At 49.8% G+C, this 107,427-nt stretch overlaps 2 protein-coding genes across 7 annotated transcripts; one reads left to right on the top strand and one right to left on the bottom strand.

Moving 5' to 3' along the window:
• Positions 1–6,975: 6,975 nt before the first annotated feature.
• On the top strand, positions 6,976–77,943 carry PPP6R2 (protein phosphatase 6 regulatory subunit 2). Of its 5 annotated transcripts, XM_066358771.1 has the most exons (25): positions 6,976–7,213; positions 29,744–29,821; positions 33,190–33,318; positions 44,279–44,521; positions 50,213–50,399; positions 58,233–58,370; positions 60,135–60,200; positions 61,666–61,778; positions 62,141–62,254; positions 64,352–64,478; positions 65,424–65,576; positions 68,968–69,171; positions 69,584–69,648; positions 71,296–71,411; positions 72,542–72,627; positions 72,922–73,002; positions 73,324–73,421; positions 74,071–74,128; positions 74,298–74,422; positions 74,542–74,696; positions 75,056–75,218; positions 75,305–75,393; positions 75,812–75,974; positions 77,486–77,713; positions 77,802–77,943. In XM_066358771.1, exons 4-25 carry the CDS (start codon positions 44,295–44,297, stop codon positions 77,851–77,853), a joined length of 2,808 nt encoding a protein of 935 aa, XP_066214868.1. In that variant the 5' UTR covers positions 6,976–7,213; positions 29,744–29,821; positions 33,190–33,318; positions 44,279–44,294; the 3' UTR covers positions 77,854–77,943. The 5 variants fall into 5 exon arrangements, with proteins under 5 accessions (XP_066214868.1, XP_066214867.1, XP_066214869.1 ...); XM_066358770.1 differs by lacking the exon at positions 29,744–29,821; XM_066358772.1 differs by lacking the exons at positions 29,744–29,821; positions 72,922–73,002.
• Positions 77,944–79,825: 1,882 nt separating this feature from the next.
• Positions 79,826–107,094, bottom strand: SBF1 (SET binding factor 1). Of its 2 annotated transcripts, XM_066358767.1 has the most exons (41): positions 106,884–107,094; positions 100,825–100,910; positions 100,255–100,392; positions 99,914–100,072; positions 99,724–99,834; positions 99,013–99,118; positions 98,743–98,875; positions 98,536–98,644; positions 98,334–98,447; positions 98,144–98,221; positions 97,671–97,784; positions 97,467–97,595; positions 97,288–97,386; positions 96,989–97,193; positions 96,797–96,909; positions 95,610–95,759; positions 95,228–95,296; positions 94,990–95,148; positions 94,645–94,907; positions 94,395–94,567; positions 94,241–94,314; positions 93,969–94,164; positions 93,624–93,751; positions 92,987–93,165; positions 92,750–92,886; positions 92,438–92,645; positions 92,088–92,284; positions 91,863–92,000; positions 88,362–88,439; positions 87,867–88,048; positions 87,612–87,791; positions 87,063–87,164; positions 86,803–86,988; positions 86,589–86,715; positions 86,384–86,514; positions 86,080–86,310; positions 81,592–81,699; positions 81,284–81,495; positions 80,523–80,610; positions 80,320–80,451; positions 79,826–80,230 (listed from the first exon to the last, which is right to left on the bottom strand). In XM_066358767.1, the coding sequence occupies exons 1-41, from the start codon at positions 106,936–106,938 to the stop codon at positions 80,132–80,134; spliced, it is 5,676 nt and encodes a 1,891-aa protein (XP_066214864.1). In that variant the 5' UTR covers positions 106,939–107,094; the 3' UTR covers positions 79,826–80,131. The 2 variants fall into 2 exon arrangements, with proteins under 2 accessions (XP_066214864.1, XP_066214865.1); XM_066358768.1 differs by lacking the exon at positions 88,362–88,439.
• Positions 107,095–107,427: the final 333 nt, after the last annotated feature.

Here is a 107,427-nt window from a genome sequence, read left to right on the forward strand (position 1 = left end):
TGACTGTCTCTCCCTGTTTCCAGCTTCAGAAAAATGAAATTAAAAAAAAAAAAAAAAAAAAAAAAAAAAAGAATAGTGCTCTTGGCCCTGGCCGGTTTGCTCAGTGGTAGAGCATCGGCCTGGTGTGCGGAAGTCCTGGGTTCGATTACCGGCCAGGGCAAACAGAAGAAGCGCCCATCTGCTTCTCCACCCCTCCCCCTCTCCTTCCTCTCTGTCTCTCTCTTCCCCTCCTGCAGCCAAGGCTCCATTGGAGCAAAGATGGTCTGGGCGCTGGGGATGGCTCCATGGCCTCTGCCTCAGATGCTAGACTGGCTCTGGTCGCAACAGAGCAACACCCTGGATGGGCAGAGCATCGCCCCCTGGTGGGCGTGCCAGGTGGATCCCTGTCGGGCACATGCGGGAGTCTGTCTGACTGCCTCCCCGTTTCCAACTTCAGAAAAAGAAAAAAAAAGAAAAAAGAAAAAGAATAATGCTCTGGTCTGACCAGGCAGTGGCGCAGTGGATAGAGCATCGGACTGGGATGCAGAGGACCCAGGTTCGAGATCCCGAGGTTGCCAGCTTGAGTGTGGGCTCATCTGGTTTGAGCAAAGCTCACCAGCTTGGACCCAAGGTCGCTGGCTTGAGCAAGGGGTTACTAAAAAAGTAAATAAATTAAAAAATTAAAAAAAACACAACTGATGATTGATGCTTCTCATCTCTTTTTGTTCCTGTCTGTCCCTATCTATCCCTCTCTTTGACTCTCTCTCTGTCTCTGTAAAAAAAAAAAAAAAAAAAAAAAAGAATAGTGCTCTGGCCTGACCTGTGGTGGCGCAGTGGATAAAGCATCAACTTGAAATGCTGAGGTCACTGGTTCAAAACCCCAGGCTTGCCTGGTAAAGGCACATATGGGAGGTGATGCTTCCTGCTCCTTCCCCCTTCTCTTTCTCTCTCTCCTCTCTCTAAAATGAATTTAAAAAATACATATATATGTGTATATAAAGAATAGTGCTCTAGTGTCTTTTTTTTTTTTTTTTTTTTTACAGAGACAGAGAGTCAGACAGAGAAATGAGAAGCATCAATCATTAGTTTTTTGTTGTGTGTTGCAACACCTTAGCTGTTCATTGATTGCTTTCTCATATATGCCTTGACTGCGGGCCTTCAGCAGACCGAGTAACCCCTTGCTTGAGCCAGCGACCTTGGGCTCAAGTCAGTGAGCTTTTTGCTCCAACCAGATGAGCCTGTGCTCAAGTTGGAGACCTCGGGGTCTCAAACCTGGGTCTTCTGCATCCCAGTCCGATGCTCTATCCACTGCACCACCGCCTGGTCAGGCTGCTCTGGTGTCTTTAATGGCTCCTTTCCCTTGCTCTTGTGGGGAAAACAAGGGGACTTGTCCCTGATACTTACCATGGGAACCTGCTTGTGCTCCTGAAAGAAAATCTTACAATAGGGTGGGGATCCCTATGACTGAGTCTCCCTGGAGTTTTTCTTTTTCTTTTTTTCTTTTTCGTATTTTTCTGAAGTTGGAAATCGGGAGGCAGTCGGACAGACTCCCGCATGCACCCAACCGGGATCCATCCGGCACGCCCACCAGGGGGCGATGTTCTGCCCATCTGGGTGTTGTTCTGTTGTGACCAGAGCCATTCTAGGGCCTGAGGCAGAGGCCACAGAGCCATCCTCAGCGCCCGGGCAAACTTTGCTCCAATGGAGCCTTGGCTGCGGGAGAGGAAGGAGAGGGGGAGGGGTGGAGAAGCAGATGGGCGCTTCTCCTGTGTGCCCTGGCTGGGAATCGAACCTGGGACTCCTGCACGCCAGGCCGACACTCCACCACTGAGCCAACTGGCCAGGGCCGAGTTTTTCTTTTTTAAAGATTTTATTTATTTTAGAGAGAAAAGGGAGAGAGAGAGAGAGAGAGAGAGAGAGAGAGAGAAGAGGGGGAGGAGCAGGAAGCATCAACTCCCATATGTGCCTTGACCAGGCAAGCCTGGGGTTTTGAACCCATGATGGCTTATGTTCACTTGTTTATTTCTCCAGTCTTGGGAGCAGGGATTGGCACTATGTCCTCCTTTCTCTTACAGATTCCATAAGAGTTGTTGACTTTTCAGTTTGTTCTGCCTTTTTTTTTTTTGGAGAAAGTGAGAGAGAGAAAGAAACATTAACTCATTATTCCATTTAGTTGTGCCAGTGAACCATTGATTGTTTCTCCTATGTTCCCTGACCAGTGCTTGAACCAGTAACCTCAGGCTTGAGCTAGCATCCTCAGGACCAAGACAGCACCCTCACAATCAAACCGGGGACCCTGGGATTGAGCTGGCAATCCTGATGCTCTGAGTCAATGCTCAATCCACTGTTCCACCAGCCAGGGCTGTTCTGCTTTTTCCTTGTTAATATGGAGTGCTGAATTCCAAGGTCCTTACATGAGGAACCTTACATTGTAGAATTGAAGTGGTAAAAGCAGACATTCTTCCCTCATTTCCAATTTTAGTGGAAAAGCATTAAATCTTTCACCATTAAATTTTATTTTAGCTATAGATTTTTCTTAGATATTTTTTATGAAGTTTGAGGTTTTCCATCTATTTCTAATTTGTCAAGAGTATTTATCATTAATAGGCATTAAGTTTAATCAGATGCCTTTTCTGCAATTATTGTAACATTCCTGTGGTTTTTATCCTCTATTCTGTTAACATAGTATATGAGGTAATTGAATTGAGTTGCATTCTTGGGGTAAAACCCCATCAATTTTGGTAGATGATCTTTTTTATATATTGTTGTATTTTGTTCTTCATTTATTTTATTTATTTATTTATTTATTTTAAATTTTATTTTACAGAGACAGAGAGAGAGTCAGAGTGAGGGATAGACAGGGACAGACAGACAGGAATGGAGAGATGAGAAGCATCAATTATTAGTTTTTCGTTGCGTATTGCGACACCTTAGTTGTTCATTGATTGCTTTCTCATATGTGCCTTGACCACGGGCCTTCAGCAGACCGAGTAACCCCTTGCTTGAGCCAGTGATCTTGGGTCCAAGCTGGTGAGCTTTTGCTCAAACCAGATGAGCCCGCGCTCAAGCTGGCGACCTCGGGGTCTCGAACCTGAGTCCTCAGCATCCCAGTCCGATGCTCTATCCACTGCGCCACCACCTGGTCAGGCGTTCTTCATTTATTCCTGTTTTCTTTTTGTATGTGTATGACAGAGACAGAGAGAGGGACAGATAGGGAAAGACAGGAAGGGAGAGAGATGAGAAGCATTAATTATTTGTTATGGCACCTTAGTTGTTCATTGATTGCTTTTTCATATGTGCCTTGACTCAAGGGGGGGGACTACAGCAGAGCGAGTGACCCTTGCTCAAGCCAGCAACCTTTGGGCTCAAGCCAGCAACCACAGGGGTCATGATCTATGATCCCACGCTCAAGCCGGCAACCCCACGCTCAATCTAGTGAGCCTGCGCTCAAGCTGGCAAATTTGAGGTTTCGAGCTGGAGTCCTCTGCATCCCAGGCCAAAACTCTATCCACTGTGCCACTGCCTGGTCAGGCTTATTGTTGATTTGAATGAACATCTGAGTCATATCCTTTCAGCTTGAAGAACTGCCTTCAGGATTTCTGGTAAGGCAGATCTGCTAGCAATGACTTTCTGTTTTGTTTATCTGGGAACACCTTTATTTCACCTTCATTTCCCCCTGCCCCCACCTTCATTTTTGAAGGATATTATTGCTGGATACCGAATTTTTTATTGACAGATTTCACTTTTTCTTCTGCTCTGAAAACATGCCATGTTACTGTATTACGGCCTCCATTGTCTCTGACAAGAAGTCAGCCATTGGCTTGTATCCTTGTTCACCTATGTGATGGGTCATGTTTTTCTTGCTGCTATCATGGTTTTCTTTTTGTCTCTGACATCCAGGAGATTGGTTACAGTGCACACAGGTGTGGCTCTCCCTGTGTTTGTACCAGAATTTATGGAGCAGTGGTATTCTGTTGTGCTGGCCTGTGTCCTGCTGCACTGTGGGGGCTCAAGTCAGAAGAACAGGAGAGTGCCACAGTTCCTTCTGCTCTGACAGCACTCCAGAGGCAGCACTCATTTCACCTCAGTTATTATTTTTATTTATTTTTTAATTATTATTATTTTATTTTATTTTTTTACAGAGACAGAGAGAGAGAGTCAGAGTGAGGGACAGACAGGGACAGACAGACAGGAATGGAGAATGAGAAGCATCAATCATTAGTTCTTCGTTGTGCATTGCGACAACTTAGTTGTTCATTGATTGCTTTCTCATATGTGCCTTGACCATGGGCCTTCAGCAGACCGAGTAACCCCTTGCTTGAGCCAGCGACCTTGAGTCCAAGCTGGTGAATTTTTTTTGCTCAAACCAGATGAGCCCATGCTCAAGCTGGTGACTCGGGGTCTCGAACCTGGGTCTTCCGCATCCCAGTCCAACGCTCTATCCACTGTGCCACCACCTGGTCAGGCTCACCTCAGTTATTATTGCTGAATAGTGTTGCATCTGGTGTTCTTAGTGATAGCATTAATTTTATTTGGTCCTTCTGTATCAGAAACACTGAATTCGGCTTGGCTTTGTTTTTAGCTGTTCTGTTGTTTACTGAAAAATAATATTGACTGGGTGTTTCATCACGGAAAAGAATTTATTCAAGAAAAAGTAAGGGTTGCAACCCAGAGCATACTGACTCAGCAAGCCACATGCACACTCTGGTTGGCCTGCATGCCAAGATGGAAGGGTATTTATAGAAGGGGAAAGGAAGATAAGGGAAGTAGAATTTAGAACCATCGAGCTTTTTTTTTTTTTTTCATCGAGCTTTATTATAAACACAGAGTTCTTTCTGTAGGGTTCTTGCCATTACACATGAGGTGTGAGAACTTGCATTAAGCCCTAGCTCCTGCTACAGAGCCTCTTGACTGATTACATTTGCATCAAGTTGCAGGTATTCTTTCTTTAAATTTTTTAAATTTATTAATTTTAGAGAGAGAGAGAGAGAGAGAGAAACATTAATTACTGTTCCACTTATTTATGCATTCATTGGTTAATTCTTTTCTGTGCCCTGACCAGAGATCAAACTCTCAATGTTGGTATATGGCAGTGGTCAGCAAACTCATTAGTCAACAGAGTCAAATATCAACAGTACAATGATTGAAATTTCTTTTGAGAGTCAAATTTTTTAAACTTAAACTACTATATAGGTAGATAGATTCCTTATTGAGGCAGCGCCTGCTCATGGTATTTTGTGGAAGAGACACACTCAAGGGGCCAAAGAGCTGCATGTGGAGCCGCAAGGTATATGGGGATGATGTCCTAACCAGCTGAGCTACCCTGCCAGGGCAACAGTCTGTATCAATGCATACTACAAGGCAGTTTAGAAGGGAAATCTGTTAAAAGTGCCCACATCTTGTCACCAATTACAGAAATGAGCTTTGTAGTAGCTGTGCATGTTATAAACATGTTTGTATATAGTAACTAAGCATTTATTCTTTCTCCTTTATATTTTTTAAAATGTGTAAGTTGTCAGAAGTTGACTTCACTATTTAGTTTTAACAGAAGAACATAAGAATATTCAGTGTCACAGTGACAGAATTTGGGGAATAATTAATGTAGCCAGCAGTAGACATGACGACTGTTGGGACTGTGCATATACTGATTTTGGAGAAAGAATAATAATTTATTTCTTCAATTGCAATAACGATGGCTGTATCTTGTTAGGTGAAAATATAGGTTGTTTCGTTGTCATGGAAGTTCAAGTGTGTTTGAAAGAAGGCATACAGACAGACTATCCAGAGGACTGGACTCCTCCTGTTGTGCACTTACTGCCTCAGCTCCAAATCCACTTCTCTTTGCCCGCCCAGTGGTAACTGAGCATGATCCCTAAGCGCTTCTCTTTTGCAGTTGGCACGATGTTAAGCTTTGTCAGTAGAGAGTGCTGGAGGGTCACTGCCAGAGGAAGGGACCTCCAGGTCCTAAACCCCCATTATGCCGCTCAACCACAGCGCTCCCAGCCGCTGCGGGCTTTTCTCTTTATCATTTGTAGAGCTGATGCTTTTTTTTACCCCGGCTTCCTGGAAGATTGCCATAAGACACCTGCCAGAGATCTAATCTGCAGGATACTAGGGAAAGCTGTTCAGGGAGAGACACTCGGTTATCTAGCTGCCCGAGGGCGTGCCAGGGACCGCCCGCCGCAGGCGCTGGACGCTGGAAGTCAGGCAACCCAAGCCGATGCCTGCAGCCGGCAGAGCGAGGCCCAGAGCAAACCCTTTCGCGCCCCCTCGTGACCAAGCTCAGCAGAGGGAAGTCCAGGTCCGCCTCCGCAGGGAGGGCCAGGGTGGTAGATATTCCTTAAGTGTTCGATTTCAGTTTCCAACATTTTCCCCACGGTTCACGCTGACACCGGAAATAATAATTCTCATTTTAGAGATCAGTTAGTTTAACTGAATTATAAAATTCCAGCAAATGTTAAATGGGTACATATTTTAATGTGCAAAACACAACCTGTGGGGCACCTGTGGTGGCTGCTGCTCAGGCGCTCCAATCCAGTTAGGAAACAAACGTAGACGGAGACCAAATTCACTCTTGCTTTGGCTGTGTCCGGGCCACGCGCCCACGGAATTCAGAGGACACCCAGCTTCCCCAGTGGGAGAGGACTTCAGCCAGAGCCAAAGGCCCCCCAACAGGGAGACACCTGCCCAGGTGGGTGGCTCTCTGGAGGAGTTATATTGCGGACGTCGCATTAGAAAACTTATTCTTGCAAATGCAGGGTCCCATAACAAGTTAATTACGATTTTACAGAAACTTAGCAATACGTCAGAAGGAAAAGCAAAGGAGAAGGTCACCCATCCCTGCCCCGCAACCTCGCGCTCCCGCCAAGGCGCTGAAAGCCTCTCAGCCGCCGGGCGCGTTCCGGTGAGCTCGCGCCGCGTGCGGCTCACCCCATGCGGCCCGCCCCAGGCGCAAACGAGCGCGCCCGTGAGACCACGCCCCCAGGCGTGCGCGCCCCCCGGCCGCCGCAGCCGCCATTTTGGACCGACCCTAGAGCCAACCGCGGCCCCAGCCGGTCTCGAGCCGCCGGCCGGCCCGCGCAGTGTCCGTGGGCGCTGTGTCCGTAGGCGCCGCGCCGGGCCGGGCCCATGTGCGTGCGGCCCGCCCCAGGCCGCCTGGGCTTCGCCTCCGCCAGAACCCTGGCCTCCTCCCGGGCCTCGGAGGAGCCACCGCGACGCCCGGCCCGCGGGGCAGGTGAGTGTGGCCGCTCGCAGGCTCCTCAGCGCCCGCGCTGAACTGCCCCGGGCGTGTCCGCCTCTATGTCAGTGCGCCCTGTCATTGCCCACCCCGCTCCCCGTCAGTGACCTTCCTTCGGTGACATGCCGTCTGTGTCCACCTCGTCCTGTTTGCCCCGTCAGTGACCCCACAGCTCCGCCCCCTCAGTGTCCCCTCACGGCGTCCCCTTGCCAGTACCTGCCGGCCCTGTCAGGCCCACCCCCTTGCCCAGCCATCACCCCTGTTAAACCCTTCCTGTCAGCGCCCTGTCCCTGGCCCGCCTAGGGGATCACTCCCGTCTCCCCTGCTCAGCGACCCCACTTTCCGTCCTGTGGGGCTCCGAGAGTGTCCAGTCACCTGCCCCTGCTCGGTTACCTTTGTTCCCGTCACTGCCACCCCGCTCATCCCTTCTTTCATATTGTCACCTTCCCTCAGGCACCTTCCTGGCTTCATTGGGTGTCCCCTACACACCTCTGCCTCCCCTCCCGGCTCCCTAACTTCCTGCGCTGCCCTGCCCACCACTTGTTTCTGAGCACTGGCTCCCAGCTGGCTGTGTGTGACCCCTTGCCCTCACCCATCTTGTCACTCCTGGCAAGTGTCACCTGCCACTACACCCTCCCCACTTTGTTCCTGAACCGACCTGCCTTGTCCCTGTGGCCTTTTCTAGCCCAATGCTCTCTCTCACCCCACCTGCCTCCTCCCCCATGGCCTCTTCCTGCCATGCCCTTGGCCTCCCAGTTCCTGGGCATCAGCAGCCCTGTCAGCTGTTCCCTGTCCTCCACCTCCCTTCCTTTCTGGTGGCTCTTCCCTGTTGGCTTCTCTGACTCAGGTAAGCTAAGCTCTGGAAGTTGAGAAGCAGCTTGCGATGAGAGGAGCTGGGGACAGAGCCTTCCCGGTTGTGGGGACAGCACGTGCAAAGGCCCTGCAATGGCCCTCCCCCAGGACCCAGATAGGGCCTGTGTGGCCAGGGTGAGATCACTGACCTCCCCTCTGTGCTGTTCCCTGCATGTCCCTCCATCCTCCCTGGGTGCTGTGGGGCACTGCTGTGCCCTGGGCCACAGATGGAGTTGGGGGTGCCAGCAAGCCCATGTGGGAGGAGCACAAGGCAGGAGAGAGAGGGGCTGGGAGTGGGTGTGCTGAGGTTTGGACCTGGGTGGTTGACTTGGGGAGGTTTTGGAGATAGAACTGTGAACTTGCTGATCTGAGGGGAGGAGGACTCAGGTGAGGGAACAGGTAGGTGGGCTACGTCACTGTCCACTGGGGTGGTTGCCGGTGCAGGGGAGTGCTGCCGATGGGAGGTGGGAAGTCAGGCTTTCTCATGGCTGGCAGTAGCGGGTATCTGGAATAAGAACCTGGGCCAGGAGACCACGCTGCATGCATAACCCTGGTAGGGGCTGGTGGTGAAAGCCTGGGAATGGCTGTTCACTCACAAACACAGGGCACGACATCAACCATTTATTGTGTGTTTTGTATGACTTACTTCACCTAGTCCTCACAACTTCCCCACATTGTGAGACAGCAAAGAAGAAATGGAGCTCCACAGCAAACAGCCAGGATTTGCGCCCTGTGCAGGTTGACTAAAGCTTTCCCTCCTGCACCCCCCTTACTTTGGTTAAGGAAGAGGCTAACTTTAAAAATGATGTTTTAAATTTTTAGTATATGTGCTGCCGAAGCGAGCACGTGTTTTAAATTTTTAAATAATATTCGCCGATTATGTACCAGACACTTTTGTGTGTATCCTCACATGTACCAATCAAGCTTTATTTATTTTTTATTATTTTTCCATTGATTGAAAGAGAGAGGAAGAGAGGAGGGAACAGAGAAAGAGTGAGAGAGAGAAAGAAGCATTAAGTCATTCCAGTTAGTTGTTCCATTTAGTTGTGCATTCATTGGTTGCTTTTCCTATCATCCCTTACATGGGTTGAGCCTAATAACCTCGATGGGCCAGGATAACACTGTATTCACTGTGCCACCTGGCCAGGGCCCAGACACTTTTTGAAGTGTATTACCTATACCATCTCATTTAACGTTTTTTTTTTGTTTTTTTTTAGAAAGAGAGAGGGGGGGCAGACAAAGACAGGAAGGGAGAAAGATGAGAAACATCAATTTGTAGTTGCGTCACTTTAATGTTTTTTTTTATTTTTTATTTATTTTTTATTTTTTTTACAGAGAGAGAGTCAGAGAGAGGGATAAACAGGGACAGACAGGAACAGAGAGATGAGAAGCATCAATCATTAGTTTTTTATTGCACGTTGCAACACCTTAATTGTTCATTGATTGCTTTCTCATATGGCCTTGACCTCAGGCCTTCAGCAGAATGAGTAACCCCTTGCTCGAGCCAGCAACCTTGGGTCCAAGCTGGTGAGCTTTTGCTCAAACCAGATGAGCCCGTGCTCAAGCTGGTGACCTCGGGGTCTCGAACCTGAGTCTTCCACATCTCAGTCTGTTGCTCTATCCACTGCACCACCGCCTGGTCAGGCTGTTTTTTAATTTTTTTTTTTTTTGTATTTTTCTGAAGCTGGAAACGGGGAGAGACAGTCAGACAGACTCCCGCATGCGCCTGACCGGGATCCACCCGGCACACCCACCAGGGGCACCGCTCTGCCCACCAGGGGGCGATGCTCTGTCCCTCCGGGGCGTTGTTTTTTAATTTTTTAAAAATTTACTTATTGATATTTTGAGAGAGAGGAGAAAAAGGGGGGTGGTAGGAGAAGCAAGAAGCATTAACTCATAGTACTGTGCTTCCTGTATGTGCCTTGACCAGGCAAGTCCAGGGTTTAAGACCAGCGACCTCAGCAGTCCAGGTTGACACTTTATCCACTGCACCACCACAGGCATCACTTTAGTTGTTTATTGATTACTTACCATATGGTTCTTGACTGGGAGGTTCGAGCTGAGCCAGTGACCTTTTTTTAAGCCAGTGACCTTTGGGCTCAAGCCAGCAACCATGGAATCATGACTATGATCCCACGCTCAAGCTAATGACCCCACACTCAAACCAAATGAGCCCGTGCTTAAGCCGGTGACCTCAGGGTTTGAACCTGGGCCTCAGGGTTTGAACCTGGGCCTCAGGGTCCCAGGTTGATGCTTTATCTGCTGTGCCAGCACTAGTCAGGCTAGATGTAACATTTTGTCATAAATTGGGTATGTGACTTGTGCAGAATTTATTATAAACCAGAGAGAAAACCATTGTTAAATTCTAATTATTTAATTACAATATAATGTTGTTCTTAATATTCATGTTAATATTCATAAGAGAACACCGAGGCACAAAACAAGTAACATATCCAAGGTCACAGTAAATAAATGGGTGGGTCATGCACATGGTGATTTGAATGCAGAATACAATTCAAAAGATTGGAAGTTTGTATTGGGAAGTTAGTCTCATTCTCACCCTGTCCCTCAGCGATCTGCTTCATTATGGAATCATGTCATATCCATATACAGCAAGCATCCTTCTTCCTTTTAGCATAGAATATACAATTGTATAGTCTTATTTCTTTAAAAATATTCCACCATTTAAAAATTACTGAATATTTTATACAATGTACTGTACAAATCTTAAGTATGTAAACTTGATGAATTACAACAAATGTGTACACTATTGTGTCTATCATCATGCTAAGATATAGAACATTTCTATCACCTCTAAAAGTTTTCTTGTGTCCATTGTCAGATACTACTTCAGCCCCCAAAATCCCAAGGCAACTGTATTTCTGATTTCTATTGGTATAGGCTAATTTTGCAGGTTTTTGAACTTCATGTAAATGGAGTCGTAAAGCACATGCTCATTTGTGTCTTCTTTTGCTTAGTGTAATGTTTTCGTGATTTAATGATTTTTATGCCTGTGTCTGTAGTTTATGCTTTTTATTTCAATAGTATTTCTTTGTATGAAAATATCATTTATCTCTTTTTCTGTTGACGGACATTTGGCTTTTATGACTAAAGTCACTGGAAATTCTTCTGCACATCTTTTGTGGACAAATCTTACTTCTTTTGGGTAAATATTTTGTGGAATTGCTGGGTTACAGTATAGATTTATGTTTAACTTCTTTAGAAACTGCCAGTTTTCCAGACTGGTACCATTTTATACTCCTGCCAGTAATTCAGAGTTTCAGTTTCTTCACATCCACATCAGCATGTGGTATTGTCAGTGTTTTAAAAGCCATTCAGGTTGTAGTGGTATCTCATGGTAAGTTTTTTTTTTTTTTCTTGTATGAGAGGCACAGACAGACAGGAGGAGAGAGAGATGAAAAGCTTCAACTTGTAGTTGTGGTGGCACTTTAGTTGTTCATTAGTTGCTTTTTCATACATGTCTTGACTGGGGGGCTCCAACTGAGCCAGTGACCCCGTGCTCAAGCCAGAGACCTTGGACTCAAGGCAGTAACCTTTGGGCTCAAGTTGGTGAGCATGCTAGAGACCCTGCGCTCAAGTCAGATGAGCCTGCCCTCAAGCTGGCGACCTTGGGGTTTTGAATCTCGGTCTTCAGTGTCCCACTGTGCCACCACCTGGTCAGGTCAGCCAGGGCTATATTCTTTTTTTTTTTTTTTTTTTTTTGTATTTTTCTGAAGCTGGAAATGGGGAGGCAGTCAGACAGACTCCCGGATGCCCCCAACTGGGATCCACCGGGCATGCCCACCAGGGGGCGATGCTCTGCCCATCTGGGGCATCGCTCTGTTGCGACCAGAGCCATTTTAGCGCCTGAGGCAGAGGCCACGGAGCCATCCCCAGCGCCTGGGCCATCTTTGCTCCAGTGGAGCCTTGGCTGCGGGAGAGGAAGGAGAGGGAGAGGGGTGGAGAAGCAGATGGGCACTTCTGCTGTGTGCCCTGGCTGGGAATTGAACCCTGGACTTCTGCACGCCAGGCCGACACTCTACCACTGAGCCAACCGGCCAGGGCCCAGGGCTATATTCTTAATGGTGTCTTTTGATGGAGAGAAAATTTTAGTTTGGATGATGTAAAAATTTGTCAATATTAAAATTTTTTTTATAGAAGCTTTATAGTGCTAGCATTTCTATTTAGCTTTATGATTCATCTTTTTTCTTTTCAACAGTTTTGTTGAGATACAGTTAATGTATAGTAAACCACATGATTATTCTTATAAGGTTTTAAAATTGATTTGAGAGAAATATCAATTTGCTGATCCACTTTTTTTTTTTTTTTTTTTTTTTTTTTTTTCATTTTTCTGAAGCTGGAAACAGGGAGAGACAGTCAGACAGACTCCCGCATGCGCCCGACCGGGATCCACCCGGCACGCCCACCAGGGGGCGACGCTCTGCCCACCAGGGGGCGATGCTCTGCCCATCCTGGGCGTCGCCATATTGCGACCAGAGCCACTCTAGCGCCTGGGGCAGAGGCCACAGAGCCATCCCCAGCGCCCGGGCCATCTTTTGCTCCAATGGAGCCTTGGCTGCGGGAGGGGAAGAGAGAGACAGAGAGGAAAGCGCGGCGGAGGGGTGGAGAAGCAAATGGGCGCTTCTCCTGTGTGCCCTGGCCGGGAATCGAACCCGGGTCCTCCGCACGCTAGGCCGACGCTCTACCGCTGAGCCAACCGGCCAGGGCCTGATCCACTTTTTTATGCATTCATTGGTTGATTCTTGTATGTGTCCTGACCATGAATAGAATCTACAACCTTGGTGTATCAGGACAATGCTCTAACCAACTGAGCTACCTGGCCAGGGCCCATGCTTAAAGTGTAAAGTTTGATAAGTTTTGATACATGTATACACATGTAAAGTCATCACAGTTGAGATAGTGTACATATCCATCACCCTCCAGATTTCCTCGTGTCCTTTTGGTATCCCTCCCTTCCACCCTTTCCTGCCTCTTCACCTCCAAGCAAACACTGATCTACCTTCTAAATGACCCATCATGCTTTATTTTTTGGGTGAGGTGAAATCAGGGTACTTTTTCCTCCATATGGATTATATAATCATTCTAACCTCATTTGTTGAAAAGACTCTTCTCCATTAAGTTGCATTGGAGACTTGGTTATAAATTACTTGAAGACTTGTGTGCAGGCTTATTTCTGGGCTTTCTGTTATGTTCTGTTGTGTTTTCTTTTTGTTGTTGTTGTTGTTTTTTTTAAACTTATTTGACCAACAACATCCAAACCTGTAAGGATTTTTATGAGTTTATTTGAGCCAAACTGTTGACAATTGCGTTGTTTGTTTTTTTAAGTGAGAGAGTGAAAGAGATTGAGGGACAGATAGGTGGAGAGATGACAAACATCATCTCATAGTTATAGGACCTTAGTTGTTCATTGATTGCTTTCTCATAAGTGCCTTGACCCCGGGGGCATCAAGCTGAGCCAGTGAAGCCTTGCTCAAGCCGGCTGTTTTTCTGTCCTGTGCCAATACCACACTGTTAGAATTAGTATAACAATGGTAATTCTTGAAATCAGATAGTATAAGACCTTCATTTGTATTTCTATACAGAATTTTTTGCCAGTTTTAGAAGACACTTTTCTATTCGTACGAGAATTTTTGCTGGGAGTTTGTTTGGGATTACATTGAATGTATAGATCAATTTTAGAATTGAATTAATTTTGAGTTTCCTGATATGTGCACATTGGCATATCTCTCTTATTTTATTTTACTTTTTAAATATTTTATTTATTGATTTTAATTTCTTTTTTTCTTTCTTTTTTTTTTTACAGAGACAGAGAGAGAGTCAGAGAAAGGGATAGATAGGGACAGACAGACAGGAATGGAGAGAGATGAGAAGCATCAATCATCAGTTTTTCATTGCGACACCTTAGTTGTTCATTGATTGTTTTCTCATATGTGCCTTGACCGTGGGCCTTCAGCAGACCGAGTAACCCCTTGCTCAAGTCAGCGACTTTGGGTCCAAGCTGGTGAGCTTTGCTCAAACCCCTTGCTCAAGCTGCCGACCTCAGGGTCTCGAACCTGGGTCTTCTGCGTCCCAGTCCGACGCTCTATACACTGCGCCACCGCCTGGTCAGGCAACTTTATAAAATTTATAAAGCAGAGTTACAGCAAGTTAAAGCATATAATATTACTTACCAAGTACTTTATGTCGGATTTTCGCTGTTTGGAAGAATATTTTTTTAAAATATTTTATTTATTGATTTTTAGAGAGAGGGGAGAGAGAGAGAGAAGGGGGAGGAGCAGGAAGCATCAACTCCCATATGTGCCTTGACCAGGCAAGCCCAAGGTTTTGAACCGGCAACCTCAGTGTTTCTGGTCGACGCTTTATCCCACTGCGCCACCACAGGTCAGGCCTGGCAGAATAAATCTTTATAAAACAACTTACTATAGTTAAATCTATCTTTCTATTTATACTTTGGTTGCTCTGCTACTGCCTACCATGAAAGCTGAACGCCCACTAGTGGGCAGTAGGGACCAGGTTGACTACCACTGGCTTTATCCATTGCGTCACCATAAGTCAGGCTTTCCATTTATTTAAATCTTTAATTTTTCTCAGCAATTTTGGTTTTTAAGAGAGGGAAGGTGGGAGAGAGAAAGAGAAAAGCATCAACTTGTTGCTTCACTTTAGTTTAGCATTGATTGCTTCCCATACGTGCTTCCAACCAGGGATCAGACCCATGACCTCGGGCTCAGGTTGAGCCAGCAACCCCTTACTCAAGCTGACAACCTTGGGATTATGTTGATGATCCTGTGCTCAAAGCAGTGACCATGTGCTGAAGCTGGCCACCTCAGGTTTCCAATCAGCAACCTCAGCTTTCCTATTTAACACTTGGTCCACTGCACCACCACTCGTTACGCTCACAGCAATTTTTTGTAGTTTTCAGGATGATGGTACACTTTTTTCAGATATTTGACATTTCTGCTGTTATTTAAAATAGTTTTATATTGTTTTTCAATTATTTGTTAATATACAAAAACAATTGTGTGTAGTGATCATGTATTCTGCAACTTTGCTCAGTTCACTTATCAGTTAGTTCTCATAGTGTGTTTGTATATTCCTTTGGATTTTCTATTTACATAATCGTATTATCTACAAATAAAGACAGTCCCACTCCCCAAATTGTTATGTCTCTTACTTCTTTTTCTTGCACTATTTTACTGGCACCTTTAATCCAGTGTTGAATAGGAGTGGTGGAGTGGTGATGTGATAGGGGGCCTTTAGTGGTTGAGGAAGTTGCATTCTAATCCTGTTGTGTGGAATATTTTTACCATGAAGGTGTTGGATTTTGTCTAAAGACTCTTCTGCATCTATTGAGATGATCATTTGGTTTTTGTCCTTCTATCCCATAAAGTGTGTTGTATTAATTGATTTTCAGATGTTAAAGCAACCTTGTATTCTTAGGATAAATCTCCATGGTGTAGTATAATCCTTCTTTATGTGTGGTGGGTTTGGTTTGCTAGTGTTTTATTGAGGATTTTTACATCTATATTTGTAAGAGATACTTGCATATTACTTTCTTTTCGGATGATATCATTGGTTTTGGTATCAGACCCTGTAGAATGAATTGGGAACATTATTGTTTTTGCAGATCACATTTCTAGATGGGATCATTGTCCTCAGCTTTAAGCTCTTCCTTCAGTATTTCTTCTGTTGTGGGTGTGTTGGGGACAGAGTCCCTCAGCTTTTGTTTGCCTGAAAAGGTCTTTTTATTTTTCCTTCAGTGTTGAAGGATATTTTTGCTGGAAATAGAATTCTAGGTTGACAGTTTTTTCTTTCTGCTCTTTATTTTTTATTTAATTAAATTAATTTATTTATTTGCAAGAGAGAGAGACACACACACAAACAGACAGAAGAAGGGAGGGAGAAGAGAAGCATCAATTCTTCATTGTGGCACCTTAGTTGTTCATTGATTATTTTCTCATATGTGCCTTGATGGGGAGGAGGGGGCTCCAGCCAAGCCAGTGACTCCTTGCTCAAGCCAGTGACCTTTGGGCTCAAGCCAGAGACCATGGGGTCATGTCTATGAACCCATCGCAAGCTGGCAACCCCATGTTCAAGCCTGATGAGCCCAGGCTCAAGCCTGTCACCTTGAGGTTTTGCCTTTTTTTTTTCTTTTTTCTACAGAGTCAGAGAGAGGGATAGACAGACAGGAATGCAGAGAGATGAGAAGCATCAATCATCGGTTTTTCATTGCGACACCTTAGTTGTTCATTGATTGCTTTCCCATACATACCTTGACCATGGGACTTCAGCAGACCGAGTAACACCTTGCTCAAGCCAGCGACCTTGAGTCCCAGCTGGTGAGCTTTGTTCAAACCAGCTGAGCTCATGCTCAACCCGGTGACCTCGGGGTCTAGAACCTGGGTCCTCTGCATTCCAGTCCGACACTCCATCCACTGTGCCACCAACCGGCCAGGCTACCTTGAGGTTTCGAACCTGGGTCCTCAGCATTCCAGGCTGAGCTCTATCCACTGCACCACCACCTGGTCAGGCTCAGCTCTAATTATTCACCGATACCTTTTCCTGTTATCTTTAAGATATTTTATTTATTTTTATTGTAAAGCCAATAGCCACGGCCACCATCACAGCTGCCTGGCCCGTGCAGGTTCACATTTGATTCAGACAGACGGTAATGAAACAACAGAGCCAAGAACTGGTGGGCCATTTCCTTTAATCCTAGCTCACACATGGTGAGCGAGAAATACACACAGTGGGAAAACATTTTCCTTTCCATTCAGGGCTCCCAAAGCCACCGACTCATCTGAGTATTCCTAGAATTAGAGGCCCCATCAGCCTTATTTACCTCTGTTCCCCATCTTCTCTCTGCACAAACTGCATAAACTGGCCTCTCCTCTGCAATGCTAATGGCTGGATCTGAGTGAGAGAGCCCCCATCTCCCTTATTTTATAGGGTAGAAATTAAAGCCTTTAAGTCAATATACAAAAAATGAAGTCTCTGATAAAAAGCCACTTATCTGAGGCATAAATGGGATTCCTTATAAGAGTGCACCACCCCACATCATGCAACAATCAAGGGTGTGGGGAAAAGCTTAGTTTTGAAAAGATCTTAGTATTAAAAGGTTGGGAAAGGCTTAATCTTAAAACTAAGCCGTAGGCCAGGGGTCCCCAAACTACGGCCCGCAGGCCGCATGCGGCCCCCTGAGGCCATTTATCCGGCCGGAGCACTTCTTTCATTGGTGGTCAGTGAGAGGAGCATAGTTCCCATTGAAATACTGGTCAGTTTGTTGATTTAAATTTATTTGTTCTTTATTTTAAATATTGTATTTGTTCCCGTTTTGTTTTTTTACTTTAAAATAAGATATGTGCAGTGTGCATAGGGATTTGTTCATAGTTTTTTTTATAGTCCGGCCCTCCAACAGTCTGAGTGACAGTGAATTGGCCCCCTGTGTAAAAAGTTTGGGGACCCCTGCCGTAGGCTATAAGGACGTTGCCAGCTTACAGCCTGTTTCCCACACCCAATGCAAACTATAAGCGAGCAAACATATATATCATATTTACAAACTTATTTGACTAACATTTATTTTTATTTATTTATTTATTTTTATTATTATTATTTTTTTTACAGAGGCAGAGATAGACAGGGACAGACAGACAGGAACGGAGAGAGATGAGAAGCATCAATCATCAGTTTCTCTTTGCGCATTGCGACTTCTTAGTTGTTCATTGATTGCTTTCTCACATATGCGTTGACCGTGGGCCTTCAGCAGACCAAGTAACCCCCTGCTGGAGCCAGCGACCTTGGGTCCAAGCTGGTGAGCTCTTTGCTCATGCGAGATGAGCCCGCGCTCAAGCTGGCGACCTTGGGGTCTCGAACCTGGGTCCTTCCGCATCCCAGTCCGACACTCTATCCACTGCGCCACCACCTGGTCAGGCTAATATTTATTAAGTGAATAAATTCTCTTTCTTTTAAAAAAGATTTTATTTATTGATTTTACAGAGGCGGGAGGGGGTGATGAGAAGTTGCTGCTTCACTCCAGCTGTTCATTAGTTGCTTGTTGTGTGTGCCTTGAACCCGGAAGCCCAGGGTTTCAAACCTGCAACCTCAACATTCCAGTCAGTGCTGTATCCACTGCGCCAACACAGGCCAGGCAATTCTCTGTTTTTATTAAAGATTTTTACAGTTTGATGATAATTTTCTAAGTTTGATGTTTTTATATTTATTCTTCCTAGGATTTACTTAGTCCATTGGCTTTCTGGGTTCACATATTTAATCAACTTTGGAAACTTTTTGGCTGTTGCCTCATTCTCCTTTCCTCTTGGCACTCCAGTAACATCTATTTTAGATTGTTTGATATTGTCCCACAAGTGCTGATCATGGCATTTTAAAAACTATTTTCTCTCACTGTTTACATGAGTATGTTTTGTAAATTCATTGCTTTTCTTTGTGTTCATTCTGTTATCATTTCCATTCAGTTACATTTAATTCCAGGTACTGTGTTTTTAGTTCTAGTATTTCCTTTTGGTTTTTCTTTTAAGTTTGCCAGTTTCTGCTAATTTCCCACCTGTTCGTCCCTTCTGCTCTCCTTTCCCAAAATTCTTTATTGTATTTATAATTGCTGTTTTGAAGTTCTCATCTGCCAGTACTAACATGGTTATTTGTGGGTTCTGCAGATTGTTTTTTCTCTTGATATGGGTCACATTTTTCTTTTTTGCATGTCTAGTAATTTATTGCTGTATAGTGGACATTGTGGACAGTACATTCTAAAGACTTTGTTTTAGGTCGTCTTAGAGAATACAGTGGTACCTTGAGATACTAGTTTAATTCGTTTTGTAACTGAGCTCGTAAGTCAGTCAACTCGTATATCAAACAAATTACTCCTATTTAAAATAACTGAAATAGATTTAATCCATCCTAGCCCTGTGAAACATCCCCAAACCATCCTAAATTATGAAAAAAGACATGTTTTTAATTAAGAAACACACACGGCCTGACCAGGTGGTGGCGCAGTGGATGGAGCTTCGGACTGGGATGTGGAGGACCCAGGTTCGAGACCCCGAGGTCGCCAGCTTGAGCGCGGGCTCATCTGGCTTGAGTAAAAAAAAGAAAAAAGCAAAAAGCTCACCAGCTTGAACCCAAGGTCGCTGGCTGGAGCAAGGGGTTATTCGGTCTGCTGGAGGCCCGCGGTCAAGGCACATATGAGAGAGCAATCAATGAGCAACTAAGGTGTCGCAGTGAAAAACTGATGATTGATGCTTCTCATCTCTCTTTGTTCCTGTCTGTCTGTCCCTGTAAAAAAAAAAAAGAAACAAAAGAAACACACATGTATACTTTACCAATGTATAACAAAATATATGAAATAAAAGAAAAAAATGTTATTTAGTACTGTATTCTTACCTTGGAGACAGACGAGTGTGGCTAACGGAGGTAAATGGTGGAGGAGGAGGGAGGGAGGAAGGGATGCAAACACTGTAAACCCATAAACTAAAGCTGCACTTTCTTAACACTAAATGTAAACTAAAACTGCATTTTCTTTACTTAAAATGAAACCACAAAAACTTAATTGTACAAAAATGCACTTTTTTTTTTTTTTTTTTTACAGAGACAGAGAGAGTCAGAGAGAGGGATAGACAGGGACAGACACACAGGAACGAAGAGAGATGAGAAGCATCAGTCATCAGTTTCTCATTGCGACACCTTAGTTGTTCATTGATTGCTTTCTCATATGTGCCTTGACTGCGGGCCTTCAGCAGACCGAGTAACCCCTTGCTCAAGCCAGCGACCTTGGGTCCAAGCTGGTGAGCTTTGCTCAAACCAGGTGAGCCCGCACTCAAGCTGGCAACCTCGGGGTCCCGAACCTGAGTCCTCTACATCCCAGTCTGATGCTCTATCCACTGCGCCACCTCCTGGTTAGGCAAAAAATGCACTTTCTTAACTTGAAACTTAACCTAAGCTTAACATTACGTATTTTTCATTTAATCATCACCTGTTTTTGCCTTTTTGGCTGCACTTTCAGCACTTTCACTTGCAGGACTTTTGAATAAAAATTTATCCAAAGAGGTTTGCTTTTGCCTGCCTTTTAAAATGTTACGGAAATGTGACAAGTGTCATTAAAAAGTGCTGAAGCAGGACCAGTTGAAACTGTTTCTGGATGTTTCTTTTCAATGAAACGTCAGAGCTTCTCCCACATTGCCAGCATGTCTTTAATTTCACTTGTAGAAATCACTTCCTCCGCCTCTACCTCCTCCTCACTACTAATCTCTTGCAGAAGCTCTGTATGTTGCATCATCTGTAGTTCCTTCAACTTCTCAGTTGAGAGTTCCTCCTCATGTTCCTCGATGAGCTTGTTTACGTCACCCTCATCTACCTCCAGACCCATCGACTTTCTGAGGGACACAATCTCCTGTAACGCTTCTACTTTGGTCTCAGTTTCTGGTTTGAATCCTTCGAAGTCCCTGTCTGCAACAACATCAGGCCATAACTTTTTCCATGCCGAGTTCAAGGTTCTTCTTGTAACCTCTTGCCATGCCAAGTCAATAATGCGTAAACATATCACGATGTTGTAGTGATCTTTCCAAAACTCTCGAAGGGTTAGATTTGTATTCTCAGTCACCTCAAAGCAGCGGTGGAACAAGTGCTTTGTGTAAAGCTTATTAAAGTTGGAAATGACCTGCTGATTCATAGGTTGCAAGATTGAAGTCGTGTTGGGTTGGGAGGTAGAGGACTTTCACGAATTTGAACTCATCGAGAATGTCATCTTCAAGACCAGGTGGGTGGGCTGGAGCATTATCAAAAATTAGTAATGCTTTCATTGGCAGTTTATTTTCTTGAAGGCATTTCTTCACTGCAGGACCAAAGACGAGATTTACCCATTCAATAAAAAACTGCCGCATAACCCATGTCCTAGCATTGGCGCATCACATAACCTACAGTTTTTCTTTAAGAATCTTATGAGTCTTTTTTTTTTCCCATTTTTTTTAAAGATTTTATTTATTCATTATAGAGAGGGGGGAGAGAGAGAGAAGGGGGGAGGAGCAGGAAGCATCAACTCCCATATATGCCTTGACCAGGCAAGCCCAGGGTTTTGAACCGGCAACCTCAGCGTTTCCAGGTTGACGCTTTATCCACTGCGCCACCACAGGTCAGGCAAGAATCTTATGAGTCTTAAAGGCTTGATTTTCGGAATGATACACTAGCAGTGGCTTTACTTTACAGTCACCACTAGATAGCATTTGCACACAATGCAAGGGTCAGACGGTCCTTCATGGTTTTTTATGGCCTGGCAGCTTCTTCTCCTCTGCAGTGATTAAAAATGCTCCTCCGGGGCATTTTTTCCCAGAACAATCCTGTTTTGTCACAGTTGAACACTTGTCGGGGGATGTAGCCTCCTTTGTGATAAGTGTAGCAAAATGTGCAATGTGCTCCTTAGCTGCCTTAATATCAGCACTCGCAGCTTCACCATGCCTCACCACCCAGTGGATGCCAGATCTCTTCTTGAAGTTTTCAAACCAGCCGTGACTTTCCTTAAACGTATCTTCTGCTGCCTCTTTTGAGGTTGATGGTTCTTTCTTCTTCAAGTTGCCATAAATAATAAGTGCCTTTTTGCATATTACAGTCTTCATCACTGTATCTCCTGCCAGCTCTTTCTCTTTCACCCACACCAGCAGAAGCTTCTCCATTTCTTCATGGATATTTGTCCTTAATTGGGACAGAATTGTAGTTCCTTTCACTGGATTTGTGCTTTTGATGGCATCCTTTTGTTTAAGGATGGTACAAATTGTAGATGTATTGCGGTTGTACAGCCTTGCCAGTTCAATCACTTGTACAACACGGTCATGTTTTTCTATCATTTCTTTTTTTTTTCTTTTTTTTTTTTTTTTGTATTTTTCTGAAGCTGGAAACGGGGATAGACAGTCAGACAGACTCCCGCATGTGCCCGACCGGGATCCACCCGGCACGCCCACCAGGGGCGATGCTCTGCCCACCAGGGGGCGATGCTCTGCCCCTCCGGGGCGTCGCTCTGTCTGGACCAGAGCCACTCCAGCGCCTGGGGCAGAGGCCAAGGAGCCATCCCCAGCGCCCGGGCCATCTTTGCTCCAATGGAGCCTCGCTGCGGGAGGGGAAGAGAGAGACAGAGAGGAAGGAGGGGGGGGGGGTGGAGAAGCAGATGGGCGCTTCTCCTGTGTGCCCTGGCCGGGAATCGAACCCGGGACTTCTGCACGCCAGGCCGACGCTCTACCACTGAGCCAACCGGCCAGGGCTTTTCTATCATTTCTTGCTTTACTTCTCTCGACATCATTCTCTTCTTCTCACCACTGTCCTTTACACTCACTTTCTTCGGCTCCATGATAGCACACAAAAAAGTTAGTAAAAAATGCAAAAATGGCCTGACTGGGCAGTGGCGTGGTGGATAGAGCGTCGGACTGGGATGCGGAAGACCCAGGTTCAAGACCCCAAGGTCGCCAGCTTTGAGCAAGGGCTCATCTGGTTTGAGCAAAAGCTCACCCGCTTGAGCCCAGGGTCTCTGGCTCCAGCAAGGGGTTACTCCTTCTGCTGAAGGCCTGCGGTCAAGGCACGTTATGAGAAAGCAATCAATGAACAATTAAGGTGTTGCAACGTGCAACGAAAAACTAATGATTGATGCTTCTCATCTCTCCGTTCCTGTCTGTCTGTCCCTGTCTATCCCTCTCTCTGACTCTCTCTGTCTCTGTGGGAAAAAAATGCAAAAATGATGCAAGAAGGAGTACAGCGCACAAGATTCGACTTGATTCTGCGGGTAACGTGAGAAAAAACTGAGATGCTGGTGTTGTGCTGCCGATACTGGACCCGGGCGCCAACTAGCAGCAGCTTCCTGAAGCATGACTCGTATCTTGGAATTTTGCTCGGATCTTGAACAAAACTACAGACCGAGTCGCAGCTCATATCTTAAAAAAAACGTATGTTGGTCCGCTCGTATCTCAACATACCACTGTATTAAGTTTTGTTGGGGCTGGCTGTTAAGGTACTGGAGAGCATCTTGATCCTGTAGAAGTTTTTCAAGGGTGGATTTGTTTTTTTGCCCTAAGTTTTATGGCTCAGCCCTTAGTTCTGGACATGGTTTTTACTCCTAAGGAATTGTCCTTCTGGGTTGTTTTTTTTAGGACTTTTTATTTACTTTATTTTTTTTTAATTTATTCATTTTAGAGAGGAGAGAGAATGAGAAAGAGAGAGAGAAAGGGGAGAGGAGCAGGAAGCATCAACTTCCATATGCGCCTTGACCAGGCAAGCCCAGGGTTTTGAACCGGCAGCCTCAGCATTCCAGTTCGACACTCTATCCACTGCGCCACCACAGGTCAGGCTGTCCTTCTGGGGTTTTAATGAATGACCCTTCTAAGTTGGCAGAACTTTTTTTTTTTTTATTTTACAGAGACAGAGAGTCAGAGAGAGGGATAGACAGGGACAGACACACAGGAACGGAGAGATGAGAAGCATCAATCATTAGTTTTTCGTTGCGCATTGCGACACCTTAGTTGTTCATTGATTGCTTTCTCATACGTGCCTTGACCACGGGTCTTCAGCAGACTGAGTAACCCCTTGCTCGAGCCAGCGACCTTGGGTCCAAGCTGGTTAGCTTTGCTCAAACCAGATGAGCCCGCACTCAAGCTGGCGATCTCAGGGTCTCGAACCTGGGTCCTTGGCATCCCAGTCCAACGCTCTATCCACTGCGCCACCACCTGGTCAGGCTAAGTTGGCAGAACTTAAACTCCAAATCCTGTCTCCCAGTGTTGGACAACTGCTGTAATCTTTGCTTATCTCTTTCACCTCAGAACAGCTGCTTTCTGCTTGGTCACTCACTCTCTCAGCTTCATTCAGGTGTAACTGACCAGTAAAATTGTAAGATACTCAAAGTACATTGTATTTTTATGTGTGTATATATTGTGAAAGGATTCTCCCTATCTAGTTGTCACATCCATCACCTCACATATTTGTTTATTTTGTTTTGTGGGGACATTTAGGTTGTACCTGCTTAGTAGCTTTCAGTTACACAGCACAGTGTGATCAGCTGCAGTCCCCGTGCTTCACATTTGGTCCTCAGACTGTATTCATCTCATAGCTGAACATTTGCACCTTTCACTAACTTCTTTATGCCCCTGCCCCCACCTGGCAGCTACTTTCTACTCTGTTTCTATGAGCTCAACTTTCTTTTTGGTTTGGTTTCTCGGCATTTCATCCCATTAGGGTTAGGAGTCAGCCAAGGATTCTACAGGAATTTTAATGCAGATTTTGGGGGTTTCCCCTTCTTTGTTGGATTTCCTCTTAAGTTTTCAGCCATTCTCTAGCCCTAACCTCTTATTTCTCAGGCAGTAAGACTGCATAGCAATATCTGATCTAAGCACTGTTGCCTAGCTCTGTGAGCAGCATAGGTGCCCTTAGTGTGGAGCTGGTGCTTCTGTTCTCATCTTCCCATGATTCTGTTCCCTCCAATATCTGCATGTCTTCAGTAGGTCTCCAGTACCTTCAAATAGCTGTTTTTAATCTTTTGTCCAGAGTTTATAATTATTATCAGCAAGCTGTACCACCATTTCTGGAACCAGAGATCTCAGACTAGACTTTTATCACCTGCATCATAGTTGCTTAACAGAGGGAAGGGAGAGACTGGGATTGAATGTGGAGACACGCCTGCTTGTAGAGGAAATGAAAGCTAACAAGGGTAGCCATGGGGGCTGAGGATATTAGGAGAGTGTGGTGTCAGGGAGCTTAAGAGAAGCTGTTACTTCCACCATGTCAGGCTGTGAGATATTGAATGAGATGAGGTCTGAGAGGTAGTCCTTGCTCACTGGCTTCTTTGACAAAAACATTGTAGTGGCAGGATGGGGAAAGAAGCCAGATAGAAGAGGGATTGGGGACAGTAAGAGCAGACAGTTCCTTGAAGAAGCTTTGCTGTAAATAGGGATTGGAGAAATGTCTGGGGCAGGGAGTGTGTGTGTGTGTGTGTGTGTGTGTGTGTGTGTGCGCGCGCGCGCGTGCGTGCATACATGAGCATATGTGTGTGTGTGTGCGCACTGACAGGAGGTCACTGGAGATTCCAGAGTGGGGAGAAGTACAGAGGACCAGCCTTGGGAAGATGTGAGGGGTGGGGACTAGAGAATGAGGGGGGGCTGGCATTTGGGAGCAGGATCCTTTTCCATCATAACAGGAAGGAAGGCAGGGAATGGGAGAGGTCCCAGTTAAGACCTTTTGCTTTTTCTGTGAATTCAGGGGTAAGGATCCTGGAGGATGGAGGAAAGAATAAAAGAACTAAAATGGTTGTTCTATTAGATATCTATTGCAACAGACCATCCCAATGATTAGTGGCTTAAAACAACAATCTTTGTTTCTAGTTGTGAGTTTGAGCCCAGTTCTGGTTGGGCTCAGCCAGATGATTCCTCTCTGTTTCCTTATATGACTGGGACCTTGGCTGGATGTTCAGGCCTCTCTGCAGGGTCCTGTCACCTTAGGGAGGCTAGACAGGTCTTCACACACTGGTCACAGGATTCCAACAGGCTGAGGGTAGAAGCTGAGGCCTCTTGAAGCTAAGGCTCAGAACTGCACCTGTCCCTCTCTCCCCATTGTGCCATGTTCTGGTGGTTAAGCAGGTCACAGGATGGGCAGATAGACTTCACTTCTTGATATAAGGCGCTATACAGAATTTGTGCTCATCTGAAATTTGTCACATTTGTCTTAAGAGAGGGGAACTAGCTTCCTGGAGAGGATTGCTAGGCTATATTTAATGTTCACGTGAGGTTTGTGGTCGTTAATTTAAAATGAATGAAACTCAAGCAAGGTTTTCTCAGGGAAGCCTTCTTTGACCAACAACCTCCTGCTCCCTAATAACAATCACTAACATTATTGTTTGCCAGGTGTGTATTGAGCGCATTTTATACAGATTATCTTATTTTATATTCACACTGACCCTTTGAGGTATGTAATGCATCTATATTTTATAGTCAGGGAGATTGAGACAGAGTTTAATAGATTTAGGTCAGTAAGTGGTAGGGCTGAGTTTCTGGCCAGGCAAGTGCATCTGGTATTGAGGTTTCAACCACCAGGCATACCACCTTTGTAGAAGTCATGCCTTCCATTGCACAAGCATTTTGAGAGCTAATGTACACCAGTCACTCTTGCAGCAGGCCTGGATCCAAGCACTGAAGTTTGCCCTAGTTAACCCTTCTACCCACCCTTGGATCTCAGTATTTTATCCCTAGCTACAGGGATGCCCCATGGCATAGGAAACTGGGTGGTTCTGTCCTTGGGGCTGGAAGATAGGATGCTCGGGGTCTATGTGCCTGCCCTGCCACCTCCCTCATAGTGGCCCTGGTGGAGTCTTTTGGGGGTCTGTCTTCTCTGCTAGAGATAAAGAGTTTGGGGGTGGGGCTCTGTTCCTGTCATTCTTTCTTCATTCCTGGTTGTCTCTATCTGGGCTGCTGTGGATAGTCAAACCTTTTAGAGATCCTCTTCAGGAATTTGACTCCCACCAATCAGCCCGACTGCTTCATTTTTTCTCATTGGGATATAATTCACATACCCTAAAACCCATGTTTTTAAAGTGTAAAATTCAGTGATGTCTAGTGTATTTACAAGTTTGTGCAGCCATCACTACTAGAACATGTTGTCATCCACAAAGAAACTGTTGCTCCATTTTGAAGACTTGCACCTGTCTCTCCAGGAGCTCATTTTCCCTCCAGACTATAAGATCCTGCTCTGTCCCTTGGCTCTGCTGGTAGCCCTCCCTGGACTGTGCAGCCCTATGTAGTACCTTCGTGTTATCTCCCTCCACCCTCACCACTGCTGTACCTACTTGGATACTTCCATTTCCTCTTAATCAACTGGGGGAGAATCTGGCATCACTTGGAGATGGAAAACATGGACTTTGCTGTCAGGCAAACTGGGTTCAAGTTCTAGAACTGACATTTGCTAACCTGGTCTGGGCTGGTCCTGTGATTTTCCCCTGTGAACTGGGGTTTCGGTGAGCTGCTTGTTCACTGAGCTGCACTGGACTGGGGCATGGATGTAGTAAAACACTCTGCAGGTGATTGGCTTGTGACTGCTGACCTGGAAGCTGTTTGCCCTGTGACCCAGCAGTTCTACATCCAGGAGAATAAAATCAGAGAAACACCCTCTGCACAAACATGCATGTTTAGAATGTCCAGGCAGTCTTGTTAGTGATAATGATAAATCAGAAAAACCCTGGCCTGACCAGGCGGTGGCGCAGTGGATAGAGCGTCGGACTGGGATGCGGAAGGACCCAGGTTCGAGACCCTGAGGTCGCCAGCTTGAGCGTGGGCTCATCTGGCTTGAGCAAAAAGCACACCAGCTTGGACCCAAGGTCGCTGGCTCCAGCAAGGAGTTACTTGATCTCCTGAAGGTTCCCACTCAAGGCACATATGAGAAGGCAATCAATGAACAACTAAGGTGTCGCAACGAAAAACTGATGATTGATGCTTCTCATCTCTCTCCATTCCTGTCTGTCTGTCCCTGTCTGTCCCTCTCTCTGACTCTCTCTCTGTCCCTGTAAAAAAAAAAGAAAAAAATCAGAAACACCCTGAAAGGGCAGAAATTACCTTTTTATTTAATGGAATAATGCCCACCATATTTTAAATGAAAGAATTAAAACTACCTGTATTAATATAGATAATTGTCTAAAATATAGAATTAAGCTTAAGACAATTGGAGAGTACATGTATACGTTATAGAAATATTTCAATATGTTCTTTTTTTTAATTGCTTGGTTTTAGAGAAACAGAGACAGCAAGGGAGGGGAAGAGAGAGAGAAGCATTTATTTGTTGTTTCACTTAGTTGTGCATTCATTCATTGATTGCTTCCTCTGTGCACCCTGATAAGGGATCGAACCCTCAACCTTAGCATTTTGGGAGGATGCTCTAACCAACTGAGCTAATAGGCCAGGGCCTCAATATATTCTTAAAACAGTACATTACTTATAGATACATTAGTAGTGAAATAATGCAGTTATGGATACTGCAAGTTAATGATCTTTGAGGAGGAAGGGAGTGGAATGGGTTGTATGTTCCTCGATGTATTAGAATTTTATTTTTGAGTCAAAGGCATATGTGAACAATTGTTAACATTTATTAAATCTCAGTATATGAGTATTTGTCATACTCTTCTGTCGACCTTTTTATATTTTTTCATAATTTAAAATGAATAAAAATATTTAAACTAGATTATTATAATGTGATACTCTAAAAGAGGTGTAAAGAGACTTTTGTGTGAGTGCGGAAGAAGGGCTCAGGAAAGCTTGAAGTGAGTAGTAGTTGTTGAGTTTTGAATTGAAGAGCCAGCAGGACTTTTGTCAGGTAGGGAAGGCAGGAGAAGGGGCATTGCAGGCTATAAGAGACCCTCAGCGTATTTAGGAAGTGGTAAGTGTCAGTGTGATTAGAGAGTCAAGGATGGGGAGGAGGAAACAACCTAAATTGTATTGTGTGGTGGTTTCACTTAAGGTGCCCTCGAGTAGAGGGTTACAGGAAAAGTACAGTATGTTCTTTGTTCCCTTCTCCTCTTTTTCTGTCTTTTTTTGGGACTATTTGTGTCTTTCATGTCTAGGTTTTTGAAGATATGGGATACAGTTATAACAACTCTTTAAATGTCTACTGATTCTGTTATCTTTGTCATTTCTGGGTTGGTTTTGATAGATTTTTCTCTTCATTATTGTTCATGTTTTCCTGCTTCCTTGCATGCCAGGTAATTTTGGATTAGATGTCAAGGCACTGTGAATTTATCTTGTTTAATGCTGGGTATTTTTGCATTTCTATAAATATATTCTTGACCTTCGTTTTGGAATGTGGTTAAATTACTTGGCAACATGACCTGTGGTGGCGCAGTGGATAAAGCGTCGACCTGGAAATGCTGAGGTCGCCGGTTCAAAACCCTGGGCTTGCCTGGTTAAGGCACATATGGGAGTTGATGCTTCCAGCTCCTCCCTCCCTCTCTCTCTCTCTCTCTCTCTCTCTCTCTCTCTGTCTCTCTCCCTCTCTCTCTCCTCTCTAAAAAAATGAATAAATAAAATAAAATTTTTTAAAAAAACCCAATAAATTAATAACTTTAAAAAAATAAAAAATAAAAAAATAAAATTAAAAAAAAATTACTTGGCAACAGTTTGATTCTGGTGGTCTCTTTTAAGCCTTGTTAGGTGAAACCACAGAGTAATAATGTTTAGTCTGGGGCTAATTTTACCTCTGAGGCAAAAGTCTTTTGAGTACTTTGTCCAGTACCCTGAGAATTAGGAAGTTTCTACTGTGACTGGAAGAGTGACTGTCCCCTGGCTTCATGTGAACTCTGAGGATTGTTCCTGTTAAACTTTTAAAGTCATACTTTGCCTGGCTTGGATGTTTACCTCACTCATGCACTGATCAGCACTTAGCTGGAGCCTGCATATCTCTGTGCCACTCTGTCCCTTCCAATGTTCTGCTTGTGAATGCCAGCGCCTTGGCCTCAGGAGATTGCTGGACTCCACCTGGCTCTTCTCCTGTGGCCCAGAACTACTCTCCAGGCACAAAACTGGGCAGTGAAAGGGCACCTCTTGTTTCCTTTCTGTCAGAGACCACTGTTCTTCATTGCCTGTTGTCTAGTGTCTTGAAAACCATTTCATATGTTTTACTCTTTCATTTTTTTTGTTACTTCAGGTGGGAAGGTAAATCTGCTCCCTGTTGTTTCATCTTGGCCAGAAGCAAAAGGATCAGAAACAGGCTTTATAACGGAAGGTATAAGGTGGTCTTTAAAATAGTCATGGAACCTACAAGAATGCTGACTCTGTTTCTGGTTGGGATGCTTGGGAGGGAGAGCAGAGGTGGGCTTTTCCTGAGTGGCCATAAGGGAATTCATGTGTGTAGTAGGGAAGGAGATGGGGATAGTGCTTGGAAGAACGGTTTCATAGGAAAACCCAGGGCTAAAGAGTGAGATCCTGAGGGCACAGTAGGAACACAAACCTGCAGTTAGTGATGACCGAGTCTGGGCTGGAGGACACAGGTGACAGAAGGCTTGTACTGTACAGTAGGAGGATGTGGGAGAGGGTGATGACACTCAGAATATGTGCCCATTACTGAGAAGGTACACTTATTCTCTGGCTATATGTCCCTCCTGATGTTCCAGCAGTTTGCGGCTCAAGGTGCCCATTCTTCTAGCTCAGTGGTCAGCAAACTCATTAGTCAACAGGGCCAAATATCAACAGTGCAATGATTGAAATTTCTTTTGAGAGCCAAATTTTTTAAACTTAAACTATATAGGTAGGTACATTCCTTATTGAGGTAGTGCCCGCACATGGTATTTTGTGGAAGAGCCACATTCAAGGAGCCAAAGAGCCGCATGTGGCTCGTGAACTGCAGTTTGCTGACCAGGGTCCTAGCTCATACTAAGTAAAATTTGTCAAGATAATGTATGTTATAAAAGCATTGTTTCAGCCTGGCCTGTGGTGGTGCAGTAGATGGAGCATCAACCTGGAATGCTGAGCTTGTTGGTTCAAAGCCCTGGGCTTGCCCAGTCAAGGCTCATGTTAGGAGAAACTTGAAGTTGCTTCCTGCTCCTCTTTTCCGCCTTTCTCTCTCTCTCTTAAAAAAAAAAAAAAAAAAATCTTAAAAAAAGCCCAAAAAGCCTTGGTTGAAAGTTAGACTACATAGGCCTAAGGCCAACCACATAGAAATACTTCCTTATTTTGAAAACTGTATTGAGTGCTGAAAAACCAAGTTTTTGAATTATTTATTTTAATAATTTGAATTATAAAGTGTTAGATGTAAGAAGACTTGCCTATTTTAGATGATAATGTTGACTTATTTCTGGTTTACTAGCACAATTTTGATTGCCTTTTTTTGTTTGATTTTTATGTAAAATTTAAAAACACTGGCCCTGGCCAGTTGGCTCAGCGGTAGAGCGTCGGCCTGGCGTGCGGGGGACCCGGGTTCGATTCCTGGCCAGGGCACATAGGAGAAGCGCTCATTTGCTTCTCCACCCCCACCCCCTCCTTCCTCTCTGTGTCTCTCTTCCCCTCCCGCAGCCAAGGCTCCATTGGAGCAAAGATGGCCCGGGCGCTGGGGATGGCTCCTTGGCCTCTGCCCCAGGCGCTAGAGTGGCTCTGGTCGCAGCAGAGCGACGCCCCGGAGGGGCAGTGCATCGCTCCTGGTGGGCAGAGCGTCGCCCTGGTGGGCGTGCCAGCTGGATCCCGGTCGGGCGCATGCGGGAGTCTGTCTGACTGTCTCTCCCCGTTTCCAGCTTCAGAAAAAGAAAAAAACAAACAAACAAAAAAACCCCACAATAAAAACACACAAATATACACCTGAAACCTATATAATTTTATATACCAATGTCACCCCAATACATTCAATAAAGATTAAAAACAAAAGTAAAGGACACATTGTAATGAACACCCATGTATTTACCACCCAGCTTCAGCAGTGGTCAACATCTTGCCAATTCTTTTTTTTATCCATCCCTTTCCCTCTCACACTCTTAAAATTTGTTTGGCTCTTGTTTTTTGGTGGAGTTTTTAAAAAACAAATCCCAGAAATAATGTCATTTTACTTTTTCTTTTATTTTTTAGTGAGAGAGAGGCAGGGAGAGAGAGACAGAAACAGGAACATGCAGCTGTTCCTGTATGTGCCTGACTGTAGATGAAACTGGCAATTTCTGTGCTTTGGGATAGTGCTCCAACCAACATTTTACTTTTTCTAATAAGGACGCTTTTTATTTTTAAAGATTTTATTTATTTTTGGACAGAGGGGAGAGAGAGAGAGAGAGAGACAGAGAGAGAGAGAGACAGAGAGAGAGAAATAGAAAGGGAGAGAGCCAGAAGGGAGGAGCCGGAAGCATCAACTCCTAGTATTTGCTTCTTGTATGTGCCTTGACCAGGCAAGTGTGGGGATTCCAACCAGCAACCTCAGCGTTCCGGGTCAGTTTACGCACTGTGCCACCATAGGTTAGACAAGGGCAGTTTTTATTTTTAAAAACCTAACTATCATGCCATTATTACAACTAAGGACATTCACAGTGATTTCTTTTTGTGTGTGTGAGATTTCTTAATATCATCTAATACCAATCCATATTTAGATTTCCCCAGTAGTTTCAAAAATATCTTTTCCTATTTGATTTGTTTTAATTGGAGCCAAAAAGATCTAATTTTTTTTTTTTTTGTATTTTTTTGAAGTTGGAAACGGGGAGGCAGTCAGACAGACTCCTGCATGCACCCGACTGGGATCCACCCGGCATGCCCACCAGGGGGCGATGCTCTGCCCATCTGAGGCGTCGCTCTGCTGCAACCAGAGCCATTCTAGCGCCTGAGGCAGAGGCCACAGAGCCATCCTCAGCACCCAGGCCAACTTTGCTCCAGTGGAGTCTTGGCTGCAGGAGGGGAAGAGAGAGACAGAGAGGAAGGAGAGGGGGAGGGGTGGAGAAGCAGATGGGCGCTTCTCCTGTGTGCCCTGGCCTTGAATCAAACCCGGAACTCCTGCACGCCAGGCCGACGCTCTACCACTGAGCCAGCCAGCCAGGGCTAAATCTTATTTTTGATGATTGTCTCTTATGTTCTAGACTAGTACCCCTCTCTATTGCTAAGGTCTAATTTCCAAAGTATAAAATCATGACTTTTATGCAAATACAGAGTAGTAGCTCCAGGCTCCACGTGTCCATGTTTTTGCAGTAAAGCTTGGAGCCAGTCATTTCACTAAGTAGTACTGATCACTTGATTAGAAATGATAGAGGTCACAGTTGGAGCACTGTTAGGTGCTTTTCTTCTAGACATTTTGATGAGGTATCAGTCACTTTGTGACCAGGAATATGTGTTTCTTGAGGTGATCAAGTTTCAAAACTGAACAACTTCATAGAGTTCCTTCACACATCCTTGAAGTCTGTGTGTGACGTTCCAACCACTGAGCTAGTTAACCAGACATAGGATGAGTGTGTATCATTGGTGCCAAGCTCTCTAGAACAAGCAGACAACGGAGTTTTTAGTTCCTTTATCATGAAATGTTCTGATAATTTGATTACTAAGTAAGGATACTGATTTTTATGTTCCTTTTTCCTACCATTTTGGTAATTTTCAAAAATAAAACTTAAAATAAGTTTTTTCACTTTTGTTTTTCAGGTGAAGAGATTGTAAATCTTATACTGAATGAAAAAATTTTTCTTAAAGTTGCATATACTCCAAGAAAAAGCCCCAAATGCTTTTGTATTTTGCCTGAATACAAAATTTAACAGGAAGTTTCCACAGAAGGTAAGATGGTTTTCCTTTTTTGATTCTTTTTTACTGGTCATTTGTGCAAATATACTGTATAAGTGGAAGGTCAAGAATGGATGACAACAGAAATTTAGGTTTAAAGGGTGTAGTCTATTGTCTTTTGGTCGTTTTTTGATCCTTCTGAGTCTAGTTTTGAGTTGCTTTGTTGTGGAAAAGTTACATGGTCTCTCCAAGCCAAAGTATAATCCAAATAAAATGAGGCCAGTCATGCATGTGTAGTGAGGGACCTGTGATAGAGCCTCTATACTGTCATGGGTGCCAGACACACTATTCACATAGAGGATGAAAAAGTGAGGAAGAACTTGTGCGTCCAGCAGTGTTGGGCGCTCCTGAAAAGTGCTCACATTGCATTCTGATTAGATATTGGATAAGTTACATTAAATATAGTTTCTTATGGTCACTTCAGTTCATGGAAAATAATATACTGCTCTAAAGGCCAAAGAGAAAAACAAAGGAACAGTGAGCATTATAACAGCACTCCTTTGCTCCTTGCTGAAGAAAATATCAATCCTCTTCAGAGGAAAGCACATACAATTTAGGCCCTTGGGGCTTTAAAGATAAAATTTAAGGAAACTTGAACTTACAATCAGAAAACAAACACACCATTGTGAGGAAGAGTTAGCAAAGTTAGGTGCCCTAAGCCCTGTAGATATTGAATAATCAGATGCTGTTTGTGGATAATATATGAAGCTTTTGAAGAAATATGTATAGAATAAAAATTAGTAATGCAAAGTATCAATATGATCCTAGTGCAGCTTTCAGAAATGAAAACGGTTGCAATTAAAAACTCAGTGTATGTAGATTAGAAGAGGAAACATGGCTGAAGACAGAATTGTGACCTGGAATAAGTATCTGAAGAAGTTACACAACATGCAGCCCTGAGAGACGGGAGATGGAAATGAGATTAGAAGAAAGTGGAAGTTAGAATAAAAATGTGTAATAAATGTGTAGTTGGGATCCCAGAATAGAAGCACCTGTGTCAAAAGCAGTATTAACAAAAAGAAACACTCATCTATTGGAATTGTATAGGGTGAAAAACAAAATGATCTTCAGATAGTGGTAAAAGGTAGATTACCTACAAAGGAACATCTGTTGACAACAGGTGTCTCATTTGCATGAATAGAAGCCAACAGAAAGTGGAATAATTCTTCAAAGTGATAAGAGAGTATAAATTTCAGTATATAGAATTGTGTATCAGTTATAGTTTGCAAGAAAAACAGCAATATCATGTTTTTGATAAATGTTAGGCTAGGTTGTTTGGACTACCCTCTATCCTTCCAGCCCTACACTATGGAAAGCAACAAAAATTGTTGGATTTGCCCTGGCCGGTTGGCTCAGCGGTAGAGCGTCAGCCTGGCGTGCAGGAGTCCTGGGTTCGATTCCCAGCCAGGGCACACAGGAGAAGCGCCCATCTGCTTCTCCACCCCTCCCCCTCTCCTTCCTCTCTGTCCCTCTCTTCCCCTCCCGCAGCCGAGGCTCCATTGGAGCAAAGATGGCCCGGGCGCTGGGGATGGCTCTGTGGCCTCTGCCTCAGGCGCTAGAACGGCTCTGGATGCAACAGAGCGACGCCCCAGAGGGGCAGAACATCGCTCCCTGGTGGGCATGCCAGGTGGATCCTGGTCGGGCGCATGCGGGAGTCTGACTGCCTCCCGTTTCCAGCTTCGGAAAAATGGGGAAAAAAAAATTGTTGGATTCAGCCTGACCAGTGGTGGTGCTGTGGATAGAGAATGTCAGCTTGGGACACTGAGGACCCAGGTTCAGAATCCCTAGGTTACCAGCTTGAGCACAGGCTCACCAGCTTGAGTGCAGGTTTGCTGGCTTGAGCATGGGATTATTGTCATGACCCTATGGTCACTGACTTGAGCCCAAAGGTCACTGGCTTGAAGCCCAAGGTCACTGGCTTGAGCCCAAGATCTCTGGCTTGAACAGGGGATCATTGGCTTGGCTGAAGCTCCATGGTCAAGGCACGTTTGAGAAGAATCATTGAACAACTGAAGTGATGCAACTATGAGCTGATGCTTCTCATCTCTCTCTCTTCCTGTCTCTCTGTCCCTGTCTATCCCTCTCTCTGACTCTCTGTCCAAAAAAAAAAAAAAGGGTCTCAAGCCTGATCAGTGGAAATGGTCTATAGTGTTGACAAGGATTGCTGAGGTCCCCAGTTCAAAACCCTGAGGTTGCCGGCTTGAGCGTGGGCTTGCCTGCTTGAGCACAGGGTCGCTGGCTTGGGCATGGTGTCATCAACATGCTCCCAAGGTCGCTTGCTTGAACAAGGTGTCACTGGCTCTGCTGGAGCCCCCCTTCCCCCAAGGCATGTATGAAAAGCAATCAGTGAACAACTAAAGTGATCCAACTATGAGTTGATGCTTCTGAGCTTTCTCCTCCCTTTCTCTCTTCCTAGGTCTGTCTGTCTCTCTCAAATCTATTAAAAATAAAAAGAGATCTCAAGGTGAACCCTGGACAGTTAGTTCAGTTGCTTTAAAGCATCATCCTGAAGCACAGAGGTTTCCAGTTTGAGCCCCAGTCAGGGCACATACAGATTGATGTTCCTGTCTCTCTTCCTTCCTCTCTAAAGTCAATAAAAATTTTAAGAAAATCTCAAGGTGAGAGAGCCTAAAGGGAACTATCCTATACTGAACAGGGCTCTGAAAGGTTGTATCTACACTGCTCACAAAAATTAGGGGATCAGGGTCATGCAGATACTCCTCTAGTACTTACAGCCTTTTGTGTAGTACATTTTCACCAATGAAATAGAAGTTGGTTTTGCATCTCATTTGCATAATCGAACAACTGTCTTTAACTTGTTGTTTGCTTTTCTGATGTTCTTGTTTAATAAAAAAATTCAAATGCTGCTTTTTTTATAGCTTCCTATTCATTTTTGAAATATCCCCTAATTTTTGTGAGCAGTATGTATCCTCAGGTTATGGTGAACTAGAGGCATGCCTGCTTCACTCCATCCCTGCCCCACCTAGTTATATTTTTACTAAATGTAGCAGGAAAAATGTAGGAAAAGGGGGAAAAATCTTAGGAGTCTGGGTTAGCTTTTATAAAGCTCTGTAGCCGAGGTTTATACTGCCTGGGTAGTTCAGGGTAATTAAACATGACTTTAAGTTTTCTGGTTTGATAATGCCTTTTAGGAATCCTACAACCAAAGCCTCTCTGCAGGAAGTTACCATCATCCTAAGATGCATTTTGATTTTTTTTTTGTGTGTGTGACAGAGATAGAAAGAGGGACAGATAGGGACAGACAGACGGGAAGGGAGAGAGATGAGAAGCATCAATTCTTCGTTGTGGTACCTTAGTAGTTTATTGATTGCTTTCTCATATGTGCCTTTACTGGGGGTCTACAGCAGTGCGAATGACCCCTTTCTCAAACCAGACGAGCCCATGCTCAAGCTGGAGACCTCAGGTTTTGAACCTGGTCCTCCGCATCCCAGTCCGATGCTCTATCCACTACGCCACGGCCTGGTCATGCCCTTACAGATATTTTTAAGGATATTGATTAGTATACAGATAAAACTGACCAAGCACATGAAGAAATAAGGCACCATGAGTGAAAACCAATAGAAAAGAGCCTCTAATACTTCAGATTTTGGAGTTATCAGTTATAGACTATTAATACAAGCATGCTTTTTATTCTTGCAAAAATTTTTTTATTCTTATAAAATATTTAAATAAATACCTGGTTGGGTAGCTCAGTTGATTAGAGCATTGTCCTGATATGCCAAGGTTGCAGGTTTGATCCTTGGTCAGGGCACATACAAGAATCAACCAATGAATGCATGAATAAGTGGAAAAACAAATTGATGTCTTTTTTTCTCTGTCTCTGTCTCTCTTTTCTCTTTCTCCTCCCTCTCTCTAAAATCAATTAATATTTAAAAAAGAAATAAAATATCAATAGGAAACTATAAAAAGTGATTTATAATATTTGACAAAGGACCAAATAGGTGTCTAAAGAATACAGTACAGTGGGCAAAAAGTAGGTTTATAATCGTGAATATGCAAACACAGAGTTTATTCTTGTATTATTTTTTGTATGAATATCTGTAAACCTCCTTTTGCTCCCTTCTATATGTGGGTTTAATATCGAATCATTTTCAGTGAAGAGGAAATCAGTGAGCCAGGAAATGGGAAATCACTCAGGATGAAGCCTGGAGATCTGATGGAAACACAGAGCAGAGGATGGGCAGTGTGGAGGATGGAGGGAGAGTCTCTAATGTGTGTTTAATTGGTGTTTTACAAGGAGAAGTGAGGATTGGAACAGATTTATTATTTGAAAAGATAAAGGCTAAAGATTTTCAAGAATTGATGAAAAAACCCAGCCTGCAGATTCAAAGAGACAAATAAACCGTAAACAGAATAAGTAAAAATGATAATTTATAATAGGAGGTAGTAAACATGCAGAGCACCAAGGACAAAAATGGATCTGAAAATAAGCCAAAGAAATAAGATGCAGCCTGACCATGCGGTGGCACAATGGATAGAGCATCGGACTGGGATGTGGCGGACCCAGGTTCGAGACCCTGAGGTCGCCAGCTTGAGTGTGGGCTCATCTGGTTTGAGCAAAACTCACCAGCTTGGACTCAAGGTCGCTGGCTCGAGCAAGGGGTTACTCAGTCTGCTGAGGGCCCACGGTCAAGGCACATATGAGAAAGCAATCAATGAACAACTAAGGTGTCGCAACGAAAAACTGATGATTGATGCTTCTCATCTCTCTTCATTCCTGTCTGTCTGTTTCTATCTGTCCCTCTCTCTGACTCTCTCTGTCTCTATGAAAAAAAAGAAAAAGAAAAAGGAAAAAAAGGAAATAAGATGGATTATTGTCATCTGCACAGCAGTGAAATTGATGCTGATTCCTTCAGTGCTGCAGTAGAAGTGAATAGCTGTGGGATCCTCTCTTCACTGCCCTGGGGGTAAACAGTTGTGAACTCACTCCTGCCCTTCAGTCTGCCTGACCTCTGCTCTATGTTTCCATCAGATCTCTAGGCTTCATCCTGGGTGATTTCCCGTTTTTTTGGTTCACTGATTTCCTCCTCACTGTAAATGATTTGATATTAAACTCATATATTGTATTCTTTATTTCTAGACATTCTTTTTGGTTCTCAGGCAAAAATGTCTTTCAAGAATGAGAAGGAGCCTGACCCGGTGGTGGCGCAGTGGATAGAGTGTCGACCTGGGATGCTGAGGTCCTTGGTTGCAGACACACCATCTTGAGTGCAGGGTCACTGGCTCTGCTTAAGCCCCCCCATACCCTCCCCCCGTCAAGGCTTGTATGAGAAACAATCAGTGAGCAGCTAAAGTGATGTAGTTACAAGTTGGTATTTCTCACGTGCTCTCTTTTCTCTCCTCTCTTTTCTCTCTCTCTCTCTCTAAAAAAGAAAAGACTGAGAAAGAAATACATTTTTAGAAAAACAAAAACTGAAGAGTTTGTCATTGGCAGTCCTTTATTAAAGATAGTTCTAAAGAATCTGCGGAAAAAGTGACTCCAAGTGGAAGAACTGAGGTTCAAAAGGGAATGAGAAGCAAATATAAATAAACATTAATTGTTTATAATAATGATAGTAGCAGTGTCTTATGGAGTGAAATCAAGGTAGGGTAATATAAAATGTGGCAATAGCATGTAAGGAGGAGGGTAAACGGAGATCAAAGCTCTCCAAGGGCTTTCTACCAGCTGGGGTTGGGGAGAGGCATTGATTCACTGCAGATTTTAATAAGTGTACAACCTACAATTTCTAAAAAGCCACTATAGAATAGAAACAGGATACAACTTCCAAAGTAGTGGGTAAGGGAGTAGAACTTTCTTTAATCTGACAAAAGAAACTTTTAGCAACTTTATGCTTGGTGATACATTGAAAGCTCTCCCTCTGAAAGTGAGAGGAAGACGGGGCTGTTTGCTCTGACCACTTCTTTTGAGAATCATAAAAGAGGTTTTAGCCAGACCAATAAATCGGAAAAATGGGAAAGAAAGATAAAAGAATTTGAATGGAAAAAACAAAACTGTTATTCATAGATGATATGATTGTATATGTAGAAAGCCCCAAACAATCTACAGATAACTTAAATCACTTAGGAAGTTGCTGGATACAAAGTCAGCTTATAAAAATATTAATTATTATATACCATCAACAAACACATTATAGTTAACAAGTTGTGCATATAGTAGCACTATAAATTAAAAGTACCTAGAAATAAATCTAATAAAAGGGGAAACCTCTGTGTAGAATACTGCAAATTAAAGGAGACTTGAGTAAATAGACAGATATACCCTGGTTTTGGATCAGAAAACTCAGTGTTGTAAATGTGCCAGTTCTCCCAAAACTGATCTAGAAATTTATCATTATTTCAATAAAAAAGACCCAAGAGGGGTGTGTGGGGTTGGGATTTGAGAGGCTGGAATTGACAAGCTGACTTTAAAATTTTATGAAAATGAAACGGTCCATGAAAACTCAAGACATTTTTGAAGAGTTCCATTTCATTCTATGGGTAAAAGATCTTGTTGAGACGTTATTTCAAAAGCTTGGACTGCTGGTGTACTTAGTTTTGGTAGGGTGCCCATCAGTCCTGGTTTGCTCAGGTCAGTCCTGGGTTTTGCCTGTGGTGCTGGTTTCATTATTAATAGCATGCCCTTTCATCATGAGTCCTTTTGGAAGTCTCATTCGGCTGTTTCTGGAAAGGATTGACCACTCTTGTTTACTTTGTGTGTGTGTGTGTGTGGTTTTTTGTTGTTGTTTGAGTTGCTAACATTTTCCCAAATATACAGCTCCAAACCAAAGAATAGCATCTGTTTATGTTAAGTAAATGGTGGTCAGGAAGGAGCGCCAGGTAGCACCAAGCCCAAGCCTGCCTGCGGTGGGGGGCTCTTTGTGCAGTGGTGTCACAACATGTAGCCTTCTTAATCTCCTCCCCTCTTGCTGTGCTTAAGGTGAGCGGTGGCTCTTGTCCTCCACCACGTATTAAAGCTCATGTTAAGCCGGACTATCCTGACCTGTGGTGCGCAGTGGGTAGAGCGTCAACCTGGAACAATGGGGTGGCAGGTTTGAAACCCGGGCTTGCCAGGTCAAGGCACGGGAAGCAACTACTACGAGTTGATGCTTCCCACTTCTCCCCACTCTTTCTCTCTCCTCTCTCTGTCTTCTCTTTCTAAAAGTCAATAAATTAAAAAAATCTAAAATAAACCTGACTGGTGTGGCATAGTGGATAGGGCGTTGACCTGGGATGCTGAGGTCCTAGGTTCAAACCCCAAGGTTGCCAGCTTGAGTGCAGAATCATTGACAGGATCCCGTGGTTGCTGGCTTGAGCTAATGGTCACTGGCTCAGCTAAAGCCCCCGGTCAAGGCACGTGTGGGAAGTAATCAGTGAACAACTAAATTGCCGTAACTACAAGTTGATGCTTCTTCTCTCTCTCTCTCTCTCTCTCTCTCTCTCACACACACACACACACACACACACACACAAAACAACACAAAAAACAAAAAAACCTCATGTTAAAAGAGGAAGGAATGAGCCCTAGCCAGATGGCTCACTTGGTTGGAGCATTATGCACAAGGGTTGCCAGTTTAGTTCCTAGTCAGGGCACATACAGAAACAGATGTTTCTCTCTCTCTCTCTCTCTCGCCTTTCTTCTTTCTCTTTCTCCCTTCTTTCTAAATAAGTTTTAAAGACTGGGGGAGGGAATAACCAAACACGCATTGAGCTTATAATACGTCAGTGATATCACCTCTTTTTTCATTCATTCAGTAGATTCAAGTATTGGTTGAGCACTTATATGCCAGGTGTATTACTTAACTCTTCTGTTACCTTTTGAAGAAAGTGTGATCATTTTGTAAGTGAAAAAGCTGCAGCCTTGGTCGGTTGGCTCAGTGGTAGAGCATCGGCCTGGCGTGCAGGAGTCCTGGGTTCGATTCCCGGCCAGGGCACACAGGAGAAGTGCCCATCTGCTTCTCCACCCCTCCCCCCTCCTTCCTCTCTGTCTCTCTCTTCCCCTCCAGCAGCCAAGGCTCCATATGAAGCAAAGTTGGCCCCGGGCGCTGAGGATGGCTCCATGGCCTCTGCCTCAGGCGCTAGAATGGCTGTGGTTGCAACAGAGCAACATCCCAGATGGGCAGAGCATCGCCCCCTGGTGGGCATGCTGGGTGGATCCCGGTTGGGCGCATGCGGGAGTCTGACTGCCTCCCCGTTTCCAACTTCAGGAAAAAAAGAAAAAGAAAAAAAAGAAAAAGCTAACACTTAGGGAGGTTAAGAAACTTGCTCATATTATATTGAGGTGCAGACTGAGTTGTACAACAAAAAGGCTCCAAAGAGCAGTGGCTTAAACTAGGTAGGACTGCATTTTTCTCTCACTAGCAGTGGTCTGGTAGCTACCTGCATTGGCCGTTGGCTTTCTCTTGTGACAGAAAAGTCGCTCTGCTTCTAGTCATCTCCCAAGAGGTAGAAGGGCCAGAAAGACCCAGGAATTCATAGCTAGTAAGGCCTCGAGGTCCCATTGTCACTCCATGTCCATCCCTTTGCCCAGAGCTTAGTCACCTGACTGCAGTTGGCTGCAATGGGAGGCTGGGAAAGTCAGGTTTAAGGAGGTGGCCAAGTACCCATCTAAATCTCTGTTGCTGTTGAAGGGGCAACGAAAACTCAGCACAGCTAGGGTCTCTCACAATTGTTGTGTCACTCAGATGGGAGCTGTGAAACCTGGTCCCATGCTCCCATCTGCTTGGTTCCTTGCCCTACTCATCCACTATACCCCACTACTGTCTGAAAAAGAGTCAGCCTTTAAGAACTTGTATCAAGTTCATTTACTGGTTGATTGGACGAACCCACAGAGGATGTCGGCTACATGTCCAGCCAGAAGCTATGACCCAGGGTTATAAGGAGCTGTGAGAAACAGCCCTTGTCCTAAAGGAGTTCACAGTCTGTGCTGGAGACATCCACCCTTCCCCCTCTCCTTTTTTCTCTCTCTCTTCCCCTCCTGCAGCCAAGGCTCCATGGGAGCAAAGTTGGCCCCGGGCGCTGAGGATGGCTCCATGGCCTCCGCCTCAGGTGCTAGAATGGATCTGGTTGCAATAGCGAAACACCTCAGATGGGCCGAGCATTGCCCCCTGGTGGGCACGCCGGGTGGATCCCGGTCAGGCGCATGAGGCAGTCTGTCTGCCACCCCCAACTTCTCACTTCGGAAAAATACAAAAATAAAAAAAGTACTGATCATATCTATGGCATCCTTTATAAAGTTCATTACAATGGTACTGCTTTAGCTGTAGCTAATTTCAATGTCAAAAGAACTACTCAGAAAATACTGCTTAGTTCTTTTCTGAACGTTCCTCATATCCCAGCACCCACATACTGCCCTACAGAAATGCTAGCATCTTCTTAGCTGGCCCCACCCACAGGGAAGGCTCATCTCTTTCCCTAGATGACCCAGAGGCCCAGCAATGACACTTGAGAAGGAGTCCTACCACACCCTGACAGTGCCCCCGGCAGCCCAGTCTCTCTGAATGCCAAGCAAAGTATCACCAACATCTTCTAATCGCTTATCCAACAGCCAACTTGCAGTTTTTCTTCTCTATTTCCTTTTTCCAGTTAGCATGATCATCAGACAGAAGGTAGGTTCCAAAGAGCAATGCTGCCACATGATCAGACAGATCCAAATGGACCCTTCACAAAAGAACACTCAGATACAGACTGTTGCTAAGAGAAATTAGAATCTAAAAAGTTTATGATCAAAGTCCTGGATTGTATAATCTGAGGCCAGTTACATGAGCTCTTGTACTTTGGTATCCTCACCTGTAAACTGGGCATAGTGAGCAACCCTGTCCCACAGAGCTGCTGTGAGGATTAAATGAGTTATCCACTTAAAGAGCCTAGAACAGTGGCCCACACCTGTTATCCTCAAAGATCCTGACTGCAAAAGGAGAGAAGGAAAGAGACACAGTCACCCTGCTGCGGAGAAAAGGTTTGTGGTGGGTGGAGCAGCACTCATGCTCACAAGAGCTGAGTGTATGCCTCTCCCAAGCTTACCATCAGTGATATCACACTGATAACTTAAATTAAACATGACAGAAATATTTGCACTAGAAATCAACAAATGTTACAAACCAGGAGAATTTCTTACTCTCTCAAAGAGCCAGTGGTCAAATTTTTACCAACACATCACTGGAATTCTATTTGGCCTGAAAAAAATGATGATGCATGTTTGTGGAGAGCAGTGAATATCTGTACAATCAACTAGTCAACTAACAAGACCACATCTACACTGGAGGAAAAAAGACTTTTTTACAAATGGCCTCTAACCAGGCTCTGGCCATTTTGCTCAGTGGATAGAGCATCAGCCCGGCATATAGGCCGTAGTTTGGGGACCCCTGCTCTAGAACAAGGCCTGGGCTCCACCTGAATGTAGGGGAGGAGCCACTCTGGATGGAAGTGTGCAGATAGATCACAGGGCTCCTCCTTGCTGGGCGCTTTGCTTGTTCTAAGAATTGATCTGACCCAAGAGTGGCTGTCTCTCTTCAGCCAGAAAGATGTTGTAAGACCTCAAAGCATTATATGCAGAAAATTAAAAGTATATATATAATACAGAGATGTCTGGGGAGAGATGTCCAGCATTCACTTAGGAGGAACCAGGCGTTGGGGATGGGGCATGTGAATCATTAACTTTCTTGGTTGGGGTAGAGGGGCACCTTGGTCTAACATACGGGAGACATATTTCCTAAGGGAGCCAGGGAGTGAGTGAGAGCACTCAATGGTGCAAAAGGAGAGTAAGGCAGGCGGGTCAGTCAGTGGGGAACCAAACTTAGAATGTCTCTGCTGACTTGGGAGCCTGACCCATAGAGATGTGGTCAGAGCAGTTGCTGGGAAGAGCTCCCTCTCTAGCACAGGCCCATGTTGGGATGGACTTCTTGGATTTTGGTATAGCATTGCTGGATGGAAGTGACCCTCTTGTCTTTGCTTGCAGCTCTGTGGCCATCACCATGTTCTGGAAGTTTGACTTGAACACCACGTCCCATGTTGACAAGCTGTTGGATAAGGAGGATGTGACATTGCGGGAGCTAATGGATGAAGATGACATCTTGCAGGAGTGCAAAGCTCAGAACCGGAAGCTGTTGGACTTCCTGTGCCGGCCACAGTGTATGGAGGAGCTGGTGAGCCTCATCACACAGGACCCGCCCCTGGACATGGAAGAGAAGGTCCGCTTCAAGTATGTACTGGGCAGGGCTGCAGGAATGCAGTGGGCAGGGCTTTCTGATGGACAAGTGACAAGGCCACTCCTGTGGGGGTAGGGTGACTTTTCATTCTGAGTTATAGTGAGTTATATAGTGTGTTAGAGTCTTTTGAGGGAAAATGTGCTGAAAGACAGACCCCACAGCAGAACTGGGTTGCAGCATGAGGCCTGACTGTGGTTGCATCTCCAGCAGGAGGCTGGTTCCTATCTGGTAAAGTGGCCACTCAGGAGAGACCGTGGGAAATGCTTCACTCTGGGGTCCTGGGCTCAGCATAAATAATACCATGTTATTAGTGACCATTCTCAGTTTTTCCTAACATGTTTCATTCAACATATGACTAGGATGTTAGTAGATGACAGAAAGGAAAAGGTGGTGTGGCAAGGGCTTGAGGTGAGGCCTGAGGAGTGTGGGGACAAGGGACCTTGGGTGACAAGAAGGGACAGAGCAGACCCAGCTTCCAGTTCTGAAGGTACCCACTGGGGTCTGAAAAGGCTCGTCAGGACAGACAGGCAGCTGGACAGCGAGTGTTGGAAAGTCTCAGAACAGAGTCAGCAGAACACAGCCTGCAGGTCACATCCTGTTTTTGTGTGACTTGCAAGCTAAGAAAGGGTCTGTGGTTTTAATTTTTTGTGCGTGTTTATTTTACTGATCTTAGAGAGAGGAAGGGAAAGAGCAGGAAAGAGACACAAACATCTGTTTCTGTATGTGCCCTGACCTGGGATTGAACCAGCAACCTCTGCACTTCAGAATGATGCTCCAGCCAACCAAGTTATCCAGCAAGGGCAGGGTCTGCATTTTTAAAAGGTTGTTACACATGAAAATGACACCAATTCACGTTCATGAATTGGTCTTGTTGGAGCACAAAGTACACTTAAGCCATTTGTGATTTTGAGGGCAGACCTGGTAGCTGTAGCAGAGACCACATAAAGTTGTCACCCTCTGGCCTTTATAGGAAGTGTATAGATACTGTATTTTCTCATGTATAAGACATACTCTTTTTTGAAAAATTTGAGGTCTAAAAACAGTGCGTCTTATACAGTGATTATAGGTTTGTTTTTTTTTACTTACATTCCCTGCTTTTTTGTACGGATGAGTTGTATGAATTTTATGATGACTAAAACTTTTCAATGACTTTACTTAATACATTTTTTTTCCAAATTTCAGGCCCCCAAATTAAGTTGTGTCTTATACATGGGAGCGTCTTATACATGGGGAAATACGGTTAAGTAAAGTAAAGTTGAGAGGGTGGCAGGAAGTGCCTGTGGCGGGATAGTCAAGGAGCTTAAGCCATTATGATAGTCTGTGGAAGGTCAGAGAGAGACCACTGTGTGTAGGATACTCCTGGTCAATGTGTGTGGTCTCAGCATCACTATTTATAGCCCCCATCTTTTTCACCCTCTCACTCCCAAAAGTGTCCTTTTGGTGACAACTTCTGTGGGCTCGCTGTCTAGAGGGCATTGGTGATAGGTGTGATGGGAGGAGAGCAGGGTCAGGCAAAGGGATCCTGGAGTGGCATTGGTGAGCTAGGAAAGTTTTCTAGTTTGAGAGTCTGGGAGAAACTACTAATAGGTAGGTACAAAGGTAAGCAGACAAAGCAAGGAGAAACTTAATTCTAGGGGAAAGAAATATGTAGGTAATCAAACATAAACAGAGTAAATAGATCAACCCAGCTGTAGACACACTACCTATTCACGCTAAGGTAAACACGATATTGGGTTTCTCACTCAGTGTGCTAGGTACCCCATGGGTGCTTTCAGTCTGTAAATTTGTAGCCTTCTGCACAGGAAACTTGTATTATTTCTTTGATAAATTTTTTTCCTCCAGTTTTCCCTAGGACACCTAATTGGTATTAGACCACCCAGATTAATACTTTTTTCTTATTTTTACTCTTTATGACTTGTCTTTGCCTCTGTGTTCTACATCTGAGAGGTTTCTTCAAATTTTATCTTCCTAGCTTTTTGTTGATTTAAAAAATTTGTACTGTCATTTTTAATTTTTAAGAGGGTTTTTTTTTTTTTTTTTTTTTTTTAGGGAGAGAGGTTTAAACAGGGACAGACAGACAGGAAGGGAGGGAGATGAGAAGCAGCAGTTCGTAGTTGTGGCACCTTAGTTGTTCATTGATTGCTTCTTATATGTGCCTTGACTGGGGGCTCCAGCTGAGCCAGTGACCCCTTGCTCAAGCCAGCAACCTTTGGGCTCAAACCAGAAACCTCTGGGCTCAAGCTGGCGACTTCTTGCTCAAGCCAGCAACCTTGGGCTCAAGCCAGAGACCTTTGGGCTGAAGCCACTGACATTTGTATTCAAGCCAGCGACCCCACACTCAAGCCAGCAACCTTGGGGTTTTGAACCTGGGTCCTCAGCATCCCAGACCAATGCTCTATCCACTGCACCACTGCCTGGTCAGGCTCTAAGAGGTCTTTCTTATTCTCAGATATTTTATTTTTATTTTTTTGTGTGGACTGTTAGCCAAGGCTCTGACATGGAGATATTTTAAATATAAGTCTCCAGTTCGTGTTCATGGATACTATCTTATGTGTAGTCTTTTAGGCAGTTTCCTTCTGTTCTCCACACACTTTCTTTGTTCTATGTGCCTTGTTTTCTGGTTGTTTGATTAGCGCTGTGTTCCTTTCGAGGGAGGCACTAAAGCCTGCACTGAGTGTGGCATCTGAGTGGGGTTGCTTACTGTTTGGTTAGATGACAGCTAGTTCACTTTTCTCTTTATCTCATTGGTTTCTCCAGAAAAGAGTCTTTCCAGCTCCTCCTTGTGGGATGTCAGCCTGTTAGCACACTGAGTCAGGAATTGGGGCTGGGCACCCCCGTGTTGTACCAGGCCCTGTTTCAGGACAGTGTCCTAATTTTCCTTCAACTGTACCTGATGGCCCTGAGTCAGGAACTGCTCTGGTCCACTTTTTCCAGGGAATAAACCTCTGAGTCCTGTGTGAGGGCAGTACTGCTCTTGAAAGTTTCCAGGCAGCCCCTCCACCTTGCCCCTGTTCAGGCCTTGTGTTCTGGTTGTTGCTCTCTCTGTGACCAGCTGAGGCTTGGACTTCCCTGGGCTTCAGGCTGTACTCACTGAGCCAACACTTTCCATCTTGAGGCATTGGGTCATAGCCACTTCTTGTCTTTTTTTCTTTTTTTTTTTTTTCTGAAGCTGGAAACAGGGAGGCAGTCAGACAGACTCCCACATGCGCCCAACTGGGATCCACCAGGCATGCCCACCAGGGGGCGATGCTCTGCCCATTGGGGCCTCGCTCTGTCTCGACCAGAGCCACTCTAGCACCTGGGGCAGAGGCCAAGGAGCCATCCCCAGCGCCCGGGCCATCTTTTGCTCCAATGGAGCCTCGGCTGCGGGAGGGTAAGAGAGATACAGAGAGAAAGGAGAGGGGGAGGGGTGGAGAAGCAGATGGGCGCCTCTCCTGTGTGCCCTGGCCGGGAATCGAACCCGGGACTTCCGCACGCCAGGCTGACGCTCTACCACTGAGCCAACCGGCCAGGGCTTGTCTTTTTTTTTTTTTGCATCTTTTGAGTCACTTTGAGAGGAATGGTGACACACGTGTGTTTGATGGATCACATTTAATTAGAATTCCTTTTCCTTGTGTAAGTTTTAGAAACTACTAAAGCAATTTCCCCTACTTTTTTTTGAGAGTCACATAATAATACACTTATAAAATCACAGTCCCTTCATTTAGCTATAACCTGAGAGGGTCAGGGGATTGTAGCTCAGCTGGTCCCATATGTGCACATGTTGGTCTGTGTGTGCAGATTGAACTGGGTTCTTCCCATTGGCTCTGGAAGAGCTTCCTGGAGGGAGAGACTTGTGCTCTTCTCTGTGCTTGGTGCATATTTTCTTGTTTAGATGCTGGTGGACACCTCTCTGCCTGAGTAACGTGGGGTTTTGCTCTGGCCTTCAGTGCTGCTCATGTGGCCCTCCTGCCCTGAACTTTGAGCACACTCTCTCTGGCCTTCTGCTCCTGGTGGCCACGTGCTCCTCGCCATGCTGGTTATCACAGTGTATGTCCACAGTGCTAAGCCACTTCATCTGATCTTTGTCACAGTCCTTGAGGTGAGCACTGGTCACCCCTCCTTTGAGGCTGACCACACCTCTGTCTGGACAACCTCTCAAGCCAGGACCTGCTTGTTAACTGCCCACTGCTGGATATCCTCCTGTGAATCTGCAGGTCCCTCACACCAACTGCGACATAGACTGTTTCCTTTGAGCTCTAGGAGGTGCTGTATCTAGGCTGATGAGGAACACCATTCTATAGCCAGACTAAGGTCCTTCCCTGTTCCCCTCCACACTTCACCAGTTGTTTTCTCTAGAGTTTCAGACCCAAGCCTCTCTAGCTGATCCACGGTGACCACCTGGGCTCAGGCCCATCTGGGACCCATGTTAATGGATTCCAGGAGCAGGAGGTTCATAGTGACTGATCTTGACATTGTGTGGCTTTATATATAGCCTTGTGGGAGGTGGGTGCTCATACCTCCCATGTGCAGATGAGGGAGCCCAGGCACAGAGAGGCTGGGTTATGTGCCTAAGGCTGTACAGCTTGTCTCATGTCGTGCCAGTTTTGCACCAGTAAACCCCACAGGATGCTCCCACTGGGACCCTGCCTTCTCTGGGCCTTGCACCCTCACCTGTGTTCCCAGGTAGGTACCCACATACCTGGGCATTGTTACTGTTACTGGCACTGCATTCACAAGCTCTGGCCTGGACACCGCAGGTTTTTGGGTAGGCTTGTGTGTCCCAGGGTGGTGGCAGTGAGCCCCCTGGTGTCACATAGGAAGGAGAGCTCAGTAATATCATGGGAACACTCATAATGAGGTGAGGGTTATTTTGTATCTGGTGGTGTTTTTTTTTTTTTTTTTCCAGAGACAGAGAGACAGATAGGGACAGACAGGAAGGGAGAGAGATGATAAGCATCAATTCTTTGTTGGAGCTCCTTAGTTGTTCATTGATTGCTTTCTCATATGTGCCTTGACTGGGGGGGCTACAGCAGAGTGAGTGACCTTGGGTTTTAAGCCAGCAACTTTTGGTCTCAAGCCAGCGACCCTGTGCTCAAGCCGATGAGCCCGTGCTCAAGCTGGATGAGCCCGCGCTCAAGCCAGCGGCCTTGGGGTTTCAAACCTGGGTCTTCCACATCCCAGTCTGATGCTCTATCCACAGTGCCACCACCTGGTCAGGCTCTGGTGATTTTTATCAGATGAATAGTACTTGTTTAAACGTGTTTGTATTACATAATTACTCTCCTCCATCACACCTCATAACCACTACTGCATTGTAAGCTTCCATCTAGGGACCTGTGCTTGTTTATATGTAGGGACAGGAAGGGCATGGAGAGGAAGAAAAGACAACCATGATGGAGAACCTGGCCTCAGTAACTGTGGTGGTGACAGGAGGTGAGAGATTGACAGGTGAGCATGAGGACAGAGGCCTGGAGAGATGCAGGTTACAAGTGACCAGAGGACGGTGGGTTAAAAATGTTGACTTTCTAGTGGTTAGACATGCCATTTTGTCACAGACTTAGCACATTTATTTTGTTCCACAGTCTGTTAGCATTTCAATCTCACCCATGGATCTGCTTCCTAAGGGGCAGTTTACTTAAGCAGCTTCCTGAGAGTTGGAGAAGTCTAATTTCACCTCCAGTTGCTGGTGTTGTGCCTTTTAGGTACCCAAACACGGCCTGTGAGCTGCTGACATGTGATGTGCCGCAGATCAATGACAGACTGGGTGGGGACGAGACTCTGCTAAATCTTCTCTATGACTTCCTGGACCATGAGCCACCTCTCAATCCTCTGCTCGCCAGTTTTTTTAGCAAGACCATTGGCAATCTCATTGCAAGAAAGACGGAACAGGTAAAACATCTGCCAAGACCGTGGGTTTGGGGTGGCGGCCTGGAAGATGCCCACGCAGTTTACCATGAGCCATCATGGTGCAACCATGTCAGCAAACTGTGGGGACAGGGTTCCTGGTGGTGTCATGGGACTCAGTGGAGTGGTGTGGGCTACTGATATGTGAGTAAGAAAGTGGCTTCCCAAGAGGTATTTCTGCTGCTGGCTCTTTAATAAATAGCTCTTCCTGCCATCCCTGGGAACTGTGCAGGACCCTAAACTAGGCTAGTGTGTCCTGACTTTAGTCACAGTAATGAGGTCTAGGGACATGCCTCCATCATGGCAGGATTATAGGATATCCACCCCTCTTAATCCATTGTTCCATCTGTGTATATGGCAGGTGTCTGTGTGTAGGGCACTTACTGTTTCAAAACCAGTAAAAGAAAACTTCTAGTAATAGGCTTCTCTGAAAGTAGTGAGCGATTTCATTTCATTGAGCGAAGCATTGTCCTCGAGTCCCTGTCGTTTTGCTTCTGTCTCACATTCTCCGTGACACATGCTTCAGCACCACCCACTCTGTAGATACACAGAACAGGGCAAGAGATAAATGACACCCATGCCCAGCACCAGCTTCAGAGCGTCTTTCCTCTTTAGCTCCCTGCCCACCATCCCCAGTGTATTATTTCAGAATAGTTTCCAGATAGCCTATCATTTCTGTAAATATTTCAGTACATATCTCTAAAATATAAGGATGTTTTTCTTTTAAATATAACTATAGATTAGGAGGGGACAGCAGGATTTTGCTGAGCAGATTACGTTATCATACCCACAAGATATTAACTGTGATTGTTCGGTATCATCGAGTATCCAGACAGAGGACAAACCAGTACTTTGTGTGTGTGTCTGGAGCTCTGACATGGTATAGCACTAGGGCAGAGCATTGTTGATATTAGGAGACGTTGTTGGCATGTTGTAAATTTTCAGTGGACTGTCACCTTTCATAGATTCATCTTAGATTTTCAGGGGGCCTAAGGGGCTGTTTCACTCACTGCAAATATTTTCTGGAAACTGGCAGAGTATGAATGAAGAGTATCAGTAGTGGAGGTGCTTCTGGTGTAAGAGTGGGAGTTGCCGTCCCAGGAGAAGCATTGCTGCTGAGGGTAGTGCTGGGTTCCAGAAACTGACCTGGGCCCCCTTCCAGCCCAGTGACTGAATGCATGTGTTCACCGTGCTCCTCTGCTCCTTTCAGACAGTATCTGAATAATGCATCCCTCTTCTTCCTGTGCCCCAAAATATGAACTGTACTCTTAAAAACTACTTTTTTAGTGACAAATGTAACACATGTATATGAATTTAAACAAGAATTTGTTGCCTCTTGGTCAGCAGAAACTGCTTCTCCTCTTATTCTGACTTTTTTTTAAGCTAAACCTCTTTCTAAAATGATCAAACCATCCTTTACTGTCATTAATTTCAGCTTTCCTTTTTTTTTTTTTTTTAAAAGGTGAGAGGAGTGTAGATAGTGAGGCAGACTACTTGCACGCGCCCTGACCGAGATCTACCCGGCAACCCCATCTGGGGCCAATGCTTGAGTACCAAGCTATTTTTAGCAAACTGTGAGGCTGATGTGCTCAAACCAACAGAGCCATCCTCAGCACTCGGGGCCAGTCTCGAACCAGTTGAGCCATTGATTGTGGGAGAAGAGGGAAAGAAGGGAGAAAGGGAGGGGAAGAGAAGCAGATGATTGGTCCTCCTGTGTACCCTATCTGGGAATTGGACCCAGGACATCCATACGCTGAGCCTACACTCTATCCACTGAGCCCCTGGCCAGGCCCCTTCACTTTCCTTTTGCTTTGTTGTATGACTTTGCTCTTTCTCAAATTGTATCAGAATCTAAAGTTTGCCTTTCTTACTGCCATCCTGCACCCACATAAAAGCTGCATCCTCACTCTGGCTTGCCTTTTTTATTTTTCTTTACTCTTTTAATGAGCAGAGATTCTTATTTTCATGTAGTCCAATTTCATCATTCTTATTTATGGTAGGGATTTTGTTGTTGTTCTGTTAAGAAACCTTTGCCTAACTCAAAGTCATATAGATACTTTTCTATATTATCTTCTAGAAGCTTTGTTTTACCTTTCATTTTGCTAACTTACAATCCACCTGGAATTGATTCTTGTAAATGGTATATGATGGAAGTTTTGTTTTGTTTTGTTTTTTGGTATTTTTCTGAAGTGAGAAGCGGAGAGGCAGAGAGACTCCTGCATGCGCCCTACTGGAATCCACCCGGCATGCCCACCAGGGGGCGATGCTCTGCTCATTTGGGCTGCGGCTCCATTGTTGCAACCGGATCCATTCTAGCGCCTGAGGCAGAGGCAGTGGTGTTGGGGACCGAAAAATAAACAGGGTATTTTGAGGTCTAGATATCTAGGGGACAGAGGTGTTGGGCCTAACGCCCTACCTCACCTACCTGATTGAGTTGCAGGAGGCTGTGCTTGATTCTTGGTCATCCAGCCCATATTCCCCAGGAGGGCTGGAAGCTAGTTTCTTATTGGTGTAAAGTTAGATTTGACTAGTATGGTGGGGGTTGTCTTTGAGTTGCCTTGGAAACTTAATTGAATTGCTAATTGCTCATGTTTAGTGAGGAATAAAGATGGATGTCTTTCTGGGGGAGCCATGTTGCGGCTCAGGAACAGTAGTGACTGTTGGCAAGCCATGGTGTCCTCCGAAACCCATCCTATATGTATAATATATATCTTTAAGTCTCTGTCTATCTTTAATTCAATTTCATACTTTTTCCTGCTCAAGACCCCGGAATAATACTTGTCTTGACTGGTTTGCAACACCATGGAGCCATCCACAGCGCCTGGGCCAACTTTGCTCCAGTGGAGCCTTGGCTGCAGGAGGGGAAGAGAGAGACAGAGAGAGAGGCAAGGGGGAAGGGTGGAGAAGCAGATGGGCACTTCTCCTCTGTGCCCTGGCTGGGAATCGAACCCAGGACTTCTACACACTGGGCCAATGCTCTACCACTGAGCCAACCGGCCAGGGCCTGGAAGTATTTTTTAAAAATATGCATATCCAGCCCTGGCCGGTTGGCTCAGCGGTAGAGCGTCGGCCTGGCGTGCGGGGGACCCGGGTTCGATTCCCGGCCAGGGCACATAGGGGAAGCGCCCATTTGCTTCTCCACCCCCCTTCCTTCCTCTCTGTCTCTCTCTTCCCCTCCCGCAGCCAAGGCTTCATTGGAGCAAGGATGGCCCGGGCGTTGGGGATGGCTCCTTGGCCTCTGCCCCAGGCGCTACAGTGGCTCTGGTCGTGGCAGAGCAACGCCCCGGAGGGGCAGAGCATCGCCCCCTGGTGGGCAGAGTGTTGCCCCTGGTGGGCGTGCCGGGTGGATCCCGGTCGGGCGCATGCGGGAGTCTGTCTGTCTCTCCCCGTTTCCAGCTTCAGAAAAAATACAAAAAAAAAAAAAATGCATATCCAGTTGACCCAGCACCATTTATTGATAAGGCCATTCTTTCTCAATTGCTTTACCGTGCCCCCATTGTCATAAATCAAGTGATTATGCCTGACTGGTGGTGGCATAGTGGGTAGAGCATTGACCCAGAAAGCTGAGATTGCTGGCTTGAGTGTCCAGTGTGGGTTGTTGACAGGATCTCAAGGTTGCTCACTGGCTTGAGCACAAGGTTGCCAGCTTGAGCAAAGGGTTGCTGGCTCCACTTGAATCCAAAGTCACTGGTTCATTGCCTGGTTAAGGCACATATAAGAAGCAATCATTATACAACTAAGTAGAGCAATGAGTTGATGCTTCTATCTGTCTCCCTCTCTCCCTCCTTTCCTGTCTCTCTCTCCCTTCTTTTTCACTCTCTTTCTTTTCTTTCATTCAAAAAAAAAAACCTGTCAGCCTGACCTGTGGTAAAGGTTAGACCTGGGTAAAGTGTAGACCTGGAATGCTCAGGTTGCTGGTTCAAAAACCTGGGCTTGCCTGGTCAAGGCACATATGACAAGCAACTTATACATTGTTTCTTGCTCCTCCTCCCTACTCCCTACCTCTAAAATCAATAAAACAAAATCTTAAAAAAAAAGTCATACAATTACAAATATATGTGTCCACTTCTGGACTTCATTCTGCACTGTAATTCTTTTTTTTTTTTTTCCCTGAAGTTGGAAACGGGGAGGCAGTCAGACAGACTCCCCGCATGCGCCCGACCGGGATCCACCCGGCATGCCCACCAGGGGGCGATGCTCTGCCCATCTGGGGCGTTGCTCTGTTGCAACCAGAGCCATTCTAGCGCCTGAGGCAGAGGCCATGGAGCCATCCTCAGTGCCTGGACCAACTTTGCTCCAATGGAGCCTTGGCTGCGGGAGGGGAAGAGAGAGACAGAGAGGAAGGAGAGGGGGAGAGGTGGAGAAGCAGATGGGTGCTTCTCCTGTGTGCCCTGGCCGGGAACCGAACCCGGGACTCCTGCACACCAGGCCGACGATCTACCACTGAGCCAACTGGCCAGGGAACTGTTATTCTATTTACAGTTGCACCAGTACAGTCCTCTCAGGTTTTTTTCTTCGACATTGTTTTTACTATTTTTTGCTTTTTGCATTAATTTAGAATTAGCAGATTTTAGGATGTTTGTCAGTTTCCACATTCTCTCCTATTCCTCCCCCCCAAAAAGCTGCTGATATATTTCTTTAAATTTTTATTTCTTTATTGATTTTAGAGAGAAGAAGTTGAAAGAGAAACTCTGATTTGTTGTTCTACTTATCTGTGTATTCATTGGTTGATTTTTGTATGTGCCCTGACTAGGAATTAAACCTACAACCTTGGCATATCAGAACAATGCTTTAACCAACTGAGCTACCTGGCCAGGGCCAAAATTGCTGATATTTTGATTAGGCTTGTATTGGCTATAGGTCAAGGTTGACAAATTATGGCCCACAGGCCAAACCCAGCGTGTTACTTGTTTCTATAAAAGAAGTTTATAAGAACACAGTCACTCCCATTTATTTACTTACTGTCTGTGGCTGACTTTGTGCTGCAATGACACAGCTGTGTTGTCAGGGCTTGGGTAGCTGGCGATCTAGCACACCTTTCATTTTCGTTAGGTTTATTGTTAGGTAGTTGATATTTTCATAATTTTTTATTTTTTTATTTTAATGAAGAGAGGAGTGAGAGAGAGACAGAGAGAGAGAGAGAAAAGGGGGCAGTAGCAGGAAGCATCAACTCCCATATGTGCCTTGACTGGCAAGCCCAGGGTTTTGAACCGCAACCTCAGCATTCCAGGTTGACACTTTATCCCCTGTGCCACCGTAGACCAGGCAGTACATTCCTTTTATTGTGGGGTAGTATTTTATGGCATATGAGTATCCCAGTTTGTTTGTCTAGGCTGATTTTTGGTTTTGGCAATTATCAGTAAAGCTCTATTACCTTGGAGGAAAAGCTTTCATTTTACTGTTAAGTATGATGTTTGTTGTGGGGTTTTTGTAGATTTTTTTTTTATCAGAGTAAGGGAATTTTCTTTATTCCTAAGTCTTTTTAGTTTATAACATGAATGGTTCAAATTTATTGAATATTTTTACTGTATTAAGTTGATTGTATGATTTTTCTCCTCTATTCTGTTAATAGGTAAATTTCATTGAATGCTTTTCTGATGTTAAACCAACCTTGATTTCTTAGAATACACCCAACTTTATTGTGATATGCTTTCTTTCATAGTGCTGAATTTTTGCATCTATGATCATTAGTGAGAGTGGCTTATAATTTCCCTTTCTTTTTTATTTTTTTTTAATTTTATTTTTTTACAGAGACAGAGAGAAAGTCAGAGTGAGGGATAGACAGGGACAGACAGACAGGAATGGAGAGATGAGAAGCATCAATAATTAGTTTTTCGTTGTGCATTGCGACACTTTAGTTGTTCATTGATTGCTTTCTCATATGTGCCTTGACCATGGGCCTTCAGCAGACTGAGTAACCCCTTGCTTGAGCCAGCGACCTTGGGTCCAAGGTGAATTTTTGCTCAAAACCAGATGAGCCCACGCTCAAGCTGGCAACTTCGGGGTCTTGAACCTGGGTCTTCCGCATCCCAGTCCAATACTCTATCCACTGTGCCACCGCCTGGTCAGGCTATAATTTCCCTTTCTTATAATGCCCTTACCAGGTTTTCAGAATGAAGGTTTTATGTCCATATATAATGACATGGGGCATACTCTCATATTTTATGTTCCTGGAAGACTATATGTAGGATTGGGGTTGTTTCTCTTTAAATATTTGGTAGAATTCACTAAGGCCATTAGAGCCTGGAGTTTTCTTTTTTCTTTTTTTTTTTTTTTGTATTTTTCTGAACCTGGAAACGGGGAGAGACAGTCAGACAGACTCCCGCATGCGCCCGACCAGGATCCACCCGGCACGCCCACCAGGGGGCGACACTCTGCCCACCAGGGGGCGATGCTCTGCCTTTCCGGGGGGTTGCTCTGTTGCGACCAGAGCCACTCTAGCGCCTGGGGCAGAGGCCAAAGAGCCATCCCCGGCCATCTTTGCTCCAATGGAGCCTCAGCTGCGGGAGGGGAAGAGAGAGACAGAGAGGAAGGAGAGGGGGAGGGGTGGAGAAGCAGATGGGCGCCTCTCCTGTGTGCCCTGGCTGGGAATCGAACCCGGGACTTCTGCACGCCAGGCCAACGCTCTACCACTGAGCCAACCGGCCAGGGCTGGAGTTTTCTTAACAGATAAAAGATTTTGTATCTTTTGATGCTCTAGAGTTATTCAGATTTTTAAATTTTTCTTGTCAGTTGAGTATGTTTTGCAAGGAAATTTTTTTCTAAATTTATATAAATTGGCATAAAATTGTCCCCAATAACCTTTCACAATAGTGTTTATATCTGTAGGATCTGTAGTGATGTCCTTGTTTTATTCCTAATAATCTTTCTCTCTAGGAGCTTAATCCTTCCAGAGAACCATCCTCCTACCTCTTTTGCTTTCCTCCTCCTCCTAGTGTTCCCTTTCTGTTCCTCTCTTCTTTGTCCTCCTCCTCCCCTTCCTTCTGGCTCAGTGTGAGTGTGGCTGACATCCCCTAGCTGGGTGGTTCTTCTGCATGTCCTCGTTGTTCCCAGTGGAATCCTGGATCTGCCTAGCACAGTGACCTGGATATTTAAGTACTTCATCCCTGGTTGAGCTGAGCTAAACATGCAGACTCGCAGCCCAGAAGGACTCTGCCCACACTGTGTTGTCCACCTGCATGCTCACCGATAGCCATCTCCTGAGCAGCCCATTTCACAGTGCTGGTTGCTGTGCCCCACTCTGTCTGGTGGCTTCATACAGCATACTTAGGTGCTCTCATCTTGTTGATGCTGGTCACCAGCCAGCCCAACACCTCTGCCTCTTCTTTTCTAAAACCTCAGTCCCAGTTCCCTTCAACCACTTATGGGACCTATTAGTGACTGCTGTCTTGTATGCTCTGTGTTCTGCAGGTTGGTGCCCCAGGTCCAGGGCTGTCAGCAATGACTGTCATCTCCTGGCTCAGCTCTGTCTAGGCCAGTCATTTCTGTTGAAAAAACTTGAATCAGTGTGTCCCAAGTATTTGCTGTGCACAGTAGCCTGTGTGGTGTCACTGGGCCATTTATGTCATGTTCTCATGGAGGCTCACCTGCAAGCAGACCTCTGTCAGCCTGCCACCCACCCTGCCACTGTCCCTAGGACTTTCCTGTGTTCAATCTCGGCCTGTCCTTGGAGACGTCTTTCTTACAGCTCTCTAAGGTCTTCCTATTATTTCTGCTCAACATAATTGAAGATTAATCTTTCTCATGAGCATTCTTCAGGGAATGTTTCAGGGTGTTAGGATCTGCCTCACTTTCTTACCCCAGGGTGTTTGACTTCAGGTGATTGTGTTCCTGAAGAGGAAAGACAAATTCATCAGCCTGGTCCTGAAGCATATCGGCACCTCAGCCCTCATGGACCTGCTGCTTCGCTTGGTCAGCTGCGTGGAGCCAGCTGGGCTCCGGCAGGAAGTCCTGCGGGTGAGTGTGTGGGCCCTGCCCTCTGTGTCCTGTCCCTGTCTCGTGTGTGTGCAGATTCTCTGAGTGCTGGTACCGGCCTACATAAGGAGACTGGACTTGAGCGAGAGCTCAAAGCACTGGCATGCCTGGCACTCCCAGCTTCCTACTCCACACGTTTTTCTTCCTCTGGGATCATTGGGGCCCTTGTCAAGGCTTATACTCAAGGCAGGGATTGGACTCTGCACCTTTCCATTGTCCTGCCTCAGTCCATTCAGAAGCAAAGAGCAGAGTGGTTCCTTCCTCCATGCCAGACCCCTCTCTCCCAGCCTCTGCTCTGTGAGGAAGCAGAAGTGAGCTTCCCTCACCATCCAGCCCCTTCCCCCAAGGCTGTGGCATTGTGGCCTGGCACAGACCTGTGTCATGAGGAAAGCAGGTGCTGACAAGGACCCCATGCAGGGAATGGTGGAGACCGTGGTGGCCTGTTGTTTGTCCAGGAGCATGTGCACATACATGTCTGTTCTGACTGGTGTTCACAGTACCCCTCTGGCCTTTCCCAGAAAAGTGGGGGTTCTCAACCCAGACAAGTTCAGGAAAGCAATGCTGGGCAGCCCGTTCACTGATGTTTCATGGGTTTTTTTGTTTGCCATGCAGTTTAAAATGAAGTATAAAGTAAACCATTGGTCCTTCTTGCCCATTTTCCAGCTCCTTGAACCAGGTGACAGTTGTCATCAAGGTGGCAGTGCTCAGTCTTAGGAAACTCATATCACTCTGGAGAGCCCCCCACTTGCATCAGTCACAACAATCAGTATCCCAAAGCTAGTGCAGCGTAGACATCAGCTGTTCTTTAGAGTTAGTGGGAGCCTGCATTGCCTTGCACTGCACTTTCCTGGAAACAGGCCGTCCGTTTCTGCATGAGGAATGCACTGGGCGTGCGCAGCTGGGTGTGACCCAGGTCTGCCTGGGCCACCTCACTTTGGACCTCCTGCAGTATCCAGCATGTTTGTCCTCCTGGTGCTCCTATAGTCTCACTAGGGTCCTTTGCTCCAGACCTTTGAAAGGTCTTGATAACCTCAGGAGCAGAGGCTGAGTTGGGCCAGCACTGGGAGAATCCCACAGGTGCTCAGGTGTTTATTTTTGTTTTGTTTTTAATTAAAAAAAATTTTTTTTTAATTTAGTGAGAGGAGGGGAAGCAGAGACAGACTTCTGCATGTACCCCGACCAAGATCTACTTGGCAAGCCTACTGGGGGGGGGCGGTAATGCTCTGCCCTGGGACCATTGCTCCATTTCTCCAACCGAGCTTTTCTTAGTGCCTGAGGTGGAGGCCATGGAGCCATTCTCAGCACCTGGGGCCAACTTGCTCCAATTGAGCCATGGCTGTAGGAGGTGGAGAGAGAGAGAGAGAGAGAAGCAAGAGGGGGAGGAGTGAAGAAACAGATGAGTGCTTCTCCTGTGTGCCTTGATCGGGAATTGAACCTGGCACATCTACACGCTGGGCCGATGTTCTACCACTAAGCAAACCAGCCAGGGCCTTCAGGTGGTTTTTTAAAGACAGCTGGCATATGTTTAAGATTCTTTGCCATTGGGACATACAAATAGTGATTCCCTCCTTTATAAATCTTGGGCCACTCCAGAATTCAGCACTGCTGTTCTTTCTGGGTCTGGGTGGGCATATGTATTGGGCAGAGTCTCTGTCGTAGAGCCCGGTACGTGAATCTTCTGCACCAAGGACTTTTCTCCATGGGGTTAGATGTGAGCCGTCATCAACAGGCCTTCTTCTTTTTCAGTGGCTTAATGAAGAAAAAGTCATCCAGAGACTCGTGGAGCTGATCCATCCGAGTGAAGATGAAGACGTGAGTCCAGTGCTTACAACCCGCCTTCTGTAGAAGGCAGCTCTTGGGCTTTGGGACAGTGCCCTCTGCTGTTGTCTGAGAGTCAAGTCAGTCCTTTCCTCAGATCAGAAACATCTTCCTTTAATCAAGTGCTGATTTTTAGACTTTTTTTTTACTAAAAAATAATACATACATATTATAAAAAAGTTTGAACACAGTTGTATTAGTTTTCTATAGTTGAGTAAAATATCACCCCGAAACTTACTTGCTCATAACAACAAGTGTTTTTATCTTAGTTTCTGTGGGTCAGGGATCGGGACACAGCTTAGTAGGTCCTCTGTCCAGGAACACTCAGGGCATCTCAGGACTCAGAAGAGGGAGGGTTCGCTTCTAGGGTTGCTGGGCCTCAGCAGGACTCGGTTCCTTAAGGGCTGTTGGCTGGGATCACCCTCAGCCCCATGCCCCAGGGGCCTCTCTGCAGGCAGCTCACACAGTATGGCTCCTGGCTTCCCTGCAGTAGGGCAGGACAGAATCCTTCTCTTGCACACTCATCTAGGAGTGAAAGTCCTCATTCTGGTGTGTTCTGCTCCCTAGGAGGGAGTGGCTAGTTCCAGCTTTGCTTGAGGACATGGGTGGCAAGGCAGAGAGCTCTGGGATGAAGCCCCACTGCCAGTGGAGAAGCATGGGGGTGGTGTTAGATTTCCTCTGCCAGCCCTTCCTGTGGTAGCCACTGTGGAACAATTAGGGTATTTCCTGACAGGCCTTTTCTCCACATGACAAAAGAGATACATTCTGTCCTCAGCAGTTTTGAGAGCAGTGTCTGAGCCTTAACTGCTTCCAGGCCACTCTGTTCTTTGTTCTTGTCATTTCCTGAGAGAGTGTCTATGCCCCTGATGCTGCCCACGAGTGTGAGCATGGGCTGACTGGCCCGTCCCCAGGCCCACCAGCAGGTGTGAGGCAAACAAGCTAACCTGGTTGCTTCATTTTCCCCTAAAATGGTTGGTGCAAGCACTTCCTAAATTTAGCCCAGTGTTCCCATAACATGCACATCAAGGCTGCATGTCCTCTGTTCACCTGCCTTGCAGAAAACCCTCCCTGGTCAGCAAGCACACTGAATCAGATTCCAAATTTTCATGGGGTTCATGGTTCCCTGAAAAGTTGTGTTTCTTGATTTCTCTGTAGCAACTTTTATATTTTCATGAGCTTACAGGACTTATTCTGAATATTAGTAGCTTGTTAATTTAAAATACAGTATCAGTAATGTAGCTCAACATGGGCCTGAGGGGTGCAGCCATATGTGCGAGAATCGTTTGACCACTGAAAGCCCCTTTGAACTCAGGAAGTTCAGTGCTCCCAAAAGTCTGGGCAGATCTGCATCGTGACAGTGGAAAAGCAGACCAGGCTCTCAGAAGTGAACTGGCTCCAATTGTCCGGCAGGCTGGCTCTGCTGATGTTTCTCCTGGCCCTGCTTCCCTTGTCTTTCCAGAGGCAGTCCAATGCTTCTCAGACGCTCTGTGACATCATCCGGCTGGGCAGAGAGCAGGGCAGCCAGCTGCCAGAGGCTCTGGAGCCGGACCCCCTCCTCACAGTGCTGGAGTCGTGAGTGCTGGCCGTGGTGCTGGTTGGCGGATGTGTGGGTGCTGGGATCTTTCTGAGTCATGAGGATATCTGCAAGCCCTGCTCTGAACACCGACAAACACTGCCACCTCCTCTGATGCAGATTCTGATGAGCTGGATGTGAAATGCTCACTCCAATCTGGACTCAGTTGATGGGCCTGTTTCTCATGGGGGGGGGTCTCCAGGCAGGTCCAACGAGTCCAGACCAGCAGGGGCAGTAGCATCCTAAGAACCCTGGGCACCTGGCCTGAAGCTTGAGCATCTTGCCCTTCCAGGGGAGGGGAGACTCTCCCTTCTGTGTGTGCATCTGCTCCACCAGGCATGACCCCATGTGTGTCTGACAGGCAGGACTGTGTGGAACAGCTTCTGAGGAACATGTTTGATGGTGACCAGACCGAGAGCTGCCTCGTCAGTGGGACTCAGGTGTTACTGACCTTGTTGGAAGCAAGGCGGGCTGGGTGAGTGTCTCTCGTGAGGGAAAGCATTGCTTGACAGCTGAGTGTAACACTTTAGTGGCAGATGGCTCAAATGAGCAGTCTGGTGTGTTCTTAACTGATTTTCAGTTGTTCAGCTAATCATATAGATAGACTCTCCTTGTTGAAAGTTAAATCCGTGGCTGTAGCCAAGACCTCATTGACCTTTGCTATCATTCACTTCCCACCTCATTCTGAAGGTGCTGCTGTCACCTGTGGACAGAGTGTTTATAGATGTATCTGTGGAGGAAGTGTGGCTGGTGGGTTTCCCAAGGATTGTCCGATGAGTCCCCACAACACTGTGTGTGGGGGGTGTATTTGTATGTGTGCATGTGATGATGTGTGTGCACTTGGGGTGTGTATGTGGTGGTGTGTGTGGGACGGGGTTGAGGGGGGAATGCTGCCGCTGTCTGCTTTGTTCCGTCATGGGTGGTGAGAGTGGTCTGACTCTCCCAAGGTGACTATAGTTCCCTCGTTTCCTTGTGCTGGAGGGAACTTCAGTATAGCCCAGCACTGAGAGCCTGTACATTTTTATAAAGAGAGAGAGAAAGAAAGAGAGAGAGAGAGAGAGAAAGGGAAAGAAAGAAAGGAAGAACAAGAAAATGACAAATTGGCTTAATCTCAATAGTGAGATTATTAGCAGTCTCTCTCTCTCTTTCTCTGGTACCCAATACATATTTATTAGTTTTTTACCCAAAAGGAGAATTATGATGTTATTATCGTTTGTTCTACCTAAGCAACCAGAATACTGAGTTTTTCACCTTCACGAACACAGAAAGTGCAGGCTGCTCTAGGCCTGGCCCACCCTTGCATGTGATAAAGGGGCAGCATAAAAATGAAAGAGACAGATGAACCGGCGGATTCTTTTTGCTTTTTATCCTGTCATGTATTTAAGTTTTTCCTATAATGGTTGTTTATTTTATAATTGGAAAAAGTGTTTAAATAAAGATCTCAGAGGAATCATCTGGAAAGAGCCAGAGGGACCGGGTGGGCTGGTCCTATCTCCTATTTCTCAACTGAGAGGTGGGGACAACTGTGGATATATTTTTTTTAAGTGAGTTTCTATTCCCTTTTATTTATTTATTTTTTTACAGAGACAGAGAGAGAATCAGAGAGAGGAATAGATAGGGACAGACAGATGGAGAGGAACAGAGAGACATGAGAAGCATCAATCATCAGTTTCTCGTTGCGACACCTTAATTCATTGATGGCTTTCTCATATGTGCCTTGACCGTGGGGTTTCAGCAGACCGAGTAACCCCTTGCTGGAGCCAGTGACCTTGGGTACAAGCTGGTGAGCTTTGCTCAAACCAGATGAGCCTGCATTTGAGCTGGTGACCTCGGGGTCTCGAACCTGGGTCCTCGACATCCCAGTTCGACGCTCTATCCACTGCGCCACTGCCTGGTCGGGCTACTGTGGATATTTTTAAAGCAGGAAGGAAGCAGAGATGGTTTCCCTGAATGTGATACCACCAACTCGTCAGGGTTCGGGCTGAGTGGTGGCACTCTGGGCTGTCACCTGGGAAAGTTTTTTTGTTTTTTTTTTGTATCTTTTTTTCTGAAGCTGGAAACGGGGAGAGACAGTCAGACAGACTCCTGCATGCGCCCGACCGGGATCCACCCGGCACGCCCACCAGGGGCGATGCTCTGCCCACCAGGGGGCGATGCTCTGCCCCTCCCGGGTGTCGCTCTGCCACGACCAGAGCCACTCTAGCGCCTGGGGCAGAGGCCAAGGAGCCATCCCCAGCGCCCAGGCCATCCTTGCTCCAATGGAGCCTTGGCTGCGGGAGGGGAAGAGAGAGACAGAGAGGAAGGAGGGGGGGAGGTGGAGAAGCAAATGGGCGCCTCTCCTATGTGCCCTGGCCGGGGATCGAACCCGGGTCCCCCGCACGCCAGGCCGATGCTCTACCGCTGAGCCAACCGGCCAGGGCCACCTGGGAAAGTTTTTTAAGGACCTTGGGTACCTTTGTGGACCAGTCACCAAACCACTCATGCAATGGTGAGTGGGGATGCTGGGAAGGGGCATGAGATGCAACAGAGGCCTGGGATGTGTCCCTGTCTCCATTTGCTTCCTCATCCACAGGACAGAGGGCTTGGTGGACTCCTTTTCTCAGGGACTGGAGAGGCTGTGCACTGTCAGCGGCAGCATTCTGCATGGTATTAAGCCGCGTCTGAAGGACTTCCATCAGCTGCTGCTCCACCCACCAAAGGTACGGGACCTTGGACAAGCAAAGCACCCCATGGTTTACCCAGGACAAGTGAACTCACCTAAGCACTGCTATTCCTGATCCTAACTTGAGAACTACCAGGCAGATGCCAAAGGCCTGTTTTCAGACCTCCTTCTGCTGAATGTCTGCCAGTTCTCTTAGAGGGAGCCTTAGGGTTGGACATTTCTCAGCCCCACAGATAACTCCTGTGTTCTGAAATAAGGATCTTCTGAGAGCCCAAGTTCATCATGGGCCTGTCCTCTGATCCAGGGTCACCCAGCCAAGGGTCAGGCGTCCCAGAGGAGGCCCTCAGCAGATCTGAGTGGTGTTTGGATCACGCTGAAGGCCCTCTCCCTCACTGCCACCCAGGTCTGCCTCCCCCCCAGCTCAACTTAGCCCTTCCCCCAGTCTCAGCCCTTTTCTCTTCTTGGTGCTTCTCCTTAGGACCCACCATGATGTACTGTATTATTTTATCAACTCACTTATTGTCTGCCTCTGCCTTCATCACTAGAAAGTAAGCTTTTCAAGGACAGGGATCCTGGAATATTCTTTAATGAAAAGGTGGACATGTTATGCCGCATGTGCAGAAACAGACCCACATGCAGTCTGACAAGGCTGCTCTGTCGTTAGTTTCTTCTGGGAGTGTTCATGGGGATCCCTGAAGAACACTGGCCCCATCTTGCACACACATCTCATATACCAAGGTACACACCCCTGCGGCTGGCAGACTGAGTCAGTGTCCCAGGCTTCTGGGCCACAGTAGACTCCCTTTACTTACTTTCTGTGATCGCTCATGTCCTCTTGCAGTCAGTGCTGCCTTGAAGAAGACCCCACACTCCCCTACTCTTCCCCTGAGCTGTGCCACATTATGGAGCAGCATCCCTTGCCCTTTGAGCAGTGGCCACCCGGGCTGCAAGGTACCAGTGGGTGGTGCTTCTGTTTTTGCAGAAAAAAGCAATCCTGACCACCATTGGTGTGCTGGAGGAGCCCCTAGGGAATGCCCGACTGCATGGCGCCCGCCTCATGGCTGCGCTGCTGCACACAAACACGCCCAGCATCAACCAGGAACTCTGCCGGCTCAACACCATGGGCTTACTGCTGGTGAGTGGGGACTGCTGCCAGCCTCCCCTCCCCTGCATGTCTGTCCACGTGACTTGCAGGGTCTGCGGTGGTGGACAGACTAGGCCAATGCTGTCAAGCAGGGTCCATGGGGCAGGCAGCTCACCTCAGCATCTGGATGTGGGTCTATGCGAGGGGAGGCTCTGGTTTGGTCCTGGAACAGACACAGTCTGTTTGGAGAAACTTTTCTGGACCCACCACAGGCTTGACCACACCCCAAGCGACAGTGGGACATTTCTCTGTGTGGGTTCACAGAGAACTGACCTAAAAGCAGAGGGCAGATTTCTGATCTGTTGAGGGAATGGGGTACTATGTCCATCTCCTTTCTGACATTCTGCCTTTATAGGAGAACTTTGATTTTAGCTATTCGACATAAAATATCCTAAAGGAGCAACAGTCATTTGCCACAATAAGGCCACCCTCACACTTCTTGTCAAAGTCAGTGGGAACGCTCCTCCATTCAGCAGACATCAGATATCTGAGGACGCCCTAGGTGTCTGAGGAGAGAGTTAGGCAAGAAAAAGGGGGTGCTGATTGGAGGGGGGCACTGCTTTGAGTGTGCACCATGGGCAGATGCAGTTCCTAGGCTGCTATTCAGCCTTGCCATTGGGCCTCTGCTCCCAGGAAGCTGAAATCTCTTTACATTTAAATCGTAATTCCAGAAGGATTCGGCCTTAAAACTGGGCCTGGAGTGCTGACCCCTACAAGTTCTTCCAGCATTTGAAAACCCCAGGGGGGTTATTAAAGACCTCCTTTCCTTTTTTCTCTTTTTCACTCCCCTTACTTTTATTGTAAAAAGTATGTAATATAAAATTTACCAGCTTAATAAAAGTTTAAAATTAATTCAGTGACATTAAGTACATTAACAGTTTATATAGCCATCCCCACTATCTATTTACAGAACTTTATCTTCTCAAACAGAAACACTGGCCATTAATTAAGCAGTCAATCCCCATGCTGTTTCTCCAACTCCTGACACCCATCATCCCATTTTTTGTCTGAGTTTGGCTACTCTAGGGACCTCATATAAGTAGAATCATAAAGTATCTGTCCTTTTGTGAGTACCTTATTTTACTGAGCATAATGTCCTCAAGGTCCATCCATGTTTTAGCAGGTGTCGGAATTTTCTTCCTTTTTAAGCTGAATAATCTTCCATTGTGTAGATGGACCATGCTTTGTTTATTTATTCATTAGGTGATAGATAAGTAGGTTGCTTTCTCCTTTTGTCTGTTCTGAATAACATTGCTTTGATCATGGATGCACAGATATCTGAGTCCTTGCTTTCACTACTTTGGTGTATATACCAGGAAGTGAAATGGGTGGTCATATAGTAATTCTGTGTTTAACTTTTTGAGAAACCAACTGTTTCTCACAGTGGCTACACTCTTTTACATTCCTGCTAGCAATGTGTGAGGGTTCCGGTTTCTCCACATCCTCACCAAAAAATGTTTTTTGTGTGTTTTTTTTTCAAAAAATGTTTTTCATTTTTTAAAAATAATAGCCATCATAATGATTGTGAAGTGGTATCTCATGGTGGTTTTGATTTGCATTTCCCTAATGATTAGTGATATTGAGCATTTTACATGTGTTTTTGTTGGCCATCTGGATATCTTCTTTGGACAGCTAGCTGTCCAAGTCCTTTGTCCATTTTGAATCAATTTGTTTGGCTTTTTTGGTTGTTAATTTATAAGTTACTTACACATTCTGGATTTTTTATCAGATAAATTAACTTCTCTCATTCTGTGGGTTATCTTTTCACTGTGTTTATAATGTCCTTTGACACATAAAAGGTTTTAATTTTAATGAAGTCCAATTTGTCTATTGGTGTCATAGCCAAAAAAATCATTGCCAAATCCACGATTGTGAAATTTACCCATGTTTTCTTCTAAGAGTTTTATAATTTGAGCTCTAGCAGGTCTTTAATCCTTTTACTCAATTTGTATGCATGGTGTGTTGTAGGGGTCCAACGTCATTCTTTTGCATGTGGATATCCAGTATTACCAGCATGCTGTCAAAAAGACTGCCCATTCCCTGTTGAATGGATTTGGCACCCTGTTGAAAGTCAGTTGACCATAGGTGTGAAAGTTTATTCTTGACTTTCAGTTCTCTTCATTGGTCTGTATATCTGCAGGCTGCTGTTGCTTCTGTGTGAGGTGGCCATGGGGGTGCAGTTAGGTGTGCCTGTGTCACCTCTCCCTGCCAGCGCCCTTCTACCAACTTAAGGGGTCAAAGATTCAGGACAGGCTGTTAATGCCCCCCCACCCCCATCTGGAAGTAGCTGTGAGAGAGGGGGTACCAAGTCTTCATTCAGCTTCCTCTGGGCTTTAGCTGGTACAGATTAGGTTTGGGCCCCTCTGGGTTCCTATGGAGAGTGTCTACGTGTGCACCTTTTAATTTCATGTCCGTCGTGGGTGTTCAAGAATTTAACACACTTGCAGTGACTCAGTGATCAAGACAGAATCAAAGAGGAAAAAAAATTCTCACATAGTAGAATGTACAGAATATAGCTAAAGTGGAATTTACTAGGACCACACAGCCTTTTAAAAATACATTGGAGCCCGACCAGATGGTGGTGCAGTGGATAGAGTGTTGGACTGAGCCACCGAGAACCCATGTTCGAAACCCCAAGGTTGCTGCTGGCTTAAGTGCAGGCTCATCTGCCTTGAGCGCAGAGTTGCAGGCTTGAGTGTGAGATCATAGACATGACCCCATGGTCACTGGCTTGAGCCCAAGGTCACTGGCTTGAGCAAGGGGTCACTCGCTTTGCTGTACCCCCCCCCAGTCAAGGCACATATGAGAAAGCAATCAATGAACAACTAAGGTGCCACAACGAAGAATTGATGCTTCTCATCTCTCTCCCTTCCTATCTCCCTATCTGTCCTCTGTCCCTCTGTCTGACTCTGTCTCTGTCAAAAAAAAATACATTGGATTTCTGCCAAGATAGCTAGGTTGGTTAGAGCATCATCCTAAAGTACAGAGGTCGCTGGTTTGACCCCTGGTCAGGGCACATACAGGAGCAGATGAGTGTTGCTGTCTCTTTCTCTTCCTCCCTCCTTCTCCCTTCCTCCCTCCTTTCCCTTTCTTCCCTCCTTTTCTTTCTCTCTCAAATCAATAAATTTAAAAAAATACATTGGATTAGGAGAGAGGCTAAAAATGAGTTCAGCTTCTAACTTGGAGACAAAAGCATGACCCTCAGTGTTTAGACGGGAGCAGAGATTAGGCTATTTGCAAAGGTTTCTCACAGAGGGACAATCTCAAGCAAATGCCCTCAGCACCTGCCCAGCTATCCACTGCCTGTACAAATGGTGTGCTGACCCCAGTGGTTCCCCTGTCAGGAAGAAACCAATGCCAGGACTTTCCTCTGTTTCCCCAGGACCTGTTTTTCAAGTACACCTGGAATAACTTTTTGCACTTCCAAGTGGAACTATGCATAGCCGCTATCCTCTCCCATGCCACCTGGGAGGACAGGGCAGAAGCCAGTGGACCCAAGAATGGGGTGGAGCCTTTGCCTGGTAATGGGGACCCAGAGACCTCCCAGCCTGATGCCGACCACCCTGAGAATACCATGGTGACCCACGTAAGTGCAGCCAGAGTCTGGTGTGTCACTGTGTATCGCTGCGTGCTAAGCCCCATCCAGACCATGTGGACATTCATATTGATGTGGGCAGTCTGAGGCCAGCCCTGCTCCCTCCCTGTGCATTTTCTTTTCTAACCCTCGTAGCATGGGTGAGCGGCCCTCCTTTCACCTGTGACAGAGGAATTCACAGGAAAAGGGCATGAGAAAACTTTCTGGGATTTTGGACCTTTTGAATTCACATGAATCCTCAACGTGATGTTTCTCTCATCTTTCCTATTCATCTGTGAGCTCTTTGCATGTTACTCACCTCCAGGCCACCTGCTCGCTTGCCTGCTAAACTCACTTGGTCCAAGTAGGGTGGAGGGGAACATGCAGTCCCTTGGACCATGACCAATCCTCCTGTCCCTTCCAGCTGTTTCAGAAGTGTTGCCTGGTCCAGAGGATCCTGGAGGCCTGGGAAGCCAATGACCATACACAGTAAGAACCCCTGTGTATTCGAGGAAGTGTGCCCAAGGTCTCAGTGGGGCTGCTATGGAAGTTTTGCTTTCCAGAAAGGGGTCCTCCTACTTAAAGGAAACAGCTGCTGGGGCTGCCAGGGAGGCTAGGGCACAGGGAGCTGACCAGCAGAGTCACTGGGCCTGGGCTGTACTCCTGCTTCTTTCAGCCCCTCACCCCACCCTTAGCTCCCTGGTCCTTTCTCACCCTCGCCTGTCCCGTTCTTACATTGTGTCCCAAATCCCCTGTCTCCCTGTCCCAGCACCAGCCACTTCTCTCACTGAGCCCTCAAACCCTCAGAGTTGTCTGGGCCACTTCTTGCTTCCTCCCTGCCCCACCTGGCCTCTTGTGTGAATAGCTGGGCTCTTTCTGAAACACACAGATGGTGTTACTCCTGTTTGAACATCTTGACCACTCAAGTCCCAGAGTGGCCTGCAGAGTCCAGTGTGGGGAGCCCCTTCCCACTGCTGTGCCCTCTCCCTGCCCTGACTGTGCTCCAGGGGGCAGTGCCTCACCTCCAGGGTTCATCCTTCACATTCTTCACTCCTGCTCTTACTTAACATTCCTGTTTGTGTCTGGTCTTGAATGTCAGCACACTGCACAGGGCCAGCAGCCTTCCCTGGGCCCAGTGCATGTGGTGCCAAGTGAGACACTGCACCGAGCCTACTCTCGTACAGTTGATGTATTTGTGCACATGTGCGCTGTGGTCAGGAGGGCTCCCTGCTGTCACTGGGGGTCTAGGATGCACAGCAAGCCTCCAGCCCTGGCTTAGCTTTCCTGTGGCCAGTGTCCCCTTCCTGTTCTCTCCTGACCCCTTTCTCCACCAAGCCTATCTTCCCAGCTCAGGCCCTCGCTCATCTCGGTTTCTTCTTCTGGGCGTCATCCGGCTTTTAAGAGAGAGTATGGGCAAAACAGGCTCTGTTTAGCTGATTCAAGGGCTGTGTTTGTGGATGTGAGTGTTCCACAGCTGAAGCTCTTGATTGGCGGGGTCATTAGGACTGGTTCTGCTGTTCTGCTGTTGGGTCATGTGTGGCAGAGCCATGTGTTCATAGCAGCATGGGGTGTAAAGGGGGACAGAAGCATGGACGAGTGTCCTGTGCTTAGGACTCAGTGAAAGCAGCTTATGGAGCTAGAGAGCCCGTGATAGGCTAACTCTGGGTCCCGTAGCCGTTTTTCTCTTCCCTAGAGTCTGGGAGGTGCTCAGTCAGCACTTGCCTCAGGGGTGTGTTTGTATTTTAACTAGCCATGTCTTTTGCTGCTGGACTGTGTGTTCCCCTGTGCAGTGGGCTCAAGGCTGTCTGGGGAGGTACTCTGGGAGCCAGGACAGCCAGAGGTGTCAGAGTGCAGGCGAGGGGGTGCGGTACTGGACAGCTGCCCGGCAGCAGAGGCTGAGTAGGTCCCCTGGTGTGAAGGGCTGCATGGTGTGTAGGGAGTGCAAGCTCTGAGCCCCACTTTTTGCTGCCTTGGTCTTCTGGTCTGTACATTGGGGGTGGGAGCAGCATCTCTGGTTAGCATTGGCAGGTGCTCTCCCAACACCAGTGTCCTACAGGCGTGGCCTTGAGGAGGGACGCATAGGATGGTGGGGCAGGCCCAGGGCCAGAGCAGCCCTATACTGCTCTTTACTTTCAGGGCAGCAGGCGGCATGAGGCGTGGGAACATGGGCCACCTCACCCGGATTGCCAACGCGGTGGTGCAGAACCTGGAGAGGGGCCCCATGCAGACCCCCGTCAGTGAGGTCATCCAAGGTGAGCCCTATTCCAGGTCTAGCTGCCTGAGGCTGCCTTGTCCTCTGTCCCTCTGGAGGTGGTAGCTGCGTGGGTACTGGGACAGTCAGCCTGTCTTCCCACAAGGAAAGGTCTCCCCTTCGGGATGGGCCTGCGCCCCAGCACCTGTTCTGTTGGGCAAACATCTGTTCACAGCAAGCGGCAGACAGGCAGGTGAACTGGGAGAAGGCCAGGAAGTGGAGTGTGCCTGAGTCAAGGAGGTCCTGGGGTTAGCAGAAAGTGATGAGGGGAGATGGACAATGATGACCTGATCTCTAGAGGTCAGTCTTATTCTAGCCCCGTGTGGGGGTCTTGGGACAGAGCTGGCTAAGAGTGAGATGGGTGCTATGCTCAGTGAACAGTGTGGCACAAAGCAGCACTGTCTGGAAGGGCCCCCACAGAGGGTATGTGACGGGACAGTCCTACTGTCGTGGGGGTGAACAAGGGTCCTATCTGAGGTGCAGGTGCTGTGAGCCCAGAGCAGGTCCAGGGCATGTGATGGTATTTGTCCTGTTTTGCTACTGAGGAAGCAGCCTTGCAGGTGGTCGAGTCAGTCTTACAGCAGGTACAGCAGGGCTGGGCTCGCTGGAATGGCTGCCTAGTCCTGCCCTCGGGTGGTCTCAGCTGTGGCACCCACATGGCTGCAGGGCGAGTGTGAGCCGAGGAAGTCCCGGTGGAAGCGGAGTATTCTCAGTCAATGGCTTCCAGGCTGGGGTCAGGCCTCCTTGTCCACTGGCACCCGTGACGAGGGCTGGTGGCCCAGGGAAGGCTCTCCAGAAAGGCCAAGGTTGGGAGGTGACAGGCAACTGGGAAGCTCTTTGCTGTGTTCTTCCTCACTGTTTCCAGGGTGCGACTCTTTCAGAGGCTCTGACCTTCCCAGAAAAACAGACACAGGCCTGTGGGTTTGTGCTGAGGCCATGTCATCAACTGCTTTGTCAAAGAAGCCTACATTGGCTTGTCTGTGTCTGGGTGTATCAAGTAAACTTAGGGCTCTGATGCCCTCACAATCACTCGAGGCCCTGCAGGACTCCCAGCAGCTCTCAGATGTAACCCCAAGGGCCCTCCAGGATCCTTCACAGTGGCACTTGGGACAGGCAACACTTCCCTTGCAGGTCTCCCTGCGGATTGCCGTGGGCGCTGGGAGAGCTTTGTGGAGGAGACTCTGAAGGAGACCAACCGCAGGAATGCTGTGGACCTGGTGAGGGGGCTTGTCAGTGGTGCGCATGTGGGCATGCCGGGTGCGTGCTGCAGCCTCTGCTCCCTGTCCAGACACAGACCCTCCTGCCTCAGGCCTATGCTGTTCTGAGCGAAGGCCTCTAAGGCCCTGAGCAAAGCTGCTGTGGCCCCTCAGTCCCGTCCCTGTCATGTCGTGAGCCTTATTGTGGTCTTGGAGGCCTTCTTGTGCCCAGACCCAGTGTGGGCTGCACCAAATGGGGCAGGCTGGGCATTAGCCCCAGGGTACAGGCTCATGGCCACCCCTCTGCTGTTGCAGGTAAGCACCCACCACCTACACCCCTCGAGTGAGGATGAGGACATGGAGGGCGTTTTCCCTAATGAGCTATCCCTTCAGCAGGTGCGTGTGGCCAGGCTCTTCCCTGCAGTCTTGGCAGTGGTTAGGCCTCAAGGGCGTCCTAGGTGTCGTCTCACAAAACTGCCATGGGAAATGGCTCAGGGGAGAGCTGCTCCTCCCACACACTTGGCCCTGCTCACTCACCCTGTGATGAGGGGCCTTCCAGAACTACTAATATTGATGGGACCCTTGGGGACATGGTGGGTAAATTAAAAGTCAGATAGGCTGTTTGGATGTGGTCACCCGTGAGCATGCACCCTGAGTGGTCAGGAGTGGGGAAAAGCCCGAGTCTGAGGCCTGCTCTGCGATGCCTGTCTCTCCCAGGCTTTCTCCGAGTATCAGGTCCAGCAGATGACGGCCACCTTTGTGGATCAGTTTGGCTTCAATGACGAGGAGTTTGCAGACCAGGATGACAGCGTCAAGTGAGCCCACCAGACCATGCCTGGGGCTATGGCCACACCTTTACTGCGACCTGGCTGTTTGCCTCACCAGCCTGTCTTTGGCAGGCATCCTGCTTCACTTGGGGCTGCCTCCCTTGCGCATCATGACCCCGATTCAGACCATCACCTCCCCCCCATTTCTCAGTCCCCTTTGGAAGGAAGGAGTTGGGCTCTGCTCATTGTCACCAGGTCCCAGGCCTGTGGCTCAGCCCTACCTGGCTCTAAGAGGCTGTTCCCCCATTTCCTCAGCTGAGAGCCAGATGGGACCTCATGTGGGAGGAGCTAGGTTGAGTGTGACCCTTGCAGCCCCCAGAGATCCTCAGGGAAGGTTGATTGTCACTTGTCCAGGCTGGACAGCAGCCAGCTAGAGTCACCCCAGGCTACTCCCCCCAGAGCTAGAGAGAAAGCAAGTGAGCACAGGAATGGGTTCCCACCCTGGGTGACTGCCACACTCCTAGACTGGCCACAGAGCCCTGGCCTTGCACTTTCAATTGACCTCTATCTTCTCTGGGTGAGTCTCAGTCAGGCCTCTAGCTCAGACCCTCTTGGCATGTTTCAGCACACCATGCCCTCCTGAGGTGGTGGCCGTGCATGCATCCGAGTGCTGAGCTTCTGTGCGTTGTTCTTTCAGTGCTCCGTTTGACAGGATTGCAGAGATAAACTTCAATATCGATGCTGACGAGGACAGCGTGAGTCCCTAGCTTGGTGCTTGTTGGAGGTGGATGGGGACATGGCAGTGGGTGGGCAGCTGAGAAGGGCTGCTCCATGGGAGCCCTGTCCCTCCCCAGCTGGGCGCCCGTCTTGTGAGGCTGTGGGCCATGCCTTTGGGAGCCGTGTGGAACACGTGGGCTCTCGCAGCCCAGTGCGGCTCTGTTTGAGGCCTGCTGTGGTGACCACATCCAGCCCTTTGATGACGATGAGGATGATGACATCTGGGAGGACAAGGAGACTCACTGTGCTGCCCGGGGCATGGCCAGAGCCAGGTGTGTGGTCCGCCCACCCTCCCTGAGCTTTTCCAAGGAACAGAGAGGCATCTGGACACATGTGCACCCCAGCCCTGCCCCAGCTGTGTTGGCCCACTTGTCTATGAATTCCCCTCCAGGTTTGGGGGCCCTCCTGCCTCAGAGAGCTGCCCACAGAATGGCCTGGCCCGTGGAGGACAGGATGGGAAGGAAGCTGACAGGGATGTGGCTCGGGCAGGAGCTCCTCCAGCTGCTGCCCAGAAGGATGGTTCCCGTGTGGAGGGTGGCTTAGAAGGTAGGTGCTTGAGGCAGAGTCGAGGCTCAGCAGGGAATGTGGGTGACAGGATCAGATGCCCTGGCCTATGGTTGGCAGCTGCTCGCAGGTCTGACACCCACTGACCTGTCTGCACACTGTTTGGAACACATGGTCCTGAAGGCAGTGGCTTTCCCATACCCGACTGCAAGGACACAGGGTTGGTGGCAGATGCTGTGGCTCAATTCTCTGCAGCCACTCTCAGCATCTTCCATCAGTCTCGTCTGGGAGGATACCACTTCCATGGAGCCTCCCTGGTTGTATCAGGGAGCTCTGAGGGCAAATGGAGCCAAATTCCTGATCAAGGAAGGGGCTGGGACCACTGTGCCTTCCCCTGGCAGGTGCCACATGGACAGTGTTGGAAGAGCCAGTGAACCTGACTGTTCCAGCCCCAGGAGTAGCAATGGATGTGGGTTCCAGTGTATGGGCGGCCAGCACCCCCAGTGGCTTGGCTCTGGAGGAGAAAGGTTGGGCCAAGTTTACTGACTTCCAGCCTTTCTGCTGGTAAGAAGGCAGGGAAGGTTGGAATAACCCTGTCCACCTGGGGCAGCATCTCCTTGGCACAGCCTCAGCCTTGGTTTTGTCCACAGCTCTGAGTCGGGGCCCAGGTGCAGCTCCCCAGTGGACACAGGACACGGTGATGCCCAAGATGGCCAGAGCCAGGGCCCGGAGAGAATCCGTGAGTCGGAGCAGCTCAGATGGCAGGGAAGCGGGAGGAGGCCCAGGCCTAGGATGGGTGGCAAGGCCTTGGAGTGCAGGTCTGCCCCTGCACCATCTGTGCTGCCAGGACACCGGCTACCTTCCTAGTGCCATTGCACACGTATCATGCCACCTCAGTGGCAGTTGTGAGGCCTGTCCAGAGCCTCTGGCCCTGAGCCCATCAGATAGGCTTGGAAGTCAGTGTCAGGACCACGCAGGGGGTGGGGGATTGAACTTGAACCCATAGGGGAGGTAGTTCTTTCATGGGCAGACACCCCCGTGGTAGGCAGTGTATGGACATGCTCTGTTCCAGTTTTTCAGGCTCAAGTTCTTGCATGCCCACATGAGTTTGGGGGACCCTTTGCCCTCACCAGTGTAACCTGGTTCTTATCTTACAGTTGGCCCTGCCTCCCCCTGTGCCTGGAATGTATGTGTCTCCAGGGACGCCCCTTTGGTGGCCTCCGACACTGATAAGGACCAGCAGAAGGTGGCTGTCGTCTCAGAGGCTGTCAGTATAGGTCCCAGCTGGGAGGCCCCCTCACTGCCCACGTCAGTCCCCAGGTGTGCAGGATGGGGTGGGTGCAGGCTCCCAGGCACACAAGGGGTCTGGTTGTCTTCTGCACTCTGCTTACCCAGGAGCAGTTGAACCTTGCTGCCCTGATGGCCTTGTGACCCTGTGGAGCTGGGCTCTATGAGGGGGGATGCCCTGAGGTGAGGGGTGTTGAGCCAGAGCAGAGGGTCTGAATGTTCTACTCCAACAACTGGGAATGGGGCTGCCCCACCTTTGACCTACCTTGGAGAAAATGGCCAGGTTTGTGGAGTTCCAGCCCAGCTGAGCCACCACCCCAGGCTCTGGGATTGCCCCAGGTGGTGGGGAGGGAGTGTGCCAAGTCTCAGACATGTGCCCACCTAAACAAGGCACCTTGGAAATTCCTGTCATGCTCATACAGTAGGATGGGTGTGTGTTAGGACTTTGCAACTGAACCCCAATGGGGTATGCTCCCTGCAAGCTCAACTCCCATATGTCCTATCTCCACACTCAGGAAGAAAGTCCAGGTCTTTTGGATCCATTGATAGACCCCTTCTGGCTGAGCTGGGTGGGGACGATGGCATCAGGAGCTGTGTTTTGGAAACTAGGGAAGGAGTGGCAGGTGGCCTGGTGGGGATATGAGGGAGAAGGTGCTGCTGGATCTGAGGCTTGCCAGGGCCAGACCCCACTAGGAAGGAACAGGTAGAAGATACAGGCCAGTGCTCACAGGAGGCCAGTGTTCTCTAACATGGAGCCTTCCAAGTTTTCCTCCCATAGGTGGGGCATGCTGGCACTTGGCAAGGCCCCACGCATTCCCAGTTTCCACGTGATTGTGGAGCTCTGTACATCCCATTGGTGGGGATTCAGCTCTGGTTTGCAACTTGCTCATTCCTGAGACCCCAGATGACATGGGCCAGGGTTGTAGAAAGAGGGGCACATTGCCATGATGAAAAGAAAAGCAAGGGCCAGTCAGGCACCTGGGATTTCTGAATGGGTTCAGTTCTTAAAGAATCGCTACAATTCTTAAACCTTTTTCTAATCTCCCCTCCTAAAAACCAACTCTGCTTTGAAAAGCTGGTTATGTCATTCTGAAAGCATGTTAGTTTCTGTGGAGCTGTCTGCATGGGTCTGTTTGGCCAACCTAGGCTTGTACCTTCCCAAGTTGTTGTAGGCTCCAGTGTCATCTGTTTCTTATGCTGCCTGGACCACACCTAAGCCTCCCAAGACCCCTTAGGACCCTCTTCCTGACCCTGCCCTTGTAGGCTCCCAGGGGTCCTTGTAAGGCTGGAGCTGACATCATGCAGTGGAAGCAAGCCCTGGGCAGGTGTGGGCCAAGTCAGGGAGACCTGTGCTCACCTTCCTGGGCTACAGCAAGAGGGGCCAGGTGTGATCCACAATAATGAGGGTCCCAGGGAACAGGTCTGTAACAGGGTGTGGGTGCTGCCCAGAAAGAGGTTGGAGGTCTTGGTGAGCAGGCAGGTTGTCTCGGGCATGTTGGGAACTTGAGACAGTCCAAGTAACTAAACCAATGCCTGCCACACAGGGCCGCCAGCACACTGCCAGATCCCACCTGCCCTGCACCTACAGAAGCCACTTCCATCCTGGCTGCAGCTATCCCGCCAGAGGCAGCCACCACAGCAATGAGCAAGGCCAGTCCTGCCCCAGCCAGCCCAGCAGTCCCACCAGGGCCTATGGTGGCTGTCACTACTACAGCCACAGCCAGCCCAGCCATCTCCATGGTGGGCATTCTAGGGGTGGTGACAAAGGACAGGTGAGCAGGCCAGGGGACAGGGACTAACTGGATGGACAGACAGGGATGCTTGGATCATTAGGCTCCAACCCCACCCCTCTTCCTACAGGAAGACAGAAGTACCACCACCTGCAGGAGCTGCCTCCAATGGCCCCGTGTGATGCTGCCACCCAACCATGGCGCACCCTTAATCAAAAAACTACCTGGTGATGCAATTTGTCTTTTTTAATTTAATTTAATTTTAAAATAAATGCTGCATTGGTAAAGCTGGCAGTTGGACCCAGTTGGACGGCCCAGCTTGCGTCACTCCTGCCTGACCCCACGCACAGCAATAAGGCTTCAAGACGTGTGCTCTGCCTGCCAGAGCTGGGGGCCATGACCCTGAGGTGCCATGACTGAGGGCGTGATGGGCGCAGATGCCACAGGCTGCCAGCCTCTTTTTACTGATTTTTTAACAAATGCAGAAAGAGCCATGTTTGCACTTTTGTGTCTAGCTGCAGTGAAGGGTTTCCCTAGCTCAGGACAAATGTGTGTCTGGAGCTGGGCTGGCCACACAGGGTCTTAGCTGCCCAGTGGCCCTAGGAGCTGGCCTTTGAGCCAGGATGCAAAATTTGACTGCCTTAAAAAAACCCAAGACCCTCATGGCCTGGCACTCCGGTGCGTTTGGGCACCTGGCAGGAGCTGGCCGTGGGCATGCAGGAGAGGGGCAGGGGGCAGAGACTGGCCCCAGCGGTGCTGGGTGGGTGGGATCTGTATCTGTCAGGGGCAGGGCTGTATCCTGGAGGGCCCCCAGGATTGTGTGATATTGAGTCCATTTTTAATGTTCTGATGACCTGACAGGGCACCCAAAACCCCATCTCCCAATAAAGTTGTGTTATTCTTACTGATAAACCTGTGTATTGTTAAGGTGCAGGCTCTGGAGCCCCAAACTAGCCTGTCTGCTACAGGCCATGCTGCCCAGGCCCACCTGCCTCACAGCTGCAAGTCTCAACACCTGAGCAAGTACTGAACTTTTTCTCCTTGTGAAGCAAGCTCTGCCCTGGAGCTCTCAAGTCAAACATGAGGGCCATTCCACTCTCCCTGGCCATGTGAGAGGAAGTAACACTGTTCCTAGGAGGGTGTGTCCCTGGCTACTCAGGGCCAAGGTAGGGTCTACCAGGCATCCCCCAGGGCCCCTACTTTGTGACTTCCAGTCTCACCACCCTCCCCATGCCAAGAAGAGCCCTATGACCCCCATGTGAAATCCAGGCACTGTACTCAGGCCTGTGGGTTTCCTGGGTGTTGGAAACCTTGGTCCCACAGCCATCCCGGTGGCCTAGAAGACCTGGGTTCCCCCTCGTGGACCACCTGAGTGTCATTCCCATGACAGCAGAGGTCCTACCTGCACCTGTATCCATACCTCCTGCTTACCTTCCACTTAACATGAGCCACCACTGGCTAGGCCCTCTCTGACCAGGAACCAGTGGCCACCCTCCCCACCCCCACCCCAGATCACTCTGGGATAGTCTCAGCTTCTGCGATGCCCACACCCACCTGCTGCACCCCCCTCCCAACACACACATGTGAGGCCTTGGGCCCAGTGGTACTCATGTCTGAATGGGAAAGAGGCAGGCTTGTGGAGAAGTTCCCAGAAGCAAGGCCATCAAGAAACACCAACCTCCCCATCACACCTACTACACAGGCCCTTGCCCGCCCTCCACATGAAACCTCTCTTCCCCACATCCTCAAGCACCCTATCTCCCCAGGCAACCTGCCCTCCTCGGCATCTCTGCCTCATCTGACAATAGACCAGCACATCCATGACACCATCCTTCAGCCACTCTGCCCAGTCTGGCCTCCGGACAGCCTCCTGAGAGCCACACAAGTGCCCAACTCTACCTCCCCTTATGAAAACGACTCCTGCTTCACAACGCCAGACACTGCCTGGGCAGGGAGGGAGGTATCCTCGGGCTGTGCTAGCCCCAAGACCACCCAAAGCCAGGGGAATGGGTGGCCAAGCCCCAGGCAGGGGCCCAAAGCTGCCCTCAGGGCTGTGAATGACCTGGCACCAGCACTCAGTCCCCACACAGACCTGAGTACTGAACAGTGGGTGGTGGACTTCTGGGTGGGCTGAGAAGATGCAAGCGCGTGGCACATAGTTAGTTCTCTTTATAGACTCTGGTTGTAGGAACAGGTTGCCTGCGGGCCGGCCGGGGCCACCACGCGGACGGGGCTGGGCTATTTACAGGGCCACCGTGAGGGCTGTACCATAGCGCCTCCCAGTCAGCGCTCAGCCATGACTCCAAAATAAGAGCTGGCAAGGTGGGCAGGGGCTATACACACAAGTTTGGGGGCTGGGCCTCAATACTGTCAAGGGCGAGGGCTGTAAACATGGCCGGGGGGCCCTGCCCACCCCTAGTGGTCTGTAACTGGATGTAGAGCAGCCGAGCAGGGCTGGGCTCAGGCGTCTGACAGGCAGCTCTGGATCTGGTCCACCCACTGCTGGGCCGACGCCACGTCCTGGGCACAGAAGTTGTAAACACGACGCGTCGTCTTCACCTGGGGAGGGCAGGTGGCTGACTCCACGGCCCCACTCCATGGAGCCCCTGCACCACCCACCCCTCTCCTACACCCTGGCTTCAGCTCACGTCAAAGAAGGCCTTCTCATCCACAGTCTTGGGGGCGCCCATGGTGGGAGTGCCAGGTGCCACAGCCTCCACTTCCGCCAGGTCAATGACACCTTTGCACTCTGTATCCACACGGTGGTCATAGTAGCGCAGCTGAAGGGGTACAGGCCGTCAGGGCAGAGTCCCCAGACTCCTTCCTCACCCCGTGCCCACTGACCACTCACCTGGTGCTTGGTCTTGTCTAGCACAAACCAACGGGCCTTCCAGGGTTTCATGAAGGCCCCTTTCTTGTAGAGGGTGCCCTCATAGGACCTATGTTTGCGGTAGAACTAGGGTCAGGCCAGCCATCAAGGCCCAGCCAGGCTCAGACCACAACACCTGTCCCCTCCCCTACTGGCTCAATCCTGGCAGCAAGACCAAGGCCCCTGCTACCAAACTAGAGCACTGGTCAGGGGACCCCGAAGAAGCCTTGGGGCTGTACCCAGAAAGGTGATGGAAAAGGGCCCCCCCACACCCTTTAAGCGACACATGGTCCCACATCAGTCTCATGGTGTCAGGGAGGCAGCCCCACATGCAGGGTAGATGGCACAGATGAGGAGAAATATAGAGCAATCAGGTCTGGGGTAGCAATGTGCCCCCCCCCCCCCCCCCTCAGGCCTGGAGGGTAAGATGCAGCCTGCCAGGCCCTGGCCTTACCTGGAACATACTTCAACTTCACCTGGCACTTTGCCTGCCCTCAGTACCGACAGTCCCATCACTCTGCTCTTTAGCACCTTAGTCTGACTGTGGTCCAAACCCCTCTAAGCCCACCTGATTCTCCCTAGCAACTGTATACTTAGGCTCAGTCACCATCATGTCCTCCCCACAAATCCACTCAAGATTGACCGGAAGCTCCCCAAAGACACCAAGCCCCCATCTGAGAGCCACCCAGAGCCCCCCCCCCAGCTCAGAAGTGTCCACACTGCAGTCGGTGGTGCCCTCACACCTGTTCTCACTCTCGGCTGTCTGGAACTGGCTGTACAGGGTGCTTGTGCTACGGCGGGCAGCCTGGCGGGAGCCGGACGCGGTTGAGCTACTACTCTGGTCACTGTCCAGGCTGAGGCTCAAGGTGGAGCCCACAGGGCCCTCCTGTAGGTACACACCCAGCGAACGGCGGTGGTGGGGCACACTGGACACCAAGAGGGAGCTGGGGGTGCCCTAGGGGCAAGAGACGGGGCCTGTGTCAATGCTGGGTGGTCTCTGCCTCCTTCAAGCAGGAAGCTTACCCAGCCCCCCACACCCACCCCAGCTCACACGTCCATCTGTCCGGCCTTCAAGGCGCTGTGCAGCCTTCACCCGATCCCAGGTGTCCTTCCAACGCTCAGGGGGTCGCCCCAGCTCTGTCTCTAGCCGCTGCAGCTCCTGGGGAAGAATTAGTGAGCTAACATGACTCAGAAAAAAATATATAGCCTGGAACATGAAAAGATAAAAGGAAGGAAAATACAGAAAAGTGAAACAGGAAGAACAGATCTAAACGATGTATAACCGGAGGACAGGAGAAGGCAGGATGGGGGAATAGGCAAAATCAATAGTTAGAGACAATAGTTAGAAGTTTTACCAAACAGAGGCATCACACAACATAATCAAGAGCACTATAAACCCCAAACAGGATATTACAGAAAAACAGCTGAAATGCAAAGAGAAAATCCCCAAACCTACCAGAAAAACGACATGTTCTCTTCAAAAATACAACAATGACACTGCCAGCTAACTTGAATATAGAAACAGCTAGACTTTGGCCTCTGGCCATGACAGTCATTGGTCCCTGAATAAGCCCACCATAAAAAGCCATGGACTGGATAAGAAGTGCAGCACTGACAACTTGAGACAGGCCAACACCAGGGGCCATGGCCACCATGTGGGGAGGCAGAGCAGAGTCTTGCTGAGCTGAGGAGGCAGTAATAGGAGGCTGGGGAATGCCAGTCTGCGTAGACCTGCAGAAGGGCATAAAAAAGGAGGGGACCAGCACAGGAGAGGAACTCTGAAAATCCACACCAAAGGCCTCCTATTTGGCCAAATCAACCCTTTGAGCAGTACAAACGTTCATGTGCATCTTTGTGCCTCCTGACCATCCAGAGTACGATCGACTTATTTTAAAAATGTGTAAGGCAACATTAAAAAAAGGCAAATGTATGTTCTTTCCATAAATTGGTTATCAAACAAACATGATTTTAAGTTAATAAAACTAGAACTGGAACTAATTTCATTTTGGGGGGGGAAAAAACCAACTCACTGCTGGGGGTCAGCAAGCATGAAAAAAACTCATTACTCAAAGGGTTAAACTCCATGTGCCAGGCAAGATGTCGCAAAGCCTGAGCAGCTACTAAGAAGCTATGAGCTAAATCCGAATTCTAGTGGTTGCACACTGCCACATAGCCAGAGTGGAGGCTCCTTGCTGAACACACCAAACCTTCAATGACAACCCTGGAGAAGCCACATCTTTGGAGTAGAGCTTCTCTGAACCTAGAGTAAAGGTGTCTCTAGAGCTGCCCTAACAAAGCTTAGAAACAAACCCTGAAATTATCCAGCTGCACACAAGCTCATTAACTGCTCAAGAATAAAACTCAAGAGTCTGCAAGGAAGACAAGAATCTGATGCTTAACAATGTAGAATCCACAATGTTCAGGTTATAAAAAAATTAGACAAGCAAAAAGGCAGGAAAATGAGACACATATTTAGGGGAAATTTAAAAGAAACACCCAGAAATGATACTGGTATCATAATAAGAAATGGAAAAATTATAAATATGAAGATTTAAAGAAATAGATGGGATGGGCATAATGGTTGAACAGATGGGGACTCTCCTGAGAATATAATTAAAATAGAATCAAATGGAAATTCTAGAGCTGAAAAATTCATTAGATAGGTTTAAGAGCACATAAAAGAAGAAAAAGTGAACTCGAATACAAGGTAATAGAAACATACAAAATGAATTGCAGAGAGAAAAGATTGGAGGAAAAATAAAAGCCTCAGTGACCTATGGGACAATGAAGTCCTAGAGAAAAGAAGGAAGAAATCATGCAGAAAAAAACTCTTTTTTCTGGCCCTGGCCGGTTGGCTCAGCGGTTAGAGCATCAGCCTGGCGTGCGGGGGACCCGGGTTCGATTCCCGGCCAGGGCACATAGGAGAAGCGCCCATTTGCTTCTCCACCCCCCCCCCTCCTTCCTCTCTGTCTCTCTCTTCCCCTCCCGTGGCCAAGGCTCCATTGGAGCAAAGATGGCCCGGGCGCTGGGGATGGCTCCTTGGCCTCTGCCCCAGGCGCTAGAGTGGCTCTGGTCGCGGCAGAGCGAGGCCCCGGAGGGGCAGAGCATCACCCCTTGGTAGGCAGAGCGTCGCCCCCTGGTGGGCGTGCCGGGTGGATCCCGGTCGGGCGCATGCGGGAGTCTGTCTGTCTCTCCCTGTTTCCAGCTTCAGAAAAATACAAAAAAGAAAAAAAAAAACAAACCTATTTTTTCTAATTTTTCCACGGATTCGAGAAAGAGAGGAAGGGATAAAGAGAGAAACATCAATTCATTGTTCCACTTAGTTGTGTATTTATTGGTTCTGTTTCTTTTTGTTTTTAACTAATTTCAGAGAGGAAGGAAAAGACAAAGACAGAAACATGGATCTGCTCCTATATGTGCCCTGACCAGGGATCGAAGCCATAACCTCTGTGTTTCAGGACAATGCTCTAACCAACCAAGCTATCTGGCTAGGGCTCACTGGTTATTTCTTGTATGTGCCCTGACTGGAGAATGACCCCATGACCTTGGTGTGTTGGGACGATGCTGCATCCACTGAGCCACCTGGCCAGGGGCCAGAAAAAAATTGAAAATAAATAATAGCCTAAAATATATTAAACTTTATGAAAACTATCATCCTATAGATTTAAGATGCTTAAAGAGCTCCAAGCAGAATGAACACAGAAAAACCACGTGATAGTCAAATTATTGTAACTAGGCCCTGGCCGGTTGCTCAGTGGTTGGAGCATCGGCCCAGTATGTGGATGTCCCAGGTTCAATCCTGGTCAGCGCACATAGGAGAAGTGACCATTTGCTTCTCTCCCCTTCCTCTCCCTCTTCCCTTTCCGCAGCCAGTGAAACGACTGGTTCAGACATCTGCTCTGGGTGCTAGAGTAGCTCAGTTGGTCCAAGCACTGGCACAGACAGGGGTTGCCAGGTGGATCCCAGTTGAAGTGCATGCGGGAGTCTATCCTCCTCACTTGGGAAAAATAAAAAAAATAAATCTAAAAAGAAAACTCATGAATTATTTCTGGAATCTTTAATATTTTTGATGACAGGTAACTAAAACCATGGACAAATAAGGAGGGACTACTGTGGTCCCTCACAAGCAATAAAAATAACACAGAGGTATAGCTCAAAAGTCTAATAAAGTAGATAACAGGGAATACTAAAAATAATTGTTAGAAAAAAAGGAGTAAAGAAATAAAAAATAGAAAACAGCAAGAAACTAGACTTCAATGAAACCACATCAATAATCATAAGTGTAAATGGACTAAAAATTCCAATGAAAACCAGAAACCATCCGAGTAGATGAAAAGAAGTCCCAACCAGATTCAGAGTACAAGGAATTCATCTTAAATGTAAAGGCAAACCAGGCCCTAGCCGGGTGGGTCAGTGGATAGGGTCGCAGATTTGAGCCCCAGTCAGGACATGCAAAAGCAACCAATGAATATACAACTAAAAATGGACAACCAAGTAGAACATTAAGTTGATGCTTCTCTCTCTCAAATCCTCCCCCTCTCAAATCAATGGAAAGACTAAAAAAACAAAAAAAAAAAAACAAAAAAGAACCAAGTATAGACAGGAACATACCACACAGACGCAGGTTTTAAGAAAGTTAGTGGCACAATTCACTCCAGACTCCAAGTCTATGAATGTTACCAGGGATAAAGAAGGGTTCTCTTCTGTTCTCTGTGCTTGTGGGTTCTACATCCACAAAACCATGACCCTATGCTATCCCAAATGCCTGGGTGATAGATGCCTTCAGGCCAAGCTGAATGCAGGACTGCTGAAATGTTGCCTAGTGGTTTGCACCACCACCTCCTTAAGATGTAGGAATTAGTGTTTCTACTTCTACTCTCCCCATAAGGAGATTGAAGCACTAATATGCTTAGATATTCCACAAAGCCACGCAATCCATGGTGGGGAGTGCCAACCTTCCCATTGCCTATGACCTCCTGACTGCTCAGCCACTCTACAGAATTCTGGCTGCTAGGTGGCTACCCGGTGTCACCCAGCCCCTATCCCCACACTTCCCCAGCTCCAGGGCTCCTTCTCAGTTCCAGAGCTTGCCCCAATGGATCCTAGTTCCTGAGGCAGAACAGATAAGACCTCTAAGGAAGAGAGAAGACCAAATGTCAACCCCAATCTTCCAGGCCCATAGGCATGGTTCTCCTGAAGGAAACACCAGGCAACTGAACCTGGAAGAGCCACTGCTGACATTAGGAGGGTGGGGCTAGAGCCATCATGGACGTGGGGAAGCCCTGTCTGCCAGGGAAGACCCTACAGGTGGCCAGGGAAAGCAGATGCCCAGAGCACCCAGGTGTTTGTGAAAACAGGCCCAGTCACCACTGCCTGCAAATGCACACCCAGTGCAGAGCAGGGCCCCAGGGAGCCATGGTCACCACAGGCTGCCAAGATAGGTTGCCAGTAGATGAAGGGCATGGTCTCTGGATGGGCAGGCGGGCGTGCGCGCGCACACACACACACACACAGTGTCTAAGAGTGGGGGACCAGGTACCTCCAGCAGGCGTGAGATGGCGTCGGGCTGGGCTCGGGGGCGGCTGTCATAGCAGGGCCACACCACACGGCGCCTGCTCTGGGGAGCGCCCCCATCATGCCGCTCTTCCTCTGGGGGCTCTGGGGGCCCCTGGGTCAGCTCCCAGTCATAGGGGGGGCCCTCGGCCAGTGTCTCCTGGGTGTAGAAGTCCCACACCTTCAGGTTGGACACGTTGCTGTAGGGCCGCAAGACCTGGAGGCAGGAATGGTGTGAGGTGCTAGACCAGGCAGAGCCCGCCCGCCTGCCCAGGCCCCGACCAGCTCACCTCCGAGTCCTCCGGCGCGTACATGTAGTTGTAGAACACGGGTGTCCTCTTGCTCAGCCGGTCCACATACTCCCATACAGACCTGCAGGCCTGAGGAGCCCTGCGCTCCCCCTTCTCCTCATACAGCAGCCCTGTGTGGGGCAGCACTGAGCCCCACAGCCGGCACGCACACTCCCCTGCCCCACCCACCACCAGCTGCACTTACCTAGCTCAATGCGCTCATAGTCTGAGTCCAGCAGGAAGGTGCGGAAGCGGCGGGACACGTGATGGTAGCCAAGAAACTTGAGGTAGAAAGGGCTGAACTCGAACTCCATGGGGAATTGCAAGTGGACCTGTACAGGGTCAGGAGTCAGGGTCAGGAGCCAGGGACCAGGGACCGGGACCTGGGGGCTCAGCCTTCCACACGGCCACCTGTTCACCTGGTGCACACAGTCCAGGAACTGCAGGAAGACGGGTGTAAAGCCGCTGCTCTGCCCAGCCAAGGTGTGGGCCCCACGGTGGCTGAAGCGATGGCCAAAGGACAGCCACTCCTTCTCCACCAGCAGGCGGAAGCCTTCCATTGTGCGGTAGAAGGGGTCCGAGAGCAGCTGCACCAGGGACACCACCTGCCGGAACCAACAGCACTCAGGAGGGAGCCCAGGGAACCCAGGCCCACCCAGTCCCATGGTCCACTGCGTACCTGGGTGGTGATGTCCCAGCCATCCTCCAGGCTCACCAGGACGGAGGAGCCCGAGTCCAGGAGCTCCACCACCAACACCGACACTTGCAGCAGCTTGTGTATCTGCAGAGAACGGCAGCCCTCAGACCCTAGACCCCAACCAGGCCCAAAACCCACACATCCACAGGAGTGGTAGCCATGTGGGCACTGCAGCCAGCAAGATGGGCACCGCGCCAACAGACAGGGTCTGCTCTAGACAGCTGACCACTGTTGCCTCTCACCTTCCCAAGCTCCCCAGGCAACCTATCCTTGGGATGGCCCAGCCACCCCCAAAGGACAGCAGTGGTCCTAACATAGCCGGGCCTGGCCTCCCTCCACTACCCAGGTGGGAAGTGGCCATCAATCTCTCCCAGTCAGATAAGTAGCCAAGACCCTGTCTGCTCCTGGTAACAGGTGAGTGGAGGGCCCAGCACCAGGGGTGAGGGGGAGACACAACAGCCCCTTTCCATCTCCTCACCCCCAGGTGGCCCTTGGCCAGAGTGGGGGCAGGGGCAGTAGCAGTACAGAGACCTGGGTCAGCCACTCAGAGTCCTCTAGTGAGCGCAGGAATGTGGCTGGGTCGGGTTCGATGATGGGAGAGCCTGGGACACACGCCTTCAGCAACTTCTTGAAGCTGGTTTTCACCTGCCGCACCTCAAACACCTCAATGGGCACCAGTTCCCATTGCTGCAGGGGGTCTGGCCGTACACCCTAGAGGAGACCAGCATGGTGAGATGTGCCCAGGTCCAGGTCCCCGCCTGGCCCCGTGCACCTACCCAAAGTCACCTTGAGCTGGGCTTTGTCCCCAATGATGTAGAGAGCTGCACGCTGGGGCCGCAGAAAGCCTGGGTCAAGGGGAGCCCCATTGGCCTGGGGGGGGCCTAGCATGTCTCTGCCTGCTAGCCGAGAGCCCACATCACCACCAAGCCCACCACTGCGCCCGCTGGCCCGGACACTGCCCCATTTACCTGCATAGAGAAACGAGGTAAGCACCGAGCTGGGCTAGGGCACCACTTACCTGGGGCTGAGCTCCCAAGGGCGGGAAAGGAAGGTCAACAGGACCCCAGAGGGGCCTGTGCCTGCATTAGTGTCAGGGCAGGGGCAGGACTTGGGTGTCAGAATGTTAGTGCCCAGGGCTGTGGCAGGGCTGGGTTACACTGGTCTCTTGCATGGGACCGTTAGTGGCAGGCGTGGAGGACGTTAGTGCCCATGACAAATCAGTCACACAGGGGCATCGGAGCCAGATGTGGGGGCAGCCAGCCTAAGTGGCCGGTACGGTACCTCGGGGCGCAGTCCGTCTGGAGGCCGAGGCCGCCATGGGGTTGGACAGCGTGGTGACCCTGGCTCTGGGGCTGGGCACTGGGGGGCACATCAGAGAGAAGGCTCAGGCCTGGCCCAGGCTCACAGTATGCCCACCATGGCTGTCCTGTGGACCAAAGGGGCTAGGTGCAGGGCTAGGTTCCCACCAAGCCCCCCAGGAAACCCATAGACAGTAGAGGTCAGTGCTGAGACCTTCTGGGTACCTGGGGGGGCAGGCCAGGAAGCAGAGGGCTGAGGATGGGTAAGAGGGGTCAGAGGAGTCAGAAACCCTTGGCTCTCTTTGAAATACCTCCTCTGTGACCTGATCCTGGGCCCTTGGACCCCACGGGCACGGCCCCAAACCACTCACAGCACATCCTACCAAGCAGCCTTTGCCCAGCACATAGCAGCAGTACAGGAGGCCCAGATCCTGAGTTCCCAGTCCACAGCTAGGAGAGCAGTTCAGTCAAGGACTCAGGCTAACTCAACCCCAGTACCATGCTGAGTTGTGCTGCCCACCAGGGAAGGCAAGGCCCAAGGCTCATGGGCTGGGCTGACCCAGTTAGAGGCACAGGGAACCACACGAGGCAGCTGCTCCTAAGCCTGCTCCAGCCCTGCTCCAGGCTCACCTGCTTCTGCAGAGAAGGCAGCAGGGACATAGTCCCCTGCCTGCCACAGCAGTCTCCACAGACAAGCATGTCCTTGTGACATGGACAGAGCCTGGACTGTAACCCATGTACGGCTGAGGTCAGCAATAAGGAACAGCCCACACCCTGCACTTGGGAGACACCGGGAGGCAGCACCAGTGGGCTTTGTGGGCAGAGCTGCCCAGGTGACAGTAGGGGGAGACACAGGCACGAGGGGACAAAAGGTCCTGTGGGGAGGGTGCCACCAGCACATGCCTCTCAGAACCACTGGAGGTGGAGGATGGCAGTGAGACAGTGTAACAGCAAATCATTTTTTTTTTTTTTTTTTTTTAGAGAGAGAGAGAGAGAGAGAGAGAGACTGGAACAGAGAGAGATGAAAAGCATCATCAGTTTTTTGTTGCGACACCTTAGTTATTCATTGATTGCTTTCTCATATGTGCCTTGACTGCAGGCCTTCAGCAGACCAAGTAACCCCTTGCTGGAGCCAGCGACCTTGGGTCCAAGCTGGTGAGATTTTTTGCTCAAACCAGATGAGCCCACGCTCAAGCTGGCGACCTCGGAGTCTTGAACCTGGGTCCTCGGCATCCCAGTCCGACGCTCTACCCACTGTGCTACAGCCTGGTCAGGCTCAAATCATTCTTAAAGATGGACTTTAGTGTTTGGAAAACCTAAATAAAGCCAGTTGAATTAGAATGGTACTCCTGGCAGAAAAGCGAGGGAACGAGGTCTGTACCCCACAGGGGTGGATGTCAGGCTGGCTGTCCCTAGGAGGACATCCCTGTGAGCAACCATGAGGGCAGACTGGCTGATCCTATTCCCAGCCCCCTTGGCCCCAGTGCCCAGCAAGTGGTAACAGATAGAGCATGGAGCCCTGTGAAGTGTGAGCTGAGGCCTATGGGTCAGATCAGAACAGAGGCTGCTCAGATAGCAGAGGAATTGCCATGGGGGCTGGAGTGGGCTTTGTAGGGACCCCCAGGTCTCACTAGAGAGGGCAAGATCCTCATGTGCTCTGGAGTCCCTCCTTCACAGGAAGGGGTGGTGGGGTCTGAGCCAGGCTGAGGGAGGCGGTAGCAGGGACGACAGCAGATTTAGCTGGTCAGTTCACAGGATTCAGCATGGGCAGAGTGGGAAGAACCGAGGACAATGCCCAGGCTTCTGGAAGGGTTGGCGTATGGGTAGTGCCACCAGCCCCCATAACCCACCTGTCACCTTAATGCATCAACTGTAGAGAAAAAGGCAGACGAACAAGAGGGTAGGGATAGAGGAAACCAGGAAGGCCCGACCAACAAGTGACCCCACTTGACATCTGAACTGGTGTGAGCTAGGGCTCATGAGAAGCAGCCCCTCATGCAGCACCTACAACTCTGAGCCACAATGACCAGGACAGCTCCAGGTGTGGTATCATCAGTCATACCCACCAAACCTCCCAGACGGACACTGTCACCACATCTGCCAACGTATAAGCTGGGGGGTGGGAGGGTGCGCTTAGGCCAGCATCTGGACGAGTCAGGCCCATGTGGGCAGCTTCCCAGACCTTGTGCTTCTAGTGTGGAGATAAGACCTCCCAGCACAGATGAGAGCCAAACAGACACCAGGCTCTAGGAATCAAGGACCAATGTAGGCTGGACTGCAGCTGGAGCCATAAGTTTGAGGACCAACCCTCGAGAAGCACCAACATCCGCCAATCAGGCCAAGAGGGTAAGCTAGACAGGGCCCGACCATCAGTGAGGATCCAGCAGCAGGGGAGGAGGGGGATAAGGTCAAATAGGAGAGATGGAGGCAGATGGGGGATGGGGAGACAGGGTCAGATGAAGATGGGATCAGATGGGGACAGGGTCAGATGGGGGGAGATGGGATCAGATGGGGGAAGACGAGGTCAGATGGGGGAGACAAGGTGATAGAGGCAGATGACAGAGACAGGGTTAGACAAGATGGGGGGAGGTGGGAGGGGAGGGGCAGCCAGAAGCAGATGGGATCAGGGGAAATGCAAAGCGGGAGAAGTATCTGCCTTGGAGAGAGACTCCTGAGGAGGACCCTCCTCCCTTACTACACAATGAGGCCTTGTGGGCACTTTTCCTGTCTGGGCCTTTCCCCGGTGCCCAGCATTCACCTGGCTCACCACAGCTCCTCTTCCTGTTGCACCAGAAAGCCAGACCACCCCTGTACAGGGGCCACCTCCCTTCGTGAACAGCAGTACATGCTTTTGAATCACCCAGCACCTCTGGGGCCACCCCACACCAATATCCCTGATGCAAGGGAGGGGTCCAATGATGGCCCCTGGGCCCTCACCCTGACCTTCAAGGCCTGGTGCCTTCTCTGCAAACTAGGACAATGGGACCCCACCATGTAGGACAGAGAGTCATCAGGAGAAGTGCAGGCTCGTGAGCAGGGCTGGGTGTGAACAGAGGCAAGGAGAGTCCCATGGGCATGGATCCACCTGGGGACAGGTCCTGTGTGCATTAAGGTGCCCATGGTGAGGACAGGGATGGAAAGACTCATGTAAACAAGGCCTGAGAGGCCAGGACAGATACAGAGCAGAGAGGCCAATAGAGAAAATGGCCTGGGTGGAGAGTGGGCTGTGTTGACACTGAGGGGGCAACATAGGGATAGGGACCAGATGGGGGTTTTGAGGGCTGTGTCCAGGAAAGACCAGGGCGTCAAGGAGTTCAGTGGGGTGGGAAAGGAGTGATCAGAGCAGAGGCTTAAGGCACTTACCTGGCTCCATGCTGGGTCCTCTTCCTCTTTTCACACCCCAAATATTCTGCCCCCTCACTGGCCTGACCTCCATATGTCACCACAACCCCCAAAAGTCCCCTGGCCCTTGAGCACCCCTCACCGTGACTGCCCATGTGGGCCGATGAGAAGCCGCTGAGGGTGTTGCGCCCCGATGTGTCAGCATAGCGGGGCATGGAGCTGACCACGGCTTGCAGGTACTTCTCCTGTTCTAAGCTGCTGGAGTCTGCCTGAGACTGGCCTGGGGGAGGAGGCAGCACTGTAGCAGGCATGGGGCATGGGCATGGGGCATGGGGCACAGGACATGTGTGAGAATGAGACAGGGTACCTGGAGAAGGCGTATTCTGGGCCTTGAAGAGGCCGACGACACCCTTACTGTGCAAGCCCCCCGAGCGTAGCAGTACCGCCTTGGAGCGCCCACTGCGCCAGCAGACCACGGGAAAGCGGTTCTGGCGGTAGCAGCGGGAGACACGCTGCAGGGCATTGTCCTGGACGCTCTGGGGCACGATCAGCAGCCCAGGGTAGCTGTGAGGAGGTGGGCACGGGGATGAAGCAGCTTGCAGGTAACAGGCTGTGTAAAGGGCTGTCCCCCACACCTACAGACCCAGGGCAGTCCCAGTCCTGTGGCTTCCTAGAGGCCACCCGACTAAAAGTGGCGGCCCCACACCAGCTGCTTACCTACGGCAGATGGCGTACATGCGGTTGACTGGAGAGATGCGAAAGGGCTCAGACTTGGCACGGCTCAGGCTGCTGCTCAGTGTACCCAGACCCAGGCGCTGGTAGTCCCTGCAGCATGCCCGCTCCACTAGGCTGCTCATGGTCATGCGGTCGGAGGGCTTCAGGGCCGAGGATGGGGTCAGTGTGCTGGGCTCCAGTTCCTCTGACACTGAGGCAGGCCGGCACTTAGGAGTCATCACCCACAGAGCACCAGGTCCCCGCTCTGCACACAGGGTCTCCACCCTGACCACCCCAGACTGCCTGCACTCCCACCTGAGATCTCATCCTCCTGGTCCTCTGGGGGTGGCTGCCCCCGGTGCTCCCAGCTGGGGGGATTGTACTTCTTCCGAGTGACATACTGCCGTCCGATGGTCTTCTTGGCATTCTTCACGAGGTTCCGGGACAGTGTCCTGGGGTGTGCAGGGTCAGCAGAATAAGATGAACAGGCACAGAAATGCACACACAGTGGTTTTGGGGGGGATCCCCTGGCCTTCGGTCCCCACTCCAGACCTGAGGGAGGGACCCTTCTCCTTGCTGGCTCGGGGCGGTCGTCCAGGTGTGTGAGAGGAGCCCAGGGTGAACGCAAAGGTGCCTCTGATGTCTGGTGGGTACCGCAGCTTGTGTAGCTGCTTACGAAAAAGCTCTGCGTTGTCAGACCCAACCTCCTCGTCAAAGGCCATCTTCAGCAGCTGCATCAGACACAAGGGCTCAGAGGTCTGGCAGCCCTAGGCCTGGCCATGACCACTAAGGCAGACATGCTTACAGGAAGCCCCTGTGCCTGTCTAATAAGATGGATGGTAAAGACCTTGTAGCTGGAGAAAACCCAGGGGGTAGGGGCAGGCCCACTGCACAGCTGAAAAGGGCACCCTTGTCTCTCCCTCACACTGTGGCCACACTAGGGCCTGGTGTGGTACATCCTCCCAAGGGAGCACCATCAGGACAGAGGGCACATCAGGGGCCACTTGCTTTGCTGCCAGAACAGATGTGAGGCTGAGGAACATGATCTCTAATGGCATTCTCCACCTAATCTGCTTCGACTCTGGCTGTGCTGAGCTTTGTGCATGCTCCAGACACGACAGGACCCCACAGAGAAAACATATTCCTGTTCCCTGGTCAAAGGTCAGCAGGCCACCCCACTGCATCCCACCTGGAATGTGCAGGAGCGCAGCTGCAGCCCATCCTGCAGGAACTGGTCCACAGGGGTCTGGACACTGATGCGCTTCTCCTTGGTCAGCGCAGCCACCGGGAAGGAGCGGATCACCACCTGTTCCCCTACTTTTAACAGGCCAGGCAGAGAGGTAGAGGGTTAAGAGAGGACAGGTCACAGTATCAGGATCCCAGAACTAAGGGGACATAGTCTGGTGGGGGAGAAGCAGTGACCTATGTCCCAGAGAGACCCTGTGCCTGAGAGGGGATAGGAGAGGTAGGGAACGTCCTACTCACTCCAAAGAGCTGGAAGTGGGGCAAGGGCAGAAGCAGTGTGCAGACTTACCCAGGGGGTCAGTGGGCATCCCCGTAAAGATGACCCGGTAGGTGGTGAGGAAGACAGCGCCTTCAGCTGGGAGCAGTGCTGGACCACCTCCACTTCCCCCTGACCCCTCTTCACGCCCGTCAGGGAGCAGGTAGACACGCAAGCCATCCAACACACACTCCTCACCGGGCAGCAGGCGTGGCCGCAGCAGTTTCGGCTGCTCAGACACAGGAGAAGCACCTTAGGACATAGCCCAGGCCCTGGAGCTGCAGCCCCACCAGGCCCTAACGCACCTTCTGGATGGGGGGCAATCTCCTGCTCTCCCGCTGCACGGCCTCCAGGGTCTCGATGTGCATCTGGACGATGTCTGGGAGACAGCAGTCCTCACCCCTGGGTCCCCACACCCACTGCCTGAGGGGTGTGTTTCCATACCCAGACCCCCCATACCTGGCACCATGACATGCAGCCCCTTGAGATGGTCGCTGGTGACCCCACTCTCTGTGCAGACCTTGTCCACGAAGCGGTTGATGAAGCGGACCACAGTCCCAGCCACATCGCAGGTCTCTGCATCCTCAAAGCCACTTTCTGTGTCGTAACTCTCTGCCACACTGCCCGCCATGCTAGAAAGGAGGGGCATGGTGAGCACAAGACCCACCCATCCAAGCCCCCTCCACCCAAGCCACAGAGGCCAGCCCACCTGCTGGTGACCAGGCTGTTGCTGGCGCTCTCCAGGTCGCCTAGGCCTGCGCGCTCACGCAGCAGGCGGCTCTTGCTGGAGTCGAGGGGCAGCAGCAGGTAGCTCATGCGGTTGGCATAGTGGATGGCCTGGCTGAACACTGTACTTTCCTCCTTCTGCACCAGCTCCTGCTGCTTCTCACGGCTCAGCATTGGCCACAGACGCTGCTGCTCAGACGCCACATCCAGGGCGGAACGCTCGTCCAGTGCAGATGCCTCCCCAACCTGCCATACCAACAAGGGTGAGCCAAGTGTGAGCCAGGGACGAGCCAGCCCCCCACCCCAGGTCCAGTGGACATCCACACACTTGGGAGGGGTCTTGGTCTTCTGCAGGTTCCAGGTAAAGGGCTCGGATGTGAGTCTGTACATCCCCGTAGAACATCGCCTCCCAGAACTGGGGTGTGCTCCACACTACATGCTCTTGCACACAGCTGTACGCAAACTGCGTCACCCCCGGGCTCAGCTTCTGCAAAGGTCAGGTGGGTGTCAGTGGAGGCAGTGAGAAGGGGAGGGGGTGGGGACACACCAGGCCACCCAACACTCACCCTGCAGAAGGCTGTGACCAGGGGCAGCAGAGCAGCTGCGATACCATGCTCATCCAAGGAAGTGCAATCCTGTGATAGAGCCTGAGCTGTTAGAACCCTCTCCCCAACACCTCCCGACGGCACCACTGCCAGCCATGGTCCCTGAACCTTCTCCAAGGGCTGCCTGGGGCAGAGGTTCAGGGAAGGACACCCCAGCACTCACATCCAACAAGGATCTCTTCCTGCTCCCCTACTAGATCCCCACCCACTGACTAGGGCCTCCCTCATCCACTGGCAGTGCCAGGTACCCCATGGACCACATGCCTGTGTAGACAGGGGTCGTCTGAGAGCTGCACACTGAGCAGACCGGGGATCCTCTGTGGGTCCCATGCTACCACCTCACCTGCAGGCAGCAGTTCATCATGCGGACAACAAAGTCAAACTGCTGGTGGTCCAGGACTGCCCGGTTCTGCTGCACGTGCAGGTGCAGCTCTTGTGCAAGGCATCGGCGGGCCGCTCGCCCCTTCAGGGCCCTCAGCACAGCTGGGAGCAGCTAGGGACAGGGAGCACGAGGCTGAGGCATGAGCCTATATGGGGAACTTCAACCATGCCCTGGAAGGGCAGGAGGGAGGCACGGGGATAGCCCTGGCACAGAGACAACGAAGGGAATGGAGAACAGGGCAGACCTGGGGCAAGAGCCTAGGCTTAAGCACAAGACACCCAGAAGCTGTCCAGGTCAGGTGTGACCACACACTAGGGCCTCATGGCCTCCACACACAAAGCGCATGCAGGCAGAGACAGGAGGATGCTGGGCAGCACGCTCACCAACCAGTGCACTAACGGGCTCTGCAGGGAGGCCCCACGGCCCTGAGCACCAGCACTCACTATGTCCAGCTGCGGCCTCAGTGTGCAATCACAAGCCTGCTGTTAACTGTAAACAACTGGGAACCCACATCCCCAGGGAAGGGGCTGGTACAAAGCGGGGTGCCTCACGGGGGCTTGTGCAGCTTTGAAACATGAGGAAGACTCAAAAACTGGCTGTTGTGAGACACCCCAGGTGTTAATGAATACCGCAAAGCGAAGCAGTAAGTGAGCTCCGTTTTCCATCAACTTTTCAAAAAAATGACATGCACCGGTCAACACTTTGTGTGTGTGTGTGAAGGATGAAGAAACCTACGAGTAGGAACCTTTAGGGCAGGGGTCCCCAAACTTTTTACACAGGGGGCCAGTTCACTGTCCCTCAGACCGTTGGAGGGCTGCCACATACAGTTGCTCCTCTCACTGACCACCAATGAAAGAGGTACCCCTTCCGGAAGTGCAGTGGGGGCCAGATAAATGGCCTGAGGGGGCCGCATGTGGCCCGCGGGCCGTAGTTTGGGGACGCCTGCTTTAGGGGGTTCTAATGTCTACAAATTGAAGGGAATCCCTCTCACTGAACCTCCCAGCAGGGCTCACCCAGCCGTGCTGACATGGAAGGAACCCAAGACCTGGCACCCACCTCCCTTCCTGCCAGCCCAGCCCTGCAGCTGCCCGCAGGCGAACAAGAGACCCCAGCTTGGGGTCCAGTGCTCCAGCACCCAGTGCTCTCACCTTCTTGGCCTCGAGCATCTTCCCCTCAAACACGTATGAGATGCAGTTTCGAACCACCTCCAGTCTGCGAGCACTGTTGCCATGGAGCCCACTACTCCGCTCCAGGATGGCAGCTAGGGAGCAAAGAACACACTTACCTCTGACCTCATGCCCACCCTAAGCCATACTCAGGGCCTCCTCCCTGTTACGCACTCATGGGGGGCCCTGAAGGTACAGTGGTCCTCCTCTCGGCCTTCACGGCTGGGGGTGCGCCCTGCATCTTGGCCGTGGCCTGGTCCACAATCCACTGCACCATGCCCTCGTCCAGGCGGGGGAATGGCCGGGGCGCCCGCCGCAGATGGCTGGCCTCCCCTGGCCTCTGTACCTTGTGCATAGCCACAGCAGGGTACGGGTTCTCCTGAGAGGACACAGGCAGGCGTGGGCAAGCAGCCTAGGGCTGGGGCAGCACAGTGACCTCCCTGGGCTGGCCCACCCCTCTGCTGCCTGCCTACGTTCTTATAGAGCTGCTCCGCCAGTTCCTTGACATGACGCAGGACTCGCTGTGGGTGGTTCTCATCTGCCCGTATCCGTGTCACCTCATGGGCCACCAGCTGCAGGAGGAGGCAGGGTCAGGCTGCTGGCCAGGAAGGGGTGGGGTTGGGGGTTCCTCCCAACTGGGGCGGAGGCACACCTCATCAAACAGGTCCGTAGGGCGATAGGGGACCCCGCGCTCTGACACAAAGCCTGCAAAAGCCATGCCCTCCAGCACCTTCATCAGGAAGTCGTCTTCCACCAGCCCACGCTGGCCCAGGAAGGCTGCCTGAGGTACATGAGGAGGTCAGCCCTTGGGCATTTACTCCTGCCCTTCCCGCCCCACCCCCAACCCGGCTCCCACCTTGTGAAAGCGGATGACAGGCTCTGGGTGGATGCGGACCATGTGCAGACACCAGCGGTAGCCCTGGAGGAGCTGAGCAAACAGTCGTAGAAAAACAGCACGCAGCTCCTTGTCCTGGGGCAAGTGAGTGTCAGGTGAGTGCCAGGTCCCTAAACAAGGCAGCCTTTACCCTCCACCCACCCCAGTCTCCGCCTCCTTCAACCCAATCCCTGTGCACACCCTGTCCAGATCTCCCCAGGCACCTCTGACCCTCCTCTCCCTCCAATCTTCCTCCACACAGAGCACAGGGATGCCCCAGAGACCAAGGTGACAATCTGCACAGGGCCCTCGGTGCTCAACACCCCACGTAGCCCTGTGACCAGCTGAAAGGGTGGCACACTGCTCATATTGCCAGCTGACCATCAGTGACAGCAGACCTAAGGAAAAGGCAGAGGAGGGTGTGGGCCTTTAATGGGAGCTGCAGTGACCCCCACCTGCATCTTCAGGGAGGAGGCAGACGTTGTGGGGGGCGGGAAGGCAAGATCCGCCAACTCCAGCTCTGGGTCCAGGACCTGTAGCAACAGAGTGGAGCACAGTCAGCTGCACATCAGCCCTGGGCCTTGAGTTTTCCTGCCTGCCAAGTGGCCCTGCCCCAGCCTCCCTAGGCCCCAAGCCCTGCCTCACCATGCTCAGAACACTGTGTGTCTGACTCTGCAATGGCTCCGGCAGAGGTGGAATGTGCACACACTCAGGGACAGTCACTGTCCCTCCATCCAGATCAGCCACAATCACATCCAGCTGTGGACCAAAGGCAGTGATTGATTAGGGACCTGCAAGCCGGTCAGCAGGGCCTGGAGCATGAGGTAGACAGAAACATGACCCTCACCAGCTCCTGGGTCTCCGCCTGGAAGGCTGCGTGGACACCGATGATGAAGGGCGTGGGTGTGCTGAGGACCTCCAGGAGCTGTGCCGGCAGGATGGGCACATAGGTGAAGCTGCAATAGGCCAGGGCTCAGTGTGGGGGCCTCACAGAGGTTGGGCTGGGTGGAGGGGCCAAGCACAGGGACTGAGGTGGTGGGCATGGGGTAGGCACCTATATCGGAGGGGGAACAGCAGTGCCAGGAGCCCCCGGCAGGCGTCTGAGAGGCGCTGGTAGCTCCGGGACAGGAAGAGCACCTTGTGCTCAGTGAGGGCAGCGCAGAACAAAGACAGCACGTTGGTGATGCCTAAAGGAGAAAAATAGGCTTACAGGGCTGTGGGGGCCCACCCCACTGTGGCCTATACACAGTGAGAGCTTCAACCTCTAACCACCAGGCCAGGGAAGGAAAGGGAGGCCCTGAAAGATGGGGACTTCTGGGCTCACCTAGCTGGCGGAAGAGCAGGGCCACGCTGCAGCGGCTGATGGGCAGTGAGTCAGCAAGTGGGGTCTGGATGACCTGCCGGTCACCAGCCCCCAAAGAGATGGTTCTCTGTGAAATAGAGGAACCACTGCTCAGTGGCTCTGACCAAACCTGTGTCTGCCCAGAGCTCTGTGGCCTCAGCAGGACTGATGAACTGACAGAGCCAGAGAAGGGACTGGCTGGGATGGTGGCATGGCACAAGAAAATGCCATGCCAGCCTCTGCTGGCCCAAGCATACTGCACAGAGAACTCAGGGCCTCTGACCTGGGGCAGGGATGGGTCTGGGTGGGCAGAAGAAACAAAGAATCCATACCACTCCATCCTCAACAGAGTCCAGCTGCACAGGACAGACGGGCAGAGAGACACAGTTAGACACACCCGCACATGGGGGCACAGACAGAGAAGCTGACATGAACATCCAGAGACAGGCACACCCAAGGAACGAGAGGACAGAAAAACTGAAAGGTGCCAGGTAGAGAGCCAGGCAAGACATGGGAAACACAGGCGAGCAGGCAGGGCCGAGGACAGGTCACAGCTGACATCAGCACCAAGACACAAGAGTGTCCAAGGGCTGGGGCTGCACTCAGCCTAGGCTGGACTTGAAGTGCCTACCAGGCCCCAACCCCACAGCCACGGGAGCTTGGAGGGCCCCAGCAGCTGCCCCCAAGACCCACCTGTGAGCCCCCAGCCAGGGGGATGATGCAGGTGAGCAAGTTCCCAATCACGTTCTCCAGGCTCACATTCAGGCCCTCCACGTGGATGGTATAGATAAGACCCAAGCTGTTCTGCAAAGACCATAGGCGAGAATGGCAGCAGCTGGCAGGAGACCCATGTCGTGCCTCCCACCCTGGCTGCCCACCTCACCCTGAACACCTCCGCGTGATCCAGCCGAGACACCAGCACCAGAGTCTTTGGAGCAAAGAGCTGGCCAGGTGGGCCAGGCACTGCAGGTGACAGTCGCCTGGGGCCTCCCTCCTCTGCCTCATCTTCCCTCACGGATGCATTCTCAGTGCACACACCTTCCTGTGGACACAAACTGTTTGCTCGGCTCTCAGGAATGTCCAGTGAACCCGGGGGAGAACACAGGTGACTCCTCTGGGAACTCCAGACTCCATCAGGACCAGCCACAGACAGAGAGACCCACCCAGGGGCAGGGGCAGGAGCTCAGCCCTATTCGGGCTGCACCCCAGAGCCCCTAAGCTGACCTGTGTGGGCTCTGCTGGCTCCCAGAAAGTCAAGCAGGCACAGTAGTGCCGTTCGGAGTTGATGTCAGTGAGGACAGCAACAAAGAAGGTGGGTGGGTTCCTCTCAGGACACAGCTGCCACCCGCTGGGCTGGCAAAACTATGGGGATGGAGAGGTCAGAGGTCAGCAGTCAGCTCCCTCCACACCCTGCCACACAGCATATGCACAGCCAGGGCCTAGATGTTAGGTTCCTATGCAGCAGGCAGCATCTCATTCATCCACCCCAGGTGCACCTCGCCTCCTGACCTCAGCCCGCATCCCCCTAAAAGGGAGTAAAGAGCCATGTGGGGTGAGGACCTTGTGATGCAGGACATGCTCCCCATTGTGAGAAGGGAGGATGACATGACATGGGCACCAAGCAACAAGCCAGTACCCCCACTCTCCACCCTCTGAAGCAGCTAAGACTTATCCCCAGTGGGGGCCCAGCCTCATGAAGGCTCCTCACAGTCCTCCAGGGATAGTAGCAGAATGCTGGCCCGGCCCCACCCCAGCAGCTGGCCTCCAGTTGCCCTGTCTCAGCACCCCACTCACCAGCTCGATGCCCTGAGGGAAGGGGTTGTCCTCCCAGTCCTTCTCCGGGAAGCGCTGCAGGATCTGGCCCTGACCTTCCCCACTCCCTGAGGACAGGAGCAGGTGGTCAGAGCACCTGCCACTTCCCACACCCCACCCAGGCAGGAGCCTTGAGGGTCTCAGATGACAACCTCGAAGCCCTGGGTGAAAATATCCCCCATCCCTGTTCTTAACTGGCACCAGACCAGCCTGAGCTCCCAGACCTATAATTTCCCTAAAAATAGTCCTGTAAGAGGCCATTAGGTAACCACAGACCTCAGGGCCACCAGAGGAAACAGAGCAAAGCCCCTGCTGTGGGACTGGGGTCCTTCCCTGCTCCCGCTCCCACTTCCAGGCCTGGTCCCACTGTGTCAACATCCGCAGCCAGAACCCGCCTCTGGCGTGCTGCACGCCAGCCAACTGCACAGCACACACCCCTTCAGTGACAGAGCAGTACTTCCAGACCATTCGACAGCCAATCCCAGCTTAGGCACCAGGCCCTCACAATGCCCCTGGCCTGACAAGTGGTAAGCACCAGGACAGTGGGGACCTGGCAGCTTAGTGCCTAGCCCCGCTTCCTGGCTCTGCCTCACCCACCAGCCCAAGGCTCATTTTAGAGGCACAGAGGCCTCACACACATGGTCTATGGCAGAAGAACAAAAAAGACCACCTGTGCCCACAGTTCCAAATGCTGCTTTGTCCCCACTGCCTCAGAGACAGGCAGGCCCAGCAGAGCCAACAGAAAACAGCCAACAGAACACAGAGAGGAGTGCCAGCCGGCAGGAGGGTAGGGACCTGGTCTCAGGACACCTACTGAAGGAGTGCCCACCTGAGCACTAAGGATCTAGCAACTTTGAGGAGTGCTGAAGGGGTGCCACACAGCCACAGTCAGGCCAGGGAGAGGGCCAGGGGCAGGAGGCCCATATCCCTGTTTGTGGCCCTGAGCACGATGCACCCCCACCCCAGCCTGTTAGCTCCCAATGTATTCCCCAAAGATCCCTCCACTCCTTGGAACTCCAGGGTCCACTAAGCCCCCTATCTTCTGCTTTCCCCACTCCACGCCCAAGGCACTGCTCCTAGGTCTGGGTCACACCAATGAGGACAGGTGGCAGTCCCTGCCTCTTGCTTACCCCTGACAGATCTAAACCAGGAGGCATGACCAGGCCACGTCAGGGGACTCTGGAGAACAGACACTAGTTTCTGCTCTTCCTCTAGGTCCCACCCAGCATGGCAGCAGGATGAACCGGGATCCCCTCCCACGCACAACATGCAGGACCCACAGGTGCCTCCCTCTGCTTGGCCCAGCTTCAACACCGCCCACAGCAGCAGGTAAGGGGAGGGACTCAGCAGGAAGCCTTTACAAGGCAGTCCCCAGGCCCAGAGCCCAGAAAGAGCACTCTGGAGACCATCCTCCAGGATCCTGGAGGCAATGCCAAGGTCAGCAGCCAGCAGGTTGCTGCTGGGCTGGAGGTGGCGGGAGGTGGTGGGTGAGGGGCCATGACTCTTGAGACACAAAACCTCAGCTTCCTGCTCCCCTCCCCCTCCTACCACCAACACTGAGGTGAGGTGGCAGACAAGAAGAGGTGGCGGAAATGCAGAGGTGTCTCTGCTGGTGCCATACCTACCTACACACATGCCCACAGCCCACCAAGACAAAGTTCCCTGGCGTCCCTCCTGGCCCACACCCAAGGGCCACTCTTGACAGGCCCAGGCTGGGGCCTGAAGTATGGCTCCCACCTCATGCTCTCCAGCTGACTTGTGTGTGCAGCCCCAAACCACCATCTGGGCCCAGGTCTGGCTGGCACCCAGGGCTCATCCAGTTCTTGCCACGAGGCAGCAGGCAGAGGAAAAAAGCAGTATGTGCACACCAGGACAGCAGCTTCTGCCCCATAGCCTTCCTCCAAGGCCAGGCAGGCAGGCAGGCAGCCCTTGGAGGGTTACTCTCAGCAGCCTCTTCCCCCAGGGAAGTGGACAGAGTAGCTGGCCATTGTCCATCACTCACCTTCCTCACCCCATCCCTACTACATTCATCATGAAATGTCAATTGCAAAGCCCAGTTGCAGGCTCCACCCTCCAAAATAGGAACTGGACACTTTCCTTGAGTTGTCCAAACTACTTATAGGGGCAGGTGGCTGGGCATGGTGGGAGAGCATCCCCCTACCAGCACCTTCTCTGAGCCACGATAACACCAAACTTGACCTTCAAGACTTAGCCCAAAGAGTGTTCCCACCTCTGGGCAGCTGTCTGTACCCTCCCTGAGCCTGGGGTCTGCAGTGGAACCCCTAGGACCTCCCTCCCTTCACCAAACCCCTCGGTGATTCCTGGTGCATCTGTCGGCCACCTGGACCAGATGGGAGCTCCATGAGCAAGAAACTACGTTAATCTGTCCTTTATATACCTGTGCCCGGCACAGACCATGGCCTAATTAGGGCTTCCTGGATGCATACAACCAGCTACACAGCCATCCTCCCACAGCCAGCCCACTCACATCCCACAAGCAAACAGGTTCCTCAGTCAGAAGTGTGGGGCAGCTTCCGGAGCCCCAGGGTGCTCCAGGACATGGCAGGCCCTCCTGGAAGGGCACATGATTGAGAAACCCTGGCTCCTGGTCTCTCCCAACCCTTCTCTGAGACCCTATCCCACACCTCAGCTCTCTGCTAGCAGGGGCCAGGCTGCAGCTTGGCTTTGGGCCTACATCCTAGGATAGGGGCAGGTTCTGCCACATCCCCCAGTATCCTTCTCTTGCTGGAGCCCATGTAGCCACGGAAGTAACCTTCTGCTGCTCTTAGCCCACAGTGACCAGCACAGGTGTGCATCACAGGGTGGGACTCTGTGGGGGGCCCCTCAGGGGAAGGGCACTAAAGTCCCGTGAGACACAGATAGGGACAAGAGCTTCCTCTTGTAGCCACATCCCTACAGACACCCCCGTATGGGCTGCAGGCCTGTACAAGGGGCGGGAGAACACAGCATGCATCCTGTCATCTGATGGCAGCACCCGTCACCAGTGCCAGGCTCCAAGGCTTGGAGGGCCACATGGGCCAGCATGCACTGTGGGCAGAGGCAAGGGAGGGTGCACACACCCTGGGACCAACCCAACCACAGGGAAGAAAAGAAGGAAGCACCCTCCTGCTGCCCTTACCCCCACAACCAGCCACATCAGCAGGACACATGCAGAGGGGCTTTGACCTTGCCAGGGCTATTCCCCTTCCCCTCCCAGCCAGACCAGACTGGCTCTGACCCAAGGCCTTGGACCCTTCAGCTTCCAGGCTGGTAACCAACCGAGGCCACCCCAAACAGCCCCAACCTGCTCCAGAGGGAGGGCAGAAACATGGGTGTGGAGAGTCGATGGGGCAAGGAATGCGACCAGCTCAGCATGGTCAGGACTGAAAGAGGCCAGGCCATGGGATGGAGGTGGGCTTTCTTCTCTAATGCTCAGGTGTGTGTTGGGGGGAGATCTGCCCGCAGCACCAAATGGGGTCCAGCCCCTACTCCCTGGCAGATACTCACTTGGCCACCTGGTCAGGTCAAGTGCATCTCTGGCTCCCAAAGGCTACTCAGTGTTAAAACAGCTGACCACTCTCAGGGCCCTCTCAGACCAGGATCTGGACACAGGTGGTCACCCTTGACAAGCCCAGACTGGCACCTGAGGTATAGCTCCTCCCCCCATGCTCTCATTTCCAAACCGGGTCCAGGGTGCCCGTATTCTTATAAGGAGGTGCTTCCACTCACCAGAGGAGGCGCCTGCACCCTCTTAAATGAAAAAAAAAGGGGGGTCCTGTCCAACCCCCTCCCTCTCTCCTGCCTTGACAGAGGTCTGCCAGGTGGTGACCATAAAACCAGGATGCTCACTCTGGCGAGACTCCGAGACTCAGCACCCAGGTCCTGCACCCTGCAGCTCGGGACCAAGGACAAGACATCACAACCCTCCCAAACCCTCTCCACCAAACCTGCAGATCCTGCATCCCTGCCCTGATGTCCTAGACAGGGGTCCTCCACCTCCTGCAGAAGTGCCCATTCTGTCTTTACCTAGGGGTGTCCACACACCGCTGTTTGCCATTAATAAGACACCCACCATTTCCTAGAGCCTCCCATGTGAGCAGCTTCATGTACTGTCCATCTCATGCTCACAGCAGCTTGGAAGGTCTGTGCGACTCATCTCACCTCCAAATGAGGAAACTGAGGTGCAGAGAGCAGAAAGACTGGCCCAAGGTCACAGAGCTATCAAGTGGCAAAGCAAGGACTTCTGACCCCATGTGATGCTCCTCTGCTTCAGGTTTCCCCCACCAGCTGGTTCTGTCCTTGGCCCCATAGCCAGGCCCCAGCCTATGGGCTTATTCTTCACAAGAATGGATGAGTCCTGCCAAGGGAAGCCCTAAGGCTGGGTGGCTAGCTAACAGCTGAAAGCAGTGGTTATGAGGCTACAGAGCCCCCCACCCCTAAGGCAGTGGACAGCCTGAAAATCACTCCTTTCAGCCACTCACAGAGTAAACGGCACTGTGGGCTCCAGCCTTCCCCTGTCCTGCTCAAAGGGCACACATACCTGAGGTGCACACCCTGTGAGCACACGTGTTACAGTTAACTGGTCATGGAGCCCACCCATGCCTCTTCTCGCCTTCCTCACATTCACCCTTAACCCCACACCCCCACCCTGCTGCCAACACCAACAGCATACCTCCCACCTGGCTTCTACCTGTGGTCTCTGTCTTCTCAGGCCCTCTGCACACCACCCTCAGCATCATCAGCCTCCAAACCTGTTCTGTTTGAGCAGCCTCTGCATGGCACCCAGCCCAGGCCCCCCACACGGGTCAGCCCCACAACCAGCTGTGTTTCACTGGATCCCATGCACCCTTCTGCAGGCCTGCACAACACTGACAGTAAGCCCACCATGTGCAAATTGGTTCTTGCCCAAAGTAGCTCCATCTCTGGAGGGAAAGGCACACTCCCTGAGGGTATCAGGGATGCACTCAGATACAGGGGAGCAAGTATTGAGTGGGAGGGCTCTGAGGAGGCTATGCCATACCCATGGCCCAGAAGGCAGAGGAGACCAAGTCTGGATCTGGATGGTGACAAGAAGCAGGGTAGACTATCAGCTCAGGGTTCAGCCCAGCCTGACCCCACAGCCCACCTGCCCACCCCCTGATGACACACACTGCCCACAGCATGGCTCTGGGTTAGCCTGGGTGCAAGTCCTGGCCCCTCCTGTGGAGGCTCAGACCAAGCACTCAACTCTCTGCCCTGAGCCTGCGCTGTGAGTGGGGGATATAGCAGACACCTCGGTGGACTGCTGGGAGAAAGAATGAAGTCAGGCACACAAAGGGTTATGCAGGGCCTGGCACGCAGAGCTTGCTCCCCAGGCTGCTGTCACCACGGCTGTTGCTGATGTCATTGTCAGGCTCTGTTTTCTCCTACTCCCTGGGCTGAAGGGCTCTCAGATACGGGCGCTTACCCTAGACACAGACCTCCGGACCTGGCCATCAATCACCACACTGATCCCCCACCCAGGGCTTGGCTTGCAAGGAACGGCAGGCTCTTCGCCAGGAACCTCTTCTGTCTACCTCTACATTTCCTCCTGAAATCCTTCAGTTCCAGCTCAAGCACCACCTCTTCATGAAGTAATCCCTGAACCCCACGCCCCCTTGCGCATCCCACCAGACCTCCGGGACGCAAGGCCCCGCGCTGGGCCTGTGCTTCAAACCCGCACTGGAGTCAGAGGAGGGTCTTGCAAGCGAACTATTGTGTCCCCAGAGTCTAAGCCATCCGGCATTCGGCCCTGGCGGAGAGCGCGTCCCACCTGGGCCCACCCAGCTCCCGGCTGAAGCTGCACACCCGGCTCTGCCCCGAGTGTGGCGGGCAGATGCGGATCCGTCTCACCGCCCGGCCGGCCTCGGGACGTCATGACGGCCCTCCGCGACTCGGACCCCCGGGCCCAGGCTCTCCGGCGTCGGCGCGGCAGGTGTCCCGGAAAACCGTGCCACTGGCGGGGCGGCCCCGGCCCGGCGGCCCCGACCGCCCCTCCCCAGTCCCCGGTCCCCGGCACTCACCGCGCGGATGCGGCCCGAACGCCACCAGCACGAAGTAGTCCGCGAGCCGCGCCATGGCAAGGGGCGCAGGCGGGCTCCGCGGCTCGGGGACGCGAAGGCGGCGCGCTCATGGCCTGGCCCCGGCCCGCGCACTCCAGACACCCCGGATCTGCTCCGCAGCGGCAGCCAGGGCTTCCGCCGCCATCTTCCCAGCCAGCCGGCCCGCCCGGCCGCGCCGTGCGCCTGCGCAGTCTCGCCCCGCCCTGTGGGCGGAGTCCGGAGCGAAGCGTCCCCATTGGCTTAGGGGTCTCGGTTCCGGGAGTGGGGCCCCCGCCCATGACTGTCCACTCCCGACTTGGCCCCGCCTCCCAGCGGTGAAAACGACGGCGGCTTCCGCGGGTCAACGGCAGGCGCGTCCCGCGTCCCGAGGTTCTGTTCTTTGGCACTGTCAGCCTGGAAGGAGGCGGAAGGGTCTGGCCCTGCCCCGGGTCTCCCAGATGAGGGACAAAGGAAGGACCCTGGGGTATCCCCTCAGGACCTGCCAACCTGGCAATGGGGGAAGGAT

The sequence above is a fragment of the Saccopteryx leptura genome, chromosome 1, assembly GCF_036850995.1.
Source record: "Saccopteryx leptura isolate mSacLep1 chromosome 1, mSacLep1_pri_phased_curated, whole genome shotgun sequence".
In the NCBI taxonomy this organism is placed as follows: domain Eukaryota; kingdom Metazoa; phylum Chordata; class Mammalia; order Chiroptera; family Emballonuridae; genus Saccopteryx; species Saccopteryx leptura.

Bases quoted from the DNA above. Each gene is read 5' to 3' on its own strand.
- PPP6R2 (XM_066358771.1), top strand. From the start codon at position 44,295: ATGTTCTGGAAGTTTGACTTGAACACCACGTCCCATGTTGACAAGCTG. The intron at 69,649-71,295 runs GTAAGAACCCCT...CTTTACTTTCAG, and splicing joins GAAGCCAATGACCATACACA to GGCAGCAGGCGGCATGAGGC. The intron at 74,129-74,297 runs GTGAGTCCCTAG...GGGCTCTCGCAG, and splicing joins TCGATGCTGACGAGGACAGC to CCCAGTGCGGCTCTGTTTGA.
- SBF1 (XM_066358767.1), bottom strand. From the start codon at position 106,938: ATGGCGCGGCTCGCGGACTACTTCGTGCTGGTGGCGTTCGGGCCGCAT. The intron at 100,911-106,883 runs GTGAGTGCCGGG...TCCTGTCCTCAG, and splicing joins GTTCGGGCCGCATCCGCGCG to GGAGTGGGGAAGGTCAGGGC. The intron at 92,001-92,087 runs GTACCCTGTCTC...CTCCTCCCCCAG, and splicing joins CCAGAATACGCCTTCTCCAG to GCCAGTCTCAGGCAGACTCC.